Below are 144,179 nucleotides of genomic sequence, written 5' to 3' on the forward strand. Positions count from 1 at the left end.
GCAAGTAGAACCAAATTATATCCAAAGGAGGATAAATCAAACAATACATTTGCAACAAACCAGAGAAGAAGTCTATGTCAAATCACAAGTGATCCAAGATCAAATCAAAAATATTTTTGACAAGAAAACTAAATCTGATGATTTATACATAGGTGTCAAAGTACTCAAACAGGATTCTAGAAGAGAAGAAAAGGGTAAACATGGTAAATTTGATTTCCTATGACAAGGCCCTTATGTCACTTATGGTTACAGAGGTAACAATGCATTTTTCTTGAGATGGTTAGATGGAACAGATCTTCTAGGAGGACCAGTCAATGGTAGAATGCTGAAGCATTACTTATCCACAGATTAACATTAGTTCATTTGTTTACTTTGCTCATTGTACATAACATTGCAAATTTTAGATTGGATTGGATGGTAATATTTTGAGGTTGAAGCCCGAAGAGAAGGCCCTGAGCTTTGAAAGGTGTACCATCATATGTATGAATAAAGCAGATCACAAAGGAGCAGTTACAAGGAAACCACAGTTAAAGTTTCAAAGGCTATTGATCATAAAGTTCTTGAAATTTCACCAAGAAATGCCATCCCCATGTGGAGCCACTGTTAGGGTCTTATAATAATAGGATTCATAATTTTGAAGTGGTTATGGTTAGTCTTGTAATATTGTACATTCTTTTTCTTTTGCAAAATGTTTTCCCATATTAAAATTAAAAAAAATGTAAATATGGTATGTCCTAAAAGAATAATCAAAGGACAAAAAGAAAGAAAAAGATCAAAAAAGTGAAAAAAATATGAACCCCAAAAAGAGATAAAAATAGATCATGAAAGTGTGAAAATTCAAATGCCACTCCTTTTACTTTACTTTGCAAAATAAGATTGTGTGTAGCTTGTCAAAAATCCATAATCCATGATAGTCAAATAGTTTAATCTTGACTCATTCATGATTCAAATTTCATGTTAAAAGATAGAGAATAAAGATCTAGCCAAAGAGTTTAATCTTGGCAGATTAGTAGTTGGGTAGAGAATAATAATGAGCTCATCAGTTTAATTTGAGCCATTGGAAGTTATAAGGTTAGAATTAGATAGTTTTCTTATCAAAAGTAAAAGAAATGAAGGGTCAGCAAGATCATGCTTAATCCTTTGTTTCATGTGCAGGAGGAATTGTCAAACTGAAAGGACATTCACTAAAAATTATTTACTAATTTCCCCTCATCTCACTAGACCTCCCAGATACTTAGTATGTTAATTTCCCCTCATTATCCCTTCATTACTTGTAAGAAACCTTTCCCTTAATTTTGACCTTATTTCCCTTTGTTTCACACATTTCCCTAGACATTACCCTTAAAAAATCATTCCCCCTTGCCAAAACCCCTTTCCCTAGTGTGAAACCCATTCCCATCACAAATAATACATTCCCCCATTATTAATTTCCATCCCCCCCCACCTTAAAAACCCATTAAACCCCTTTATCCTAAGTTATTTCCTAAAGTCTCACTTTATAATTCCCCATGTTATAATTCCCTGACACCCTTTAACTTACCAAATCTTCGTGTATAGTTAAAACCCTCCTCCATATAAATCCATGGTCCCCACATTTATTAACGCATTGCTTATATTTAATACCCCGTGATTACCTTTTAATTAATCACAATTCATTGTAATTAAACCCCGTGCCCTACTAACCACATCCCAACTCCATCCGTGCAACTTCATCATGCGATATCCATCCGATCTCCCACCTCCAGATCTAACAGTACATATCAATATCGTAAAGTTTTTCACAATCTGACAGTTAATGGTCCAAAGGCACACGAGATTCATGGCTTTAGCCGAGCATTGTTTGTCTATGTGGCAGCACAAGGTTATATCGCGTGCTTGCGAAAAGTACCACCCCCTACCCAAAAGAGGCGCTATATGGCCTAAAACCGCCTCCCCACATAAAATCAAAATTGCCCACTCTTCCTTTGCCAAATTCTCACACCAAAATGTAACCGTTGTTGGTTAAAAGGCTGAAAAGGCCCCATTTTGTTTTTTTCACTAATTTTTTCTGCAAACCTCTATTAACCAATTTTTATACCTTGCACCTTTGAGCAACGAATTTAACCACCTTTTGCCACCCGAAGATGCTGCAGACACCAAGTTGAAGCAACAACTACACAATTGAAGCCTTTGAAACCTTTGTTTCCACCAGAGAACCCTATCTATGCACCAAATTGCCAATTTCCAGGTATTCTTGAAAGAACTAGAATGACCCTATAAATTTGAGTTATGCACATTAATTATTAAAAAGGTTAATTAATTGAATTAATTAAAAACCTTCCTAAACTGAAAGAAAAACTTACTGTGCATCCAAACCCTTTTATAAAGATTGTAATTACCCTCCCCACTGTTCTAGACCTTCTGACCTTACTCCTAAAGCCACAGAAAAAGAAATTCAGTTGAATAAACCAAATTATGGCTTCCTAAATCTCTTTGGATTTAAGACCCTTGCAAACTACTCACCTGGATATTGACCACCTCCCATTAGCCAACATAGAATTTCAAATTAAAGATACCGCTTCCCCTAGTCACCTACTGAAACTCCACTGCTTGAGTAAAGATACATTCCTTAACCAGGATGATGAGATCCACCTATGGAAATCAAATTTGCCTAAATACTTGTTCCCAGAGGTACAACTATTCCCAGAGATCATTAGCCTCTACCAAGATTGGTATGTCCCCAGTCAAAGAGCCATAGCTTCCCCTGAACAACATGTTTTATTCACCATTACTGCAGATTCAATAAATCAAATGTTGCAGATCCAGCCAGGCCCAAATGAGACCTAACTTTCCATTGAAGCCTTACTTGAGCTCTAGACCAAGCTAGACCATCCCATGAAAGCTCAGATCTTTTAGACTTTCATCATTGAAGAGTCTCATACTCCAACAGATAGTCCTCCATATGCTGCCAACATTTTCTCCGAGAGAGGCAGGCAAATTATAACCATGCTCTCTTGCATTCTAGGGTACACCGCTGATGAGCATGTGGATGAGGTTGTTCTTTCTTTCCTTTCTATCTTTTTCCAAGGCAAGCCTCCTGCTACAGTTTACAACTTTGCTCAGTTCATAGCAGACATAATCCATGAACAGATTATTAGATTATCAAATGAGAGTGTTCAAATATTCATCAGTATTGTTTCACATGTTCTTATACTTTCAGTCAAACAAGTTTCCAGTTAGCATACAAAAGTTAGACACCGAGGCCAATCCAAGGTCTATCATCTTTTGGACATCATTGATCCAAATATATTCCATTGTTTTTTCTAATAAAGAGTTCACTGATTCATTTGTTCATGTAGTTATAAACATGCTAACTAGTAACTATCAGCCCAGGATAAATGAGGATATTAAGAGAGTTTTACAGTTGGCTAAGAACAATAGAGTGGGAGAATGGTATCTATACCAGGACGACACGGAAATCAGGATATATGGATGCCAACTAACTCCCTACAAGCTTCCCAAACACCTCCCCATGAGCATATTTGCATTTGAGTATTTTAGTCAAATCATAAACTCTGATGAAGTTAAATTAATGTCAGCTTGGAAGAAGACTCAGTTTAAAATCAAAAACCAGTTGGGTCATTTTATTTGTAATAATAGGGAAGATGGACAGGAGGCAGAGAAATCTTATAGAAAATGAACTTCAAAAGCAGTTTCATGTGGAAGTATGACCCTAGTGGAGTCATAAACAAACTAAGGCTCAAATTCAAATTGAGTCCTTTCACACATGAGCCCAAGCCAAACATAGAAAGATATGCCAACGAGTCATAATGGTTGGAAAATACTTTAATAGATGTGGAGAATACCTTAGTTGATGTGGAAAAGTAGATTGATACTAGTTCCTTTGTGTGGGTTCCAGCCCTATAGGAACAGATGGGTATTACTCCTATTCTACAGACTCTAGCCAATGAGGACAGAAATGTAAAACTAACGAGGGAAGAAGGTTCTAGCTCTAGGATGGACACTACAAATGACATGTTTGAAATTAGTTACAGGAAGAGGCCCAAGTCTAATCCTGTAACTGAGCAAGAAGATAGCTCTAAGATAGTTGAAATCACTGATACTGACATAATGGTGGTAAAGAGTAAAGGTCCAGTAGTTTCAGAGGAAACTCATCAGCCCTCCACCTCAAACACTCAAATAGTTGAAAAACAACTTAGCATTGAAGTCTCTTCATCTAGTAAACTTGTGGATAAAGAGAAATATATAAAATAGAAGAACAAAGAAATCAAGTTGACGAATGATGCATTAAAGGTTGAAACATATGCCCAATAATTTAAACAAACACCTGCCAATCAGAATAGGTTAATGTCAGCGTTTTACATTACAATAGGTAAAATGAAAATGATTTATATGTAGCCTACAGTCTAGCAGCCCAGATCATTAGCAAACTACAGGAAAAAAGAGTTTGAAGTTTTGGCTAGCGATGTTCACCCTATTGACCAAATCAAATTCCACAAGAAGGAAGATGAAATGATTTATTCCACCATGACTAATAGAGCAATGACTGTGCAAAAATTTCAAAGCTCATTGGATAACATCACAGCTTAATCTTAAGCTGGAAAGGGCATCCTCATAGGCGAAGGATAACATAATCAAGTCACTGGAAGACTTGGTGATTGAAATTGGATATAATCCCAATGATGTCAAGGCTGTGTAAAAACTGATAAAAAAGAAAAATGAGGATATTATTGCTTTAAAGAACAATTGAATCTACCTCATTCAGAGCATCCACAGACCAAGGAGGTCCTAGAGAGCCAAACCCAGTAGGAGGAGATCATGGATCTCATTCTGCAACTAAATTCTCAAATTAAAAAAATGGAGAATGAATTGGACAGTTTGATACAACTGAAACTTGACAGGATTGAGATAGCCAGTGCCACTGCTATTCCTACAGTCACTACAATAGTTCCATCAACTTTTGCATCTTGATTGGCCCCTACATCTCCACTAGCTACAATACTTCCAGCTGCAAGAACATCTACACCAGCAACAGGTTCAACAACAACAACAACTCATCCAAGTGATGAAGGTAGTAAACTAGTCAAAGCCATGGAGGACATGTCCATTCAGACAACTGAAATAAATAAACTCAAGGAACAAATAACAAGTCTGGAGGATGAGAAGAAACTGGCTCAGATTATGTAAAAAATAAAGTTCAAAAGTTAAATAGGGTGACTGAGAGGATGAAGAATTTGGAAAAAGAGTTAACATTGAAGGAGCCACTTACCCAAGCTAAAGAGAATTTATGGGCCAATGTCATTGACTTTGTCAATGATATTTGGCCTTCTATACAGGTCATCTTTAAACAAAATGGTTTAGTCAAAGAGGCCAATGAAGCAATTCAAAGAGTTAAGGCTGAACTTGGAGACATGCCAGAAGAAGCGTCAAGAATAATCCAATTCCTCAACTCTAAAAATAAATACAAATTTCAAGAGATGGACATAGTTGATAGGACTAGCACTATACTAGAGGTAAAGAAAGTTCTCACCAAGAGGAACTTAACGATGCAGTTGGAGGACAAATTCCAAGCCATGGAGTTTGCTATAGGCAGGTTCATGGTTAAATTTGATTCTTTTAGGTAGAAAGCTTTGCCAAATCCCTTGGTAACAAATGACAAATTAATGCCACATGAAGACTATAACAAGAAAATCAGAGAAGTGGCAAGAGATCAAGCCAATAATTCTTCTATGAAAGGGATGCCTACAGGAAAAGTTTTGTACCAAACTTTTGAGAACCTATTTTACCTGCAGCATGAGGTAAAACACCTTTTTGTGAACAAGCCCACCTTTGCAAAATCCACAGAAGTAGATGAAGTCTACAAAATATTGGAAAATATTAAATTACGAGATACAAAGGCATGGGAAAAATTAAATGACTTATAGTTGAAAGGCAAGGTAAAAGAACAATCATTGTGGAAGACAAAAAACAAATGAGAAAAGGCAGCAAAAGATCTGATAGTAGAGTGAAATAAACACATATAGCTTGTAGCAGTTGAATATCTGTCTCTATCTTCTTGCATGAAGATATTTCTTTTTCCTAGAATAATTCCCAAAACAGTTTTGGATATTTTGTAATAAGTTTTATATAAATACTTCATAATTCGAAGTATAGAGGGTTGATTGCTAGACATTTCTATAGTTGTATTGATATGAAACCTAAGGGTTCATTGTACCAATTTTTCAAGTCAGCAGACTGGACTGAGTAATAAAGAAATTGCATTACAGGATTCATATGTTGGGCCACTTCAGTGAAGTATTTTCTTTTTGTCAATTTGTTATTTTCTCAAGTGTTTCACAAACTTGCATGTTATCTAAAGTGAATGAAATAATTGGAAATTTATTACAGAATTTGTTTAAGTACACAATTTGCTTAAGTACACTCTGTCCTGGAAAGTTAATCATTTTAATGTTTTCTTCTAATATCGAGAGTAGGGAATCCTTCATTACTCCCTAGTTTTGATTGACCCCTACCATTTCCCTCACTATCCGGTTTGAGGAACCTTTAATTTCTCCTTGAGCCTGATTGAAAAATGTTTGACCATCCAGCCTAGAAGATATGAATTTACTCAGCTACCTTGCCATGTGAACACTATGTTTAGAACTTGATCAGTCCAATTTTCTTGACACTTGACCCCATAGTCCAATGGTAAAAGACATCCCTCCATCCATCTAAGTCAGTGATTCCACCACCAAATCAAAATTAAAACCTAACCAAAGCTTGAATAACTAGCCTAAAATCAATTAACTAAACAAATTTAAATCATAAAGAGAGGTCTCTCTCTGAGCATTAGGAAGGCTAGGTCCTGATCTCAAAAGTAGGTTTATGGTTACCTCTATCATTTCTTTCGTAAAAACTCTAGAGAATTTTTAGAGTGATAACACATTGTATAGGCTAAAGAAAATCCCAGTGTTGTGGAGTCTCTACATGGTGATCTATTGGTATAGATAAACATGAAAATCCATGTTTAGGACATTGGTAAGGTTTCCTTGGTATGTAGCATGGTGTTTTTGTATAATTCTTAGAAATTTCATTAGGTTTGTCTTTTCTAGGGTAGTCGGTCTTTTTCTGATGTATATGATTGACATAGGGGATTTAAGACCATTTAATAGTAGTTTGGGTAGTATCTTCAAAGGTATAAGCCCAATCTCCATTACTTTCAACTATGAGAACGCCCAGGGGTGGGGCTGGGAGTTCCTAAAATTTTATTTCATTATTGCATATGCATGGGTGGTTAATGCATGGGTTGTGGTGTTTCATGAGTTTTTGGGTGTCCATCCAGAATATTTGTTATGGTTTCATGTCTAGTTATGCTTAAGGTCACAATCCACAAGTTTGGGTTTGTTCGATATCTTGAGCAGGGAAAATTTTAAGAACCCCCCCAAATCTATATGTATAATAAATGGGCGAATCTCCATGGTATATAGGAAAAATGGAATTCGATTTTATCAATAATATAATATGTATATATAATTTTTTAGCAAATCTCTCACCAGGCATGTCGAATATTTTACTCAATTATAAAATATTGTAAGATCTTGGAGAGTCTTTCACTAAATAATAAAACTTTGTAAAGTCCTAGTGAATCTTAGCATTGTGAACTGTTAGAGAATTTTTTGAAAAAGTATAAAACCATATATGACAAGAGCCACATGGTGGCAATATCACTGTTTCTTTTTCATATTTCCACGACCTGGAACCTGTTTATAAAATTATAAAAAAGCCAACCAAGTCCCTTATAATATGCAGGTAAGCTTATAACAAAGTCTGGTACCTCTAATATGCTTGTCTTCATTAAAGTGTCATAGCTGCTATACTTAACACTGTGAATCACAACTCTCTTAGAACTCAACTCTATAGTGTAATTAAAACCTTTGGAAATTGAGTCTGACAACTCTATAAAAAGGATTAGTGAAATATAAGCTTTTGTGAATGAGCCCACTAACTATCACTGCTAAACAATCAATTAGACTATGAAGTCTTCCATCTTGATCACAATCATGCTCATGATCAAGGGAGTGCGACCACCTGGCCTGACATAATCGCCATCAAAGCTTCCAATAATCAACAGCCACCTTGCAAGGACATCCTAGCTCATGTCTCATGAATTTTATTCATCAATCTTAACTGGTATAAATCTTATAAAGATAATATTAGAATCCTCTCTAGATTGACTGTTAATACAAGGGTAAAGGAAATTTTCTAGCTCAAGGCACTAGCCAATACCAACTTTGGTATTTGTGACCCCATTTTGGGGATGCACCTACCTTGCCCCGTTGGGTTTTTGCCTTGTAACATAGTTCAAGGATCACAAGACTTTCCAATCTTCCTACTCCATTAGACACTTTATATGCTATACGTAGTGAATGGAAAAGAAGCATTATAGAACACACAATTTCACAGAAGGAAGAAAAATCTTAGCCAATTCAATATCAAAATCTTAACCACTGATTAATAAAGAATAATAAGTAGTGTAATGAATTGTTCCGAGTTATTTATTTACAAGTTGTAAAGAATGTAGTGAAATGGAAAATATTACTTAGGCAACCCTTCAATATTTTCTACTAATATGTCTATGCATGTACATATGAAATTAAGAGCATTGTTGAATACAAAGTTTCCTTTTCTCTTGCCTCCATTTTGACAAATCAGTGTGAAATCAGTGTCACTTTGAATCTCCTTTCCTGTGTGGATGTTTTGGAAAATCAATGTGAAATCAAAGTCACTTTGAATTTCCTTTCCTGCGAGGGATCACATCCACAGTTGATTAGTAAAATATAATCTACTATATATTATGTTCAAGAAACTGACTGCAATCTACAGTGGAAACGAGACCTCAATTCTTATTCTGAATTCAAATATCTCAAGACAACATAACAGATAAAAATGCATATGGCCTTAGTAGCTAGAAAAGAATCACTTCATCATTACAAGACCACCTAGATTTCGGCACTTAATCTAAATAATGGCACTAGTTGCAGTGCTTATTTGCATTAACACCATGGAAAAGAAACAACAATGTTTCATAGCACACTTACTAGAAAAGTTGTAACGTTCCGAGAATATTTAATGATAGAATTTGAACCTAGTAGCTTGGTGGGGAAGCTAGGGAACCCAAATCTTGGAAGATATCTCATACCAAATCTGAGAAAAAAATAAAAAAGGGAAAAAATCAAAATCTATAAATCAAGCAATGAATTGTTTACAAATCAAAGACAATTCCTTTAACTAACAGTTAAATTGTGGTGATATATTTAAATATTTAGTAAGAGGGGAACTTCAAACCATGGAATATTACCTTTGTCATTATTGTCATCCCTTAGTGACTGAGATTACAAATCAATACTTATGCAAATATTGTAAGAAATTTTGTGAAATAGTAAATCATAACCTCTATTTTCAAGCAATAAAATCAATACATTATTACATCAAGATCCATCATTGATACATAATCAATGAATCAAGTCCTTGTATGGCACAGGCTTGTTTCACAACCTCTATTTTCTCAATAACAAAATCAAGACATTGTATGTGGTTATTGCCAAAAGGAAACTACGTTCTAATTTGGAAGAGGATCTTATCAAAAGACATGGATTTATTCAAAGCTACAAAGCCTAGTGGGTTACTGAAAAATAAGTTGGAATATGGGATCATGATACTGAAATTGAAAAAATATGCTTTCCTTTTAGAAACATTACAGTTATACAATGTTTTTTGAAAGCATTAGAATTTGAAATTGGGCCTTTCTATCAAGACAAATTTTCATTAACAAAATGTACTTTCCTACCTGAAACATTATAGATATCCAAGAAAAACTTGAAAAGCATAAGAGAACTTAGCATAATGTACTTTCTTTCCTTCCTTAACATTCTTAAAGAGTTGAGGTTCCCCAAGTCATCAGGTAACTTTTGAAGGAAATGACAGTTAGTAATAGTCAAATTGACAACTGAAGATGTGTCACAAATACGAGGGGGCATCTCCTCAAATCACAAAAGTGCTCCAGGTTAAAATCTAGCATTATTGGAAGCTTAATGCTCGATTGGGTGTTATTGAACCCAAACATTTTTCCTATCTTCACTAAAATCTTAAAGATAACTTCTCTAAGTTCTACATGACTTTACTATGCTCTTGAACTGGGGGCACATGTAACCTCTCCAAGTAAATAGTCTTAAACTAGGTGAAGATAAGGCCGATAGATCATTCAGTGTGGATCTCTTTAACCCATAATTGAATACTATGTCTCTCTTGAACCCATAATTGAATACTATGTCTCTATTGAACCCATAATTGAACACTATGTCTCTCTTGAACCCATAATTGAATATTATTAGGACTTTCAAATTTTTCATGGAACTCAAAAATGTTGGAAGAAAGTATTTGCTTCTAGAAAAGAGTAAAACCAAAGTCTCTGCTTGAGGACAATTGATGTCACACCACTAATACTTCTCCATGGAATCTGTATAGGTAAACCACAAATGTAGAATTCCATTAGAATATTGTGTTTATTGAATACACAAATGAAATCATTGCATTTCTTTAAAATATCTTTTGAAATCAAAATTACCGAAATTACATATCGATAACTTAGTCAGTGTAGGATAAAATTCACCCATGTCATTCATAGAAAGCATGAGAAAAAACCTAATACTATATATAAAACCAAGAAAAATTCAAATTCATCACTTCTAGGGACCCTGTTTGCAGTTAGAAATATTACCCAAATTACAATCTGTTTACTCCAGCCTATGTTGGAAAGTTATAGAAGGATGACTAGTGCGATCAATCCATTCCTTTTAGCCTTGGATTTGTTTCAGTTTAAAACAGAAGTATACAAATATAGTTGTCCAATGTATATGCTTTAACCATTCACCTTAAGATGTTTTTACAATATAATTTCCTAAGTCCTTTTAATATCTTCATTATCATAAAAACCAACCTATATCCATCTCAACTACACATCTACCACTCTTAGGGGGATGAAATCTATTTATCCCTCTGAGCACTTGGTAGACCCAGAATTAAGATGGATCTAAGATGATAGAATTTCCCCTTTAAATAGTCTATCCTCACATGAATACCATGGTATTACCATGGGTCAATACCATGGGTTATCATAAACCTGGAGCTTAAAAATTACTATTAGTAATTTATAAAAATTAATAGAATTAATAGCTGATTTTTATTTTAACCAAGCTAAAATGTTTAACATACATTAAATTACAACGTCCATTTTTACTTTTGATCCACGAAGCCTCGAGAGGGATCAAATATTTTTTCACTCTATGCTAGTTTGCATATCACAATATTTGATATCTCTCGGGGGTTAGTAGATCCAAAGTAAAGATGGATCTATGCGGATTTAATTCCCCCATTTAAATGGGCTACATTCCAGGTGAATACAATGGGTCAATACCATGTGCCATTTTAGTGAATACCATGGGTCAATACCATGTGCAATTTTTATTTTCATTAATACTAATATTAGGGTTAATAATGTTTTTTTCATGGTATTATTAATAATCTAGCCCATGGTATTTGTCTCATAGTATTTTTCCCATAGGTTTCATCTAAATATAACACATTTTTTGAGTGTCCTTAAATATAAGGTGACTTATGGAGTAAATATAAAAAACTGTTTTATTGGTTTACCATATCTCTCGTTTATTTATATTTTTATTAATTTACCATACCTCTTTTACAAATATGGTATTTGGCCCATAGGATTCACTTAAATAAAACCTCTTTTTTGAGCCTTCATAAATAGAATGAGGGTTATGGAATAAATATAAAAAGAGGTTTTATTTATTTACCATACGTCTAGTTTATTTATATTTTTATTTATTTACCATACCTCCACTTTACTTATATTTTTATTTGTTTACACCCTTGCATGTATATAAGGTGACTTATGGAGTAAATATAAAAAAGTGTTTTATTTATTTACCATACCTCTCATTTATTTATATTTTTATTAATTTACCATACCTCTTTTATAAATATGGTATTTGGCTCATTCTTGAAAATTAGGGCGAAGGGAAGGTTGTAACTCCTAATTTCAAGGGCTAAATTTACCTTTTTTACCCTCTCCCTTAAAATAAGGTGGGCTATTTGAGGTGATTTGTAAAAATGTACTATGATACAAAATATTTGCCCACTAAAAATTTAAAACCCCTTAATTTCGCCAAAGGGTGAACATTCGCCCCTAAAATTTTCCATGATCTTGAGGGGAAATCCTTGTTGGTGGAAAACATGCATACATATCGATTCACAAAGTTTAAATTGGGATGGCGTTGCGAATATGCATAGTTGGTTTGATGTAGCATGTGAGGAAAAATATTGAGAGGGGGAGGGCAAGGGGGGGTGAATCAATATTTTTTATTTGCTTTAAATTTCAATTTCACATTCATAATTCTACATGCTATTGTTCTTCATTCAACCCGTGTGTGTACGTGACTCTAGTGAATGCAAACCATGTTAGCTAACTAATTTTTCATATCATCCATCATATTTTTATCTTTAACCATTTCATAATTATTTCATTATCCATTTATTAAACAGTAACGATGAGAAGTAAAGAGAAGATAAATCATAAACACACAAGAAATGTATCAACACCTATGGAAACTGAGATTTTAGGTGAAAACCCAATATGGGAGAAAACTATCATTTTTGTTGTCTCTTCCTTCTTTCTTATTATATAAATAAAACATTCATTACATCTTGTAATAGTGCAAACTCTTGACAGCATGCCGACACCCACTTGTAGGAGGTTACAACATTCACTTTTTCTCCAAAACCTATTGGAAGCGAGCTACAACCCCATAATCTAATTTACCAAATCCTACTAGAAGGGATCACCTTCCCCCTATACAAGTTTACCAGCTACAACTAGAAGTAAGCTCAAACTCCCTTAATTAAGCGTCTAACCCTAAGAATCCTTCATGGAACATGCTTCACAATATTTCATATTGGATCCACATGTCTCAAAAAACATCAAAACTTGTAGGCAACCTTTTATCATATCTTCATACTGGACCCATACCGAACATTATGCTAAATACCAAAGTAAATACTGAATAACAAATATGAGATACAATAATTGAAGAACTGTAAACCAACTGAATCACTAAAACCTAAAGCCATTGAAAATTGAATTAAACCAACAGAATTTCAACCAATGCAGCCAGATAAAATCAATGTATAACAGATACAAACCATGTTGATCAAGACATCATTGACAGACAATAAGAAATACAACAGAACTCATAAAATGTCATCACCAAGTAGCATTGAAAACCCTAACAAGATTTAACTCAAAAAATATATATGCAACTATTATGAAACATACCTATGTATAGACAAGCTTATCATGTGTTAAACCCGCGTACATATTTTTAACATACTAGATACAATATCACATAACTTATATGTGACAATACTGAACCAGATCTGTAGATGTATGCAATCATACTAAAGGAAAATTACATATAGATCTTAAACTACTGAATTAGATCTTCACTAAAAGTCACAACATCTATCAGACCCATATATTGGCACACATATTGTTACAGTTACACATAACTACATTCATATCATACCATCATTGTAGATACAAATCTAACATTGTTAGCTACAAACATAAATATATCAAGCAAGTATATTATTCATTAGTATTCACTAAACTTTCAAATCTATCATATCTGAGCCATGTCCTTTCTCCTCAGTGCACACTTGTTCCATATAAAATCACACATGAACAAACCATTCACTTGCACATCTAACTCCTTGATCTCCATATCCTTATACAAGTTTTTTCCTTTCCAATACCACAAACAAATCCTTTGGTAATGTCGTTAGTATTTGTTGATGGGATTAAATAGACAATTCCACCACAATTAGTATGGTAGATTACCATGGTAATGGCCCTTGGTATCCAATTTTTCATGGTTTGGATTATGTATGCAACATTTGTTTATAGAACATGCGTATGTACATGAATATTCTTCATAGGAACCAAATATACTTCTCAAACTTCACATATTTCATGTATTCATGACTGAACTTCCATTTGTTTTCAATATCTTCTGTAATATTTATACCAACACTCTTATTATCTACATTATTTCCATAACCATCATATTATGACCAAGCTGACATCAAGAATGTCTTTGTTAAATAGGTTTCCATCAAGGACAACACATTAGCCATAATTCCAACAATCTCCCCCTTTGGACTTGATGGAAAATACTTTGGTGTTTGGAAACCACCTACAAATACCTACAGACACCCTACAAACACCAAGACTTCTCCCCCACTTTGACATCGAAGGCAAAGGGTGGAACTAGTCTGAATTAAGTACTTTCCCTTTTAGTGCTCATCACTGTGAGTGTGATATGTTGATATGAATCATGAAATCTGCATACTAACCATGCTCCCCCTGAGCATATGTCAGACCTTCTAAAGATATGAAATAAAAGTACAAGTCTTTACGACTCAAATGCATGACTTCTCCTATACCAATGAATCTATGCCCCCATGATTACATCAATCACCCAACATAATGGGTTTACATATTGGACCCAATATTTACATCAATTACCCCTATATTAAGGGGTTACATATATTACATGACTTAGTCCCAATAGCCCATATATGACTAAATTTTACAATGATTACAAAGTGGGTATTTTCTTGACCTTTATATCAAGAGACGTGCATGACATCCATAATCATAAAGAATTATTTCAACAATGAGGCATCTTTGTAGAAAAGCCATGATAATCATCAGTAACAACCATGCTCTGAATATACATTTGCAACAAAATCATTTGACAACAACAAAATAATAATAAAAAATGATCATCCTTAACATGAGTCCAAATAACCAAGCAATATCAAGCAATAGTAGTAGCAATAATAAAGCATGATCTATGTAATCCAGACATCCATGACATCAAGACAACATCATGTATTTTAAATACTGAGTAATGAAAGAAGATTGATGAAAACACTAATAATAATGAGCTCATCATAGTCATAATCATACAATAAGGAGTGCTAAAGAGACCATAATTCCAACAATGAACCATTAGAAGCATAGAAAGTGCTCCCCCTGAACCTGTGCCAATTCTTCATCATCAAATTTGATCATGTCCTTATTACCAATAAGAAATGCATCAGAGAAACATATGAACACCAAAAATAACATAATATTTTGCAAAAAACTCATAAAATCATCATGAACCAACATCATTCCTAAACAACATATGGGCATCATTATCACTATGCAATAAATCAATATTAAGAAAATAATGTATGTAATGTATTAATGAAACATATAAGAAGCTCCCCTTGAATCTGTTCCACTTCTTTTTCATCACAAAGAATCATATACCATTGTTTAGATCAAAAACCATGTATGTGCGCGACTCTCTTTCATAAGAACTAGATTCAAAATATGAAATGTTGATTTTTCATAGTCACAAGTTCCCCTGAACATGTCATTCCTATTCATATTCACATTATCTTCATCAATGAAATATTAGTAATATAAAAGGAATAACAACATATGAATGATCCAAATACACATTCATAGCTCCCGCCCAAGTTCATACACCATTGATCTTGGGGAGCACATTTCCATGATATGTTTTCCATGAGGTTATGCACCTCACGTTCACTTCTGCAATATATGTTAGAAGTATGCATTGAGTGAATAGACTGGAATGGGGATAGTCTCCTTTTACTCCAAATCTCAAGAAGGGGAATTATACCTTTTTATTTATCCCTTAATTCTTCCTTATTAGCACATATAATTTGTCTACATTTTTGAATCCTCTTGTTTCTAGTGTCTTCCTCTATAAATTTACATTCAGTTGATGTAAACAAAATTCTATGTTATTTATCGTTTGTTTGGAATACACTTAGAATATTCTACTTTACCCCTTGAACTAATAAACATCAACTGATTTTTTGTGCTTATCAAGTTTGGCTCTACCTTTTCTTAGAAATTTCGTTGATGCACTATTTCCAAGAATAACTTAACCATCTTTATTTTTAAACAAAGTATTTTGGTGGAAATCACATGAGAGAATTTTTTTGGCTAACGCGTTTCGAACCACCAAGTGTGGTTCATCATTAGGACCAGATGATGATGTAGACAATGGAAAAGGCTTAAATAGAGATAAATGTAGAGACATAATTTCAATTAATGACTACATTTGAACAAAATCATTCTGATCTCTAGATATGTGATGAGAGTATCCACTGTCTGTGTACCATTCATATTTTTCTACAAATGAGCATAGAGCAAGGTAACACTTAAATTTTTATTTTTCCTTTTGATTAATATGAGATGTGTTGGTGGATTCATCTTTTTTTAGGAATTCTGGTAACACTTTTCTCATATGGTTGCTTCCCATGGAGGAAATAAAATTGTTGTCTTTGTGAATCCATTGAAATGTTCTTGCATTATTTTGCTACATGCCAAAACTTGTTAAAAGTATAACATCTTACATGGAAAAAAAGGGATAAGAAGAATCATAATGTATATGTATAATATTTCTTATATTGCAATCAATAGCTTTGTGACTAAACATGTTGCAAGAAAAATAATATCCCTTAAAGAAACTTGAGTACCTAGGAGCTAATGATCTTCCTATGAATCTTCTTTTGCAATTATTTGCAAAGTGTCCAAAGTTATGGAAAATAAAACATTAAACATAATTTTCCATAAGAGAGAATCAATTGATACTTCTATAGTAAGGATTAAATGATTTCCTTTGAACATTTTCTTTCTTTGGTTGCTGGTTTGGTAGAATTCCTAATTATTTACCATGTTTTTAAGAGTTTTCCTCATAATTTCCTATACTAACTTGTGAGCTAGATTCTCCGTTTACAATTTCATAAAAAATAAGATCATATTTAATAGAGGGAGACCTTTGAATGCTAAGAAAATTTTCCATTATGTTTGAGCTATCTTGAAATCTCATTTTCTTATCCTTTTCTGCTAACTTACCTTCTAGTATACTTACCTCAACTTTATTTTCACATTTTGGCATTTCAAGATGAGCTCACAACTCTATGATCTCCTTTTTAAGCTCATTTTCTTGTTCTTAAAATACTTGAAGAATACCCTCATATGGTTTGTTTACATTTTCATGATCAAACTTAAGAGACATGATCTCTTCTTCAGGTCCTTCATAGTAAGTGGTTCTCTCTTTAAGCTCCTCAGTTGTTGTATCCTCTTCACTTACCTTCTTTCAAAGTTTATTTCTCAATGACACTACTTCATCCTCTAGTCTTTGACATTGATCTTAATTTTCTTTATACTCCTTCCTCATTCCTTCATAAATTTTGCTTCCTTCCTCCAACAGATTCTTTAACCTGATAATCCCTCTCATCAAATGGTTGTAGTAACATTTGATAATCTGTATTATTATTTGTGAGCCTTTTAATATCTGTTTCTAGGGCCATTATTTTTTAATATGATTTTTCTACACAACAATTATATTCACTTTTACACAACACAAAAGTATCAATTGATTCATTATCATCATCACTACATAAGATGGAAAATACGCAATCACTTTTACAATGGTTATTATGTCCACAATTAAGAGAAGAATCAGTACCTAGTAGTTCCTCATCACTATATTCATTATATTATTCATTCTTTATCAAAAAAAATCGGGGTGTTCTTAAAGTTGAATATTTGTTGACATTTATAACTGCTACTTAATTTGATATATCCCTTTCACTGCCACAATTTTCTTCAACTAACACCTTCCTTTGAGTCACACTTTTCTTTTTCTTCACTCCCATTGTCCCTGATCCACTCTCGAGAGGTTAAGATTATGCTGGAGCGACCTTTTTTGATAGGAATTGTTAAAAAAACATTATATTTTTCGCAGAATAGAACTGTAAATTAGGCTAAATTTGCCATTGTTTTTCATTTTTTTTCACAGCACAATGTGTTCAATATGTTTGGCTCACATCGATAGTGGTGTGTCATGTAAATTTATAGGTGCATCACAATTCGGTGCATGAACATAACACACCATTGTTGTTGTATTGTGTTTTGTAAATGAAAACGAACCAAGAATGATGCAATAATTTGTACATCGGTGTGCCACTCGTGATCCTATTATATTTACCAAACACATTGAAAACTTGATGTTTTAAAAATATAGCAATATCTTGGTGTGTTCGCTAACCTGAATGTTCTATATATGTGTGTAAATTTTATCTGTATGCACCAGTGCACAAGTTTTCTGCGACGCTATCAAAAGCTAAAATTGTGAAACAAAAATGATGTGTCATACTTATGTGCACATCGATATCGATGTGATTGTTGAAAGCCCACCGATGTCGGCGCATGACTGTGTTTTGAGCACATTGATGATCTTTTTGTTGTTTTAATTGAAAGTTATGTTTCCATATTTATAGATACATGTGTCATTTAATTAAAAAAATGTATTTTATATATGAGGATGATGTATTTTATATGTCAATCCTGTAGCAGAAACATCAGCAATGGGAGCCCCTACAGGAGCAAAAGCAGCAGGTGGACCCATACAATATGGTCTAAACATTGTAGGCCAGAGAGAGGGAGAGGGATTCTGTACCCTCATTCTATTGTTGTAGTGACCTAAGTGCTCTTTAGTAATGTAGGCCTACTCAAGTACCATGAGAAGACTACATCCATAAAGGAACACTCTGTCTTATTGGCGTATTTGATCCACCGATGGATTACCTAGGATAAGGCTTTATGTGTCAGTCCTAGGGCATGTTATAGGCCCACAGAGGAGGATATATACTTTATCACTAGCCATCTAGGAAAGGGGAGGGTTTTCCCCAGTTCCTTGATGTCCCCCATAGGGTTGCAACTGAGAGTCATTTTGTGTACACTTAGAGATATGTCATACCTAATGTGGTCCATCCACCGGATTTTTAGGTATGTGGTGGATAACTACAAATTTATTCTTTTGTTGTAGAGGAGGTTAGGTGCCTCTCATTATTAGTCACCATGATTACACAATCTAGAATTGATAGGTAGTGCATTAGTTTCCATATTTTGTATTATGTTGATTCTATGATCCAGGTGCCATGTTGCATTAGACGGTATGCAATTTTTTGAGGCAGTTTTTCATGGATTTAGATAGATATCATGTGTTGATACATGGGAGGGATACTCTCCGTTTCACTTTTGAGATTTTTTTTTTAATTTTTGAGAGGTTTCTAGAGATGAGGTCTACAATTGACTATTTCCCTCCTCGACTGATCACTGAGGTACAAATGTGCATGTGGGGAAAGATGATGCACAAGAGGGGCCTACTAGAATATCTAGCCAAGATTTTTGCCAAGGCATTGGTGCTACTGTTCAGTGAGGATGACCATGTGTTTTTTGTATTGGCATTTATGTACATGAGTATTGATCATATAGGGTGTCCCAACATCCTCTTCACAGTTCTTCAGCCTCCAAATGATAGAGGTAATATTAGTGTTTTCTTTAAATAATCTAGTTTCATTTTCTTGTTTTAATGAATTAGACTAAAATTCATTTTATCATGTTATTTAATTTAATTTATTAAATTATTTAATGAAATTGTCTAATTATTTTTTTGTACTTTATACTTTGTAGACATCACCACATTTCACGGGGACATGCCTCCTCCTCCACTAGATATCAGAGGAGATGAGGAGATGGGGGAGGCCCAAGAGGGTGAGGTACATCCTCATGGGGGCATGGGAATCCATGGCCATAGGGCTAGTCTCTGAGTTTAGATGGACTAATATGAGAGATTGGCCATAGTTTTGTTTGATGCAGGAGTCTGCCTTATGAGGGCTTGATATATCACCGTAGATCCTATGCTCATTGGTCTATATAGGGAATGTTGACACAAGATGATGTCTCTTATGCATAATATAATTAGAGCTAGTAGGGAACATCTAGCGATGAGGGATGTAGACAAGCATCATCAACGACATATACATTAGATGAGGGAGACGATGATGATGATCAAGGTGCTGATCATGATCATGATGATGAGGGTGGTGATCATGATACTTCTCGTAGTACCACCCCATCGGGCCATGGAATTTAGGGTGCTAGTGATCCTTCTAGTAGTACACCTCCTTGTCAATTTCTTGATGATGATATGCCAGAGCTAAAGGATGTGATGTGACTTATGTTCCTTGTGAAAAAGTAAATCGACCACTTCCTCCTCCACCTAAGATTTCATTATATTCCATTGAGGGCATTGTAGTTGACCATCCATTGTCTTATATTGTGGACCAAAAACCTCGTCCTCCACCTCAACTGGTTTCAACAGATGTTGATCATGTTGTGCTTGACCATCCATCATCTTCTATTGCAGACCAAGCTAGCACTACATCAGTTTTATCAGATAGTTGATTGCATTTATTTGACTTGATATAATTATTTCACTTGTTTGTGTGTGTGTGTGTATAGATATATACTGTGCATTTTTTGTTCATGTTTATGTACTTAATTTATATGTTGGTGTTGATGTGTATATTGTTAGGTCATGTTAGATATGTTCATTTAATGTGCTTATAGATATATGTGTATGTTCATGATAACAGTTATTTGACATGAGATTTATATTAATTTGAGGATGTGTGTGGTGATGATGTTAGATTAAAATTTTTGTGTTTTCTTAGATTTGATCACAACGATGATGCCCTATTAGATTATTAGATTTGTGTACTAGCTAATGATGTTTATATGTGCTAGAGATGTATATAATTAGATGGTGGTAGTGAATTCAAATGTCTATCTTGAGAGGATGTTTATGATTGTTTTATGGCTATCACCACGATGTTTATTTTTATGAAATAATATTTATTATAAATTTTGTATTGGTGAACTCATATCAAACTTTTATATATGAAATTGCATGCAAAACAAATTATTTAAAAAAATGAAAGGATATTTTTATAACTTACGAATTTTAGTGTGGTTGAAACTATGATTTTAAAATTAAATTAAATTACTTTTATTATTAATATTTTGTAAAATATTACATATTAAATCCATATTAAACATTGAAAATTTTACAAATATCCCTCATATATGGAATTAGAAGGCAGCTATTAATGGAATAATAATTCTCTCAATCTTTGTCACTAAAGTGAAAATATAAGAAAATTTTCAATTTAAATTATTTTACTTTTCTCTATATAAAGTATCTATAAAATTATGTTATTTAATATGGACATTGAAATATTTTACTTATGGTTATTAGTAAAATAATTTTTGTTATGAATATATTTCTGTTTTAAATATCACGTGTAAATGGAACATAGAATGAATTACACATAATGAAATACCAATAATAGTATTTCTTGTGATGTGAAAAACTAACATTTATTCCTTATAGTAAAATTTAAATTAATTTTGTTTATTACTCATTACATTTCTTCCTCATAATAAAAGCTAATTTATTTTTTTTACTTCCTGTTACTTTATATATATATATATATATATATAGATCAAGTTATATAAGATTAAGGTGTACATTGATCTATTGTAATTATAACCTACATTAATTTATTTTGTACATATCACTCTCTATTGTCATCACCCTAATTGTCTTCCTCGCTTGGCATGGTAACATTTTTGTTCTCAAAATTATGTTTTCATCTAGGTTCATGTCTTAATACAAACCACCAATCCCTATACAACACATCTAGGCAAGAAAACCCCTGGTTGCAGTCTTTTGGGAAAACATAAGGCTCCCTAGCTTTATGCCAAATAATTCTAGACTTGATATATATTAGCCCACTATCATGATCTTCCTTTACATTATTATCTTCATAGGTGTTCCACCACTTTCATCAAAAACTAACACATTGAAACGAAGAGAAGTTCTATTGAATGATCGCTTGAATCTTTTTGATGTAACCTAATGTGACATGCATTAGGTTATGATTGTGGTGGATAACATGACCAGATTTGTCAAACTCAACTTCCACTCCATAGTCTTGTTTCATGCATCCATGACTGCCATTCTCTGTGTGAAAATGGTGTCCATATGCCCAAATAGATAGGAACAAATGCACCTATAAAAAAGTTAAAAAATCATAGCATCATGTGTCTAATAAACCAAACATAATTAAAAATAAAAAATACATATAGATATTACGATTGAAAGGTGTAGTATGATGTTAAAACTGTATAGAAATAAAATATAATTACCAAGTTATTGTACCCAATCCCTATGTTTAGCGCATCCTCTTCAGCATGCAGGTAACAACTAGATGCACCATATTTGTCTCTTACTTGATTAACAACCCAACTGTTAGGGCATCTCATTGGCATACTTTCTTTTAAATGATCAATATACAACACACTTATACCATTCAACTGTTTCAAGTATTTCTTGTCACTTTCCCATTTCCTCATGTTCTCTTTGTACAATGTAACCCATGGTTGTGTCACTTCCATATTGTAAAGAATGAATTTGTTGACGCCTTCAATTTTTGAATTTGTTGATGATCAAATCAAACCAACACACACACACATATAGTACACATGAGATCAAAATATGCATTAATATGAAGTTTAGCGTGAATAGTTTCTCTACAGTAATTTTATAAAGGATAATCCTACACGTACTCTTTATCACGTGCCTCTTTCCATTCATTTTGAGAATCTACTCTTCTCCTTGGTATTTATCCCTTTCATCATCCAAAATTGCCAAACCCAGTGTGTTGTTGATTTATTTGATGTACTCACTGGCATAATAGAAAGACTCATATGATATATACCCCTCTACCAAAGACCCTTCAAGTTTTTCTCTTTGTCGAACAAAAACTTTCAATTTCTTCATGTGCCTGCCTAAGAAGAACATCCAATGACAAGAAATGATCCTAACTAATTCAACCTCATCTACTAGGTGAATTAGAAAATGGACCTACAATTCCATGAAACTCATTGTGAATCTGCACATCCATGAAACTCATCAACAACACTGTGTAAAGCTAGCCTTATGAAGCTCCTTTGAGATGATACAATGTACAAATGTAGATAATTTAGATATGACACATCGTAGGTCTCGGTGGATGTCATGTTTCACACACTCACACATGAGCAGAGGATAATGACACTACATAGTAAATAATACATTATATAAAAATTAATTATAAAATATCCCATTACATCAAAAATAAAAAATCACGTTTTTGACATATGTATTCTTAGAAGGTTCAAATGGTCATGTGATTTCAACCATGAAAAACAATATTCCATAGTGAAGCAACCCCATAGTGAAGAACCATATAGAGAAGGCACCCTCACACTCATTATAACTTCCTTTTCCAAAGAAATATCATATTTCTTTAAAATGCATGGGGTATCACCTTCTTTTAAAGACCAAGAGGGACCAACCTCTCCTCTAGTTTCTTGTCTTGCCCAATATTTCTTTTTAGTTTTTGAAGAAATAAGAAATAAGATCTCTCCTAATAGCTAGTGTCTCACATTGATCTGATGATATGTGCCTCCATAAAGAAGATGAAATAGTTTTAAATATATGTATGGGATCTAGTAAGTGGGCAATCTTAAGATGCTCCCAATGGGAGCTCATAAAATAAAATTTTTCTTTTCATCCAAATGGGAAATTTCTCAACATATGTGTTGAAGAATTCTAAACCATCAAACATATGCTCCAAATTTGAATCAAACATTTATGCAAACTCCTTATCCTTCTCTCTCTCATATGCTCTAAGTCATTAAGGTGGTGTCATTATTGCAGGTCTTTGGGTTCTCTCTGGTTTACCATTGAAAGTAGATGTTGCTATTATGTAAGGGTGTTCTTCTAGGAGGAATACCCTAGAGCAATCATACACTCAATTTCGTAGGTGGTCGTACCATCTAGCCTTTAGAGAATGTTCAGAACATTTACATCCATGATACCCTTTTGTTACAAGACCCGCAAAATTATTGTATACAGGTTGGCATGTTAGCGACCTTGAATATTTGAATAACCTAAACAAATTAAATCAATATGTCAAACAATATTATTATTAAACAAATCAATAGGAATGTGATTTACTATAGAAAACTCCTAATCCTCGATAATCATGTATGTTATAAGCACATATGCCATATAACATAAAACTTCTCTCTATTGTGATGGGCCTTGATAAATCATACACATGTATCCCTTCCCACAATTCCTTTAATTCATCTACTAATCGTTGTAAGTAGACATCCACATTCTTCACTTTTCTTCTACTAGGGACTATGAGAGGCAACATAAGATGTTCATTCTTCATGAACAACCATGGGGGGATATCATTATTGATCACTACTACAAGCCAAACAAAATAGTTTGTGCCTTGGAGGGAATATAGGTTAACACCATCCATGGCTATGAGGAGTTGTAGAATTTGTACTTATCCTTGAATTTTCCAAGCCATGTATCCTCTACATGCTTCATGGCTATTGAATCTACTGTGATTCGATTAAATCCTGACTCGGTTTTGCATGAAGCATCTCATCACTACAACATAACTAATTCTTTGCAATGAAGAGTATTTGAATCCTTGGGATTATAGGAATGTGCCTCAATATATTATGAGGAGGACCATGTGATTTACACTTTTTTTTAATTATGGTACCTATGATGCCCACATTTCATACATATCTCTTTGTCTACATATTCTCATCTATATAAAATACAATCATTCTGACATACATGATATGGTATATACTCAACACCCAACATTTTCAATAATGAATTTTCCTCTTTGCAACTACCTAACAAGACATTATCACTTGGAATAACCATATGTTTAAATATCCTACAGTTGGTGGGGAATATAGTTATACGATGTCAATATTTAACATTCATAAAATTAACCATTTTAAAATTTGATTATGTGACAAAATATAAAGAACTTGATTGATCATGCTGGTTAATTACCTCAATATTGCCAAGAAGCATGAATCTGACATTCCAAAATTTACTTTCATGTCATACAAAGACATCGTTGTCCCGAGCTGAGTAGAATTTGACTTGCTGCAAGGTCCAAAGAGAGCAGTGGTGGAAGAAAATTTCAGGCATTCGAATAAGGTGTCAGTGATATGAGCATCATCACCTAACTCATTTTTATGGATTGCATCTAACAACATTGACTCCATGGCAGTCATATCCCATAAGTAATAATCAATACAAACCTCCATTTGATTGCCTCCATTTCCATCTTTTGATGAAGAACTGTTATTTTTGTAGTCATTCCTAATTGTTGAAATGGATATAGTGGGAATTGAATAGGTGGTTGATTCAACCAATATTTGTATGTTTCCTCTCCAATTCTTTCTCTTAATATAACCATCTCTTGAGTTGACAATATAGTGGGATGCTCTATGAGATGGTAAGTGTCTCATTCATCATCACTAGAATCATATTCTTACAAAATACTGAACATAATTAATACTCTATCAATGATATTAGTAAGCATGTCAATGCAATTGGTTTTTTGAAATTACAACATAGCAAACAATTATTACCATCGTTGATAAAGGATCATGGCTAGAAGATGCCATGTTCCAATTGGAAAGGTTCTTGCATCTGAACTCAATTATGAATCAGGTTCTTTCAAATTTGGATACAATTCTATCCAAATTGACATGGATTAAAGAAAATAAATTCAATTAGATAATCAAAATATAAATAAAATCTAAACTCACTAGAGATGGAAAGGGAGAACTCTGTGAAGGACTTTGATCAATAATATGGAATAAGATGGAATTCGAAGAATTGTCCATTTCATGTCATTGATATTTTGTTCCTACATTTGAGAAAAATAAGTAATAAAAATTTGTGAGCATATCCAAATTAATATCAGCAACCTTATAACCACAATCTGAATTTCAATATAGTTTTCAAACCATTTTCCAAGAATAAGGTAAATTTAAATAGAAAATGTATACTATGAATCACTGTAATTCATGTGGATGCATCATAAAGGATAATGTGAGATTAATATGCCATTTTATGTGAAATTAGAATTTCAGATAGCTTTTAAGCCCAACCAATGGACTTATATGAACAAAGCACATCGATACATTTTAAAAATTGACAGCACCAGGGTGTTCAAATAATACCCACATAGGTTTTCGACATTTTGAAAAAATATGTTATCATATCGATGGTCTTTTACAAAAACATACCAATGCGTTTAAGAAAACAACACCACTAAGCATCGATTTCCAAATTTTAAAAAGTAAAAATGAATTCAACCAGCTCGATGTTCATATAACAATTAGAGAACTAATGATTTTAAATAGAAAACAAATTGTTACATTAAAAAAATTGTATCATGTCACTATGCTGAAAAATTTAGTGCCCTGAAAATATTGGTGCATATTTTTTATAAATAAAAAAATTCAATACTTACCTTAAACCCTTGTTTCTTCTTGGAAAATTTCACTTTAGGTTTTAACTTCCTCTACCACTTCACAATTAGGGATTTTTAATTTATGAATTTTAGATTTAAATTTTTTTGTGTACTTAATATATATATAGGGTGTTTGACATTTAAAGTAGGGAAATCGGTTATTAAGTTAGATCCAAAACTTGTTGGCCCTCTCTATTTTTTTTTAATATGACTATATGTTTCGTGGAGCACCCTTTGAATTATAACACATTAGTTCTCCTTGTGTAATACAATGCACTTGTATATTATAATACTCTATATTATGTCTAGTGTGTTAATAGTTGCTCCTGGTGTAATATAATGCACCGACGTGTCTCTTCCAGATAAAAATATTAAATCATTTAAGTGCATTTATACTTACAAATTGCACCATAATAATTAAAAAAAAAAAATCCATGACGATGCTGAACAATTAAACACCCGGTGCATTTTATGTTCTGAATGCACTCGTGTGTTTATTTAGATAAACACACTAGTTGCTAGAGCTTTTTTGGTTGAAAATTATTTGATTTATTTGTAAAATACTTTTAATGGATTCTATTGATCTGGATCTTGGGGGGAGGCCCCTAAGATCTAAAATATTGAAATGGATTTTGTGGGGCAAGCGCCCCAAGATCTGAAAAATTGCAATGTTAGAAAGAAAATGACAGAACACACAGTAAACAAAACCACAAAGGAACTTTTTATTAAAACTGATAATACCTATAAAGTCTACATTGTGGCAGACAATCTGTTCATTTACAAAATGCAACTTGTTACTTATAGTATTTTTCAGTTATAATACCATGGGTCAATTCCATGGGTGAGTGAATACCATGGGTGGATGTCACAATACCATGGATCCATTCCATGCGTGAATGAATACCAAGGTTGGATGTCTCAATACCACGGGTCAATTCCATGGGTGGATAAATAGCATGGGTGGATGCCACTTTCAATACCATGGGTAAATTCCATGGGTGGATGAATAACATCGGTAGATGAATACCATGGGTTGATGCCATTTTCCATTCAGATCATCTATATTGAATTTTAGGGGTTGTATATTGATAAAAATGTCTTAGAAGGTCTCAAGTAACAAAAATATTGATCAACACAATGATAACACATCAAAAAAAGTAGAGAAGGCAAGTCCTTTGTAAATTATTTACAAAATTAATATGTTTAAATGATATGCAAGTGTAAATAATATTTATTCATTGGTGTGACATGCAGAGCCACAAAATGAAAAAGGTCGATAATATTATTTCTAATTTATGTGCAGAATAGCATAAAATCATGATAGAAAAAATGTAGAATGATGAATCAGGTGAATGAAAAAATACTATTCAATATGAGTTTTTTCTTTTTTCGAAATTTCATTAATAATATAGTTAATAATATTATATAACATGTTTCAAAAATTTTATTAATTCATACATGTTTAATGTTTTACAGGGAGCAACAAATAAGGAAAAGTTCAATGTCGTTCTAAGAAAACAGAAATTATAGAGCATGTAAATGATGATGAATTGGTCTTTAGCTCATCTAGAGTGATTAATCATCATTGATATGGTAACTAAATGAAAGGGGGAATTTGTTTTACAAAACTATGAGGGATCTAGGGGAACAAACGTATAGAATTACTTTCCACTTACAATACAAAAATAAATCTAATGATTCTAAGAACCAAATCATATATAAGATATAGAAATGATTTGCAGAGCAATGGTCAATGAGACATGTCATACTTGCAATAACAAAAACATATAACAAAAAAAACAATCATTCAAAAGGTAATATTCCTTATTGTATAGAATGATTTTCTAGAATTAATATTACCACAAATCATTCGTTTATTAATATCAATTTTGTTATATTTAGTTTTCATATGGCATTATAAAAAAAAATTATTACTTTTTTTAGGAAGGTTATGAAAATCCCAAATGACCAATGTGCTTATATGTGAAACATGCCAGTAGGAATGTCCAAAAAAGTGTATAAGGGGATGGTCAAAGAAGTGGACATAATTGGGTCAATGGAGGAGCCATATAAACAACAATGTGCTTCAAATGTATGTAATCATGATTTAATTTGTACATATAAAAAAAAATTATGTTTAAATATTAATTTTCAAGTATTTTCTTGTAGAAAGAAAATAAGATGGAACTCATTCAAGACATAAGAACATGATGACAAGGAAGAAAAGGGTTGATTTCAAAGTTTGCGACTAATTGTTAATATTTCCTTATAGCAACTCAAGGTTTCATTTTTCTATATTTTAAGTTGTTTTACAACAACCATCCTTGAATCTATTCAAGTAGATGCTAACATACAAAGAAGAGTCATCGAAAGAATTGATTGGCATTGGGTTAAATAAGGGTTGTGAGTATATGTTGGAATGTCAAAAATTAATTGTGGAATTTGTAAGTATCTATGTTTTTTTACTTCTTTGAGTTTATAATTAACAAAAAAATAAAAACCTTTATATTAAACATATGATTTATAATGAGGTTTAAAACATGCAGGAAACCTAGTATGTAACTATGCCAATTGAAGACTTGTTGCAACAAGGCATGAAACTTTGTTTGAAACCATGTGAATAGGTTATGCGTCACTTCTTTCTATGGTGAATTGATATTCAATTTACCTTGATGTATATTATTTATTTCAATTTTCATTATTCTCACCAATGTAGATACACTCATTACACTTTATGTAACATCCAACATTAACCTCGCAAGAAAATGCATGGAATTAGGAAATTTTTCAGCATTTAGAAATGTGTAACTTTATAAATTATTTTTTATATCACCTCAGTGTTAATTAGAATAGACATCATAAATACATAGAGAAGTATTTAGTAAAATCATAGTGAGTTACGCAACCATTAACTGCCTTTTTTGTATCATATTAACTTAAATTTCCCGCTATAACTATGCATCGATTCCATGATTCTTTTAGTTCAATTAGTAAATCAAATACTTGATAATATAAAAAGCACATCATGAAAGAACTTAAAATCATAAAAATGGCACAATGAAAATTCACATCATTAGACACCGATATACCCTACAAACCCCACAGGGTGAAAACCAACAAATGTTTAATTTTATTATTGAATGCTCGTGAGGGTGTTCACCCCTCACTCGATGGTTATAAGGGAGTCCATCCCTTGATCATTGTCGTAAAATATTACATAGAAAAATTCATCTTAGATGCAACATAGCTAGCTATAAGCTATTATAATCATCATGATATCATTTACCCACGAATTCTCAATCTCTATATTTTTATGGTCACTATTTCCATCAGTGGATCATCTTACAGTTGGAATTCCTCAATTTGCATGGAGCAACAAATATCTATCTGCCACAATGTTAAACATTAACTTTCATTTTCACAAGCCACCATCATTTCCTGCCATTGGTTTTGTCAGAAAACTTTATATCACGATTAGATAAAACATAAAATATTAATTAATAAATAATAAATCTTTATTAATGACACTTTAACGTTTATTCGTGTGCATGCATAAAACATAAACCTGTCGAAAATAATACTGAGAGGGGGGTGAATCAATATTTACAAATCAATAACTTTTTCATTTCCATAATCAGATTAATATATGCTACTTCAGTGAAGGGAACTCGCGTGTGCATGCAACTGTTGTTAAGGCAACCACCATATATCCAATGAACTTATGATTCAGTTAATTCATCATATGTTGATCTTTAATCAGTGCATCAATACTTTATTAAACATTAAATAGTAACCATGTGCAGTAATAATAGAATAAACCAAAACACATAAGCAACACACATGAACAGCAAGATTTAAGGTTGAAACCCAATGAGGGTGAAAACCACCTGTTACTGCCCTCTCTGTTTTCTTTTAATAATAAGAAAATCTATTTACAATCTTGTACTGGTGTAGACTCATACGAGTACACAGGCACCCACTTGCAGAAGGCTACAACCTTCTCTCATTCTCCTGCTTCTTTTGGAAGGGAGATACAACGCCCTAATTCTTGTATTGGCCGATATATTTAATAGTACGTAGGCTCTGCCCTACAAAAGGCCACAACCTTCAGACGTTCTCCAACTGTTACGCGAAGGGAGCTCCAACCCCCTGATCAAATCACCAGCCACTACTGGTAGGAAGCTTTGACTTCCTCACTAAAGGCTCCAACACTCAGCACGCTCCAGAGACCACGTTTCATAAATTTTGACACTAGATACTCCAGGTACAGAATACTACAATATGAAGGCCACATTTCATAAAATTTCCATACTGGACCCATTAGTAACATTGAAGCTCAAAATCAATCACCACTACAATACAACCATCAAATACATCTACATCAAACAATCACTGAAACCCAATCAATCTCTAATATAACTGAAACCCAATCATCAATCTCTGATATAATCATAATTGAATCAATCAATCACTAAAACCTCTGGTGTACTGAATCAAACAATCACTGAAACCTCTGACATATTGAATCATACAATCACTGAAACCTCTAACATACTAAATCAAACAATCACTGAACCTTTGACACAACTAAATCAACCATTCATTCAAACTTAATTAAATTCAACCAAACAACTGGAACAGATAGATCACTATTACCAGTACACAGATCTGAACCCAGATCACTGCATCAACAACCAGAACTAACTGTAACTTCAAAAGGCATTTGTCAAAATGTGTACACTCCTTCAATGAATCCAACCTGCATTTATACTCTACTTTCTTTAGCCCAACCTGCATATATCTCTAAAGATACTGAATCATAAAACCTCTTAACCACAAATTGTATCAATCAGTGACATTCTGAAGATCTATTATCATATTACTGAGTTCTAAATAGATAGAAACAAGGATCACCCTTCCTTCTCAATCAATCAATCAATCAAACTCAATTTCCTTATACATTCTATTCTACTCTCAGATCTAAGCAGACATCATTAACAAACAATAGTAATACAACAACAAAACAATAGTATTGATTTGATAGATTAGTCATCCTTGAACATCAAGCTTTTCTTTTGCATACACTACTTGGAAGAGTCGAACCGGCCTATATATGCACCTTCACCAAAGTGAATCAGCGTATAGATCTGCAAGTACTTACTTATAACTTCGTTGCAATTTTCGACTTTAGACATACCCAGATCATCACATATAAAGGATAAAACATGTGTTAGAAATCAGATCTAGCCCATCCATTATCAGATCACATAACCATAAGTAATTATGATCTTGATACATCATTAGATCTCACCCATTATCAAACACTCAGGTGCATACTTAGCTCAGATCAAGCTAAGAATCAGAAACCCATAACATGCATATTTTCTTTTGACCTAACACTTCATAAGATATTCATTGCTTCTACATATAGACCTTTGATATTCTCCTCCTTATATAGTTTTATCCTTTCTCAATACCTCGGATGAAAGTAACACTTAGAGCCTGTGGTATTCTTAGACGGGATCAAATAGCCATTACTTCGCTCAATATTGTGGGCTAATAGCATGGTATTGACCCTTGGTATTCTTTCACTTTAATTTCCTTAATTTTTCATCCCATATGTGTTTTTTCTTCTATGAAAGTGTGTGCATACGTATACACTCTTTCTGTACAGTGAATGCACGTGTACATGCTCTTTTTGTACAGTGAACAAGCATGTACATGTCTTTTTGTACAGTGAACCCACATATACAACTTAACATATCTGAAAATATCCTTTTTCTTCAACTTCTTGATTTTGATTTGTAGTCCTTTGTTCCTTCATCCTATTCTTTTGTACCATTACTTTGTTCCCTCTTTGTAGTCCTTTGTTCCTTCATCCTATTCTTTTGTACCATTACTTTGTTCCCTCTTAATAGACCTATTATAATGTGATTTTCCATTGTACATTACTTTTGAACTGATTCCTTTGAACTACCCTACATTTTGTCACACCTGTAAACACAACCGCCATGCATTCTATCACATATGATATCTCTCATGTAGATTCATTTAGTTATCATATACAAGTGAGTTGTTATGCTACAAGTTGTTTTCCATCAAGTACAACACATGCATCATTATGCCAACAATCTCCCCCTTTATACTTGACGGCAACCATGTTGGTGTTGATTACTACAAGTTGTAGAAATTGTTAGAGATAACAAGCAAAAACAAAATACTCTCCCCCTTTGACATCAAGGGCAAAGGGCAGGGCAAGTTATTCACCCCCTTTGATATCAAGGGTAAAAGGCTAAGCAAAATGAAGACTTTCATATCTGAATAGTTGAATATGAACATTGATCATGCTCCCCCTAGGCACATGGTAAATTTTCTGATTAAACTCCCCCTTTGTAGATGCTGAGATGCACTATACCGTCCATGCTCCCCCTGAGCACATGTAGATTCTGCAAAAATATTTTCCAAAAGAATAACATGACTCTGTAACTGAACTATGTGATTATCACCTTCCTTTCACCAATGACTCATACATACATCAATCTTCCAACCGAGTGGGGATATACCAAATTTGACTCATCTACCCAACCATGTGGGGATATACCAATTATTTATACTTGACTGAAATATAGTAATTATTACATCATCCTTCCCATGCATAGTGGGGGTACAAATTACATCATATGACCAAGAGGGAATCACTAAAAGAATATGGCAGACAGAGACATATTACATCATGGGTCTTTATATTACCTTTGCATCGAATGTTATTTATAACAAAGAGAAAATATCTAAACAAGACCATGATAGTCATCGTCAACTATCATACACCATGTATGATCTACACCAAAAGCATCTATCAGCAACATCCAGACCAACAACCTGTATATGTCCATCATTAGTTCCCAAGATATGACCATGTAATTATCATCAACGACTGATAAAGTATGCTACATATAGATATCAACTCATCCTCTTGATCTCATCAAGATCAACTTGCTCTATTTCCTTAGTAGAAAGAGCCTTATCATAATCTTATATGTCATATCTCCAAGCAATAACACAAAATCATTCACATCATATCATATGTATGTGAAAACACCATATTCATCATTTATGATCATGGCATCATCATCAAAAACTGCATGATCTTTCCACAAGAACCCTCAATATATCAACCATGTAACATCAGTTGGAAACATCCCACATTTGATATGCATCAACCACGACAATCAACATATGTGAGTATCAAGCCTATCATCATAAAGAAATAAGTCATCATCATTATGTGAATAAGTAAGAAATGTCTCCAAATGGATATGGAACCTATAACAACACCATTCTCTTGGCTAACCAACAATATCTATCAATATGAAACTTAAGTAATCATTCATGTATCTAATCATAATGTGTATCCAACAATATGTATCTAGAAATTTATGAGTTCATAGTCATTTGTCAATATTTCTTGATATCATCGACAACAATAATCCTCAACCATTCGAGAGCCAAGAACTATAGGAATCCTACATCATAATTGCACCATATGGACTTTATGCATCTTTGAAGACATGATGACAACAACATAAAAGAAATGAGTGGCTCATCATCAAATGATGAAGTTGTTTACTCAACCTTTGTACTTCTCCTTGTCCTTATGAATATCACCATGTAAGCAACATATATGTACTATATGCATTATCAAAATTTCATCAACAACCATCCATAAATCTAATCTGAATAAAAACTATGTAACCCCAAGTACTATAAGTATCATATCAGACTTCATTGTAGGAAACTCATAACCGCAACATAACATGATGTATCTTTAAAAAAATCTAACCATATAAGCATCATCGCCATTGATAAGAATCATTAGGTACCAAAGACTTCTAAACATAATGCCAACAATCCACTATTAGAAGCATAGCATATTCTCCCCCTGAACGTGTGCCACCTTTTTATTGTCAGATCTGATCTTTGCATATATCAATAAGAAATATCAAGGCATCATCATTAATAAGATATAAATCAAGTCATAAACAAAATATGAGGATGAAAAGTACTTCTAAGTAACATCCACAGACTATAGTCATCAATCATCAAGACATAAAAGATATTTGATAATTGTTTGAACCATATCAGATCATTTTTCTAAGTTTGTCCCACTGCTTCTTCATCAAACCAACATATATGCGACTGTGCATCTTCTATATACATGACTTATCTCCATGAGAACTGCGTATGAGAATTAGAACACTAAAATTCCATAGTTCCTCCTGAGTCTGTTCTATCTGCATACTGCGCTATGCTACATATTTCTGGCTATACTTCCTTCTTCTTCGATACCTTGTAGTGTGATGATGTTTGTTTCTTTTGGTATGTTGGCCGAAATTTGCTCCTGCACTATTTTGTTATATGTCCAAACTTGTTACAAGAATAACACCTTATATGTTTCATATTCCTTTTATACCAATCAATGGATTTGTGACCAAAAATATTGCAAGAAAGACAATATCCCTCAAAGTACCTAGAAGTTGATGATCTTTCTGTGTGATTGTTATTAGCTTGAACCATTCTACTTCTACTTTTGGCTACAACATGTCCAAAATTATGACATACAAAACAATCAACATTATTCATTAGAGGAAAGAATTGATTAACACTTCCATAGTTAGGAGTAAATGATTTTCTTTGAAGACTTTCTTTCTTTGGTTGTTGATGGGTTTGACCTCTTATCTCCTTGTTGAGAATTTCAGATTTTTCACTAGAGTTCCTTGCTTCAGTTTGTGAGTTAGATTCACCTTTAATAGTTTCATCAAAATGAAGACCAGATTTGATGGCAGGAGACCTTTGATTACTGATAATATCATCCAAAATCTTAGTACTATCTTGAAATCGTAAAAGTTTATTCTTTTATTCTAATTTACCTTTTAGGATATTTACCTCAACCTGATATTGTTATTCCTTTTCAAGATACTTCTTCTTCATGATTTATTCAACTTTTCTTCCTTCTTCCACTTGTTGCCTTAATTCGAGAACTTCATTTTCATGTTCTTCAAATGCTTGGAGTAGTTCTTCATTTTTCTTATTTGAATTTTTGAGATCTTCTTTTAGAGAAATGATCATAGCTTCAAGACCTTCACAGTAGCTGGTTATTTCTATAAGTTCCTTGGTTTTTGTGTCCTTTTCATTCACTTCATTTCTCAATGATGTCACTTCAGCATGCAACCTTTGACTTTGATCTTCCTTTTCTTTGTATTTCTTCTTTATTTTGTTTCCTTCCTCTAACTAGGCTTTTAACATGGTAACTTCTTCTTTGTAGGAACATTCCCTTTTATCAATTACATCTTTTTGATCTCTAATTGTATCTATGAGCTTTTGAAATTCTTCCTCTATTTGATTTCTTTCTCTTTCACCCATAGGAGAAAATTTAGTTGTTTCACTGTCACATTCATTATCTCCAAATGAACAGAGAAATGTATCACCAGAGGACAATAAATTCATACCTGATAACTCTTTTGCTTGTTCATCTTCATTTTGAGGTGATTCTAAATCTGAAGAGTTGCTTCCACCTAGTAGCCAATCATCTCTCCCACTGTCATAGTTCCTTTTAGATGTCTTCTTATTTTGAGGTGCTTTCTTCTTTTGCTTCTTTCCCATTGCTACTACGGATTTCCTTCAAGCGATCAAGCTTCTGCCAATGGACTTGCTCTGATACCAATTGTTTAAAATAATACTGAGAGGGGGGGTGAATCAATATTTACAAATCAATAACTTTTTCATTTCCATATTCAGATTTATATACGTTACTTCAGTGAAGGGAACTTGCGTGTGCACACAACTATTCTTAAGGCAAGCAACGTATATCCAGTGAAATTATGATTATGTTAATTCATCATATTTTGATCTTTAATCAGTGCATCAATACTTTATTAAACAATAAACAGTGACCATGTGCAGTAATAATAGAATAAACCATCACACATAGGCAACACACATGAACACCAAGATTTAAGGTGAAAACCCAATGTGGGTGAAAACCGCCTACTACTACCGTCTCTATCTTCTTTTAATAATAAGAAAATATGTTTACAATCTTGTACTGGTGTAGACTCATACTAGTATGTAGGTACCCACCTGCAGAAGGCTACAACATTCTCTCGTTCTCCAGCTTCTTCTGGAAGGGAGCTACAACCCCTTAATTCTTGTACTAGCCAATATATTTACTAGTACGTAGGTTCCGACCTATAGAAGGCTACAACCTTCACTCATTCTCTAGCTGCTACTAGAAGGGAGCTCCAACCCCTTGATCAAATCACCAGCCACTACTAGCAGAAAGCTTCAACTTCCTCACTAAAGGATCCAGCCCTCTATATCCTCGAGGGACCACGTTTCATAAATTTTCACATTGGATACTCCTGGTACACAATACTACAATATGAAGGCCATGTTTCATAAAATTTTCATATTGGACCCATTAGTAACATTGAAGATCAAAATCAATCCCCACCGCAAAACAACCATCAAATACATCTGCATCAACCAATCACTGAAACCCAATTAATCTCTGCTATAACTGAAATCCAATCATCAATCCCTAATATAATCATAACCGAATCAATCAATCACTGAAACCTCTAGTGTCCTGAATCAAACAATCACTGAAACCTTTGACATACTGAATCATAAAATCACTGAAACCTCTGACACACTGAATCAAACAACCATCGAACCTCTAACACAATCGAATCAACTATTCATTCAAACTTAATCAAATTCAACCAAACAATTGGAACATACAAATCACTGTAACCAGTACATAGATTTGAGCCTAAATCACTTCCTCAACAACAAGAACTAACTGTAACTTCAAAAGGAATGTCTCAAAATGTATACGGTCCTTCAACGAATCCAACCTACGTTTATACACTACTTCCTTTAGCCCAACCTGCGTATGTCTCTAAATATACTGAATCATAAATCCTCTGAACCACAAATTGTACCAATCAGTGATATTCTGAAGATCTACTATCATATTATAGAGTTCTAAATAGATAGCAATAAGGATCACCCTTCCTTCTCAATCAATCAATCAATCAGACTCAATTTCGTTATACATTCAGTTCTAATTTTATATCTAAGAAGAAATCATTGACAAACAACAATAATACAACAACAAAACAATAGTATTGATCTAATAGATCAGTCATCCTTGAACATCAAGCTTTTCTTTTGTATACGCTGCTTGGAAGAGCCAAATTAGCATGTATACGCACCTTCACCAAAGTGAATCAACGTATAGATCTGCAAATCCTTACTTATAACTTCACTGCAATTCTTGTGTTCAGACATACCCAGATCATCACATATAAAGGATAAAACATGTGTTAGAAATCAGATCTAGCCCATCCATTATTAGATCACATAATCATAAGCCATTATGATTCTGATCCATCATTAGATCTCATCCATTATCAAACACTTAGGTGCATACGTAGTTCAGATCAAGCTAAGCATCGAAAACCCATAATGTGCATATTTGCTTTTGATCTAACACTTCATAAGAGATTCATTGCTTCTACACATAGCCCTTTGATCTTCTCCTCCTTATATAGTTTTATCCTTTCTCAATACATTGGATGAAAACAACACTTAGAGCCTATGGTATTCTTAGACGGCATCAAATAACTGTTACTCCACTCAATATTGTGGGCTAATAGCATGGTATTTACCCTTGGTATTTTTTCACCTTAATTTCCTTAAATTTTCAGCCCATACGGATTTTTGTCTCTATGGAAGTGTGTGCATACGTAGACGCTCTTTTTGTACACTGAACCCACGTGTACATGCTCTTTTTGTACAGTGAACCCATGTATACAACTTAACATACCTAAAAATGTCCTTTTTCTTCAACTTCTTGATTTTGATCTGTAGTTCTTTGTTCTTTCATCCTATTCTTTTGTACCATTACTTTGTTCCCTCTGAATAGACCTATTATAATCTGATTTTCCATCGTACATTACTTCTATATTGATTCCTTTGAACTACCCTGCATTTTGTCACATCTATAAACACAACTGCCATGCATTTTGTCACATCTGATATCTCTCCTGTAGATTCATCTAGTTACCATATACAAGTGAGTTGTTCTACTACAAGTGGGTTGCCATCAAGTATAACACATGCATCATAATTCCAACAAAACAAAACGTCATAAAATGCATTCTTTAACATCATTTCACATTCATTAATAAAAATAAAATCATTATGAAGTGTCATCTTTCCAACAAAATGCTAACAAAATCTTGCCTTCACTTTCATATCCTTTCCAAAGGAAAGCTAACATACTAGATATTATTCTTGTGCATGCAAATGTGTAACAAACTTTCAAGAGAACTAGCCCAACAAGAAATTTTCTTTGTTCTTACTATTATGTTTTCTTTTCCAAAGGGATTGTCGCAATAAGTTATATACTTATGCATGTGAATACATGGTCTTTCCAAAAAACATCTTTTCCACAGGAGATCTTTTCACAATGGCTATTATTGACCAAAGTGCAAGCTCTATTTCAAACAATGTTAACATAAAAGTTGTATCTTGCATGCAACTAGTCTTCCTCTTTAGTGTAAAATGACATGACAACTTTTTCTTCTTGCATGTGAAACATATATTTCTTTCCAAATGAAACTAACTAAATCTTGTATGGAAAAGCCACATTTCTTTTCCAAGGGCTTAAAATCATAACATTTATTCTTTCATGCATGCAAAGAGACATTTTCATCTTACCAAAATATATAGCCCACTAACTATACATAATATTCTCCCAAAAGAAAGCTAATACCATAGCTAATCCCTTTAGGTGTGCAAATGCATATTTTTTCCCCAAAAGAAGGCTAACCGAATCAATATTATGTGATTGAACCTTTTCTCCATAAATCTAATACCAAAACTCTACCTTTCCATGCATGCAAGTGTATATGTTCTCTAAATAATCTTCCAAAGGAATCTTAACACAATAAAGCACACGGTTACCATTTTTCCTCTTCAAGAATCTAATTCAATAGTTCATACAAGGACATGTTTTTCTCTTATCTTCTTTTTGAAGAATTCTAACAAAATAAATACTTCCATGAACATATATATTTTTTATTTTCCAAGGAATTTAACACACTACTTATTCTTTTCCCAAAAGTTAGCTAACTCATTAGCTATTATGCATGCAATACAAAAAGTTTTCCTATCATTTTACACAATAGAAAAATTTGTAATATTTCCTCATGAAATAGAATCACTAACAAATCCTTCTCAAATAACACAACTAATTGAATTTTATGCAAATTTTTAATTAGAACTCTTTCTCAAAAAAATTACTTATGTCCTTCTAGAAGAGTCAAGATTCCCATGTATGTAAAATCACATATTCATTTCGAGTACATCCAATATACTAGATATTATTCCTATGTACATAAGCACATATTCTCATTAAGGGTCCAATATTTCTCTTTAAAACTTTAATGTATATGCATCATGAGAACATCTTTGGTAATATTTTAAATGAAATAACTTAATTTCTTTTCAATAATTATGAACATAATTGTTCTATTTTTTTATGTATGTGAATAGCTAATTTATTTTCAAGAAATATCAACATAATTGTTCTATTTTTGAGCATGTGAATAACTTGCTTATTTTCAGGAAATATCAAAATTAATAGTTATGTGCTTGTGCATTCAATTAATTTATTACATTTCAAGAACATTAACACAATAGTTATCTCTATATATACATAAATAACTATTCTTATATAACAAAACTCAAATGCAAGCACTCCATTTTTCTTTGTTTTTCATGTTTTAATCATCAAATTTGGATGTGGTTTTCTAACATTAGGAAATGATTTTTTGAAAACAAAATAGTTTTTGTTGGGAATGGGTTCATTGAAAGAAAACTCTCATAGTTTTTACACAAGTGTCATGGTTTGGAAGATTCAAATGGCCAAATCTCCCTCTCTCTCCATCTCTACCTTGTCAACCTCTCTCTCTCTCTCTCTCTCTTTCAACCTTTATCTCCTTATGTCTTTCTTATTCTCTCCCTCTCCCTCCCCCTCCAACTCCATATCTTGCTATCTCCCTCTCCCCTTTTTTATTTCAATTCCTATCTCTTCCCGCGCCCCCACCCCCCCACAAAACCATTGTAGTCCCCTAAAGAAAAACTGTGTCATTCTAATGGGTTTCGCCAGCATCATCAAATACTAAATTCTCAATTTCAAAGTATGGTGTAGTCTTGTGAAGTTTGTTTCCATCCAAATTGTCAATTCCCTCATAAACCATAACATAATTGAAAAAATTTAATACTCTTCATACTAATAGTAGTAAAAATATTCATAGGGACTCTAAAATAATATGTTCATATGTGGAAATATACTTCCAGATACCATTCAAATAAACTAGAAATTCAAACAAATTTTAGAGAATACAATTCTAGCAAACTCTAAAACTGGAAAAAATTCACTTACCTGTCCCAATATGTTGTCATAGGGGAAATGGCAGGGAAGTTGGTGAGTGGCTTTCATGATCTAGTTATTATCTTAGGAGAAATTATAGAGTAGTCAATGAGTCACTTTCATGAGCCAGTTACTATCACAGAAGAAATTGTAGTGTAGTCAATGAGTCAATTTCAAGGGACAATTACTATCATGGTAGAAATGGCAACTAGACTATTTATTGTTTCCAAATATACCATGAAAAAATCTATCCAAGAGATTTAAATAGAATATAAACTATTAGCTAAGATTTTAAGTGGAATCTAAAATATTGGCCGAGAGTTTTCCCTTGAGGAAATTGTTGACTAAACTCTTGAACGAGATTTTTTTAAATTGAGGTTAAACCATCCAAACTATCAGACAAAATATTGTAAAACTCTCATCGAAGAATATTTTTGACTCTTAGACAAGTAAATTTGTTCACATTTTTCTTAGTTGAGAAGCTTATAAATGAGAGTGTAATTTCCCCCTACACTCCAAAAACAGTTTCCCAAATTTTCGTTATATGATGTCCTGAAATTTCAGGTTTTTTGTTGCCATCTCTAATATCTAGTGTAGAAACTTCCAAGATAAAAATTAATCTACCATCCAATTGTGCTTGGTCAATCAAGAAATAATAATGAAAGCACCTAATTTCTCATCCTTGATTTAGAAATAAGATCTATTGCTATAAAACCTAAATGATCTTAATCAAAGACCAAATTTTATACCATGTCAAAATTTCGAGATGTCCTGTATAATTTTTGTTCTATGTTTATTTTAATTAAATAAATTGTATATGAAATAATCTAATCACTCAAATGAGTATTTCTAAACATGAAAAAGTAAGACATATGGATGGTAAAATGACCAACGAAATAAATAAATGAATAACACACAAACAATGATTTTTCCCTTCAAATTAGCTTACCATTCCAATGATCAAATATTATGAGCTCACTCCATATTCTATTATAGCTTAGAAATTGTAAAGTAAACAAAAAGTACTACAAAACATAAAAGTATAACATGCTGAAATAAAAGTATGGCTCTACTAAAGAAATAAGGTGACAACTACTGCTAAAAAACTGTATGATTCCACTGTTGCGTATATTCCCTTCTATTTTCTAAAATAATAGATTTTATTTTTCTCCTCTCATATGAACCCTACTCCTCCTTTTGGTCTCTACCTCTCCCAAGTATTCTAATTTTTGCTTGAACCTCTCTCATTTTTCCCATTTATGCTTTTTGAGATAATTAATCTCCTTAATCGTAGCAACTCATTGCACACATCATAGAAACTAACCTCACTAATCATAACAATCACTTTATCTCAATAGTGAGGAGTATAGTTAAGAAAAAATAAATTATTGACTAATATTCTAGAACATTTCGATTATATTTCTAAGACTAGGAGACCATGGGAGATTTTACTTTCACTTTTATTTATTCTAATGAAATTACAAGATGGTATTATTTCCCAATTTTATTAAGTGGTCATTATAACTTGTTTCAAAATTCTTTCACACGATTAAAAAATTAATTAATTCTTAATCCTATCATTAAAAAACATCTTCTTAGGAAGGGGGCATAAGCAACCGAAAAAAAACAGTCCAGGGAACAATGGCGCTTGTAACCTAATCCTAGTGTCAACACTCTTTGTGGCCTCCTCTAGCGCATCTGCCCTGGGAAACGCTGTGCCTTTGTCGACATGGAGGAACCACACTTGAACCTTGGTGCCCACTCATTCAAAGATATGGTGATTGGTCGACCTCCAAACCAGGATTCCTTCTTCACAAAGATTACCTCTAGCTCGACCTTCCATCCTTTGGGAGGAAACTTTGAAAATGTAGATACTGGATTCTCTCAACAAAAAGAACCATCTCAGAGAAACAGAGAGATAAAGAAAGGGGAAAACAAAGAAACTTGCTCAGCAAAAGGAAAGGCCTCATAAATCCCCTCCTCCATAGAAAAAAATCAACAAAGATATAGGAGAAAATGCAAGCACAAATGGAAAAGACAAAGAATAACTACAAACCCATAGCCAAGAAAATCTCAGAATTGGAAATCAATGACCCAAGAATAGCAATATATAGATAATACATGAAATAACATGCAACAATATCCAAGTTTATGGGCATATGGCCAACTGAAAAAAGCCCTGAACTAGTGGATACAAAGAAAATGGACACCTAAGGGGGATATAAGACTTCATCTGGGATCCAAAGGATTCCTCACAGTCATCTTTGACCTCCTAGAAGATAGAGATAGAATCTTGGAAAGAGGTTCCTATTTCTACTACTCAGCTGGACTGTACATGAGATATTGGAAGCACAACTTCACACTACAAAAGGGGATTCCATAAGAGTTCTAGTTTGGGTATGCCTCTTCTCCTTACCAATTGATTACTGGACTCCTTCGGTTTTAAAAGGAATAGGAGACCAGCTAGGGTGTTATGAAACCAACTCACAAAAAGATAGAAAAGATAGATGAATGCCTTATAAATCAACCTCTTCGAGGGGGCAACCTCCTTTACATTACACAAGTCAACAATTCTTGGATGATACAAATATCAAGACCTCCTTTCTATATATAGGAGTCTAATGGGTCATAATATAATCAGAGATGACATAACAACAATAATATAAGCACACAATAATAACAATAGTGGGCTTTAATGGGGCACAATAATAACAATATGGGGACTACATAGGCAGAACAATATAATAAGGGGGTTGTACTAATAACAATAAGGGGTTACACTAGTAGTATAGGGACCTAACATGCCCCTCTCCTTCAAAAAGTGTTGTCCTCAACGCTTGAGTAGTTCTTGATGCTTATGTATAAAATTCTTGTCCTCCCATCTAGAATCTTCACCGAGTAATTATTCCACTTGATGAGATACTCTAAAATTGATCAATTTCATAGCTATCAAGCTCTTGTTTCTGTGACTGCTCTAGGTTCCAATATGATTTTTCCTTCTTCATTAAGTTCTGGAAATATTGTTTGAACTGGGACCTTCTACAACTTTTGAATGAGTGGCCACACTTCTTCATCCTTCTTCCATTCATCGCTTGCTTCATTTATCCAATCCAGTTAGATAATAGAAATAGCATAAAACAATTCTTCGACATCCTCATCCTTTCTTGAGAGTGCATCTGCAACAACATTTTTCTTCCCTTTTTTGTAGATGATTTCAAAGTCATAACCAAACATATTTCTAACCCATTTTTTTCTGATCTTCTAAAGATAATATTTTCTTTAAAAAGTATTTAAGACTATCATGATCCTTTCTTACCTTGAAGTGTCTTCCCATTAGGTAAGGTTTCCATTTCTTAAGTGCATGTAATATTTCCGACATTTCCTTCTCATAAATAGCTTGCTTGAGATGTATCCATAAAAATACCCAGTCACATACATCAAAACTTCTTTCACTGCAATGTTGATCTACCTATTGTTTCATTCAATTTTGCACCAAAGTGGCATTATCCTTTAAAAGTTGGAGAACTTGTTGTTGATGCTCGATGTGATCCTTCACTGGTTGAATCTTTTTCTTCTTGATATGTCCTTTTATCTTGAGAGTTTGAGGAGTGGCAATTTCTTCTAATGCATTACAAGATATGGTCAGATACATTTCTTCTTTCTCGATGTCATCTTTCACTTCTTGAACCTTTTTCTTCTTGATATGTCCTTTTATGAGTTTGAAGAGTGGTAATTCTTGCCAATTCTTTACAAGATATGGTCGAATTCATTTCTTCTTTATCTGGGGTTGGTTCCTAGTGTATATCCTATCCTTTTGATGTTTATTGATCCTTTTCTTCCTCCTTTTCACAATCAATGTAAAATAATTTCTTCTCAGCACACTTATGACTTTTAATGTATTTTTTATCACAATTGTAACAATGCCCTTTTTCTCTTTTTCTTCCAATTGTTGTGGTGTAACCCTTGTAGGTTATGGAAGGCTAGGAGAAACAACACATCCATATTTATAGTTGTGATCGTATACTTACTTGCTGCCATAATTTTTCTTTCCACTTTGTAACAAAGCCCTTTATATCTTTTTTCTTCTAGTTGTTGTGGTGTTGCTCTAAAGAAGGTGTTTCTCTTTGTATCCTCATAATGTGCTATAATTTCCTCCATGAAAATTGACCACGTAACAGGTGGTTTACGAGAACAAAGCCCTTTATACCATAAAAATTGATCTTGTTAAAAATATGAAGATGCAATACATACCCTTTGTAACAGTGGTACACCATGTAGATCAAAATATTTCTCCATCTATACTATCCAATTTACTGGATCCTTGTCATGAAGCTTCCTCATCACTTTTTTCTTAATTTTAGGATCTTGATCTTGAAATGACTGTAACTCTATAATTTCAGATCTCCAAGTTCTGAAGTTTCTTCCTACAGTAGCTCTCTGAGTTCTCTTTCTAATGCCACCAGTTTGATCAAAATTGGATTCTCCAAGAAAGAGTTATGCAAAATCTCCAAAGATGACGCAATTATATACTTTTTCAGAAGAGAGAACTTGTATGAAGTGCCATGTGTCACTATTTTGACCTTCGGATCTACAAATTATAAACCGGAAACTAAATTTTGTCCTCTTTCTATAACTTCTTATGAAATTTCAATCTGATTCTCAGAGCGAAAGTTATGACAATTTTCCCAAGGTCACTTGTTTAAGATGTCACAAACCCTAACTTTATCAAATCATATATCCTAAAATATAGAGAGACAAGATCTGAAATTCGGACCTAAGGTTAAGATCAATTTCTTTTGAAATTGTTTTCTTTTAGCTTCTGAAAATTCGTAGCGAACAAGTTGTAGCAAAACTTCCATGATGACCCATTTTAGATGAAATTCTGGAGCTTGCAAAATCCCTAACTTCCTCAGACCATAGCGCTGAAAATATAGCGAGACAAGATTCGAAATTCAAAACCAAGATTAAGCGAGATTTCCTCTCAAATGGATCTTTTTTGTTAGCTTTTGAAATGTTGCAAAAAAAACATTATAGCGAAAATGCCACAATGACCTGTTTAGAGCAGCAGAACCCTAGAATCTAAAGATCTAATACCAAATGTTATGAAACAATCTCACAAAAAGATAGAAAAGATAGATGAACGCCTTATAAATCAGCCTCTTCTAGGGGGCAACCTCCTTTACATTACACAAATGAACAATTCTTGGTGATACAAATATCAAGACCTCCTTTCTATATATACGAGTCTAAGGGGACATAATATAATCAAAGCCGCCATAACAACAATAATGTAAGCACACAATAATCACAATAGTGGACTTCTATGGGGCACAATAATAACAATATGGGGACTACACGGGCACAAAAATATAATAAGGGGGTTGTACTAATAAAAATAGGGGTTACACTAGTAGTATAGGGACCTAACATAGGGGAGTACATCAAAATGTCAGAAGGAACCAGAAACGGTCATTACGTTTCCTATGCTCATATTTGTGTATACATAAACATCTATGGAGCCCTTCCAGAATAAATAAAATTAATATTTAGGGATGAATTTTGGCTTCAAAGTATAGACTATGAACGTATCCCCTTCATATGCAGGATGTACGATGAGCATGGTCATCTCTTTTGAGACTGTCCTCTAAACAAAGCCCCTCCACCTCCTGAGCAGGCAAGTAAAAAAGTTATAGTGAAGGATACACTAAATTCAACTCCAGGAACAATAACAACAGGAAAAAAAGTAATCCCCAAGAAGAATAAACATAAAGAGACAATTCAGAATCCATTTGATTCATTGAACATCACTCAGGAACATGTGGATCCAAACTATTTGACATGATATGAAGCAGGAGAAGAGGAGCCGACCCAAGCAGATACAAAACACGATGATAGGGATACATTCAATAGTAACAAAGAAAAGGAGCACTCACAAGAGGACACAAAAATGGAGAAAATAGTGTTAGAGGAAACACCAGAGGAAAGTGCCATAGAAGAAGCTCTTGAGGGGGTATACCTAGAAACCATTGTTGAGGAATGGAAGCTAAATGGAATAAAATCCATACCAGAACACCAGTTACAAAAAATTGAAGGTTCTTATCTCCTCTAGGAAGATTTAAAACTTAAGGCTCTCCACCCCACACGACAAAGCATTGCATCAAAGGGCATCTTAGCCTACATTCCAATAGGAGGGTTCAACCTTAAAGGTCCAAGTTGGAAAAGAGGTCAAAAGACCACAAGTCAGCTCCTCCAAGAATTGAGAGGCAAGCTAATCAATCAAGGCAAGGTAGAATCTCTTGCCCTAAAGCCCTCTCCATTCTTATGAATTTAATTTCTTAGAATATTAGAGGACTTAATAGTCTAGGGAAGAAAGGAATCTTGAAAAGTAGAATCTTATCTGACAATCCTGATATCCTTCTGAATTAAAAAACCAAACTTGAGTTGGTTCACCCTTATCTCCTTCTCAAATCCTGTTTTAAGCCTTACAACTTCTTAGCTAACTCAACCATAGGTTCGAGGGGAGGGATAATGACTTTATGGAAAAAATCCAAGTTTGACCTCATATCCTCTTTGGCCACTTATCATTCTATAACAATGGTCCTGAGAATTATTGGGACCAATGAAAGTATCTGCATAAAAGCCCCTCACAAGGTGATAGACATAATTAAATTCTTTAATGCATCTCTAATCCACTCGATCCCATACATTTCCCTTTCAAAATAATAGCAGGTGATTTTAATATGATAACTATTCTAGCAGAGAAGAGAGGTGGTATCCAGAAGCTATATAAGGACTCAGAGGCTTTCCCTGCAACCATAGAAAACCTCAAACTCATAGACATACCAACCAACAATGGCACTTTCACCGGGAATAACCAAAGAGGATGAGATCGAAAAATCTCCTCTCGGCTAGATGGCTTCCTCTTATCAAAGGAAACTTATATTACCTCTTGGGAATGGAAGCGTGAATTCTCCTGTAAGCAAGTTCAAATCACTACCCTATCTCTCTTAAGATTCAAATTTCCAATGGTCGTAAAAATAAGCCTTTCAGATTCGAAGCCTTCTGGTTGGATCTCCCAAATTTCATGGATAAAATGAAATAATGGTGGACCAACACTCCCACTAGATCTGGAAACAAAATGTACACCTTCCAACAAAAGCTAAAACATATCAAAGAAAAACTCAAAAATGGAACAAAGAATCACTCAACAATATCATCACGAAAAAAAAAGCTTGGAGCTCGAGTTGGAGCTTCTCTAGAAAAATGTTATTGAAGAAGGGCTCACAGAGAGAAGAAAGCTATAGGAACAATGATTACAACAAAGCTGGGAGGAAAGATCCATCCAAGAAGAGAAGTTGTGGCACAAAAATCCATAATCAATTAGCTAAAATGTAGGGAAAAGAACACTGTGTTTTTTCATAAATCAATGACACAACAAAGGAGAAACAACAAAATTATGGCTTCAAAAAGCCAAGAGGGACAACTCATTCACTCTCAAGAGGAGTTGGAAGCAAAGCTCACTCACTACTTCAGCTCTCTTCTCAAAGACCCAAGGAATGACCAAGATTAGGATATTAAGAAAATCACCAACCACATCGCAAAAATCCTTACTGCAGAGCATAAGAAAATACTCCTAAGAAAAATGTCCCTCCAGGAAGTGGAAGAAGTGGTTATGGGGATGCCCAATGGGAAATCCCCCAGCTCGAATGATTTTATAATAGATTTTTATAAAGTTTGCTGACCCTTCCCTAAATCAGATGTCCATGCTCTTGTGGAAGAATTCTGGATTCAGAAGTCTATTCTAAGAGCCATAAACTCCACATTCCCAACCTTGATTCCCAAGGGAAAATCAACTGACTCCCCAGATAAATTTTGGCCTATAGCCTTCGGTAACGTCATTTAAAAAATTATCTCAAAATTGCTTGCCAATTGGTTGAAATCCATCCTGCCTCTCCTTATCTCTCATCACTAATCTGGTTACGTGGAAGGTAGAAAAATCATGGATAGTATCATCCATTTTCGCGAGCTCATCCACTCTCTCAAAATCAAAAAGAACCTTGGCATGATGATCCAATTAAACATGTCCAAAGCCTTTGACAAGATTAGTTGGGATTACATGAGACAAGTTCTGGCCGCATTTGGTTTCCTCAAATTTAATACTAAATGAATAATGGTAATGGCATTAGGAGAATTCTTCTCCATCCTAGTGAATGGCTCCACTTCGACACCCTTCCATCCTTCTAGTGGTATGAAGCAAGGGGATCCTATTTCTCCCTTCCTCTTTGTCATCATGGCTACTAGGTTAAGCCACTCAATTACTACTGCTTTTCATGTTAACAAGATCTCAAGTCTACACCCTCATGCCTCAACTCCCCCTTATAGGCACCAAAAATTCATGGATGACACCCTGCCCATGGGGCTTCCAACCATCAAAGAAGATTCCTCTTTCAAGACCATTCTTTGGAAATTTGCTGCAGCCTCTGGCACCACCATCAACCCTCAGAAATACAAGTTTTTCTTCTTTAACACCCCTCTACCTATCTACAGAAACATTGACACAATCCTTTATTTCCCCATTAGCACCCTCCCCTCCATCTACCTTGGGGTCACCCTGACAAATATGCCACTCTCTCGGGCGACTTGGGAAGACCTGATCAACAGGATGGAAAAAATTTCTATTTAGACCTTCAGATCTCTCAATTGGGTGACCGTCTCATCCTTGTTAAATATATTTTATAGGCGATCCTGCTCTACTTGTACTCGGCTCTGGTAGCTCCAAAAGAAATCTCCAAAAAAATAAAAAACTTGTAGAGAAATGTCTTATGGAGAGGTGCAGAGGAAAAATAAAAATGGGGTCTTCTTGCTTGGGAAAAAGTTTGCAAGCCCAAAACGGATGGTGGTCTTGGTCTCAAAGACACAGACCTACTGGGGAAGGCTCTGGGAGCCAAAACTCTATGGATATGGATTGCAAACCCAAACTCTCCTTGGGGAACCCTTTGGAAAGCTAAGTATACCCCTTCCCTCTCGTGGAACAAATTATAAAGATAAATGGTAGCATTACAAGATTGGTTGTCTAGAATCAAGTGTGGGAGAATAGGGATATAATTCAAAAACATAGTTTATGAGAGATTGGAAATGGAAGAAAGGCTCTCTTCTGGGAGGATGCTTGGCAACAAAGGTCTGAAATTGATCCAAATCAATACCAACAAATGAATATCAATTGGAAACCAAGGGAAGATGGGGACAAATGGATAATCTGGCTCGATCAAGGGGACTCGGCTCCCCACATTAATCCTTAGGCTTGGTCTAATCTCTCATCAGAACTTCAAAACAGACAAATCCTCCATGAGTCCTCATAGGATAAATTTTGATGGGGAAAAATTAGGCAGGTCTCTTTAATTTAGGAGAAGCCTTTGGATACATAGCCAAGCTTGACGAACTTCAACCAGACCCAAAATGGAATTCTTTTTGGGATAGGAAACATTGGCCTAAAATTTCAATCTTTCTATGGCATGTTCTGCATAGGTAGATCCTTACTTGTGACAATCTTAGGAGAAAAGTCTTTTTTGGCCCATCGAGATTCCATATTTTTCTGTTAGAAGAAGAATCCCCCAATAATCTCCTGAATGAATGTACATACATGCCCAAACTATGGGACTGGGTTTCCTAGTCTTCAAGAGTTCGTATCGGGATCCCTCCTCCATACAGAATATCATCGTGAACTGGATACCTTATTTCTCCTCTCATCCTTTGGTTAATCATGCATGGAACTTATTACCAAGTCTAGTTTATTGGGCATTATGGAAGGAATGCAATGCCAAAATATTTTTAGGCATCTTTACTTAGGAGGAAAGTATATTATCGAAGATCAAAAGCGCTATTTGGGAAAAAAGGGTATCTTCTCCCACTCAAAATTCCAATGCCCCTACCACCAATTCAGAAGCGAGAATTCTATCAATGCTGGACCTTCTCCAGATTATAGTTCTCGAAGTCTCCTCCCCCTCTAGGAATGATAATAAGAAAGGCATATGGAGGCTACTGGCACTGGGAACCATAAAGCTTATCTACGATGTTAAAGCTAAAGGTAACTTGGGCCAAGCTAGTTTTGGAGGTGTCTTTAGGAATGTAAAAGGAGAAATAATATGGATTTATGAGGGCCACATAGTTTCAGCAACAAAAATTCCACTGAATTTCATGCTCTGGAAAATGGCATTACCATCGTGCATAAGCTAAAGCTCAGTCCTTTGATCTTGGAATGGGACTCTACTCTGGTCACTTAGGTTGGCAGAAAACTTCAACAGGGTATCAGGGTGGCTAAAGTTTCGGATAACTGGCACCTAACAAAAATCATATAGAGAATCAAACACAAAATAGACAACATGTAGGCCTACACTTTTATGCCATTAGAAGGAACGACAATAAGCTCGTAGATAAATTAGCAAATGAGGGTACAATGGTGACCCTTAGGCTAAACTCCAGATCATGGAATGACCTCGAGGATAGTGATCTCCATCAACACTGTGCAACCATCAATGATGAAGACAGGTAGGCTACCGAACAATAATTGTTCACGTACCCTCCATCAATTCAAGGATGATACTATGTACTGGAAGAAGGATGACACTATGGTGCATGCACCCAGACCAATGCTTGGCATGCTAGATGTAGTTTCCTTAGCTGCCACCTCCCCCTTCTCAAGTGCAGTTGCCTCCATCCTATCACATCCTCTCTGCATGGCTCTTCCCCTAATTCCCCTCCTCCATTCTTTGCACACTTCAACTTCCCGCCCCCCTTCTTTGTGGCACACCTTCCTCAATCCCCAGAACTCTATTTATTCCCCTCTCACCCTTCCTCCTCCCATCATTCCATCTGGTCTCACTCCTCCCCACTTTTCCTCTGCTCTCTGGCTCCTCTCACCCCAGTCCCTCTGGTTTACTCATGGCCCTGAAGGGTAGTTCCATCCTTCCCTCTAGTTAGGGAGGCACGGAGAGTCACACAACCTCTCGATGGAACTCTCTGGGTTCACCCCCCACTACCCACACTGAGACCTCCATGAGGCACAACTTTGAACTATATGACAACATTCAACCCGGAAACTCAATAGTGCATCGCCAATATGGAAGCCCAAGTGAATTTTCTTCGCAAAGAGGTAACATTTAAGGAAGTAGATGCAGAATTTGCCTCGATCCCTAATCTTGTCCTCACTAGAGCGCGTGAGAATCATTATGTGTGCACCATAGAAACATGGTGGATGATGAAAACAATAATGGGTCTTGCAATACAAGAGCAGGGGGAGTGCACTAAGGTGCTAGAAGATAAGATTGACAGTCTTAATGAGAATTTTTTTATCTATGTCGAAGAAGTCCACCATTGTCATTTCATCAGTGGTGACTCTACGCAATACACAATCATTAGGAAAAAATTGATGATGAAAATACACTCTCGAGCTAAAGGCTTACCAAGTATCAAGAAAGAGAACATTGGAGCCTCCTCCAATCTTCTGAACACCATAGCGCCACTGGAGGGGAGCACTCAAGAGACTCCCACCATCCTGGACAAAGACTCGGTCACCACCAACCAAGAATGACTTTGAAAATCCCATTTCTGTCTATTTTTCCTCACAGAGGCCTACCCAGTGTCAAACATAAACACCTCAGTTCTAGTCTCTATCGCAATGGCTATAATCTGTACTCTCTTTCTTTAGTATGTTGTAAAAAGGGTTCCTGTTTGGTTACGCTATTGTATCTACCTTAGGCTACAAAACCCAATTTTGCCAAGGTTTCAATGTAAAAGGAAAACTATTGAAGCCATATCAAACTATTATGTTGGTCCTTTTGTCTGGTTCTCTCCCCCGCATAAACCAACCAATGTAATTACTCACTTCATTCAGTAATATATTATATCTTATTCACAAAAAAAAACTACTTTCACACATTCACACCTAATCTATGCAAGTGGCTCTCTCTCAAGCTATATTTCTCAACCTTCGCATCCTTTAGGGCAATATTATTATTTTCTTTAGCTTTATGAGTAAAAAATTTCCTCTATAATATCTTAGGATCTAGATTTGATAGGTGCAAGAGCTTTTGTTGTTTTATATTTATGTACTAATTTTTCCCCTCAACTAGTCAAAGATTTGTAGATTTTTAACTTATTTATTTTTTAGGACTCGTTAGAGGCACCCCTAATGGTTTTTCTAGAAAATTATATTTGTTTTCCTACCAAATGTTGGCTATCCTATTTCTCTTCTTACATAGAATCTCAATAAATAATTTGTTAATGGAAGTAGAGAGGGATTTCATAGAATTATGATCAAGGTATTCAGTGTTGTTCTCATCTGATAGGAAATTTAATTCACTATTTAAGTATTTTTTTTAAATATACATTATTTATTGTCAAAAAGGAAGTGCCTTTGATTACAAAAGTTTTATTCAATGAATATTTTTCATATCACAATCTTCAAAATTGGTGCTAAATGTTTATGGTTGGAGTTAGGCCGATGATCATTTAGAAGGTCAAAATTTATTATTTGGTTTTATATGGATATATACAATATCACATAATCCATGAAATTATTTCATAACCGATGGATATAATTCATATCATTGGAATTTATTCACGTGATTGGACCATTGTAAATTATTAGATATTGAGAAATTTATAGGTTGATTAGCTTGATATGAAACAAATTTTCAATCAAGTGTTCAAAGTTCAAGTTTTTCACTCGTCAGATAAACCAAATTCCTCATCTACCAAAAGTGAATGAGGGTTGCAACAATTTCTTAGAAGAATACATTGATTAGTTGTGATATTGGAATTAATGTATCCATGAAGGATGATATTACCTCCACTTATAAGGTTGTAAATATCATGTTCTAGGTGTTTGTAGGGACAATATTTATTTATTTTGTTTTTCTTATAGAAAGTAGAAGTGATAGGTGTAAAGTAATAGATGGATGTATACATCTTCTTAGAATTGATATTTGAAAACTCCATTAAAATGCACAAACAGAGAGTTCCTTTCATTTTTATGTATGAAGTCATGCCCCAAATATCTCTATAAGAGGATTTTTTCTGACCACAATACAAATCCTTTAATTTTAAGGACTTAATTCTTTCAGGTTCCGAAATCTCAAACATAAAAATAATAACAAATTTTCTTAATGTGCTACTAAATATAGGTCATTTTCTCCATGAATAACCACAGTATCTCCATGAGAAGATCCATGGTGTACCAAATTTCCATTTATTATTGTATTTATATCTCTATTATTTCTAATAGCTTTACAATTCATAGTTGCTTCTTATTTTTTGACTCCTTGGTCCTTTTACATTTTTAACTTCCTTACTTAATTCCACTTAGTTTTTTGGAAATATTTATTAGTTTATAAATATTCATAACCCTTTAAATCTTGTATTCTTCCTAAATCTACCATATTTAAGGCCATTCGAGCTTACCTTAACCTAGATAAACCTATTTCTATTTTCAATTATTTTTCCTAGCCTCTTTGCTTCTATGAGACAAGTTGTTTGAACTTATGATTTATTTTTGAGTCTTTCCCTAACTATTTCAAGAATATCATCATATTTATTGTCTTTTATGCCAAAATTAATGAATTTAGAGGACCTTTTGTTTTGTTGATGGTCTAAATAGATGATAATTCTATTTCCTCTTTTATGTTTTGGATACCTAAGTTAGGTTCGAAACTATTTAGTTCCAAATTTCTAATTAGCTTTTCTTATCTCTTTAATTTTGTCCCTAATATTATGGATTTTTTTAAATTTTTTTCTCCTTGGATTGACTATTTCTCTTTTCATTTTTCCAGTACTTGTAGTCTAACATGCATATCCTATAATTGAATCGTCAATCCTAATATTCTACTATTTATCTACATTAAAATCTTATCTTGCAAGGATATAAATTAATACCTATCAATGCTTTAAGCATGCTTGTTAACTTTGATTGAAGTTTGGATTTTCTCTATTTTGTACCTATTTTTAATGATTTTATACACTTATATTGGTTATCCATAATTATTTTTTAGGTCCTAGCTCAATAGGTTTTGATACTTGCAATGAATTCCTCCTATTGAAACTTATATTGAAGAATATAACAAATAAAGAAGAAGTAGAAAGAAATTTTCTACTTAAGTTATTTAAGGGTTTAGACCAAATGTTCGTACTAGTCATAGATTAAGTATAATGCAAATTTCTAGAGATAATGAAATGTCTACTTGTTGACATAGGATTTTGGTCTCATGTATTTGTATGATTACTCCATGTAATGTAAAAAATCACATAGAATAATTTGAAACTATAGAGATACATAGTATAGATTAGAGATTGTAGAGAAATTTCCTTCAAACTGCAAAGATTTGAAATTTCCATGCCACAAATAAAATGTAAAAATAGACACGAAATATACAAATATGCATCCATATGTTGGTTCCACACCTTCATATGTATAAACCATTGAGAATCTCCATTCAAATTCACCACAAGGTTTACAATGGAAGAAAATATTAATTTAAATTCATCATAGAGTTTATAATGTATGAAAATAACTCTTGAAATTCACCAAAAAGTTTATATATCCATTAAAAGTAGGGATATTTGAGTATTAACCCTTGAAAAGATTTGTTGTAATTCACCATGAAGTTTTTATATCCATGAAAAGTAATAATTTATCGATATAAAATCATAAAAATATTTCACTAAATTCACCACAAATTTGAAAATTTTATAATTATGAAAATATCTCTTCAAGTATTTTCCACACTACCATCCTTCTTGACTTTCTATCTTACTAAAACTATGGTTATCGTGGAACACTTCTCTTAATGTTTTCAATAGAAATCAAAGTAATATCTTACCATCATAAGGTTATATAAACCATATTTCATCTTAATGAAAGTAAGTCATTGTCATCATAATGTCGACTCTATGTATCCACATATATAAACCCTTCAAAAGTATCATATGTAATCATAAAAATAAAACTAAAAAATAAAAAGTATATAAAGGTGGATGGGGATTTATAAAGATCGATTCTAATTTATTAAATTTATAAATTAAAATATATTATTTTAATTAAATTTAAAGGATAATAACTTAATTTGATTTATCAATTTTATTTTTTTTTTAATTAAATAGTTTTTGATATCAATTTATCTATATATATATATTAACCAACCATCTACCAAAATTTTATTTGCATTTCAAAAGGTTTAATCCTATCATATATATATATATATATATATATATATATATATACACACACACATCACACAGACACACACGTAGTTTTCATTTGTTAACTTGTATTTTTGAATGCATAAATCTATACAATGATTTGGATTTCTACTTGAGCAATAGGATTATGTATTATAAAACTTAAATTTGAAATTCCAATAGATATTTTATTTTAAACAAAATCGACTTAAAAATATACTTGAAAAGGGGCAAAAATATAAAATAGTGAGCCTAGAAATATTTTAAAATGACTATAGAAATTCATTTTTTAAAATTTCTTTATATCATATATCCATATATTCATAGTTGACATTGAAATATTTTTCTTAATATCGGCATAGAAATATTTTATTTATAGATTACATTGTCCATATATATTTATTTTCTAATATCAATATTTTTAAACATATGCCACTATTACTTACAATGCCCATTGAATATTAATGGATTCTGTTTAATGAAATATATTGATTTAATATTAAGAAGTGAATGAATCATACATCTCCCTGTTATAAAATAGTAATTAAATTGTTTTAAGCTTAATTACTTATTTTTGGCATTGAAATATATATATATATATATATATATATATATATATATACATAAATTCACATTGGAATATATTAATTAACATGGATATTCAAACAATTTATTTATATTTTATATTATAATAATTATTAGGTAAATATAAGATTTTTTTTTTTTTTTTTACTTTTAATTATTTTACCTTTTAGAGTACATTTCTATACATAAATACACAAATATTTTATTTATCCAAGTGACAGTGAAATATTTTTACTACATCTCCTTCATACTATATTGTAATACATTGAAATCATCTATATTTTGGAATAGAGATTTTAGAATTTAATTTAATTATGAATAATTATTAGGCAGATGGAAGATATTTAACCTCCATGGAATGTTCTATAAAATTAGTAGTAGTATACACAAATCAAACACTGAGATTTATCTCCAATGTAGTTATTCAATTCTAATTAAATTGGTTAATTAAACAAAATCTCATATGACAAATTTCCATATGAGATGAGTTATGGTATTTTGGGCATGTAGTACTGATAAGCTATAGTATTGGCCCATGATATTTTTAATAAAGCCTATTTATATACTAAGAATCTTCATGCCAAAGGGAAGATAAATCTCCATGGTTAAGAACTTTATGCCATATTTTTCTAAATATTTAAATTATATATTAATTTTTTTTTATAATTAATAATAATAGTAATTTAAAATAAATTTTAGTTAACATTTATATTTTTTTAGTTTTAGAAACATGACATTTATCATGTAACATAGTTGGACAATTTTTTAATTTATTTTAACATACTAAAATGTTTACAAAATATTTATAAAGAGTACTCAACAAATGGTAATTACATATATAGATGTTACAAGTTGTTTGATTAAGGTCATAAATTACTTACCCCTTCATTACCACATTGATTTCATTATTTAAGTTACACAATGACAAGGTGGGGGATAGACACCCCGTGATTGATCAATACTAAGGTTAATTGTATTGATTATTTCCACCATTGTATCAACCCCTTAATGTTGTATAACTCTTTAGCATTTATCACCATCGTATTTCTCAATTAACTTATACCACCTGTGCCATCAAGTCGACAAGTCCTTTCCATGCAGTCGGATTAGTTATCGTAGGGTGATCTGATTTGGCGAGAGATATACAATTGTCAAGCACTCTTCCCACCGTGTGGGAAGTTTACTTCTCAGAAACTTGGTTGAATCCTCACTATCTAAGATTAGGGTTTTTGATCTAAGGGTGCAGCTTTGGGGCAAGAAGTTATGGGTAACCGCTCCCCATCTGAGCCCGTTAGTGACATTCTCACACTGCTTAGCGATGGAGCATCTTTGTAACCTCATTAAGGCTCTACCCATAAGTTCATCCTTCACAAAAGATTTTGGATTGCGATTTGCTAAAATTAGACCACAAAAATTTTGAATTATTTCCATTTTATTGAGGGCTTCCTTTTTGCTTGCACTAGTCCAAGTGCGAGGGTTATGCATTCCCTCCAAAGAATTACTTAGTTCAAATGGGACACCGTGCATATTCATGTAATTATTTCAACTACTTTTAGTCAACACTTACCGCATTCCTCAGTGACTGAGGTTACCATTCTTCGATGCCATCGAGGTTTTAATAATCGCTTCTTTGTTAATCAATTTCCTTCTCTTGGAGCAAATTCTTAACCTGCTTCTTCAGATATGTTTTATTCTGAGCATATTATGTATTTCTTTTATTTTTTGTCATGAATTTGTATCTCATATGTTCAAATTCAGATCAGTGGTATCAAAGTAGTATGCTCTTTCTATGTTTTTCTTTCCATGTCCCCAACAAGATCGATATATAAGGAGTTAGAGCTTGAAATGGTTGAAAATTTGAAAGAACAGCCTTGAAAATCCTGACATACTCCCATGGGGGAGGAAAGAAAGATGAGGGGGGATGAGATCCTTTCAAAATCTTACTTGAAGAAGCCCTCGAGCAACAAATGAACACAGAAAATTACAGATATAACCATAAATACAAAGATGTAGCAGAAATAATACTTCATTTGATTAATATCAAATACTGAAATATCCTTACAAACAAAATGGAAATAAGACTAGCTTAGGCAATTGTAGCTTGTCTCTGATAAGAGATGCTGCAGCAACATGCCTCTGAACTATGTTAGAATGAGACTCTGAGGCCTATTTATTATTGAGAAACAATGGAAAACCCTAAACATTGAAAAACCTAACCCTAGGAGATGAAGCACCAAAACTATGGGCCCCGTTTGGGTAAGTTGGTACATCAACTTCCTAGGGTCGTAACTTTGGCATACGATCTACATCTGATGCACACAATACCTCATTAGAAATATCTATCCAAGGACTACAACTTTTGACTAATAATCATAGGAAAATTGCCCACAATGGCCCCAATTTTCCCAAAAAAATGTCGTTTAGGGTCTCAAAACAGCTCTAGAAGTTCAGGACACAAAAAACTACCAAAAAAAGTGAAGTACAATTAAGGAAACTAATAAATTGAAAGAGAGAGTTGTGGGAGTCCAAATGGAATAGTCAGGTAGCCACCAAAATCCACCTCGATGAAGATACCTTTTTTACCATGGTTGCCCATGGTTGAGCTCATTTGGCCATGGTTAAGTATGGTCAACCATGAGCGAATATGGGTGAACATATGATGGTTAACCCTGGTTGTTAATGTTTAATGATAGATGAATATGGTTGACAAGGATTAATCATTGTTGTGCTAGTTTGACAATTGTTCGACTAATTAGACGATGCTTGTCAGTGTGTAAATATAGATGTATACATGGGACCATGTTGCCTATGATTAATTGTGTTGACCATGGTGACTATACTTGACCACATTGGAAATTAAGATAATATTAACCATTATTTTCAAATAAGTCACTTAAGTAGAAATCTTTTCATTCAATATTTCAATATGAGATTCCTTATCTCTCTTAGAAAACACTGACATACTTAAAATAACTCTCAAGGAAAATACATAAGCAAAATGTGAGAGAATATAGAAATTATATTTAATATTTAATATTAGTTTTTAAATATATTGAACAATAAATGTTAAATAATAGTTTGCATGATGGTTTCATTTGGTAATCTTGAACATAGTTCCTATATAATAATTAAATATCTAGTCATGTTGAAATTTATTCCTATACATAATCTAATTTTAAGGTTACAACCAAGTTAGACATTAAATTAGTGTGTAAGACATGTTTATTTTTGCAACAGAGAACTCAACTATACAGTGACATTTAAGTTCTAAAGTGTATAAAAGTATACATACTCTATTCCATTTGGATTTGAAAAAAATATTAATAGAAAAATATTAAACATAATATATTATAGTATATTATAATATAACTTTATAGATAAAATCATATTAATAACAGAAAATAATGTTATACATTTTTATATATTATTTAGAAAATTCCAATTACACCTAATTTAACTAAATTTAATATAACTAAGAGTCAAGACATTTAAACTTTTATTGAGATAATGATGATTTACATCCACTAAGACCAATATGGTCCATCACACGTCAAGAAAAGAGAATCTAACTGTCATTCTTCAAAATCTTCTTTTTGTGATGAAAGATAAGGAAAAGAGGTGTTCCACAATCGCTATAGTTGGGATGGCTTAATAAGTCAAGAAGATTGGAGGTATGGCTAATGATAGGGAATTGGGACTAGATGTGGGCAATAGTTGAGTAGTCTAAAAGGAATTTTTCTTCATCTTCCACCTTCTTAGTATCACAAATATCTTAAATTCTCTCATCCCAATGAGTCTTGGGAGTAGACCACCGCTCGGTCTCACTCCGAAGCTCATGATAGTTAGTTCCAATCCTAGCTATGGTCATTTTCTTCTTAGTGCTAGTGAACATAGAGAGATGATTTTGATTATTGAGGATGGGGTTGATCACCTCCTTATAGTACCTTAGATTCCTTTTACCCTCCAACTCCTTAGCATGTCACATCCTTTCATTTAAACTATAGGCCATAGTATCTTAGATATTGTCCTTACTTCCCATGATGATCTCTTCCTTAATCCCACAAAGTTTGAGCCAAGAGTGAGCATCATAATGCCATCCACACTTGAGGCACAAGTGGGGGTTTTGACTAATGTTAGAAGTAATTTTGGGAACCTCTTGGATTCCATATCATGAAGCTTCTTCTTATACATGATATATCTAAACATACCCAAAATTTCAATGGGGGGCAGGCCATCCTTAATCAATAGGGTAGGACAGGGAGTATTTCCCTTAATCTTGAGGTTATAGGTTATGAATTGCTTCTCGATCATCTCAATGAATCTCCATGACTCCTTATATATATATATATATATATATATATATAGATATAGATATAGATATAGATATAGATATAGATATAGATATAGATATAGATATATATATATAGATATAGATATATATATATATATATATATATATATATATATATATATATATATATATATATACATATATAACATTGGATTCATTTAAGGGTCCTGACTTTATGGAAGATAAAAATCTTTTGGACAACTTTGTTAGTTGAACTTAGCGATAATATCATTCTATAAGAAGAATATTGAAACCCACTTCTTATCGTCAAGAAGCATCATTCCTATATAACACCTACTCTTCTCTTTTACCTCAAGCAACGTTCCTATAGCATTGTCTCTATTACTCTATCTCATTATCCAAATTTCATGTAAATGCAACCAGGAGAGTAAATTCTAATTAACTGATTATGTGGAAATTCTTCCTAACATTACTAGTCACAGAAGTTTGAATATGCATGATATTTTGATTCTAGTCGTTGCAATGTTTTCTCAAAAACTTGTGCATTGAGATTGTCCAATTATGTTAGGCATTAGACAAGTCTAAAAACTTCAGTAAATTTGGTCTCTCACATCATATAAAATTGAAAAAATCAAAATAAAAATAAAAATCGAATTTAGTGTGAGGGTTAAGAAAGGATATATTTAAAATTAATAAGATGATACTTACATTAACTAATTTAAAATAATAATAATAAAATAAATAAATAAATAACAATGTCGACTATAAATAAAATACTTCTAATTCTATTTTAATCATATATAAATTTGATATAGCAATATAGTAATTAAGAGTTAAAAAAAAATACTTTTTAGTATGAGAGATAATAAAGTTGACATATGGCATATAAAAATAATATTGTGAATAATATATGATTTTTAATCCATTCTATATTATTGTTAATATTGTTAAGTATTATTTTGTGGGTAGTAACCACTATTATGTTTTCAGATGTAAATGTTTGCTTCTGTTTCGTAACGTGTTGAGAACACATAAATAATTGTGGCAATAACATTCGGTAAGTATATTTATTTACTCCTTGTTCCTCTCCATTTTGTATGCATATACTTGCTTAAATTATGCAAATAATAAGACTTTCAAGTTATGGCCCAATCAAATGCTTGAATTTTTTTTTCAATAATATTGAAAGTAAATATATTATTTTGAATATTAAACATAATAATGTGCATTGGTCTTTGTTGGTAGAAAAATATTAATAACAAATAAAAAAATTAATATAAATCATAATTAATAATTTTTCTTTTTTAATTCACAATATAATATTTATAATTACTTCAATGTTTAATATAAAGTTGATATGTAACAAAAATATATATATATATATATATATATATATATATATATAAACATTTAACATTTTTAAAAATATTATTAACAAAAATAATTCAACATACATATATAGACAATTAATGAAACATATAACATTTTTGAAAATATTAATCACAAAAATAATTCAACATATGCTTATATGAAGTATGTATTAGCATTTTAATGTAAAGAAAGTAAATTATATATATATATATATTATTTTTGAAATTTTACACTCAACAACAAAATATATGTATTTTGAAATCTTTATAAAAATTTGGTAAATCAAAAATTAAAATAAATCTATATTAATATTAATTAAAATTCGTAAATTTCAAATTTATAATTAAATAAACACATTTTTATTTCCATAAATAAATAAAATTATTAAAATAATAAAATATTATATTAATACTCGATTTCTAATATAAATTATCCAATTTATATAACAAATAAAGAACACAAAACTTCCATGTCAATATGAAAGGCGTTAAAGAGAATAAATTGGGATTTGTTGAGTATGGGCTCAGTTGAATGGTCGCGAGCACGTGTATATATATATAAAAGATTTCCATGAGGAGATCAAGCAGTGAAATAACCATCTTGATTTCCACTCTTTCGTTGAGTATTGTCAATATTTTTAACATTGAAGCCATGTTGGGTGGTATAAGATTTGTGTGTAGTATTTGCATGGCAAGTAATGAGGAAGTAATGACGATGATTTAGAGGAATCTGTTCTTTCATATAAATATTTAGTACTTGTGAAGTTATATTATATTATGGTCATGTTCAAAAATAACAATTAAATAAAAAAGGAGATTAAATAAATGATTTAATATTTAAAATTTATTTAATATTATATTTAATCATCTTTTATCGAAAACATGTAAATCAAAATATTAAAATATTATTAGAAATAATATCTATTAAATAAACAAATATAATTAAAAACAATATTTTTCTTTAATTTTTTATAAAATAAAACTAAAATATATAAATTTATAAAATAAATAATAATAATATTAATAATACACTACTATTATTGATACAATACACTAAGTAATAATAATATTATAAATTGATAACATTATGTGATTGAGAAACTTTCCAAAATGGATATGTTAGTAAATAAAATCACATTGATAATAGAGACAGTTTCAAATGCGTTCACTATATAAACAAACAAAAGCCAAATTGTCTAAATATCATATGGTTTCATTACGTATATTATTTCAACCATTTTCATTTTCCTCTATAAATATCTTCCTATCCTCCTATTGCTTGCAGTACATGTTATGTAAAATTTTTGTTGGATGTGGAAGAAAAGAAATTACTTTAGGTTGCGAATAACAAACAACCCTAAAAATAAAAATGGTTGTTGAAGAATGTAGAATTGTAATAAATGATAGAAAAAGAACCTACTAAAGTCCTGATATGTGCCATAGTCATAGTTAAACAAAAAAATGGAATAGTCATAGTTAAACAAAAAAAGGAATAGTAGAATAAATACAAGTAATTCTAATAATCTAATGGAAACCAGGTATATAAAGAATATATTTTACTAAGCAACACTTTTGAAGGGAACAAATAATGTTACGAGTCCCCTCTATAGGATGGGTTTTTGGCTATCCTGAAATGTCTTTAGCCTTTGTAGAGTCTTTCTCATCTATAATGTGTAAAACCCAACAAACAAAATGTTTGAGCTCAATGAAAACTCAAATAGAAAAGAAGATGGTGTGCGACAACGATAACAATTAGAGTTACAACAATGAGTGCAACAATAAAAATAATCAAAAGTGAAGAATGAATATAAAACCCTTCTATTTATAACAAAATATTAGGTTACTCTTGAATAATGAGCAATAATAAAACATTATTAACTCCATTCTAGAATTAACCATTTGGAATATTTTATTATATTTTGTTTGGAAGGAAAAGGTATTTAAATTTTATTTAGAAATAATAAATAAATAAATTATTTATTTATCATCTCAAGAAATATGGTTAAGGAATAATAAACAAATAATGATTTATTTAATTATTCCTAAGAGATTTGGGCAAAGTTAAAAATGAATAATAACTAATTAGTGATTAATTAATTATTCCTAGAGAAAAATAAGATAGTTAATTATTTATATTTTTTTCTCATAATTGGGTCAAATGTGAACAGGAATATTAATTAAAAAATAATTTAATTAATTATTTCTAGAAGATAATTAAATAAATAGTGATTTATTTAATTATTCTTCATGAGTTTAATTATAAATAACTTAATAAATGTGGTTTATTAAGTAATTTCTCACAGTGAAAACAATTTTACTATGGTAAAATTGGCCCTACATGGTGTACTTCTCTCCATCTAGTAAATTATGTCGAGATGATCGTTTTTTTGTGATAACAGGTTTTCCCCCAACATACGAATGTTAGGAGCAAAATGTATGACTGAAGTACATTGTAAGGACACAAGCACTCGAAAAAGAAGTGGGGGGAGAGAGAGAGAGAGAGAGAGAGAGAGAGAGAGAGAGAGACTAATGGAGCTTAAGCGAAAGAGGATAGTAAAAGAGGGGGCGAGACCAATGCAAGTCTCCTTTTATGTTGTGGTACTAGATCTCAATGAGGTAGAGGAGGCATACCTATACCCACTGAGATAACTTAGTACAAAAATAATGATGTGCCAAAAAACATGAAACTAAGCAATAAAATACATGATGATGGTACATGACACGTTCACATAAATGAGCCAGAAAATAATACATTGTGTCCCATATACATAATGCGCCTCGAAAAAATGTGAGCTATGAATAAATACAATAACATCTTAGTACATGAGATATAATGGCCCTTCCATCAAAAAATGGGTGGGAGGGAAGGTAGAATAACCAAAGAAGCCCTGTTGAATAGGAAAGGTCTCCATAAACATAATGACTCATCTGAAGGAGACATGCATGTCATGAGCACTTCAAGTTGCATGAACTGAACCCATCAAATTTGTAGAACTGCATCTAAGGCTGTAGCATAACATGAAGTCATCTAGGCATGTGGGGCGCTACCTAAAGGGCCACCCCTGCATGAGGTCTGAGACATCCCACACACAACCGGGAATCATTGGTACAATTTGCTACATCACTGAACCATCAAGTGTATGAATCACGAGCATGACACAATCAAGTCAAAGGGCAATGATGATTTCATTTTCTTGATCCAAGGCACTAAAGAAGAGTGGAAGCTGGAACCAAGATACACCACCCTCTAGGTCGTTCTTCTAGAGTAGATGTGCCGATGTCGATAGAATAGAGCCCACCATAGGTGAAGCAAAGAGGATCCTCAACTAAGGCACGATGGAGAATAATAATGTGATTGATGGATTGACACTAGGGAACATGGGGAAAATAGAACTGAGGGACAAATAAATGACTTCCCTTGTCAGAGCATAAAGTGCATGGTTGACCTGGCAATGACTGACTCGACTTCAGAAGGGATGGTGGGCAATATGGCTGAAGGCGAAAATGGTCAACACAGGATGAATGGTATATAAATATGTATGGAATATTGTGACATGATATAATGGGATGCAAAACAAATTCCACGAATGCAAAGGTGATTCATTGCATATGCTTTGAACAAGGGTGACTCGATGATGCTGCCACATAGAATAAGCCCGGTAGGGACCTTGAAAACATGTGAAAATAATGGTTTCCTGTGAAAAAAATCGACACCTGAGATGAAAAACACCAAGGGCAGGTGGTCCCCAAAGTACAAGTGTCGCATATGAATAAATTCAATTTTAAGAGGCGATGAAGTGACCCTTCTTGGAAAAATGGATTCCGGGTGAAGTGTCAAATAATAGAAAACTAAAATAGACCCATTATAGAAATCAATGAGAACTTTCCAATGGTTCATCAAACTGAGCTACGGTTTGGTCGCAATGGGTGATAGAAAAACTATCGTTTTTCCATAAAAGGACGTTTTCCCTCTAATTTGAATGCATTTTCACATTGAGATTTTGTGAATTTGGAGGGGAGAAAAAGGGCTTAAATCTTGTGGATATTGTAGTGGACAAACCTACCATCAGAATCAATATCTGTGACTTTTAGGCAAGTGGTATTACTTGTCTAAAGATGGCCTTAATGATTCTTGGAATGATGGTTCCTAGTGAAGAATTAAGGGAAGAGGAAAGCGAGAATAAACTACTATAGGAGGTCTAGAATCATCTTCAACCACTAAGTCAAACATGCAGACTATGTGATAAAGTTCATATGACATAGAGTATAATATTTGAAGATATGATATCAAACGTCTATGATATGCGATGTGAATATGGCTTGCTAGAGAGGCCGGTAGGTCAAACTATCCAAGGAATTGGAGGATAATTGACCATCTGGTGGGGTCTAATTCGAGACTTATTTGAATCAATTGAGAAGATTGCCAAGGGAAAATGATCATGCCCCCAAGCATGGGATATTTTCTTCAAGCATATGTGATGGAGGGGATTGATCTAGTATGCAAAGTTGGGAATGATGCCTCCTAGCAGGAGGAGTGCATTGTGAGAATTAGTAAGAAGTTGGCCTTCAAAATCCTCTAAGAGATAGGCCCCTTACCCAAGTCCCTACGAATGATGTAAGGTCCTAGCTATAATGATAGTGAGACAATGACGAAGGGTACAATCAACATCATGCTGATAAAGGTCATCGCCAATGGGAAGATAACGAGGGGCCTGGTATCAAATACATCATCAATCATCATGAGTAAGATGGGGGGGAAAGCTTCTTGGTTCAAAGATATGGTAGGAAGCATGCACGATGGTGCATATCGTCCCAAGGCTAATCAGGGTAGTCATGGATTCCATGATGTCCTCATCAGAATGGAAGATGGGTGGAAGCGAGTAACATTAAATATATGGTGCGGCGGTGGTACCTGGTGCATTATCTTAAGAAATAAGGTTCACATATGCATCATCTGAAATGGTATATGACGAGGTAGTATATGGAGGAATTATCGATGTTGACACCTAGATTTCAAACAAAGGAGGTTCGAGAGGTTTTCCTGCGAGGAACTCAAGGATGACTAGAGGTAAAGGATATGGACCATGGATTTCGTCACTTCGACATCGAGGGGAGGGTTCATGATGGTGGGACTAGAGTCCCCCTGTTCTGGTGTACTAGTGGTACCAGAATCCATAGGTAGAGGAGTAGCAAATCCACTTCGAGTGGCCTCGTACTCGCAAAGCACTTGAAGGCAATCATGAAATTCGTTGAGATGATGGAAACAATGGGAATAATGATGAAAATGATCGCACAAGGCACAAGGGTGATTTGTGCACAACACTTTGAGTTTCTTCGTTGGTCCCGATAAGGTAACTTGAATGTCATGGATATTTGACTTAGAGAACGTTTCATGAACCAAAGGTTTGAGACGAGGATGCTCAAGAAAGTTATTGGTGGCATGTCCAACAACCTCACACAAAGTGCACAAAGGTGTCAAATTTGGAGCTTTGAAAGAGGAAGGTGTTTGGGGAGCCTTGTCCTTAAGTTCCTTCTTCTTGGCTTCCCCCCTGTCTAGATGTTTTCACAATAGGAGTGGGTTGTTGTTGAGGTTACAGTTGAACTGGAGTGAAAGCATGATATGGTTTGAGCTAACCAGGTAGAGTTTTCACTAGGGGATCAATGTACCACACTGGGATCCCTAAAGTCATACTAGCGAGAATCAACGAAGCAATGATATGGACAGAAAGGATTCTAGGAGGAGGAAAGAAGAAAGGTATCAATCTTGCAGGGTAATGTCCCATCAGAAAAACTCCTATATGGTTGAGACCTAGAGGAATAGTTCCTCATGGGAACAAAGGGGTGGCACCCACAAAAGGAGGAGGTTGTGGGGGGTGGATCTATAAGGCTTTGGTGAGATGGTAATGGTGGGGTCCGGAGGAGCTAGTTGCATATTAGATGTATGAAATTTCCTTTGAGCAGCTGGTGATGCTTGTAACATGTAAACACTCAAAGAGCTAGGCTCAAAGATAGGAGGGGTAGGACTGGGGAAAGCACCTAATAATGAGGAGCCTTTTTAGATTCTAGGTGAAACACCGGTGAGAGGGGTAGAATAATTCTTGTCAGACATTGACGAGATAAAGGAATCAGGGGAGGTCAAGGATAATGGCTCGTAGTATGTCAACTAATCGATGGTCATGATATTCCCTTCATGGAGGAAGCACATCTTGCAGAAAATCACAGATGTGATGGCTAACATGGCATAAGTGTAACTATGACCTAGAAGAATGTTTTAATCTAAAGGGGCATTAATAACCTTGATGTCTACATGAACAATCTTTCTCACAAGAGTCACAGGACAATTGCGATACATGTCGAGAGGCTGGGAGTAGTGACCATCCCAAGCCCACAAAGTGATGGTGGGTGGGGATAATTCAGGTGAATTGAGTTGCTTCCAAACGGTAGTAGACATCATGTATGTGTATGCACCTTCATCAATAATACATCAAGATATGATGGCATTATGGACTTTGACTAGTATTTGGAAAGCAACAAATGGAGGTAATGGAGGATGTTTAGACATATCAATAGGAAAGACAATAAAACAATCATCGGAAGGATCTACTACGCCCAAAGCAGTTAGTAGAGATTTCTTTTGAGATGGACATGACTGGAGCATCTCCAGCATTGACATGGCATCAGGCGATTGTGCCAAGTCATCTACTATACTGTATGTATGTGCAATTCAGTTAGAAGTCACATTACAGTGTAATGGTCCCTTTGGGATCTTAGGAATTAACTCAATTTTGGGTTGAGGGATCTATAACAGACCATTTGGTATCGTAAGAGGCTTAGTAGATGCTTTGTTTTTGGACTTAATGGTGGACGAAGTCATTGGCTTGTCATATTGACGTGACTGAGTTTACAAGTTGATATAAGAGGTATTAACCTTGTTAGAATTCATCATGAGGATCTGGTAGTCATCAGGACCAGAAAGTTAGGGGAGGTGGGCTACCTGACCTTGTCCGTGTTGAGCAGAAACCAATCCTTACTGAGGCAAAGGATTTGTGAGCACGACCAGTTGAGATGGCCTAAGATTCTGAGGTGGTTGTTGCACGAGTGGATGACCTCTAGAAGTTTCTTGGTGTTCCCACATTTGGTGCATCTGGGATAAGAGGGGATACTCATGAGTATAATAGCCATGCACACCACAACATGCATAAGGCATGTTCATACAAATAACCTTGTTTTACTTGGGCTGGTCTCCCTATAGCTCATTGTTGGTGTTAGGCTTGTTCCCCTCGGGTTCATTAGGTTGATTACCTTGGTTTCCATAGTTACGCTTGTTACCTTTCCCCTTATTATTTTTCTTCAAATTTTGGGGATTGGTCACACTCTGTTTTGCAAACACTTGACCCTGAGGGATGGTGGATGCTGGGGCTAAGAATGCATGGGAGGTTGCGGTGCTAATTCTTGAGGGCTTGGAGTGCTCGACGGCGCATATGTATAATATGGTGAAAGGGAAATGGTTTGGTAGATAGGTTGAGAATTAGCTAGCCCTGACATCTGTTGATGTGGTTGGGTGAATGAATAAGATATGCTTTGTACCAAATAAAAGTTGTTGGTGGGAGGGGCATAAGTGTTAGAGGAAATGGTTTCCCCTACAGATAACCATAAATCTACTAAGTATATGGTGAAGAATGTGAAATAGCTCCAACGATATCGTCAGTGGTGTGAGATATCCCTAGTGCATTGGCACTGCCAGGATCGGGGATGTCTGGGATGGCAGAGCACGACACATGCTCCTCCTTCTACGTCATTCCTGGACATGATTAGAAAGACGGATGGCAGAGGACTGACATAATGCAGTTAAGAGATTTGTACCAATTTATTATCATAGAAGTAACTAAAAATATGAGAGGAATTCTTTAGAAAGGGTCATGAAAGTGAAATGAGAGGTGGTGACCTCGCCAATGTACCACTTCGCAGCATCTCTAGTGAGTGTGCGTTGGAAGAACCAAAGATGAATGGAATAATCGGTGATGGAATTGGATGAACACCACATATGGAAGGAGCAGACATGATTGGTGGGGTCCTCTCCAACCCTCAAACTCGAGAATGCCAGAGGGAAGCTTAGTCGGCATAGCTGGCCAACCAGCATCATGGTGTATAGGCTCATTAATCAACTGGAGAAAATTCGAGAGGCTTAACCCAGCCATGAAAGGTAGCATGGGAGTTGTCGCAATAGTTCCTACGACGGTTCTGCTAGATGTGACCACCGGGGTAGAACCAAATTGAGCACAAGGTTAAGTTCTTACACCGTTAGTGGGTCCTAACATGATGATGGTACGCAGTGAAAGAGGCTCAGAATCATATTAACCAGAAGAAGAATTGGTATGGGAACTCAGGGGATTATGAACTCAAACCTTGTGGGGAGGATTATTATGCCCAAGAAGAAACTAGGGATGAAGGCCTAAGAGTCTCTGTGACAAATGCCTTGTTGACGTAATGGTTTGAAGACACAAGTGACATGGAAATGGTGAATAGAGATCAACAAGATGTTTTTGTCTCTGTGTGGGGAGATAAATTAATTAAGTCAAGTCTTAGCTTGGTGGTGTAAACCAGTTTCCCTTCTCTTAAGATGTGCTTGTGTGTGTAAGTGTGTTTATTAATTAAGCCTAGACCGTGTTTGAAAAAAGAAAAAAATTGTTGAAATTAAATGAAATTAAAAAGAAAAAATGAACAACAAATCAACCTTCTAAACCCCACCCAAACTGGGTTTGTAAACACTATGATAGTTGGTGTCAAAATCAATTCAAAACACACGAAAAAGAACAAGAGATCTAAGTGTTGGTGTAACTAGGATAAAATGACACTATGTTACTAGAAAGTGGTGCAGCAACAACAAAAGACCAGGAAGGAAAATCACTGCAAAAAGATAGGTTTGTGGGTGTGAAACCTCGAGCGAGCAATGGGACCCTAAGGTAAATGACTAAACAAGTTTTAAGATGAAACTTTCGATGGAAACAACCTATCTTTGAAGATATAAAATAAGAAGGTATGGATCTAGAAAATATGGTTGAAAGCTCTGCAAAAACTCATAATTTTTACTCAACTAAACTCCTCGTATAAAGGTGGAAGTGTACTAGAAGCCCTAAGGGGATAAATGCCACTTCAATGAGTGAAACAGAGTAAATCAATGCCAAAGTGAGCTAAGATAGTTTTCAACCAACCTAGTAGACAACTCTTAGCAAAACCCTGAAACATATCAGAAAAAGTCCCAGAAACCTTAAAATCACAGTTACTGAGCTATTTAGGGGAATATCAAACTTTTTGGGCTAGAAATGTACTCTAGACCTCCATATCACACTTATGGGATAAAAAGGTGTGATTTATGATCGTTAGTTCTCGGGCGAAAAGTCTTGGAAAAACATTTCCTCCTTTGTCGTTGTTGATTCCTATGACCTCCAAAAATTACAAGAAAACTTGCAGAAGTTAGAAATTTGATAGATCTAGGGTTAGAAATCTAGTAAACAACAATAAGAGACTAAAAAAGAAAACGCTAACTTGAAAATTGAAGGTCACCCAAGTTTTTGGATCAGAATTAAAAACCCAGCGGAGTCGCCAAATTATTATGTAGAATTCTTCTTGAATATGTACAAAAAGAAACTACTTTACACTGTTGACGACAAAAAACCCTAACAATAAAACTCATTGTTGAACAATGTAGATTTGCAACAAATGATAGAAACAAAACGTACCAAAGCTCTAATCTATGCCATAGTCATAGTTAAACAACAAAATGGAATAGTAAAATAAGTAGAAGTAACTCCAATAATCCATTGGAAACTAGATATATAAAGAATATATTTTATTAAGCAACACCTGTGAAGGGAAAAAATAATGTAACCAATCCCCCTCTATGGGATGGGTTCTTGGCTATCCTCAAATATCTTCAGCCTTTTTATAGTCTCTCTCCTCTATAATGTGTAAAACGCAACAAACAGAATGTTTCAACTCAATCAGAATTCAAATAAAAAAGAAGATGATGTGCGACAATTATAATAATTAGAGCTACAACAGTGAGTGCAACAATGAAAATAATCAAAAATGAAGAATGAATGTAAAATCCTTCTATTTATAAAAAAATATTAGGTTATCCTCGAAAATTGAGCAATAATAAAATATTACTAACCCATTCTAGAATTAACCATTTGGAATATTTTATTATATTTGTTTTGAAGGGAAAATGTATTTAAACCTTTATTTAGAAATAATCAGTAAATAAATGATTTATTTATCATCTCAAGAAATATCGTTAAGGAATAATAAACACATAATTATTTATTTAACTATTCCTAAGGGATTTGTTCAAACTTGACAAGGAATAATAACTAATTAATGATTAATTAATTATTCCTAGTGAAAAATAAGATAATTAATGATTATCTATTTATTTCTCATAATTGGGTCAAATGTGAGAAGGAATATTAATTAAACAATGATTTAATTAATTATTCCTAGAAGATAATTAAATAAATAGTGATTTATTTAATTATTCTTAATGGGTTTAATTATAATTGACTTAATAAATGTGGTTTATTAAGTAATTTCTCACAGTGAAAGAAATTTTACTATGGTAAAATTGGCCCTACATGGTGTACTTCGACCCATCTAGTAAATTATGGCTAGATGATCAATTTTTTGTGATAATAGTATACATATTATTTCAATAATTTTCATTTTCTTCCACAATCTTATCTCCTTTGTTAGTTGTGAATTTTTTAAATTTCATCGGTTTAGCTTGTTTTTTTGGCTGTGCGAAATTGCCATTAGTCAAATATTTATAGCAAATACGTAGTTCAAATTTCATCCAATCTTTATGCAAATTCATAATTAATTGTGAATTTTTAAAATTTTATCAATTTAGCTTCTTTTTGACAATGGGAAAGAGAAATTAGTTAAATATCTATAGCAAATAAGTAGTCCAATTTTCATCCCATCCCTATACTGATTCATAATTTCCTGGAAATTTTCAGTTTGTAATCCATGAAATGCACTAATAGTAACAATTTTTAAATGTTTCATTGTTCATGTAAATCTTCAATAATGTTAGAATATTTCACCAATAAATTTTTTCATATATCATGGTTTTCAAAAATAAATGTTTTGGTCATGGTTTTGAACAATAAATGTTTAGGTCATGGTTAGTGGAACTACATTTTGAGAGAAAACCATAAATAGTGATTTTAAGAAATATTTTCAAAACCAATTATTATATTGACCAACTTAATTACCATATTTTTGTGTGTGCACTGTGAGGTCAGTTTTGATCGATGAGGTTAAAGTTGATCCCTTAAAAAATAATAATAAGGTGGGAGATGTAAAAAATTAGGAAATTTCCATACCATTAAAATATGTTATTTTAGTTTCAATTTAATTCAAATATTTTTTATAATTCAATTCAAATATTAATTTTTCACATAGGGACCCAATTGAATAATGGTGACAAAACTCTAGAGATTATATATATATATATATATAGATATCTAATTGCTATGTTGATTTGAGAATATATTTTATAGTTTGAAATTATAATATTTAACACCCTACCAATATGACCTCAATACACCTTCAACAAATATTGTAGGTATTTGTTTTTCATTAACATTTTTTACACCTATTTATATTTTTTCACTAATTTGTTCTCTATTTTTTATACCTATCAATATCAAAACCCTTTATCCCCTATATATCCCAATATCTTATGCCATTTTTTTCTAAAAGTAAATCCCCACCTAATATGGTATTACTCCTCAATATATCTCCGTAATTTAGGTATAAATATGATATATTCAATTACTATGGTAAATCAATCAAGTATTGCTTTCTGTGCCAAAAGGAATTGAGCTCTTCTGCATAACATTCATTTTCTAGGATTTTTCTGAGTTTTGCAATTCTTTTTTGCACACTAGGCTACTTGAGTAGGTCAATAATCTGGAGGCAAGACTTTAAATCCTTCAATTATACTATTCTTTCTTGGTATTTATGAAAGTCTTGCATTTCCTGAATCATAGTGGAAATTTAAGGCATTGACACAAATGGGAGTGTGATGGTATGCAGGTAACAATTATTAGTTGGTATGAAGACGAAGTATACTGATCTAGCATCTTTGAGTTGTGTAGAACCATGTGGATCTACGACTGTCAAAAAGGGATTTCCTAAGATACAACCAATAGGAATGTTACCTACTACAAATTTTTCATTCATGCAGTATGTATCAAAACATATTGTGGCTTTAGGAACTTCATACTGAAAATTAAACCCTTGTGCCCCTAATCCAATAACCTTACCTATTTCCTTGGACAATATTTAGTAGGGACGGATTATTTGTTGAGAACGTTGATCTCTGCGCCAATATCTAATAAAGTATTTAAATAAAAAGAACTCATTTTTTATTCCAATTTGGAGCATAACATGAAATTGCTAATGTTGCACAGCCATGATCTTCATATTTCCCAGCCCTTTGAAATTTGCGGGCTTGGTCTCATAGATTTCTACATTTGGATTTGGTTTAGAGAAGAAATGGGTTGTTTCTTCTTCTAGAGTTTCTCCCTTTTCTAATTTTGAAACCTAGGTTTTGAGCTTAGTTATTTCTTTTTTCAAACTTTCGATCTCATGGCTAACTTCTGGGAGAACAGGTGTTCTTTTCTTATCTTCCTAGTGGCTTCTTTGAAATTATTTGGTATTTTTATCAAAGGAAACATCAAAAAAAAGGGATTTTAGATTAGGATTTTTACTTGAGGAAGTGGATGCAGATCCTTGTTTTCTGAGTATCGACTACAGAAAAATTTCCATTTTCCTTTCTTTCATCTACCCTTCGGGCAACATTTTGATGCCTGCCAAGGCTTTGGCTTCTTCATCATCATCAAGATGAGCCATACAAATTTTAAGCTTTTTTATGGCTTTAGTAGTGACTGTTCTTGGTCAGAGTTTTCTTCTGTATCAATATCTGTTATAATGCAGTGACAATCATCAGAATATGTACAATTACAATCAACAAGGAGCATGTTATCTTGATTAGATAAATCAAAATCAAAATCATTGAAACTAGAGGTTTTAGTAGAATCACAACAGTTGTGTCCTAACATGTGTACTTCTTCCTTAATGTGAAAATTTGGGTAGTGGTCTGTTTTGTGTAGTTTGGAGCCACATTTGTAGCATTGAATATGGACCAATGGATTCCTTTCTTATTGTTTACTCTTTTCTTGATTGAACTTGTTTGATTTTTCTTGGGATCTTTTTCCTTTATTCAATTTGGATTCTCTTCCAACATGACATGTGTTTGAAGTATGGCCTTGTTGGCCACAAAGAGAACAAGTAATCTTGTTCTGTGAGCCTTTCTTGTGCGTCCTCAGACGAATATCTTGAGGAATGTAATAATGAGTTCGGGGAACTCTTTTTGTAATATCCTTTGGCTATGTCTTTTCTGCTATTATGGATTTGTCGTGAATATTGTCCAGGGTGATGAGAATGAATGATATTTTGTTTATAATTTTTATTTATGACCTTCTTTATCCTTTTTCTATGTACAATAGGTTCATCTAAAGTTAAGCCATATTTGTTGTAAATTGTTTTTCTATCAGGAAGTTTAGAAAGTTTTTGGACAGACTTATTCATTTTTGAATTTCTAAAATGGGCAACTAAGGCCTTAGTTATAGTGCAATAGATCTCACCCCATGTATAGGATTCATATGGCTACTCGAAAAATTCTTGAATTCTTAAATAATCAACAAATTTATAAGAGAAAGCAGTAAGGTATACATGTTTCCAAAAGAGATTATTACCGTTCTTGACATCATAAATCTGATGCACCCAATCTCTATGGAAATATTCATACTCAAACATTTTTTTCACTTTAGATTCATAAGAATCTGTGAAATTTTATGTGATATCTCAACTTCAGAACCATGCCAATGATCACGAATCATTGATGTGAGAGCACTGATCATGTTTCTATGAGCACTTACATCTTCATGAAATACAATATCTCCTGCCTCATCTTTCATAAATTCCTCAGTTATTTTCTCTAAAGTTGCAGGAGAAGACTCCACTTCCCACCACTGCCAAAGAGTGTCAGTAAAACACTCGATTAATGTTTTACATGCTTCTACTTTAGTTTTTCCTTTCATGCACATTAGTTTGTATTTAGTAAACATCTCATCAATCATATGTCTAATTTCACCATAACTAGGATTGTCAATATTCCACTCTCTGTGGGAGTCAAGTTGGAATGTTTGGAATTCAGGCATGTGTCCTTTGCCAGTAAGATCAGGGGCGGGATATCTAGTAAACTGGCTTGGCAGAGGTTCATAAACTGGTAAAATATGAGATCTAGTGTATGCTTTAGGTTTGTCAGGAGTTTCTTTGGGAAATAAGTGAGGAAATCGATAAAGAGATTGTGTATATAGGTTGCCGAAAAGTATAGATGTGGGAATATATTTTTCTTTGGAAGAAATGGATAATCTTTCAAATTTGGAAATCAACTCTTTAATATTTTTGTGTGTCTGATATAGACCTGGACTGACTCCTTTTTCAATATCATCATACTAACCTCTGAGTTGATCAGATAAATTTGTTGTGTTTTTAGTGCTTTCTTGAACAAAACCTTCAAAAGTGGAAAGAGAATTGAAATTCATTCAAAATTTTATTCACAGTATTCACAGAAACTAGCATCGATTCAATTTTACCTTTTGGTGAAAAATGAGCTGAGGAATGCACAAAGAACCCTTTAATATCATTATTTGTCCATTTTAACTCCTCACTTACTTTTTGGATTTTTCCATCTATGCCTGAAATAGAGTAACCTTTTAGAACTAACGGGGTGGCTTTGGCAATATTTTCCTTTTCTCCCAAGGCAATGATTTTATCTAGTGGAAATACTAATGAGGATTCCATATTTGAACCATTTGAGGATACCTATTGGTGCTTTGTAGAGCTTTCTTCAGAAAGAATTTGTATATTTGTACTAGTCTGTTGTTTCTTTCGGTCATAGAATGAAATCCAAGAGTTAGTAAGATCCATATATTCTTTCCATGTGGATGAAGAATTCTATTTTTCTACTTCGGATGTTGTTAAATTAAACTCATGGGAACCTGGATGTGAAAATAGATCCCAATTCAACATATTTTTCATCTAGGCAACATTAATCTTGTATTCGGAGACCCTTACATGAGCGAAAATAATTTGTACATTTCAAGTTTGGATGGATTTTTATAGTCCTCTCAGAGAAATGTTTTAAAACAGAAAGAAGGGATAAGTGCATCTATTTTCTCAAGATAACCTAACCCATACCTTAGCATACTTGCAGGTCGTATTTTACTAAACATCTCAATAAGTCGTGTATCTTCATTTTCTAGTGATAGGAGGTCATGGATAACAAGGAATTCATCACAAGGGAATGAGATGTCATTGCATTTAGGATTTGGACAATAGTTATTTAACAGAGAAGAAGGAGCTTCTCTGGTTCTTGGATTATGATTTTTGTGGATGGTCAAATGTACAAGGCTTTTTAGGTTGAATAGATATTCACAAGTAGGGCATTTAGCTTCTAGTCCAGAAAAATGTAAAACTTGGGCGAGTTCAAAAATTTCAACATGGAGACAGTTTGTACATATGGAAGTTGATGTGGTAAATGTTTTAGTGGGAATGGGTTTAGATATTTTGTAGTCTATTTCTGCCTACTCTATTTGTATTCTAGGAATAGTAGATATGTGGGGAAACGACAGGACTGTAGAGGAAGAATTTTCTCCCATTTTTCCAGAAGTTATGTTCTGAATTTTTGGTGTCCTTAGAATATCTAACACACAACTTTCAGGAAAGCTTAACCCTTCCCTTCTTATTATTTGGTGTTCTTTGTAGATTTCTTGGTTGTGGTGGACATCCCATTCAGTGATAATAAGCATGAGGTTTGTCAGTCCTTGGAGATTTTCTTTGCTAGGAAAATATGGAATGCAATTTGTAACATCCTTAATGTGATCGATATCAAAACCAGAATTGTAGAATAGGACCTTCCATGTTGCGAACTTTGCTTTTCCCAGTTTCTTAATGTCCTTTGTTAGGATCCTCATCATGAGGGAATGAGATATCATTGCATTTAGGATTTGGACAAGAGTTATTTAACAGAGTAGAATGAGCTTCTCCATTTCTTGGTTTATGATTTTTATATATGGTCAAATATATAAGGCTTTGTAGGTTGACTAGATATTGGCAAGCATGGAATTTAACTTCTAGTTCAGAAAAATTTAAAACTTGAGAGATTTCAAATAGTTCAATATGGAGACAATTTGTACATATGGAAGGTGATGTAGTACATGCCTCAGTGGGAATGGGTTTAGGTTTTTTATATTCCATTATTGCCAACTCTATTTGTATTCTGGGAATAATAGATCTGTGGGGAAAAGATGAACTAAAGAGGAAGAATTTTCTTTTATTTGTGGGAAGTTATGTTCTGAATTTTTTGTGTCCTCGGAATATCCACCAACCAACTTTAAGGAAAAATTAGATATTTCCATCTTATTGTTTGGTGTTCTCTCTAGATTTCCTAATTATGCTGGACATCCCATTCAATGACAATAAGAATGAGGTGTGTCGGTCCTTGGAGAATTTATCTACTAGAGAAAATATGGAATGCAATTTGTGACACCCTTAATGTGTTCGATACCAAAATCAAAATTGGAGAACAGGGCTTGCCATCTTGTGAACGTGGCTTCTCCTGGTTTCTTAATGTCCTTTGTTAGTTTATATAGAAGTTGCAGACATAATTCATCCAGCCTAGAAATCTCTGCAACTGGGTTTTATATTTGATCTCATCAGGAAATCTGTCAGTAAAGGAAACAACATGTTGTTATAGACTAATCTGTCCATTTTGAATAATATGACCCAATAACTTGATTCTCATTTGGAATATCTCTACTTTCTTCTTACTTACAACCAATCCACTATTTTTAACAATTTTCTTAAATTTGTAGAAGTTCTTAAAATGTTCATCAACAGATTTAGAAAATACTAATATATCGTCTATATATATAATGAGTTAGTTAAAATATGGCTTAAAAACTTGGCCCATCACTTTTTGGAATTTTTGGGAAGCATGCTTTAGACCAAAAGGCATGACATTCATTTCCTAATGTCCAGATGGAACACTGAAAGAAGTTTCAACCGATCTTCTGCATTGATAGATACCTGCCAAAATCTAGATTTCATATCAAAGTTGGAGAATATCTTGGCACTTGCAATTCATGTAATTAGATTTCCTTTGTGTGGGATTGGGTAGGTATCGTCAGCCCAAGACATTGATGAGTGGTTTCTAATTGATTACCAGGCGAGGTACTCCTCTGAATTGTTCATAACGTTTCTTGACATAGAATCCATAGAAGTTCTGAGGGCTTCTGGATTCGTGGACCAATGTTTTGTTTAATAAATCTTAGATCTCCTTCTAAGAAAGCTATATGTAGGCTTCATTCATGGGAATTTCTCAGGTTTTGCATGGCCTATCAATATACTTCGTTTTATATGGTAGATCAATAGAGTATTTCTTTATGTGCTAAAAGGCATTGGGATCTTCTTTACAACATTCATCTTCTAGGAGTTTTCTGAGCTCTCCAATTCATTTTTGCACACTGGTATGTTTGAGTTGGTTATCAATCTAGAGGCAAGATTTTAAATCCTTCAATTCTACTAGTCTTTCTTGGGATTTATGTAACTCTTGCATTACCTGAATCATAGTGGAAATTCGAGGTGTTGACACAAATGGGAGTGTGATGGTATGCAGGTAACCATTATTGTTTGTTATAGGGATGAAGTATCATGATTGACCATCTTCGAGTCATGTAGAGCCATGTGGCTCTATTACTCAGAAAAGGGATTTCCTAATATACAGTCAGTAGGAATGTTACCTACTGCAAATTTTACATTCATACAGTATGTATCAAAACATATTGTGGCTTTAGGAACTTCATACTAAAAATTAAACCCTTGTGCCCCTAATCCAATAACCTCATGTATTGCCTTGGACCAATATTTAGCAGGGACATACTTTTTGTTCAGAACATTGATGTCTTCACTAGTATCTAATAAACTTTTTAAATGAAAAGCCTCATTCTATGTTCTATTCTGGAGCATAACATGAAATTGTTGATGTTGCACAAACATGATCTTCATATTGCCCAACTCTCTAAAACCTTCGGGCATGGTCTCATAGATTTCTATATTCGGATTTGGTTTAGAGAAGAAATGGGTTGTTTCTTCTTCTGGAGTCCTTTCGTTATCTGATTTTTAAACTTGGGTTTTGAGACCACCTATTTTCTTCAGACTTTGGATCTCATGGCTAACTTTTGGGAGAGTAAGTGTTGTTTTCTTATCTACTTGGTGTCTTCTTTGAAAGGATTTGGTATTTTTCTCAAAGGAAGCATCAACAAAAAGAGCCTTTTGATTAGGATTTTTACTTGAGGAAGTGGCTGCAAATCCTTCGTTTTTGAGCATCGTCTGCCGAAAAGTTTCCATTATATTTTCTTTCATCTCCACTTTGGGCAACATTTTGATGCCTACCAAGACTTTGGCTTCTTCATCGTCATTGAGATGAGCCATACACATTTTAAGCTTTTCAGATTCCTTTAATAGCGACTATTCTTGGTCAGAGTTTTCTTAAGCATTAATATCTGTTGTAGTGTAGTGACAATCATCATAATTTGTACAATTACAATCAACACCAAACGAAAAGAGAGTTCTTAGGTCATATTATTGAAAATGGATATATCACTATACAATAGCATGTTATTTCATTTGTGAACAAATTTCCTGATGAAATCAAAGATAAAACTGAGTTGCATAGACTGTTGGGCTGCATGAATTATGTTGCCAACTTCAATAGAACCTGCGCCCAAGAAAAAATGATCTTTATTCATCATTTGGAAAAGAATATGGCTCCATGGACTGAATTTCATACTGCTGCACTCAACAAAATAAAAGAAAAATTGAGTCCTATGCATGTTATATGTATCTGATGAAAATATATTTAAAATTGTTCAGGCTAATGCTAGTGAGCTTGGTTGGGGAGGAATTCTTAAACAAGACAAGGATGGTGATGAGAAAATTATACAATTTTCTTGAGGAGTTTGGAACCATGTCAAACAAAATTATTCTACAATTGAGAAAGAAGTCAAAGGATCCTAGAACTTCATTGATTAATTTGATATCCATCTGATAAATAAAAGATTTCTTTTAAGAATAGATGTCTCTGCCATGAAAAGGATCCTAAAAAAGGACATTAGGAAACTAGGAGAAGCCTAGTTCATTGGCAAGCCTTGTTCTCCAATTTCAATTTTCATATCAAACACATTAAGGGTGTCACAAATTGCATTCCATATTTTCTTAGTAGAGAAAATATCCAAGGACCAACACACCTAATGATTATTGTCATTGAGTGGGATGTCCAGTGCAATTAGGAAATCTACAGAGTAATGCTAGACTCTACCCAATGGTAAGATTATACAGAGAGTTAGAGACCAACCAGGCAACTCTGAAACACACAAGTGTTAAATGAAAACCTCCAACCAAATGGGGATGTCCAAAATCTGGTTCCAAAAAGAAAAATATATTCAAAATCAAGTGTATGGATCCTTGACATGGCATACATCCATTCAAGTAAATTAGCGGATGAACTGCAAGAGGCACTAAGCCTTCATTTTAAGGATTTAATCGAGGTATGGAAGGAAGAAAGAAATTGATTCAATATTTATCATAAATATTTTTGTGATAAATTGGGCGAGAGATCCATCCTTTAATATGAAATTACTATGCTCACAACACGACCCATCATTGGCTTTTCTTGGTACTATCTACAATTTTTTTGCATATAAAAATCTATGGTGGAATATCCTCTGCAAGGATAAACTAGGTTGTACATACTATACACTAATGAAATTTTGGTCACTATTCCTCACTCATCTTCATCATCAACTGTGATGGCTCACTAAATGGTGTGGAATGTTTGGCCTCAATAATTCTGCCATGGATCCACTCTATTTTGAATTTGTTCATAAGTTGGAATGTAAAATATGTGAAGGTAGGGAATGCTTCAATTTCCCATGTGTAGCTATCTTGGATCTCAGTAAATACTCTAACAATGAGATCCTCTTATATTTTATGTCCAAACACCACCAGTGGGCTATCATGACTAAATTTAAGCATCAAATTATTTTGGCAAAGCCCATGATAGTCCATAGGATTTTTACAAAGGCATGGAACACTAATCTATATCGCGGAATAAGATGTCGTGGCTCCACCATATTAGGGACTCCATAATTGTACTCATTATTCATTCCTCGTGGACCTTGCATGATAAAGGTATCCATTGTGTAATGTAATGTCTAGTCACATGACTATGAATATGACCGGATTTGTGGGATTGTGACAAAATCTCCACATTGTTAATACTTTGACACACTAGGACCTTAGGGATCTGGAAGATTGTGATAAGAATTAGAGCACTTCTCCAAATTTTGTTGAGATTTGAATCATATCTCATCTAATCCTACGGAAATATTATGAGGTGTGTTCTGAGATGATTTTTTTCTCCTCTCAATTACTATCAATAAGGAGAGGAGCAAGCATTAGAGGCATTCAGTCATGGAGCCTTGAAGTCGAGAATTTCTCCATGCTCTGCATCTACACTTCTTAAGATATCTTCTTGCAACACAGAAACATTCTCATGGATTTTCATAGGTCTGAGAATCTTGTGCATCGGGATGAACAATCGTAGTGAGAACCTAAAGTGGCCAAACTTTTAGCATTGAGTCTTGTTTGTTTAAAATATCTTTGATTCAAAGACAGAGTCTGCAAAAGGCCAAGTAGCCTTTAGTATCTATGCTCATTTTCAGTTAAAATATATGGTAAAGCCTGAGTAGTCCATCTCTGGAAAAAATCTCAGACTTTATGTAACCAGTTATTCTACAAATAAATAAAGAAGAATTTAGTGCATATCTAATGTTTGAAAAAAAATGTAAGTTATAAATATTATGACTTGAGATTCACCATAAGTTCACTTAGAGTACTGGAGTGCAGTTTGCTCGTAAAGGCAGGAGGTCGTCAAAGAGATCATATTGAACTGGACTTGTTGCAAGGTTCGTGTATGGGTTTGTGTAAGAGTTTGTGTAGCACAATCATTGGTTTGTAATTATGCAAGCTTAATTCTCCGTCGAAGGAAGCCTTTGTGACCACGTGGTCAAATTGGTATCAGAGTGAGTAACGTCTGGTTCACCTGGTAATACTATAAACTCTTCTTTATCGAAATGCATGCTGGAAGAGGATCTGTTTCTTTTCTAGAAGTTCAAGTACAAGAACAAAGTTCCAGTAATATAAATGTTGAAAATATTTTTGATAAAGCTTCATCTTCTATAATAAATTCCGCCAAGATAGAAATAGTTGAAAATTAGTGCACCTCATTTTGGAAACTCCACCAATTAGTCCACCAGATGTGTGTGATGGCGTTCCTATGTTTCACCTCAAAGTTATTACTCATGTTTTTGTAAACGAATGTGTCAGTCAAGTCGAAGAGAACGTTGAAACCATTAATACTATTCCTCTTTTACATCCCAAAGAATTACAACAATAAGAAAGAAAGAATAATACTTCCTATGTGCATCATGGTTCCACCTGAGTGGAAGTTTCTGCTTTAACCCACAGAGGGTTGAACACTTTTGTATTAGCTACTATTAGAGACATGACTTATAACAATTATACTGATTATATTCTTGGAGGCAGTGTTGCAACCCTCTCAAGAAAACCTTTCTGGTTTGATTGCTATTTGAATTTCTCTGTTTATGTGTATGATGAACAAATCAAATACATACTTCAATTGAAAGTAATGACTTATGGCTTTGATATGTGGAGAAAAATAATAAATATTTCCATCCACACAAGAGGTTATTTCCACCATACTAATACCCTATATGTTGTAGTTTTGCACTCTCCCATCCAAGAGTCAGAATCAAGTGTGGTAGTTCTCATAGATGATCATAATCAAAAGATTGAACACCAAATAATAAGATGTGAAGAGTTAATTTTTCCTGAAATTTAGCTGGTAGATATTCCGAGGACATAAAAAGTTTAGAACATAACTTCTACAAAAATCAAAGAAGATTCTTCCTTCGAAATATTGTCTTTTCCCCACAGATCTACTATTCCCAGAATACAAATAGAGGAGGCAGTAACAGACTACAGAAAATCTAAACCCGTTCCTGCTAAAGCACCTACCACATCACCTTTCATATGTACAAATTGTCTCCATGTTGAACTATTTGAAGTCGCTCAAGTTTTATTTTTTTTTAAAATAGAAGTTAAATTCCCTGCTTGCCAATATCTAGTCAACCTATAAAGCCTTGTACATTTGATCAACCATAAAAATCATAATCCAAGAAATGGAGAAGCTCCTTCTACTCTGTTAAATCACTCTTGGACAAATCCTAAATGCGATGGAATCTCATTCCCTCATGATGAATTCCCTGTTATCCATGACCTCCCGTTCATGGAAAATGAAGATCCACGACTCGCTCAGATTTTTAGTAAGATGATACCTGTTGGTATGCCAGGGCATGGCCTAGGTTATCTTGAGCATATAGATGCACTTATCCCTTCTATCCATTTAAATTTTTTCTTCTAAATGACTGTGAAAAGCCATCCAAGCCCAAAATGTAAAATTTCTTTTCTCTCATGGGAGGGTGTCCAAAATACAAGATTAATGCTGCCTCGTTGTAAAATATATTGAATTGGGATCTATTTTCACATCGAGATTCCCACGAGTTTAATTTAAAAACATCCAAAGAAGAAAAATAGGATCTTTAATCCGTATGGAAAGAATATATGGATCATACAAACCATTGGATTTCATTCTATAAATGGAAGAAACAACAAAGTATTATAGAAATACAAAGGGTTTCCAAACAAAGCACTACAAAGCACCAATTGACAACCTCAAACGGTTCAAATTTTGAATCCTCATAATTATTTCCACCATATAAAAGCATTGTTTTTGGAGAAAAGGAAAATATTTGCAAAGCCACTCCATTAGTTCTAAAAGATGACCCTGTCTTATGCACAGATGGAAAAATCCAAAAGGTCAGTGTGCAGTTAAATTAGACAAATACTATTCTCAAAGGGATCTCTGTACATTCCTTGACTCATTTTGCACAAAAAGAGAAAATTGAGTCTTTACAAGTTTCTGTGAATAAAAATTTGAATGAATTTTGATTCTCTTTTTTCATTCTTGAAGGTTTTTTCCAAGAAAACACTAAAACTGCAACATCTTTTTCTGATCAACTCAAAGGTTAGTATGATGATATTGAAAAAGGAGTCAGTCTACGTCTACATCAAACTCATGAAAATATTGAAGAGTTGATTAGCAAATTTGAAAGATAATCCATTTCTTCCAAAGACAAATATATTCCCTCATATATAATTTTCTGACACCCTATCTTTGCATAGACAAAATCTGTTGATCGATTTCCTCACTTGTTTCCCAAAGAAACTCTTGACAAACCTGAAGCACCCCCTAGTTCTCATCTTTTCTTGGTTTATGAACCTCCCCTAGATCTCATATTTTCTTGGTTTATGAACCTATGCCAAGCTAGTTTACCAGATATCCCACCCCCGATCTTAGTGGAAAAGGATGCATGCCTAATTCCAAACATTCCAATCCCACTCCACAAAGAGTGGAATGTTGACAATCTCAGTTCTGGCCAAATCACACAGATGATTGACCATATGTTTACTGAACACAAACTAATGTGCATGAAGGAAAATGTTGAAGTAGAAGCCTGTAAACGATTAATCCAATATTTTACTAGCACTCTTGAATGGTGGTGGGAAGTGGAGTTTTCTCCTTCAACTTTGGAAGAAATGACTGAAGAATTTGTGAATGATGAGGCAACAGATATAGTATTTCATGAAGATGGAAGTGGTTAGAGCAACATGATCGGTGCTCTTACATCAATGATTCTTGAACATTGGTGTGGTTCTGAAGTTGAGATATCAAACAAACATTCCCATATTCTTATGAATCTAAAGTGCAAAAAAATGGCTCACTATGAAGATTTCCATAAAGATTCGGTGCAACAGAATTATGAAGTCAAGGACACTAAGAATTTCTTATGGAAAGAGGTATACCTTGCTGCTCTGCCTTCCAAATTTGTTGATTATTTAAGAATTCAAGAAGTTTTCCAGTAGCCATATGAATCCTATACATGGGGTGAGATCTATTGCATTATAACTAAGGCCTTATTTAGACTTTGTAGAAATTTAAATGTGAATAAATCTATCCAAAAACTGTCTAAACTTCTAGATAGAAAATCAATTTGCAACAAATATGGCTTAACTTTAGATGATCCTATTCTACATAGAAAAAGGACAAATAAGGCCATAAAGAAAAATTCTAAACAAAAGATCATTGATTCTCATCAACCCAGACAATATTCTGGATAGATCCGCAATAGCAGAAGAAACACAGCCAAAGGATATTACAAGAGAGTTCCCTGAACTCACATTATTACAGTGCTCAAGATATTCATGTGAGGATGCATAAGCAAGACTCATGGAAGAAGCTTACTTGCTGGCTTTGTAGGCAAGAAGGCCATACTTCAAACAAATATTCTATTGAAGAAGAATCCAAATTGAAGAGAGGAAAAAGATCCCAAGAAAAGAATACACAAGAAGAAAGGAAGCCATTGGTCTATTTTCAATGCTACAAATGTGGCTCTAAACTGCACAAAAGAGACCATTGCCGTGCCAATATTGCATGTATGTTGGGTTATTAGTAAAAAGTATCAACGTTCAATGGATTTTGTACGATCTCCTTACTGCACTCTACATGATTGAATATAATTTTCATGATTCGTTCCTCAATCAATTAATTAATTAATATATATATACACAAATATTTCATTATTATTGAAAATTGTTTTGCTTTCAATGGTTATTTAGCTGTCTCCGTACATAACCCTATGTGATTGAATAATGTGCAGAAATTTTCATGATTAGTTCCTTAGTTACAACATATCTTACCCGCAACAGATTTCTGTAACATATAATGCATAATTTCTGAGCACCGAAATTTAGAGTTTGGTCGAAAGTTTGTTATCGCTAGCGAAATTAGTTTTCTGCTGAGAGTGACTGCCGGATGAGATGAATTATTTATATCAAATAATGTCGGGTTTGGAATCGGGATCGGGAAGAGATATGATTAGAAATTTTATTAGTTAGTGCAACACATTATCTTTTTCAAATTTTCTTCTTTTAATAATTATTTTTTAAGATCATTCTTTACGGCGATAAAGAAATAAATGCAACATGCTTACTTCACAAAAGCTTCGCATCTGACATACAGGTCGCTAAATGTACCAGGAAAATCATAAGTTATGCGCATATCCCCACAATAATACTCAAATTGTATTAACGAAGCACAGCGCCATTAAAATCAAAGTGAGACCCATCTCAATGATTTCATCTTTTTCAAATTTTCTTCTTTTAATAATTATTTTTTAAGATCATTCTTATGGTGATGAAAAGATAAATGCAACATTTTTTACTTCACAAAAGCTCCCACTTGAAGCTTCGCATCTGACATACAGGTCGCTAAGTGTACCAGTAAAATCAAAAGTAATGCGCATATCCCCACAATAATACTCAACTTGTATTAACGGAACACAGCGCCATTAAAATCACTGTGAGACCCATCTGAATGCTTTCACCTTTTTCAAATTTTCTTATTTTAATAATTATTTTTTAAGATCATTCTTTATGGTGATAAAAAATAAATGCTAACATTTTTTACTTCACAAAAGCTCCCACTTGAACCTTCGCATCTTACATACAAGTCGCTAAATGTACCAGGAAAATCAAAAGCTATGCGCATATCCCCACAATAATACTCAACTTGTATTAACGGAGCACAGCGTCATTAAAAGCAAAGTGAGACCATCTCAATGATTTCAAATTCCTCTCCTTGCCCAATAAATCATACTTCTAGGTTAAGCATGTGGACTACCTTTCTCCACTTGATTGAGTTCACAAGATGTTGGGTGGCATAATCGATTTTACGCCGAAAGGGTTCACGACACCAGTGGCCAGCTGAGATTCCATATTTCTCGTCATGAAGAAGTCATCGACGCATTTTCCCGACAACGACCTGCCCTATATATGGGTGGGTGAGTGAAACAGAGGCCACATGTAAGTAATTTGTTGTTTTTTTTCCTTCATTGTTATTGCATCCAGACACTGCACACATTGTGACGGTATTGATAAAAGATAACATGGAAAATCTAATTTCAACCACCAGTGTCATAATTATTCAATTAATTTGAATTTAATCCCTTTAACATGATATCAGAGTTTAGCCTACCAACCATTTCAAAAGAGAAGCATAATTATTCAATTAATTTGAATTTAATCCCTTTAACATGATATCAGAGTTTAGCCTACGAACCATTTCAAAAGAGAAGCATAAAAGGGTAGGCAAACTGGTCATGGCGAAGGAAAATTCTCTATCTTTGTCATATTTACTAATCTTTGTTGAAAGCGGAGAGGATCAATATTTAAAACGGTGGGATAGAGTATATGCGAATGCAGACTCGAACTGTGGATTTTTAGCTTGATTGGTTCATGATTTGCACCTCCGGTAATGTAACATCTGGACCAGCAGCAACAACCCATTCACGTTCGAAGCACAGCATCGAAAAAAACGCAACGACAGTAACGCACCCCAACATCTGTTCATTGACATGTGCGTTAGCGTAAATCAAGAAAACGATACATGATGCACAAAAAGCGGAGCACACGAAATCATCAAACGCATATTATCTTCCGTTGAAAGTTGTTTTATCACATGGTTTTTCGTCCATGAAAGATAATCTTTATCCATAGGTTTTTTCGAGTTTGGAAAAGGTTTTATGAAATGCTTCATAGTGGAATCGAAGTGTGGCTTCATATAAAGATTTATTTAAACATTTTAACGTGGCTCCAAGGTAAAATCCTGTGATTACTTTAAAGGCCAAAGTGTTTAATTTCATGCATATGTTTGTGAGGTGTGCATATTTAAAAGTGCGATAAAATTATTTTAAAAGCGCTTATGAAATTTTCTTAGAAGTTTTTTTTTTTATATATTCAAAGCGTGTGAAAGTGTTAGAATTTTTTGCTGAGTGGTTATGAAGCCTAATGTGCATAGCCATTAGTAAATGATGATTTGGTGAAGCTAACAATAATGTTTACTAATGATAAAGAAGTTTCTTCTGGAACAACGAGTATCATGAAATTTCCTTTGGAACAATGAGTGTTATGGTCAATCGAACAATTCAATTTACCAATGTTAAGTTTGATGAATACTAGTTGGCTTATGATGAATGATTGCATATGATGTAACAGAAACATTTTATTAATAAACTATTATTTGGTGAGAGAGGCCTGCTTACCTTTGAAAACCAAGTGGAAGGAAACCTCTTTGAAGGACCTGAGTGACAGGGGAAAAGAAACCAAGTGGAAGGAAACCTCTTTGAAGGAACTGAAGCGTCAGAGGAAAAGAAAGGGGCACAAGGAGAGAGCTTTCATTGCAAAAGAAGGGAGCACAAGGAGAGAAAGCTCTCATTGCAGAGCATGGTTCCGCAAATTTTTTTAATCCCAACATTGATTTTAAGTGTGCAGGTAAACAAGAAGATTATGAAGAAGAGTTAAAGTTCCTTGAAGGATGACTTGCAACACCACACCTTGATAAAGTCTACGTAGAGGGAGAAATGAATGTTGAAGACAACATGCATGATGAAAATAGCAATGATATTTTCATAGTCTTGAAGGATAAAATTTTATTATATATTTATCTTGCTGCAGAATATTGATAATGAAAATCACACATCAAGAGATGACATGTGGCAAAAGTCCACATACACACCCATTTTTTAATAAAACCAGGGCATGCTTAGACAACATATAACAATGAAAGACTTGCACCAGCGAATGAAGAAATTGAGGTTTGAAGGCTAGAAAAAAAAGAAAAAAAAACTGAAACAATTTAGAGACTAAAGGATATGGAAGAAGAGAAAAAAAAGAAGAAATCTAGTTGAACTAAATTTTTTTAAATTATAAGCTGAACTTAGACTTAGACCATAAAACATCTTGGTTTAAATTTTTGTTGTTGTAATTAAAGGGAAGTGTTGGAGAATCTAATTCAAACTGTTAGGTGTCATAATTGTCCATCCAAGTGTCATAGTCAATTAGAGTTTAGTAGAATTCAATTGAATTCAACTTCAGTTATTTATTGTTGATGTCTCCTATATAAGTTTATTTAACTATTCAAAAAATTGAAAAAAACATCTTTGTTGCATGTTTTTCATTCCTTAACAACTGCATATAAACGCCTTAACTTTTCTCAAATTCTTCTTTTTTCCAATTTCATGTAGTACCCAACTCTAGTGAGAACTAAGCTCATTCAATGTTTGGATTGTTTTGTTCCCAAAAAAAAAGAAAAGGGATTCTAGATGGACGTTGTGAAGGCAACCTATGAGATGTGGTGTTGCGTTATATATAGATGTTATAAGTTTGGTTTATGAGGTTTGTTGATGATGATATGATAATTGAATGTATTTGGGTTTGGTTTAAATAGGCATGGTGGAGATGTATGTTCGGAGAACTACGGTAAGTGAGGCCCTAACAGCTAGTAACGGTAAGTGGGGCCCTAAGGCCCTAACAGCTCACACCCGATTCAATATATAGTCTCTTCAACAATACTATTCTCTCTAATCGTTCGACAAATCCATTATATCATATCGTATGTATTTCCATCGCACACAATGGTTGATTATGTTGGGTAATAGAGGCTAATAGTAATCAAAACCCCACATAAAGACTTTGATTTAGAGAGACTTGGGATTTCTAGTGCGAATTATAATTTGCATTGATTTAGAGAGACTTGGGATTTCTAGTGCGAATTATAATTTGCATGGAGCGTTCATTATTGTGCTACTATGTAGCTAAATTTATCTATGATTTCATTTTGACATGTTTAATGGGAGTTTACAAAGGTGAAACACCATTATTTTCGTGATATTTTCCCGTCAGAAAAAAGAAGACATTTCCAATCAGAAAAAGAAGAGGTTATGATTTGTGGAATTCATAAAAAGCATGTAATAATAACACCATTTAATGATTGGTTATTTTCACGTATAGAATAATCAATTGAAATCTACACACATGAAATTGCATCGATGGTTGCAATATTGAACGTACCAGCTAAAACAAAGGTTGGGAGTGGAAAATAGAGTGGCCAAGGAGAGTTACCATATACAGATATTTTTTTGGAATAAGTCTAATTTGATGTATGAATTTGGATTGGTATTCGAAGTGATTCAAAAAACTAATTCGATAAAACTAAAGTAAACTTTTTGTGAAATATGAAGAATTCTGTAATTATTCCATTTATGATTTAAAAAAAAATTATAGTAGTTTATGAAACTTTTATACGCTTGTTTTTGGTATTGGTCTTATTGATGTAATTTGAATAAATGTTGGAAATAGTAATTACCTGGGAGATTTAGCAAGATTCAAGTTCAGAGATGCATGAAGAGATATGTTGATTTAATTGTAGTATGAATTTAGAGCATGTGTTAATTGAGTTGAGTGTGAATGAGGTTGAACTCATTTCATATTTAGAGAAGTCCAAATTTAGTGTGTGTGCATGTTAAGTTATTTTGAGCGAATTGCTAGCAGAAAAAGTTAAATACCTTTCATCAAATTCAATGCAATCATCAAAATTTGTGTGATCAATAAAATGAGAAACAACTCATATGTTTTATCTGAGTAAATTATTTCCTCCCCTCTATCGTTCCATCAAATTGCTATGAACGCTGATGAAGGAATACAAGATCCGTAGAACTTGTAGAGACCGTAAGAAGACGGACAAGTGAAGAACCCCAACATTTTTTTTTAAATTGCTTTATAGAATTATCGCACTTTTAGTGAGTTAAAAGTTTGACAGTTGGGTGCAAAATTTGCACGTTTTTAGTGAAAAAGTGTGACAAATTGGGTCAAACTTATTGCTCTGCAATTTTTTGTCACTGTCACAAGTTCCCGGGAGGTGTGACAACCACCCTTCATTAAAAAAAACCGCAGAAAAGCTCACGATTATCAAGTCAAAAGCATTTTAAAAAAAGGGTGTACTCACCAAAACGAAAGGCAAATTTAAAAAATAATTATTCGATGCTTTTAAAGGATAAAAGGGTTATTAAGTCCATGGGAAACTAAAATCTTTTTGAACCATTAGAACGTGTGTGTGAAATTCGTAAGTAGTTTGAGGAAGTTTTTTAAAATAAATCTGGTTATGGTATATGGAAAGGAATCGTAAGGTATATTTTATGAGAGAACATTTTTTATATTGGAAAAAACAAAAATGCATAGTAAAAAGATTTTTTTTTGGGAGATTTTTTTGGGAAGGTTTTTAAAAATAAAAATAAAAGAAGAGAATGGTTTTATTGACAAGGAAGTTTAGGAATTTGTAAAGTCTGTTAATCTAAAATTTTTTTGGCGTTTTGTTAAGAATGACAATGTTTTGGATGAAGTTTGTGCCTTACGAAGGCGTATATTAAAAATCACATTTTTTTTAGGGGGATATGGAATATAACCTCATGCAATCAAGAAAGGAACTATAAGATAAGAAAGACAACAATCATGGGTCACAAAGCACAACTTAAGAAACTTAAGAAAATGAATTGAAAAGAAAAGGAAAAGATTGTTGGCATGTTTAGAGAGGTTCAGGTTATGGCCGAAGAAGTCATAATTCTTGCAAAACAAAATGAAGAAATCAAGGTTGATTGGTGTAGATTTGGTTTGTTGCCACCTCCAATGTTTACTAGTAAATATTTTGATTTTTGGGTTATCAAAATGCTACTTTTTCTTCAACCTAAAGAGTTAAGTGAGTACCAGTTTAATACTCCATATGATGAAGTATGTGATGATTTAGCATTCGATTTAAAAAAAAAAACATTGGACGAGAACCTTTTCTGCAAGGTAGCAAAAGCTACAACTTCCAAGGAAGCATGGAAGATCCTAGAAGAATAATTTGGTGCACGTGGGAGTGACATGCAATAGCAAGATGTGCCACAATTTCTTGAGTCAGCCGCAGACTTGAGAGTAGATAAGAAAGACTCTGAGAGGACAACATAGCTTGGAGAATCCCACTCAAAACTGGATGATGGTTGTCACGAACATAATATTAAAAGCCATTATGTAGGCATGCATATGGATGAAGAAAATGTAGAAAATATTGGAGAGAGATAAGTTGAAGCCTCTGTGTGTGAAGCAGAGTAAGAGCATATAAATTATCAAGGACTCCACTGTAATGCCAATGGTCTAGATAATGGTGAATCCCACTGTGATGAAACAAATGTGGATGATGACTGCAAAGCGAGATGTGAATTGATGAATCGAGACGTAGCTGATTAATTTGATGAAGAATTGAAGGTTGAAGATGCCATTGTACCATCAAGATATGATGCAATTGTAACTTCTCGTCAAGTAGTATGTGATCTAGTAGCAGTTGATGATAAAGAAGAGGATAAAGTGATTGAATATTTTCTTATGAGAATATCCGCTAACTGCATAATAGTGGAAGACAACCTATATGCAATGGAAAAGAAGGAAAAGTGGAATAGATAGAGCATGATGATCTCACTGAACAAAGATGATTTTAACATTGGTTTTGAATATGTAGGTGTTCGACATAGCATGGGAGAAGAATGTGAAAATGAAGTTGTTAATGAGTTTGATGCATATTTGAAGCTCATTGAAGAATGGATTCAGAACCCAATTGATGAAATTGTCGAGAGTCTTAAAGAAACAACTGGAATAAAAGAATTCAATGAAGTGGTGAATGCGAAAAATAAGCATGATTACAATTTTACCTGTAAGCCTAATGATGATCATTAGTGTGCGGACAACACGAAGAAAAACAATAATTCCTAATGATGAAAGTGAAGAGAAGGGTTGGATGTTTTTGAAAACAAGGAAGAATGCATTAAAACCATTTTCAGCATGGAGTGAAGAAGAATAAGATTATCCTATAAAGACATATGGGAGAAATAAATTCAGGAATATGAATCAGAAGAAGCAGAATAAACAAGACAATTTGAAGATGAAGAGTTGTGGCAGTAGTACATAGTTGAATGAATTTTAGAATAGAAAGTTGTAGAAGACAAGATCAAACTGTTCTTCTGAAAAAATACAAGACAAGTCCAAGAAAAATTGCAGCAACAACAAGAAAATAAATATGGAGCCTACAACAAGAATTCGTAATAGAGAATGAAGAAATTTTGAGGATACAAAATCTGAAAGAAACGAAAAGAAAAATGAAAATTTGTAACATTTTTGAGCGATTGTAAGCCTAGAAGAGACTCAGAACACTAGACATGTTTGAGTGATGATTGAATCAATTTCTATTGTAAGCCTAGTAGACATAGTTGAGTAATTTTCAGTCATTTTTGAGTTATGTTGAGCCATAAAATTGTAATTAAGGGTCCATGTTGGAAATAGTAATTACTCTCGCATGAAGAACTAGCAAGATCCAAGTCGAGTGATGCATAAAGAGATAAGTTGAGTTAAGTGAACTCCAAATTTAGAGTGTGAGTTAACATAGTTAAGTGTGAGTCAGGTTGAGTTCCATCTATATTTGGAGAAGTGCAAATTTAGTGTGTGTGTGTGTGTGTGTGCATGTTAAGTTATTTTGGGTGAGTTACTAGTAAAAAGTTAAATACCATTCACCAAGTTCATTTCAATCATCAAGGTTTGTGTGATCAATTGAAGAGATACAAATCATATTGTGTTGTGTGTGTTAACTTATGTTTCCTCTCTATCTTTCTATTAATAAAGTCATTATTTATATCATATAGGTCGTGCACTATTTGAATTTCTAACTTCGAGATTCTTGAGATATATTAATGCCGACTGTGTGGAAGGCATCACCAACACCATCAAATATAAATGTTGTCAAATGGAATATCCTATCATCAAATTTAAATGATGTCAATTAGCATGACTTTGAAATGTTTAAAGCATGTTTTTAGAATTTAGTCCACTTTTATTCATGATAATTTTCTTAAAAAATCTAATATTTTTATAATCCTTAATTAAATTTCTAAAGTATTTCCAATTAATTAAATTATTGAAAGTACAATTAAATTTCATTGTCCGAACTTAATCTCTTTTCAGTACCACTCTGTTTAGTAAATAAACTTACAAATCTCTATTAAGAAAACATTGAATTCTTGTCACTATAAAAATCACTTCTACCAGATATGTTCCCTTTCTCATTATCTCCCAAATTTCTAAATTTGTTGTTCAATGTAGCAATCTAGTATTAGCTGCATTCATAACCAACTTTCACATGTAAGCTCTTAGTTTGGTTTTTTTTAATGTAGTTTACCATAACAATATGTACTAAATACTTAGATAAAAAACATTTACCTGCTATTCTAGAAATCAAGGAAAATAATTTCCATAAATACATAATCAATATGGGAGGAAGACAATAAACCTTCCACACAACATGACCTATACTTGCTAACTATAAGGATTGAGGAAAGGTCTTGTTACTGTCAAGGCGTAGGTGACCAACTCTGTGAGATGATGTGGTACAATTTATAAAGTTTGGATTGATTAGAGATCTTCTACCATCCCCACAGCATTGGTCTTTATAATTTTTCTTTTCATTGGGTGCAATGGTGTCCACAGTGATAAAATAGACTCTGTAGTTTAGCTCATTAGTGACAATTCTTTGTTTTTCTTGAGAATGTTTCTTTAGCATTTTTCTTGTAGTATCATAAGGAATAGTTTCTAGGGTTGTAGATGACTCTTCTTCAACTATACACAATATTTGGTAGAGGAATTACTGGAACAAGGATTCCCCAATTGTTGTAGGAAGATATTCTCTAGCTAAACTAATGCTGGTTGTTGCAACCACTTTAGAGTTTCCAACCTTTTAAGACATTGATTGGCCTTGTTGTTGGGTTTGTGACCATTGTGTATTATGCTAGACCTAGTCTCCATCATTACCCCGTTTACAGATTTCAGGAATAACTCTAAATGCAAGGAACATCAGTAAGGTCAATCGCTTGACCTTGATGTTGTCAGTTGGTCTCCCATATATTCTAGAATCTGCAACTAGGATAAGTTGAGTAGATTAACATTATGTGGGTTGTAGCCCTTAGTTAGGACAATGAAGTTTAGGTTCAAATAACCTTGGATACTAATATCTTTTTTTTGTAAAGTGAATATGTTGTAGTAATATTGTATGGGTTGTTCCCCTTAGTAAGGAAAACAAAGTTTAGACTCAAATGACCTTGGGTACTGATATCTTCTTTTTCGTTAAGCCAATAACCTAGCATAGTTAACCCAAATATATCCTAGTAACCTTTACCGGGTTTGTATCCTTAAAATGTCAAACAAAAGCTATGTAAAATTATCATGGAGAGGAATAAAAGTGAGACCATTACATTTTCGAGGAGTTTCAAAAGTGAGGTCGACGCACTCTATAAAGTTTTATATTAATTAAAAATAGTAATCAAACAAATAATAAATTCTTATTATTAAAATTAAAATGAATATCTTTTTAAAAAGAAACTAGGAATGTCCCATTTAAAATAAGTTTTTATATTACTATTATTATATTATATCGGAGAAAGATTGAAACTAAAATGATCTTAGGTTAAATATTTTGAAGATCAATAAATTTTCCACCGAGGATCAATTATGTTCAAAATTCCGCTATCTTACCATATTGGGAAAAAACATTAAAATTAGTAGAGCTTATGTTGAAGGACCATACTTTGTAGAAAGGAAAAAAGTAAAACATTTTGCATTGCAGTACGTGACCAATATAAAATTTGAATAAATTTGAGTAATATATCATATCCAAAATACATGTAAAAATCTGTTTCAAGATAAATGTTGGAATGTTTATTACCTATTTATCATACATGGTATGGTAGCTAGTTCTTTTATTTTGTATCTGTGGTAGTATAATTTTTATTTTTAAAATGGAAAAGAATATTAAATATAAGCGGTATATAATTTAATTAGGGTGGTAAAGGAGTTTATTTTTACTTTTTAAGTGAATGTTACGTTTTTAGAAAATCTGAAAATTGATATATAAAGTGGAAAAGTTAATTTCTTTCTATGTTTCTATTCAATTTTTGTGTAAATACATGCCTAAATTATAGTGGGTAGTAAGTGATGGTAAATAAGTTATTTACTTACTGAGAATTACTTCTTACAAGTATCTATGTTTTTGTTAAGGCTTTAACATGTATTGTAAAATTGTAAATGTGTAAACATAATAGTGGTTATTACCCACCAAAATTTTATGCAAGTTCTTATCCCTTAGTAAGCAATTAACTTTTCCACTTCATATATTAATTTTGCATTTAGAACATAATTTTCATGTTAACAAAAATCCCATTAACAAGAAAATGTATATTCATGTCTAGAGCTTCCAAATTCTAATGAGATCCCTAATTGCTCATTAGTTAGCTACACAATCCTGGTTATTCATTAGTTAGCTAAACAATTTTTTTTTATAATTGTAATTAGTTATGTATAGCCTAATAAATTTATTTATGAAAAATTATAAATTTACTTCGTAAGAATCTAGTTGAGGAAATTCATTAAGTTTAAATAAAGTTATATATTTTTTTACATTGCATTCTAGTAACATTATATATATATATGATTTAGAGATAACATTTGTTTTCATCATTTCCATTAAAGGTTGATTCATTATTTAAATACAGTTTTAGAAGTCGCTCTAGTCTACAATTCTTTGGATATTGTAAATTTCTATATGATTGTAGAAAAATTGGATAAAAGTTGTAATTGATAGAATAATACTTAATTAAAAAATATTATTACAATTTGAACTATATTACTCAATGAGATCTTAGTGTTGTTACAAATTTCTCGATCCATTAAATCCTAGTGTAATATATGCACCATTAAAACATTAACAATTGTTTTGGAAAATATTACAAGTTTGATATGACTACTTACAATGCAATGTTCAATATTATTAATTTAATATATGTGAGACCATTCGCTGTCAAGGACCAATATGAGATTCTTGGTAACCACCCCTTTTTATTTCTTAATTCGATGGATTTGTTATTTGAATGGGAGGAGAGTGCAGTTATGTTTATAGCAAATCGACATGCTCATATTAAGTTAATCTCAGGAAACATTTGTTAAAGAATTAATTGCAACTATTTTTAACACTCGTCAAATTGAAGGTCTTTCTGACAACGATCTGGTAAAGGCACCCATGGTAAAGGCTCTTTGTTTTTGGTTGCGTAGTTGATATAGTCGTTGCCTGTTGAGTACAAACCAAATTTAGGAACCTTCTGGTAAGACAACTAGGAACCTTCTTTTGTTTTGTTCATTTTCTATTCGGTAGCAAACTCTATTCAATTGACTACACAAACCCAATGGTATCTTTTATATATATAATAAAACAATACGTGGAGATATGAGGACTATTTTTAAAGAAATGGGAAGTATCATTAAGTATCTTGTGTATCTGTGAGTAATTATGATTACAAGGGTTGAGGAAAGCGTGAAATATTTGCATACGAATATTTCTACATTCAGAAGAAAGGAAAGTAGCGATTGTCTTGAAAAAGAGTGCATATAAGGCATTGCAGGAAAGATTAGCCATGTTTATTTTTGGATAGATTCCATAGTAAAATACAGATTCAGTTTGATGATCTTTAGGAAAATGGGTCTATGTCATTTCATGAAACAAATGCAGGGATTTGTGTGTAAAGATTCTTGGGGTATGTTTACATGGATTCCTAGCATGGATTCCTAGCCTTTTGGATTCTTGGAAAAGAGTATATATTTGCAAACATGAACATGACTATTATTCTTTTGAATTTTTCAAAAGAAATATGTTCTTTGCATGCACGAAAGATATAATTATTCTGTTGATTTCTTTCAAATAATTTATGTGATTATTTTATTGGCATAGGGAGAAGAACACGTGCTTATATGCACATGAATGATCATTATTTTACTGTTTTTCTTGAAAGAACTTTGTGTTTTATATGCACAAAAACAAGAACTATTATGTTGGCTTGTGTTTTTTTAGAACAAGAGTACATAGTTGTATGTATAAAAGGAACCAGAACTATTATGTTGGCTTGTGTTTTTTTAGAACAAGAGTACATAGTTGTATGTATAAAAGGAAGGGCTATTAAATTAGTTTTTGTATTTATATGCATGAGAATAATAGTTGATAATAATTTTTGTATGTATGGAAATAACAAATAATTAGCTACATCTATTGGCATTACATAGGTTTCCGGAGAAAGACGATGTAGTTGCATGCAAGAATAATAATTATTATGACATATTTTTTTTGAAAAGAACCAACATTTGTATGTAACATCGATTGTGTTAGTTATTTTGGAAAATAATGTATAAATGCCAGTAGTTGAAAGGCTAGCTACTGTGGAATAAGTTTTATTTAATTACAAGCACAAAGATTATGAATTTGCATGCAATACTATGTTAGCTTTACTTTGGAAAATTTATGCATTTACATACAAGACTATGTTCATTTTCCATTGGGAAAATTATGAGTTTACATACATGATTATGTTATCTTTATTTTGGAAGATTATGCACTTACATGAAAAATTACTTTAGCTTCCTTTTGAGGAAAGATAATGTGTCTACACAAAGGAATAACCACTACCATGAAAATTTTATGTAGTCACATGAAAAAGCATAGCTCATGTGTATTTTTCCTTTAAATGAATAAGGAAAATTGTAGTAGTTCTGTTTGGAAAAAAATGTTGTTTTATATGCGAGGGAAATAATAGTTAATGTGGTTTATATCTATACACATGCTCTGATAGTTAAGATATTTTAATTGACACATGTGTTGTACTAATAGGAAGACATGTCATAATATTTTGTTTATGTTTTGGGGATGCATATGAATAGATGTAGAAACATCACTAATAAAGATTTGTTATTGGTATGATCATTATTGATATAATTGTGATATCAAATTTTGTTGATGGTACTAGTCGGAGGAAAACATTGCAATGTATGCGGAGCATAGGCTATGTTTAATATTATGGTAGGTAAAGAAGAAACGGTCCATGAAGATTGAGGAGTGTTAATTGCAGGATGGTCCACTAATCAGAAAAACTAGGCCACAAAGATAGAAATATTGAATACTTGTGGGTAGATGATATCTTGTTGATTGTAATAGATTTTATCTAGATATGTTGTATTTAAATGATATTTCTTTGTAAGAATTTTTGGCAATGGTTAAGGGAGGGACTCCTATATAAGCCATTGAGTGAGGGATGAACACCTTCACGAGTGTTTAATAATATATTAAACATTCGTTGTTTTTCACCCTATGAGGTTTCCAGGGTATATCAGTCTCCAATGATGTGAATGCCTATGGTGCCATTTGTATGATGTTGATTCCTTACACAACGTGACATTTACGTTATCAAGTATGTGATTAACTAATCTTGTTACAGGAATCATCAAAATGATGCAAGGTTACGTCATAAATTTTATGTTGATATGCAACAACAATGGTTGTTAATGGTTATGTAACTCACTATTCCTTTATTAGTTACTCTATGTAATAATGAAGATTTTATCTAATGGTTAATGGGGAATATGGAATAGTAATTTGTGAAGTTACATGTTGGAAAATGCTATAAAAAAATTGTAATGTCATGCACTTTCATGTTTGGTTACGGGAGGATGTTACAAGTGGTATCAATGTTGAAGGTTGTAGCACTAGAGTCTTTTGGGAATTATTAAGGAGAAACGAAGTAGATGTTTGATGCTAGTGGTCATCTCCTCGGGTATAATTATAACAAACTATGTAACGATGTATGAAGTAGACTACTTTTGACATGAAATGCACGATGCATGATTATAACCATATTGAAGAGTAGTAAGTAATAATGTCTACTATAAAAATATGGTTCATTAGAGGAAATTTCAACTTAAAAGTGACTTCTTGAGGAAAAATAATAAGATAATAGTTAAAATAATAAAATAAGAGTTATGAATTTTGGAGGAAAAATAAGAAAACTACTTTTTTTAGTTGTATTGTTGGCTTATATCCTTATAGGTTTACTCAAATTTCAAGTGTAGACACTCATTGGATGCAGAATTAAATTATGTATCCAACGAGTACCCGTTATACATACTTTTGGGAATACCCACTTTGATAAAAATTGAAGATACATTAAAAAAATGTGTTGAACACACTTTTTAATGTATCTTCAATTTATATCAATGAGGGTATTCTCAAAATTATGTATAATGGGTACTCGTTGGATCTGGAACATAATTATGCATAAACTTATAAGGAGATAAGTAAAAAATACAATTAAAATTATTTTTCTTATTTTCCCTCCAAAATATTTACATGTACCTCGTTTTAAATTTAAGTGATTTTGATTGGTTTACATATTATGACATGGAAATTACGTGAAATTTACATGGGCACTTTTAGGCTAAAGTTTCCTCTAATGCATAACGTTTGAATCTAGATGAGGATTAAAGACAATAAAAAGTTTTTTTTCACCTATGAACAATCCTGAGCACTCACTAAGGGAAGTGAAAATTGACTACCAACCTTTACAAATAAAAAAATATTAATGGTACAATTAATGAATATGACTAAAGTTACAATGCACTAGCTATAATGAATGAATGCATCGATGTAAAAGATGGGGAAATTGATTGAAGAGGATGATAGAAAGTTAAAATGACATTGAAAGAACCCCCTTATATGTTAAAAACAAACCATGAATCAAGTAGTGAGACTTGACTATAATATCTAGTTGTTGATTGAGTGTTTTCATGGTTGCATTAAGATGGATGGTACAATGGATTAGTTAGTGTTGCATGATTAACTGCTAAAACTTATATGCATGAATTGGTTTGATTGAATATTATTGTAAGTAAATGTAAAAAAATGATTATGGTAGTTACTTCATGTGTTGGTCTGTTGATGACAGTACATTGTGGGAAATTGGAAATGTTTGAATTGTTACCCTAACTATGATTGAAACATACACATTGATGATAAATCAATGTCTTTGAATGAATAGAGTTTTATTTAATCTTTTATGCATATGCAAGAAAACTACAATGATTGCAAAAGTGAATACTAGTCTAACCATGCATACCTATGACTGCAAGTTCTTGAAGGTGATAAAGAACTTGGATTATGATACTATGACACTGTTAAAGCGATTGATGTGATGGTTATACAAATTTAATGTTAATAGTAATTAGATGACACTGATTAAATTTTTTCTTCAAATTTCACAATTTTACAAATTGATGATTCAAAAGTGATGTTAGTTGGTATGCATTAATGATTGTTGACTAAATTCATATGCATAATTGGATGGCATGTTACACGAGTTAGAAATTATGGCAATGTTGATGATTAAAGTGTTATTTCCTTAATTGTTGTTTTGGAAAAAATAAACAGGTTTATGGAAAATTTGTTGTAACATCTGGACAATGTATCCATATTGGCTATAATACTTTTAATACATTAAGGTGGTTTATGAAGAGTAAGAGGGCCAATACTTTTTATTATGTTGAAATATTGGTAGCATATATGCATGTGAAAGTGAAAGGAACCATCAATGCATTGACGAATGTTTTGTGATTAAAAATGTTGTAGAAGGTGTGATCTTGTTAAAAACAATTGTAGCTAATGTTGTTATGTGATTAAGCAAGGGTATCTTAATGGCAACATAAAGACCTATGGAAGGGAAAACGTTGCAATGTGATTTGCAACTACAAATTAGAAAGTATAATGTTATGATATAAAAAATATGGTAATGTTTTTTCTAAATTGCATGATGGTTATTTTGAAATGAATATTACTTGTATGACATGTGATGTCAGTTATGTTTTCCTGTCAATTTACTTTTACATATTGTGGGACCCATACTGAGGGTCAAGTATGAATGCATGATGCACATCAATGTTATTTTTTCTTTGATGATAATATGCACATGTTCAGTTATGTAAATTATAGTGGGAAAGGGTAGTAAAAGAGAATTTCACATGCCAGACAACTGTGGATAGTTGTGAGAGGCCAGGAAATCTTTGGTTGATGGCAGTTTCCTACTCAAATTTCCTCAGCTCCCTAGGGATTGAGGATCTTGGTAGGGAAAATATTTTCCCAATATGGTGAAGAGGGGAAAAAGTCTTTTGAAATTGTATTGATGACCCAAAATTCCTCATAGATGAGATGCTGCCAGAGAAATAGGTAGGATGTTGCCAAGAGGAATCTTGTATTGGACCATTTGCAGTCATTAGAATTCTTGAGCTCATTAGCCAATTGAATTCTAGACTGGACTTGATATGGTGTTTATTAGAGAATTGTATGTGAAAATGCTCGATCTTGTTGTAGAAACTAGTTCTAATAGGTTGGGAGGAGCACTCTTTAGCCTATTATAGTTCTCATAGTAGACAAAATTAACTAATGAGATAAGTGATGCGTTAAAAATGATATTTCTATATAATTATGTAAATATTTTATGTACATATTCATAGTAAAGGAGCCTACTACTCAGAAAGGAATTAATATAAGTGTAATTTACTTTGTTACGTTACCAATATTGTCAATGTTTTTAGCAAGAGGTTAAGACAATATGCACTTGGTGCAGTTATTGATCATTTTGATGATTCGAGAATTAGGCGCTCTAAGAGTACCTGTAGAAGTAATGTGTGTGTGTCTTTAGTGGGAGGCTAAGACAATATGCACTTGATGCAATTATTGATAATTTTTATGGTTAGGGAGTTGGATGCTCTCTTAGTACTTGTGAAAGTACTCTCATTAAAGCATAACTTGAAATTATATAAATAAGTGATAGTTATTATCACTCAGAACTTTTCCTTAGAAGTTTTTAGAAGAAGGAAAGGACCGAGGTAACCACAAACCAACTTTGGAGCATAGGCTCTAGCCAACCTAGACTTAGAGAGGGCTCTCTCTATATGATTTAGCTTTGTTTGTTTGAATTTTTGGCTAGTTATCAATGATCAGAGAGGTTTTTGATTTGTATTGAAGATTGGATGGTGGGATCCTTAAATCATATGGATAGAATGATGTCTTTAGACCATTGGGCTATGGAGTCAACAAAAGGGTTGCAGAACTGGAATTAACTCACTAAAGGGAGTGTTCAAAGGGAAAACTAGCAAAGTACAGTGTAGGTCTTTAGGCCAGAGGGGTGAAATGGTCTTAACCAGGGTGAGAGAGCAATTAAAAATTCTCACACCAAGATTAAAACAAGGAACATAGGGTAATCAAAAATAAAGGGGAAATAAGAATCCTTTGCTATAGATTATAAAGAGACAACCTAAACTATGGAGAAATTAAGAATTCGTTCACTTAGATATCAATAGAAAAAATTTATATGCTTAACAATTAAAACAGAGTGCAATTAGGCAAATTCTGAGATATCATTCCATGTTATAGCATTTAGATTTAGATAAAAATTAAAGATTGTGGAAAAACTTTCAGAAAGATAACAACAACATGAGAAAATACTTGTCTGCACCTCTCTCTACACATGAATCCTGTGAAATATCTTGTCTTTATTCATCAATCCATCTTGTTGTTCCAGTCAGTGATACAATAGCTTCACAGTCTTTGATCAAGAAGTCTATATAAATGTCTAAGAATCTACCCTACATACTTCAAATTGTGAAGTATTTATACAAAAGTTTATTACAAAATATCTCAAACTAACTTGAGATTTAATCTAAGAAATACAAATATCTTCTTGCAAGAAGATAGAGATAGCTATTGAACTATATTCATGGTGTCACTTTTATTGTGGTGCTACTGGCCTTTATAGTTTGGTCTATAGCCCTTTATGTCGGCTTGCTATTGTGGTCTTTTACGCTGGAATCTTCTTTAACTTTTAACTTTCACCTGATATTCTTTGAAACTGACACACATTGGCATGTTGACTTGTTTTCATCTGTTTACCTGGCTGTTATACTTTTACTGTACAATAACCCTTTTACTGTAAATTTGTTAGAGTAAATCAGTCATCTTTTCCCACCATTTGTCATCAGGTAACTGGACATTCATCATTCGCCTATATATCTCATCAACCTCGATATACTTGGAAAAATTGGGCTTGGTGATGAACAAGAGTTTTATCTCATGCTGGAGAAAAATCAGGTTCTCAAATGTATTAAAAAAGACTTTTCCTGTTGGCAGTGCTTTTATTGTTGATGTGCTAGCTTGTTCTTTATCCAACTGCCTAAGTCTCTTATCATAGTCCTGATGTGTCATAAGTTTGTCATTAATGACCAAGGGACTGGGAAATCTTTTCTCGCTCAAAATTTGGATTTTAGCCATGACTCTATCAATGGCTACTTACATGTTCTGGAACTTTTCTTCCAAGTTTAGCATTAGGTTTCTTTTGGAAAGGAACTTCCTTATTTCGAAAATGGTTTCAGTTTTTCTTCTATATCCAGCTCATGAAGCTCATACCTGTTTTTGTTGTTAAGTAAGTGGATGAGTCTATTGGGATCCTCAGGCATGTCTCCCATTTCCTCCTTGATTTTTTGGATAGCTTATGTAGGTATCTTTATGAATTCTATCTACTCAAAAATAAATTGAATACATGGCCAAATATCCTTGACAAAGTCAATTATATTGGCCCATAACAATTCCTTGGCTTGTCCAAGGGGTTTTTTCCAATGTCAGGTCTTTCTCCATAGCTTTTACTCTTTCACTCATTCTACTAGCCTTTTGTGCGTCTTCCTTTTGCATAATTTGGGCGAGTTTGTAGTCAGTTTGTAAACTTGCCACCTTTTCTCTTAGTTTGTTCATTTTTGTAGCCTGGATCGACATTTCATTCATGGATCTGATTAATTTGTCTGCCTCTCCTCTTGATGTACCTGCTGTTGTAGACTCTGTTGTGACTGGCAATGTTGTGGAAGGTGGAGCTGTAGGTGCTAGTGACGCTGCTAGTGTGGAAGGGACTATTGTAGATATTGTGGGGATGACATTTGTGGAAGTTGTGGCTATGTCAGTTGTTTTTAATTAGATCAAGCTATCGAATTCTTCTCTGTCTCCTTTATTTGATCATTGAGTTGTAGGACCAAGTCCATCAACTCCTCATGCTTGTGTTGGGTCTCCAAAACTTCAAGTGTTTGAGGATGTTGCAGCTGGGGTATTTTTAATTGCTTCTTAAGTGCAACAATATCATCATTTTTCTTCTTTATGAGTTGCTCTGTAATTTAATATCTTTGGGATCATGTCACAACTCAATAAATAAGTCTTCCAAAGACTTATTCCTGGTATCCTTGGCCTGTGAGGAGGCCTTCTCCAATTAAAATTGTGCCGACATATTATTCAATGAGGTTTGTAGCTGATGGGAAGCTATGGATTTACCTGTAAGGGTGGAGTATATCATCTCTACATCCTATTTATTGAGTTATATTTGATCTATGGGATGAATATCCCTTGCAAATACTTCAAAGTCAGCCTTCTTGAAGTTTGATGATGTCTTGGGCTGTTGTGCTGTAGGTTTGATAAAGGACATTTGAAGCTTTCCCTCCTTGATGTCAAAGGCTAACATCAGCCTTGTTTGATTTGTGGGATGATTTTCAAATATTGAGCATATGTCTGAGCTTTGAGCTTCTCATTTATCATCTTGATCTCTTTATATATGTCCTTTATGTCTTGGTCCTTGTCAGTAGGCCTACTGAATGAAGACACTTCCACACTTATTTGCCTTTCCAACATTTGAGTTCATGATGTGGAGGGCCACTGCGTTTCTTCAGATAGAGTTATGCATTTACTTCTGTCTGGCTCAGTATCAGTTATTTCTATCAAGCCTTTTGTGTCTTCCTGCTCTGAAACAGGATTCAACCTAGTTTTTTTCTTTGACTGGTCTCATACTGTACATTTGATGTGCCCATTCCTAAACTTGAGGGTTCATCCCTAGTCCTTTTGGGGTTCTTTTCCTCATTCTTAGAAATCTACATGATAGGAGGGGTGCCCATGGATGGCTCTTGCTATGTAGGTACCTATAGAAATGATCTCTCATCAAACTGTCTTTCTAAGTCACATAAGGCATTCTCTACATCTACCTTTGTATCGTCTCTGTCTACAAGAGTGTTTTCCACCCACTCAAATTGATTTGGATATCCTTTTATCTCTGATATGGGGTGGTGAATATAAGGTCCCAACTTGGCTTTTTTCTCAATCTGGTCATAAATTCTTAAGGGTCATACCTCCACATGAAACTTTGTTGGAACTTCATTTGTTGTAAAATTTGGTCTGCCTCCTTCCCTGCCTCTCTAGAATTGCAGATGAAGGGGCCTAACCAATTTTTTACTTTGAATTGTGGTCTTTTCTTGGCCCGGACAAAATTTATCTCATTTGAGTTCATTATTTGTCTATAGTACTCTAGTGCAAATATCCTCATGGGGAGGTATTTGGGTAGTTTATATGGTGCAAGATGGAAACCATAAATCCTTATTTTTGTGTGGTTTTGGTAAAGGTACCAATCTCTCACTTTGCTTTGTTTAGACAACTGAAGGACCCTTTTGATCTCTGTACTTATGCTAGTTGGAGGGCTTCCTTTCACCATAGTATGAAATATGAATAGGTATATGGTGACTCATATTTAAGAAACAGTGGGGTCCAAAAAATGACAGTGGGGTGGATAAAGCAAAGGCTTTCGAGGGGGTGGCATAGCTTTAACCTTTGGCAGTATGGGATTAGTTTAGGATTTAATCAATGGATTAGTAGATCGGGCGCTGCTTAATGACATGATTAGGCGATCGAGTGGGGTTAAATGCCAGGATTAATAAATTTTGTTGTGATATAGGATATTGTGTATAGTTTATAACTAAACTAGGGGTTGTTTTTTTTTTGTTATGGTTCACGGACACCTTGGTTAACGGGTGGTCGCTACATCCACGGAAAAATCTGGGCTAATCGATCTCGAAGGGAATCTAGCGCCGCGACCCACTAGCAAGGCCTAAACCCAAGGGCTTTGAGTAGATTGGACCCTATGACCTCCCGATTAGCGAGGCACTGATTTTTACCAACTGAGCTAACCCTTGGGGTTTAGGGGTTGGGTTATTTATATAAAGGAATTAATTAATATGGGATAGTGGAATTTTTGGGTTTATATAATAAAATTAAAAATTAATATGAAGTGAATCAGCAGAGTGGTTAATATACCTTAGCATAATGTAACATTTAATATTTGTGCGCTTTACATACACATAATACTTAGGATAAAATTCTTTTGTAGGTTTTTGAATGAAATATGTTTTAACGTGCGGGGGTTTACTTTTCCTAGCTAAATGAATTTTAACCTTAGGAAAATGGGTTTTATGAAGGGGAATGAATTATTTGTAATGGATTTTAACACTTGGTGTCCTTAAGTCATTAAGTTGAGGGTCCTGTCCCACCAAAAGTTAGAGAAATGCTTTGAGCCTCTTTTACTTAAAGGATTTAAGTACTTCGAACATATATATGGGAAATTAATAAGTAGAGGGGTGAAGTGACTGAGGGGATGTTAAATAAACCAAGTTGTAAACCATTGTTCTTGTTTTGTTTACTGCTTATGTACATTTGAAAGATGTATTTAAACATGACATAAGTTCTTTTGTGTAATCACTTGATATTTCTGCAACCTTTCTTCTACTTACCCATTTACTTACCCTACTATTTTTTCTCCATTTTATTTGGGTGCGTTTAGGCTAGAAAACCCTTATCAATCCTTTTCTTTACAAACTAGACTATCTAATTATAACCTTATATCATCCAAGGGCTTATATTAAATTGATGAGATAATCAGTTTCATTACCATGGATTGTGGCATGAATAACAAGATGCACACAATCATTATTATGCATAAAAGTAAATATTTGTGGCATTTTGACTTGCACAATTTCATGGTCTCCTTTATTTTTGGGGTTCATATATTTTCATTTTTTGACCTTCTCTTATTTTTTTTGTCCTTTGATTATTCTTTTAGGACATACCCTCTTTACATTTTTTAATTTTAATATGGAAAACATTTGCAGAAATCAAAGGTATGTACAATATTACAAGGCTTAACCTTAGTCATTCAAAATTATGACTCCTATTGGTATAGGAAGCTAACAGTGGCTCCACTCGGGGATGACATTTTCTAGTGAAATGCCAAGAACTTGAAAGATCAGTGGCCTTTGAATTGTTGTTGATGTTACCTTGTAAAGTGTTCTTCTATGCATCTGCATTATTGATACTTATGAAAGTGAATCTGTCAAAGCTTGGAGCCTTCTCTTTGAGCTTCAACTTCAAAAGTCACCATCTAATACAAGCTAGAATTTTGAAAATAGAATATGTACAAATGGGAAATGAAAGCTAGTAACTATGTTCAAAGTAGTCTTTTAGCATTTGACCATTCACTAGCCCACCTTCTACTTATGTACCATCAATTTCTCTAAGGAAGAAAGCATTATTTCCTTTGAGAGCATAAATGACATAGGGATGTTTCCATAGGAAATCAAAATTCCCATGTTTACCTTTGTCTTCCCTCCTTGAATCCCACTTGAGCACCTTGTCTCCCAGGTAGAAATCTTCAACCTTGATTCTCTTACCAAAGATCTTCTTAACCCCTTCCTACACAACTTGAGACCTGATGTAGACCACTTCTCTGGTTTGTTGTAGATGAAAAGTTGGATTGATTCTTCTTTAGATATTATTTGGTTCAACCTGTAATTCTTGAAGTATCTTCATTACTGGTACTCCCAAAGAGGATGGAAATACAACTTCCATCCCATAAACTAGTTGATAGGGAGAAGTACCAATTGATTTCTTAGTAGCCAATCTGTCTGCCCATAAGGCATTAACTAGCTTTTCATTCCAAGTTTTGTTATTGTCCTCTAGTAACCTTTTGATGATGTTTTCCAGAATTTTTTTGAGGATTCTTCCAGTCCACTTCCTTGAGGGTAATAGGTTGTAGAATGGCCCATGGTTATATGATATTGATTGCAGAAATCTATCATTCATTTTGATTTAAAGGCTACTGCATTATCAGTAATGAGCTTAGTTGGACATCCAAATCTTGACATAATATTGGTTTCAAGGAAGGTTATCATAATAGTGTCTGTGGATTGCCTTGAAAGTATGGCCTCTATCCATTTTGTGAAGTAGCATGTGGTTGTGAGGATCCATTTGTGCTGGGTAGAGGAGGGTGTGTAAATTTCGCCAATGAAGTCTAAACCTCATTGTTGAAAAGGTATTTCAACAGATATTGGCTTGAGGGGTAAAGGTAAAATATTTTTCTTCCCCTAAAAAATTTGACATTTGTGACAAGAGGTCACTTTTTTTTGACATCAGCAAACAAGGTAGGCCAATAGAAACTAGCTCTAAGGATGTTATCTGCAGTGGTCTTCCAGTAAAGGTGTCCTTCACAATCAACTTCATGAAACTCTTGCAAAAAAATTTCAGATTCATCTTTTAATAAGCAACTAAGAAGAATACCTTCATGATCTCTCCAAAACAGAGCATTGTCTAATATACAAAATTTCAAAGATTTCATCTTTAAAAACCTGCTTTTATTCCTAGATAGTTTAGGAGGAGCTTGTAAGTTATATCAAACATAAATAATATTAGCATACCAAGGTGATTCAATAAAGGCATGTATGATTAGTGGAGTTTCCATCTCCTCTTCATTATCTATTGCTGCAATAAATTTTATATCCAAGGCCTGACAGTTCGATTCAGCCATGAGCTTGTCTAAACCTTGGACCTTGATTAACTTAGTAGGTTTGATTTCTATATCATACTCTAAAATAGTAGCAATCCACTTTGCCCTCTTTCCATCAAGACCATCCTGAGTTAGGATGTCTTTGACTACTGAATTTGGAACGTAGGCTACTATATGAGAATATAAGATGTATAACCTAAAGTCCTTAATGGCTTTGACTAAAGCCAATGATTTTTTTCCATTATATTGTATTTTAGGGGGCCATCTCTCAAGGCTTTGCTAAAGAAAGCAATGGGTTGTTCTTAGGCTTGGTCATTTTTCTGCAATAGAACTATAGCAATTGTGTGCTCAGAAGCAAAGGAAAACAAGATGAAATCTCTATCAAATTTAAGACTGATTAACACAGGTGTTCTAGTTAAGGTGAGTTTAATGTCTTCAAAGGATTTTTTAGCCTCAACAATTATTTTTATGGTGTAATATTTTTTCAGCATGTTGTTTAGTGATCTAATCAATTTTGCTAGATTAGATATAAATCTTCTAAGAAAATTATTTTTTCCTAAAATAGCTTGTAAATCTGTAATGTTCCTCAGGTGTTCTATTTGCAAGATGGATTCTACTGTCGCAGGGTCTATTCTTATACCATCTTTTGAAATTACGTGACATAAGAACTTTACTTCTTCTAACTCAAACGAAGACTTTTTGGGGTTCAAGGAGATTCCAAATTTCTTGCATTTAATAAAAACTTTTCTTAGATGATCCAAATGTTGATTGTTAGATTTTGAAAATACATTAATATCATCTAGATATATCACAAGGAAACCATGGATTTCTTTTTCAAAGGCTATATCGATAAGCCTCTGGAAGGTAGCTCCTACATTCATTAGCCCAAATGGGATTTTCACATACATAAATGTGCCCCAAGGAGTAGTAAAGGTAGTTTTGGGTTGGCTGTTAGGATGAACCAAGATTTGATTGTAACCAGAAAACCCATCAAACAATGAGATTTTGGTTGACCCAAATACCCTCTGTAAAATGTGATTCATTTTCGGGAGAGGGTAATTATCTTTTAGTGACACTTTTTTGAGGTTTTTGAGATCCACAAAGAGTTTGATCTCACTAGTTTTCTTTTTGGTTGCCAGCAAGTTTGAGACCCAATCAGAAAATCTGATTGGTGTAATTATTTTTGGCATCATACATCCTCTTAATTTCTTTTTCAATTGCAAGTAATAAGACAAGATTTATCCTTATAAGTTTTTGTTTGAAATGATTTTGATTTTCTTTAATAGGAATTGTGTGCTGGATGATGCTGGTGTCATAGGATTTGAGGTCCTCATAACTCCAAGCAAAGACATGCTGAAATTCTTTCAACAACTCAATGTATTTTACTTTTTTAGTTGGGGGTAATGATTTTGAAAGTTTGACCAATTTAGGGTTTTCATCGGTGATTATGTTACATTCCTCTATATCAGACCTTAATGGTTCAAATTTACGATTCATAGGAACATCATTTGAATCAAATGAATCTTCCAAAGGGGTTAATCCCTTTGGTAAGATGTTATCCTTGAGATTAATTACTTTGGTTTCTTCACTGATTATTTCATAATCTCAATTTGCTCTAGGTTATCTACATCTGATTTAGTAAATTTAGTTGGATTGACTCTATCTAGTTCATCACCTTCTATCTCATTTATTTCTATCTCATGTTCAGTGTAAGGATCTATTGATGTATAAGTATCTATATTGTTATTTACAAACTATTCTTCTGAAAGTAAAAAGTTATTTATCTGTTTGTCATTAGAAAATATTTGCCAATTCTTCAAATTATTTGGAATTGTAGGTCTGTGCCTAACTTCGACAATGTATTGAGGGTTAGGTTGGAAGGGTATATTGCAGGTGCTGGCAAACATTACTAAACTATGGGCTTGCATATTGTGTTTTCTAGCGATTACTGCAAGCTTTGTTTCTAGGAAAGTGTTAAGTATGTCTAAAATAGTTCAACTATAACAACTTAATCTAGGGTCCTTTGTCATATATACATCATCAATCTGTTTTATAATTAGCTCAGAGTCTCCCAGGACAGAAACCCTTTTAGCTCCTAGATTCCTAACTAACTTAAGACCTAAAATTAATGCTTCATACTCGGCCATATTATTAGTACATTTAAAATTGAATCTATATAGATGGAGTTTTGAGTGATTATTTTCCAAATTATATATCCACACTTCTGCTCCTACTCCTAACTTATTGACCTACCCATCAAATTCTAAATGCCATAATATCTCATGCTCATAATTTTCACTGTCTGGTGTACCAAATTTTTCATCATTTATAGCAGTTTGACCATCTTCTTCATTGAAAAGTTTTGTAGTTTGGTTAGTTTCATTTTGTGTAGAAACTGCAATTTCTTTTGGTTTTGTATTAGTACTATCTGAAATTTCTTCTTGTGTTTGATCAACATTATACATGATAAAAGAATTGATATATGAGTGTATGGAGTAGATGGGAAAGTTTTGAGGCCGATCCTAGCTACTTACCATATATTTCATTATGGTCTCTCGGTATAGTTTCTTAGATTGTCCAAAAATAGAAATTATTGCATATGACATATCTAGTTGTAAGGATCATTGAAGTTTGGCTCTCCATGATCTACTATAACAGTATGCCATACTTTGGTGGAATGTCAGAAACTACAATATCCATAAGGATGCTTTTGGTAGTATATTGGACTAAAGTGACACAAAAGTCTTTGATCAATCCTAGACACTTTACTTGACTGGAGTCAAATGAGAATAAGTCTTTGTAAGGCCTTGTAATGTCTAGGTTTAATTTCTCTATTACTGATTTGGGCATTAAGTTGTGAGAGGCCCCAGAATCCAACATTACATTGTGTAGAATTTTTTCATTGATACTAAGGCTAATGTAAAATGGTGGAACTCCTCCTTCTAATGGTTTTCCATTAACATCTGGACCAAATATGAGTTCTGGTTAGTCATCACACAAGTTGACAAAATCCTGATTTTTAGCACTAAGGTCTAGTTTATTTGTGACTTGTAAGTTTCATTATTTATTAGTTCTGTTAAAGGAACTGAAATCTTTCGCTTTGCTATCTTTGCTCCCAGATTGAATGGAAAAGAGACCTTTTCTGTTGGAAGGTGTTGAATTTTTGAAGTAGGGATTTGAGTAGGCTTGTCTTCTTTTCCTTTATTAGGGATCTCCTTATATGGATTTTCAGATTTGATGGATTGAGATTTGTCCATTGTTTCCTTAGGTTGAATTGAAGTGGGTGGTAGATCAACAGAATGTTGATCATAGGTTATATCTACAATGGTGGGACCAGAAGGATTTGGGTTCTTCCTAGGGAGAATTTGGAGAATTTTTGAAACAGGGGCTTCTTTTATTTTCTTGCATTGACTTTGCACTGTTTTCTTGGTTTGGTCAGGGACATCAACATTCTTTTTTCTTCTTAGATTATATTGTTTATGTACTTCAAAAATAGTAGAATCATATCCCTGTTTGTAATCAAATTACTCTCCAGACTGTATCTGTAACTGCTGCAGCATATGTAGTTCTTTCTCATCTTGGGTTGGAAAAACAGTATCCTCATCATTTATTCCCATCACGTTAATTTGTGTATCTTATTATGGATCTTCAGGATGGGATGTCTCTACATAACTTTCTTGAAAAGGAGGCCTAATGTTGTGATCCGGTCCCTTTTTCCTAATGTTTTGATTTTGGTCTTTTCTAAAATTCGGGTTTCTAACTAGAGGTGCTTGTTGGTCATCCCATTGGGGTTTTCTTTCTATGTTATATATTCTATCCATTAGTCTTTCCATGCTTTTGCCTTAACTATCTATTTTAATTTCAGAGGGTGAAGCTTCTTCCTTTGTAGTTCCTCTTCTTTCGTTTCTAACTCTATCCCTTTTAGCTAAAAAATTAGCTTCAACACTAATAGCTACACTTTGCATTTCTTCTAATGTTGGGGGATTTCTTTCCCTAAGTTGGTATGCCATACCTATTTCAAGACCATGAGGGAACTTTATTAATGCCAAGTCAGGTGGGGGTCCAAGATTAATTGGGATGGCATTATATATGTCATTGAATCTAGTGCAGTAATGTTGAACATTCTCATTAGGTCCCCTTCTAATATTCTCATATTCTGAAAGGATTTGTGGGGGATTCTTTTTCTTTTCCCTTCTGTTCAAAAATTGTTGATGAAATGCATCTAAACTATCAATATTATGAACAAGAAATGCTCTAAACCATTTGCTAGCATCCCAAGCTAAAGTCTGGGCAAAGAGTCTCATTTGAACATTATCTGTGTCGATTTCGTGAAATTCAAAGTAATTTGTTATCTTGTTGACATGTTGTTGTGCAGTGTAATGTCCTGTGCCATCAAATTGAACAATTTTTGTTTGGTAGTCTGCTAGCATAGTAGCAAGCGGGGCAAGTAAAATAAGAAGATCATATCAATTTACCATGGCTATAAGCTGGGAAGGGCTAAGATGTAGGGTTGAGGTACTCAGAGATGATGCAGTGGTGGACGAAGAACCAGGACTAATAAGTGATGAATGGGTAATGATAGGTTGGTGAGGGAGAGTAGGTATAAATGGTGGTGAAGAATGGACTTCATAAGGTATTATTGATGAAGTCGAAGGGAACAATGGTGAAGTAAAATTAACGGATGATTATTCAGAAAGCTCAGGGGTTGTGGCAGTATTAAGGGATGATTGTGGAGATTTCAGAATGTATTCATCGATGGATTTGTTGGCCTATTGAACTTCAAGGTCTGCAATGATATCAGGATATAGAATAGTTTCGTTGAGTGCATTTTCTGATTTTGTTCTAAATAATGAAACATCAAAGGGCACATCAAAGGGAATTCTTCTAAAAATAATCACTCATCAGGACATGAATTAGCTTTAACTAATGGTACTTGACCAGCTGAACTTTCTTCTTTTTTGGATTTTCTTGAAATTAGGTTGATATTATCAACTACTGGGGTAAGGTTTGGGTCTGGATTAGCCCTGGTAAAATGAGTCTTCCTGGAAGCCAGATTTTCCAAATTTTTAGTTGTTTTTGAGAGAGGTTTTCAAGAAAACTTCTAAAAAATTACTTTAGGAGGCTTAGAATAAATATTTAAAACTTTCTTAAAGCTTTATTAGGACTGAGGATTCAATTCCTCAGTATGGTCGCCGCTATGTTATCACTCAGAACTTTTCACTAGAAGTTTTCAGAAAAAAGAAAGGATCGAGATAACCGCAAAGCAGCTTTGGAGCATAGGCTCTACCAACCTAGACTCAGAGAGGGCTGTCTCTATATGATTTAGCTTTGTTTATTAGAATTATAGGCTAGTTAGGAATGTTCAGGGGTTTTTTTGATTTGTATTGAAGATTGGATGGTGGGATCCTTAAAACAGATGGATAGAATGATGTCTCTAGACCATTGGGCTATGGAGTCAACAGAAGGGCAACAGAACTGGAATTAACTCACTAAAGGGAGTTTTCAAAGGGCAAACTAGCAGAGTACAATTTAGATCTTTAGGCTAGAGGGGTGAAATGGTCTTAACCAGGGTGAGAGAGCAATTAAGAATTCTCAGACTAGGATTAAAACGAGGAACATAGGGTAATAAAAAACAAAGGGAAATGAAGAATCCTTTGCTATAGATTATAAAGAGACAACCTAAACTAAGGAGCAATTAAGAATTCCTTAACTTAGATATCAGTAGAAAACATTTATATTCTTTATAGTTAAAACAAAGTGCGATTAAGAAAATTCTGAGATATCATTCCATGTTATAGCATTTAGATTTAGATAAACATTAAAGATTTTGGAAAAACATTCAGAAAGATAACAATAACATGAGAAAATACTTGTCTGGACCTCGCTCTACACATGAATCCTGTGAAATATATTGTGTTTATTCATCAATCCATCTTGTTGGTCCTATTAGCATTCCAAGAAACTCTCCTAGGTTGTAGCTTGGGGATTCCTGGCAACATATAAATTCAATTATTGTTGCAAGGTTTAATGGAAGGAATGATGGTTTCGTTCAAGCCAAATAACCACTTCTACTTTGCTTCACCCCAGACATGCATGGACACCCTCAGACTACAAGGCTTTAGACCACCAATGCTCATAGTTTTAGATATTTAAGTGAATATGGAGAATACTAACCACAGCAGCAGATACACAAGACCATGTGATGGCCGGCTGCAACTAGTATAGAAACTTGCAAATCTAATATATTAATGCAAAGATAGGATGACAACTCTCCTGCATTAGATAGAAAGAAACCTGAGCAACCTATTCAGTGATGCATTCGAGATTCTAACGCAAAGATAAAATGACAGTTATCTAGTGCTAAACATCAAGAGATCAAGAACACAACATATCAAGCACAAGCTTAGAACAGAGGAAAACAAACAGTGAGCAGTTAACAACAAAAGAAGCTTGTATTTGTTGAAAATGAAGATGAGACACTGTAAGTGACAAAATGTCTAGAGTCTCCAGAAGTTGAACCTTACATCAAATGCCAACCCTGATTACATCTTGCTCCTAGACATGTATAAGTTTTCATTACAATGGCACTTGGTTGTTTAGGTATGAAGGGGTCATACTTGACCACCAACTACATTTAACCACCTGATGGAGTCTCTAAACGACGTTGCTTGTTTCAGTGGGTGAATCTGATCTGTTTAGGTGTTGTGTTGTCCTTTAGGTAGTTGGAGTGCTCATACCAGTGGAGTCCATGACTGATAAACTCAGTTACAAAGTTGTGCTTGTGTCCTTTTCTCCTTTGGCCATGCTTTATGTTAAATATGGTTGTTGGGGATATTACTGTAACCGATGCTCGGAGCTGGTCATCTCCTTCTTCGAGCAACAAAATGGTCATAGGATGTGGAATGCATGGGTAGGTGGACGATGTGGGTGAGAGAGAAGAATGACCATTAGATCAGAGAAATGAATGGCGAAGATGGCTCGGCGGAGGCTATCGGCCGAGGTGGGAGTGGGGTATGTTAGGGCCGTTGGATCTTCAGTAGACAGATCGGATGGTCATTGGGCGACGGAGTTGCATGGGAATTTAATGGGTGAGGATGGTTTGGTCGGGTGGTAACGGTTTTCATCACACCGCTTTCAGGCGCTAAGTGGTAAATGCCTAGGGCCGAGCGATTCCACTCAATGATCGACACGTAGCAGTAGATGAGAGAGAAAAACCAATATCATTGCACGCTATCGCTCGATCAAGTTGATGACGCGATGTATGCAAAGACCGTCAGATCTGGCGGAGATGATCTGACAGTGGAAGTGGGTCAAGCGGGACACCTTTATCGGGTGCGATGTGGGCCGTTAGATGGTCAGAGAATGATCAATGGTGAGAAAGCGATGAGGGGTTTATGAGTGCGTGAGGGCGTATGGGTAAGGTTTTATGGTTGGTTTGGATTTGTGCTTAGAGGTGGGGCCAAAAAGGGACTTTGTCGGATTTTGGAAGATTTATTTAGGGAATGGGAATGGTTTAGAGGTGAGCAGGGTGAAGGAAGAAAGGGAAAAGTGACCAATGTGAGCCCCCTTTGGACACAACCAAAGATACCATGCTTCTTTCTGACCTTAGAAATTTTGCCCTGCATAGCAAAGCTAACAGGTCCAGTTAGTGATACAATAGCTCCACTGTATTTGATAAAGAAGTTTATAGAAATGTCTAAGAATCCACCCTACGTACTTCAAATTGTGAAGTATTTATACAAAATTTTATTACAAAATATCTCAAACTAACTTGATATTTAATGTAGGAAATACAAATATCTTCTTGCAAGAAGATAGAGACAGCTATTGAACTATTTTCATGTTGTCCCTTTTATTGTGGTGCTGCCGACCTTTATAGTTTGGTTTGTAGCCCTTGATGCTGGCTTGTTGTTGTGGTCTTTTACGCAGGAATCTTCTTTAACTTTTAACTTTCACCTGATACTTTTTGACACTGATACACTTTGGCATGCTGACCTGTTTTCATCTGTTTACCTGGATTTTCTACTTTTACTGTATAGTAACCTTTTCAGTGTAAATTTCTTACAGTAAATCAGCCATCTTTTCCCACCATTTATGATCAGGTAACTTGAGATTCATCATTCAACTATATATCTCATCAACCTCCATATACTTGAAAAGATAAGGCTTGGTGATGAACAAGTGTTTTATCTCATGCTGGAGAAAAAACAAGTTCTCAAATGTATTATACAAAGCTTTGCCTGTTGCCAGTGCTTTTATTGCTAATGTGCTATCTTGTTCTTTACCTAACTACCTGAGTCTCTTATCATAGTCCTATTGTGTCATAAGTTTTTCATTAATGACAAATGGACTGGGCAATCATTTCTCCCTCAAAATTTTGAATGTAGCCATGAATCTATCAATGGCTACTTACATGTTCTGGAACTTTTCTTCCAAGTTTAGCATTAAGCTTCCTTTGGAAAGGACCTTCTTTATTTTCAAAATGATTTTAGTTATGCCTTCTACATCCAACTCATGAAGGTCATAGTTGTTTTTTCCGTTAAGGAAGTGTATGAGTCTATTGGCATCCTTAGCCATGTCTCCCAATTCCTTGACCTTTTGGATAGCTTTTGTAGCTATCTTTATCAATTCTGTTTGCTCAAGAATAACTTGAATACATGGCCAAATATACTTGACAGAATCAATGATATTGGCCCATAATAGTTCCTTGGCTTGTCCAAGGGGTTTCTCCAATGTTAGGTCTTTCTCCATACCTTTGACTCTTTCACTCATTCTACTAGCCTTTTGTGCCTCTCCCCTTTGCATAATTTGGGTGAGTTTGTAGTCAGCTTCTAAACTTGCCACCTTTTCTCTTAGTTTGTTCATTTCTGTAGCCTGGATTGACATTTCATTCATGGCTTTGATTAATTTGTCCACATCTTCTCCCGATGTACCTACTATTATAGTCTCTGCTGTGACTGGAAATTCTGTTGCAAGTGGAGCTGTAGATGCTAGTGAAGCAGCTAGTGTGGAAGGGACTGTTGTAGATACTGCAGGGATGACATTTGTGGAAGTTGTGGCTATGTCAGTTTGTTTTAATTAGATCAAGCTATCCAATTCTTTCTTTGTCTCACTTACTTGATCATTGAGTTGTAGGACCAAGTCCATCAACTCCTCATTCTTGTGCTGGGTCTCCAAAACTTAAAGTGTTTGGAGATTTTGCAGCTGGGGTATTTTTAATTGGTTCTTAATTGTAGCAATATCATCATTTTTCTTCTTTATGAGATGCACTGTAGCTTTAATATCTTTGCGATCATGTCCCAACTCAATAACTAAGTCTTCCAAAGACTTAATCCTGGTATCCTTGGCTTATGAGGAGGCTTTCTCCAACTGAAACTATGCCGAGATATTATTGAATGAGGTTTGTAGTTGATGGGCAGTTACGGCTTTACCTGTAAGGGTAGAGTATATCATCTCTCCAGCCTATTTATGCAGTTCTATTTGGTCTATGGGGTGAATATCCCTCCCCAATACTTCAAAGTTAACCCTCTTGAAGTATGATGATGTCCTGGGTTGTTGTTTTGTAGGTTTGATAAAGGACATTTGAAGCTTTCCCTCCTTGATGTCAAAAGCTAACGTTAACCTTGTTTTGTTTGTGGGAGTGAATTTTAGATATTGAGCATATGTCTAAGCTTTGAGCTTCTCATTTCTCATCTTGATCTCTTTATATATGTCCTTGATGTCTTGGTCCTTGTCAGCAGGCCTACTGAGCGAAGACACTTCCAGACTTAGCTGCCTTTTCCGACATTTGAGTTTGTGATGTTTCAGGCCCCTGCATTTCTTTAGATAGAGCTATGCCTTTTCTTATGCCCGACTCAGTATCAGTTATTTCTACCAAGCCTTCTGTGTCTTCTTGCTCTAAAACATGATTCAACCTAGGTTTTTTGCTCTAACTAGTATCATACTATACATTTGATGTGATCATTCCTGAACTCGAGGGTTCCTCCTTGGTCCATTTGCAGTTCTTTTCCTCATGCTAAGGAGTCTGCATGATAGGAGGGGTGCTCATGGCTGGCTCTTGTTGTCCAGGTACCTGTAGAAATGAGCTCTCATCAAACTGTCTTTCTAAGTCACATAAGGCATTCTCTACATATAACTTGGTACTGTCTCTATCTACAAGAGTGTTTTCGACCCACTCAGATTGATTTGCATATATTTTTATCTCTAGTATGGGGTGGTGAATATAAGGTCCCTACATGGCCTTTTTACTCAATCTGTTCATATATTCTTGAGGGTCATACCTCCACATGAAACTCTGTCGAAACTTCATTTTCTGCAAAATTTGGTCTGCCTCCTTCCCTACCTCTCTAGAATTATAGATGAATGGGCCTAACTAGTTTTTTACTTTTAGTTGTGATATTTTCTTGGTCGAGACAAAATTTATCTTATCGGAGTTCACTATTCGTCTATAGTACTCTAGAGGAAATAACCTCGTGGGGAGGTATTTGGGTAGTTTATATGGTGCAAGTTGGAAACCATAAATCCTTATTTCTGTGTGGTTTTGGTAAAGGTACCAATCTCACAATATATCAATAGATATATTGTGACTCATACTTATGGAACGTTGGGGTCTAAAAAGTGACAGAATTGGGGTGCCCTTTGGCATGTAGCCTCTGGAGGGGAAAATGAAATTTGTCTGGCTGATAATATAAGAACATATGGTAGAGGCCAAATGAGTATTTGAACACTCTTTCGTTGTTCATCCTAGTGAACTTTTCATGCATTCTCTCAGATATGAACTCAACATAATTGTACATAACAGCAGGAGGTTGTCTTGTGGTATAGATTGACATGAAGGCTATGACAAGTTCATCAACAAATTCATTAGCAGAGCAGCCTAGGACACATGATATCATGGTGATGATATGTTTTCCCCTTTCGGAGAAAATGACATAAAGATATGGGGGGTATTTTAAGGAATGTATTGCTCCTCCGTAATGAAATCTTGGAACAATTGGACTAGTCTAGAGGGACTTAATTTTGAATATTGGTCTAAGAAATCTCCAATGTAAAGTGGAGCCAGATTTGGTCCTTGTTGGAGTTGTAACATTTCATTGATGGATTCAAATGTGATAGTAAACAACACCTTTTCTTCATGAGATATTATGGCTCTATGGCTAGGAATGTAGCATGCGTGGCACATATGGACAATTTCTGGGAAGATATGTGCGTAGGGGAACTGATATTTGGGCCAATTTGACTCCCAAAAATCAGCATGGTTGAGGTATCTATCCCTATTAGACAATGGATTTTAAGTAGGAGGCCTTGGGTAGATGTATCCTTAATTTGGAAGTCCCTATCAACCAAGGGAAGGTGGTCGAGGTCGAAATGGGGAAGCCATAATTTAGTTCTTGTGGATTTAAATTAGGCTCTGGGGGCTTATTCAAAGGTTTTGAATGGAAATTGGAAACTTTCAGAGGGTTTGGCTGCAGGTTTTTTAAATTTAAATTATTTTTCAATTAATTTTACTTAATGAAAGTACTTGACAGGCCGAACATTTCCAAATTTTAAAGGGGAGTGGTATTCTATGGTGAAATACCTAGAATTTGTTGAATTGGCTTCAAGTTGATATTTCACGTCAGCTACAAAGGTTAGTACAATTCTAGTACGAACTGAGAGGTTAGTTAGGTTGTCTGCAGCATCTACTAGAGCAAATTTGGAGTTCTATGGGAAAGTTTAGAATTTGCGAGAGTCGCAAAGGTTTTAAGAGAAAATCAGTAAAAAGGGCAAAAAGAGGGCTTCGCAGCCTTTTATAAAAAAACAATTACTTTTGGCGGGTTGATTTATGAATGAACAGTTGGCGGTTTTTTTGGTTAAGTGGGGAAGTGGTATTGGAGGGCCATCACACCGCTTTTGTAGCGTGGGCGGTTTTTATGAGGGGTCACCTGATGTACCCTAGCGTTTGACATGTAGGAGTAGGGGGGTTAGGGAAAACCGCTTTATCGGGTAGGTAAAGATCGATGATTAGGTTTTTCTGATATGGCTGTAGGCTGTCAGATGAGGGGGGTGATGATAAAACGTGAGTCGGGTGAGGGAATTGCACGATGGATTAAGGGGGCCCATAGCTTTAATTTTCGGCGGTATGGGATTAGTTTAGGATTTAATCACTGGATTAGAAGATTGAGCGCTGCTAAATGACAGGATTAGGCGATTGGGCGAGGTTAAATGCTGGAATTAATAAATTTTATCAGGATATGGGGTAAATTGTATAGTTTATAACTAAACCATGGGTTGGGTTATTTATATAAAGGAATTAATTAATACGTGATAATGGAATTTTGGGGTTTATATAATAAAATTAAAAATTTTTATGAAGTGAATGAGTGGAGTGCGTAATATCCCTTAAGCATAATGTAACATGTAATATTTGCGCACTTTACATACACTTAATACTTAGGATAAAAAAAATTTGTGGGTTTCTAAATGAAATATGTTTTAATGTGGGGGGGTTAACTTTTCCTAGGTAAATGAAGTTTAACCTTAGGAAAAGGGGTTTTATGAAGGGGAATGAATTGTTTGTAGGGGATTTTAACACTTGGTGTCCTTCAATGATTAAGCCGAGGGTCTGGTCCCACCAAAAGTCAGAGAAATTCTCTGAGCCTCTTTCACTTAAAGGATTTAAGTATTTTGAACTTATTTATGGGAAATTAGTAAGTAGAGGGGTGAAATGACCGAGGGGACATTAAATAAACCAAGTTGTAAACCATTGTCCTTGCTTTATTTACTGCTTATGTACATTTGAAAGATGTATTTAAACATGACATAAGTTTCTTTTGTGTAATCACTTGATATTTCTACAACCTTTCTTCTACCTACCCATTTACTTACCCTACCATTTTTTCTCTATTTTATTTGGGTGCATTTAGGCGAGAAAACCCTTATCAATCCTTTTCTTTTACAAAGTAGTTATCTAATTCTAATCTTATATCATTCAAGGGCTTAGATTAAATTGATGAGCTCCTTTTATTTTCTCTACTTATCTAATGATTTGCCCAAATTAAACTGTTTGGTCAGATTTTATTCACTAACTATAAAAATAAAATCCAAAGGATGGTATAATCAAGATTAATTAGCTTGATTACCATGGATTGTGGCATGAATAACAAGCTGCACGCAATCATTATTATGCATAAAAGCAAATAGTAGTGCAATTTTGACTTGCACACTTTCATGGTCTTTTTTGTTTTTGGGGTTCATATATTTTCATTTTTTGACCTTCTCCTACTTTTTTGTCCTTTGATTATTCCTTTAGGGCATACCCTCTTTACATTTTTAAATTTTAATATGGAAAAAAATTGCAGAACGAAAAGGTATGTACAATATTACTGAGCTTAACCTTAGTCATTCAAAATTATGACTCCTATTGGTATTAGAACCTAACAGTGGCTCCACTTGGGGATGGAATTTTCTGGTGAAATGTCAAGAAATTGAAAGATCAGTGGCCTTTTAATTGTTGTTGATGTTACCTTGTAAAATGTTCTTCTATGCATCTGCATTATTCATACTTATGACAGTGAATCTTTCAAAGCTTGGGGCCTTCTCTTTAGGCTTCAACTTCAAAAATAACCATCCAATCCAAACTAGAATTTTGAAAATAGAATATGTACAAATGGGAAATGAAAGCTAGTAAGTAGGTTCAAAGTAGCGTTTTAGCATTTGACCATTCACTGGCCCACCTTCTGCTTCTATACCATCAATATCTCTCAGGAAGAAAGCATTATTTCCTCTGAAATCATAAATGACATAGGGACATTTCCATAGGAAATCAAATTTCCAATGTTTACCTTTGTCTTACCTCCTTGAATCCCACTTGAGAACCTTGTCTCTGAGGTAGAAATATTCAGCTTTGCTTCTCTTATCAAAAATATTCTTAACCCTTTCCTGTACAACTTGAGACCTAATGTAGATCTATTCTCTGGTTTATTGTAGATGAATAGTTTCATTGATTCTTCTTTGGATACTATTTGGTTCAACCCCCAATTCTTGAAGTATCTTCATTACTGGTATTCCAAAAGAGGATGGAAAGATAGCTTCCATCCCATAAACTAGTTGATAGGGAGAAGTACCAATTGATTTCCTAGCAGTCAATTTGTCTACACATGAGGCATTGACTAGCTTATTATTCCAAGTTTTCTTATTGTCCTCTAGTAACTTCTTGATGACGTTTATCAGACTTTTTTTTGAGGATTCTGCCAGTCCATTTCCTTGAGGGTAAAAGGTTGTAGAATGGCCTGGGGAAATATGATATTTATTGTAGGAATCTATGATTCTTTTGGATTTAAAGGTTGATGCATTATCAGTAATGAGCTTAGTTGGACATCCAAATCTTGATATAATATTGGATTCAAGGAAGTTTATGATCACAATATCTGTGGATTTCCTTGAAGGTATGGCCTCTATCCATTTTATGTAGTAATCTGTGGCTGTGAGGATCCGTTTTTGCTTGGAAGAGGAGGGTGGGTGAATTTCACCAATGAATTCTAAACCCCATTTTTGAAAAGGTGTTTCAAAAGAGATTGGCTTGAGGGGTAAAGGTAGGCTAGTAGAAACCAACTCTAAGGATTTTATATCCATTGGTCTTCCAGTAAAGGAGTGCTCCACAGTCGCTTGCATGACACTCTTGGAAAACATTGTGAGATTAATCTTTTAATAAGAAATTAAGAATAATACCTTCACGATCTCTCCAAAATAGAGCATTGTCTAATATACAAAATTTCAAGGATTTCATCTTTAAAAACCTACTTTTAGTCCTAGATAATTCAGTAGGAGCTTGTAAGTTCTGTAAAACATAAATAATATCAACATACCACGGTGATTCAATAAATTCATGGCTAATTAGTGGAGTCACCATGTCCTCTTCATTATCTATTGTTACAATAAAGTTTATATCGAAGGCCTGACAATTTGATTCATCCATGAGCTTGGATAAACCTTGGCCCTTGATTAACTTAGTAGGTTTGATTTCTATATCATACTCTAAAATAGTAGCAATTCACTTTCCCCTCTTTCCATAAGGACCACCCTAAGTTAGGATGCCTTTTACTACTGAATTTGGAACGTAGGCTACTATATGAGAATATAAGATTTATACCCTAAAGTTCTTAATGGCATTGACTAAAGCCAATGCTTGTTTATCCATTATATTGTATTTCAAGGGGGCATCTCTCAGGGCTTTGTGAAAGAAAGCAATGGGTTGTTCATAGCCTTGGTCTTTTTTCTACAATAAAATTGTAGCAATTTGTACTCAGAAGCAAAGGAAAATTTTCATTGTCTCGTGTACCAAATTTTTCATCATTTATAATAGTTTGACCATCTTCTTCATTGAAAAGTTCTGTAGTTTGGTTAGTTTCATTTTGTGTAAAACTGCAATTTCTTTTGGTTATGTATTAGTACTGTCTAAAATTTCTTCTTGTGTTTGATCAGCGTTATACAGGATAAAAGAATCGATATCTGAGCGTATGGAGTAGATGAGAAATTTTTTAGGCTGATCATGGCTACTTACCATATATTTCATTAAGGTCTCTTGGTATAGTTTCTTAGGTTGTCCAAAAATAGAAATTATTGTATATGACATATCTAGTTGTAAGGATCCCTGAAGTTTGGTTCCCCATGATCTGGATAACAGCATGCCATACTTTGTGGGATGTCAACAACTACAATATCGCTAAGGATGCTTTTGGCAAGATATTGGACTAAAGTGACACAAAAGGCTTTGGTCAATCCTAGACACTTTATTTAACTGGAGTCAAATGAGAATAAGTCTTTGTAACGACTTGTAATATCTAGGTTTAATTTCTCCATTACCGATTTGGGCATTAAGTTGTGAGAGGCTCCAGAATCCAACATTGCATTGTGTAGAATTTTTTCATGGATACTAAGGCTAATGTAAAAATGTGGAACTCCTCCTTCTAATGGTTTGCCATTAACATCTGGACCAAATATGAATTATGGTTGGTCATCGAACAAGTTGACAGAATCCTCATTTTCAACAATGTTTAAGGTCAAGTTTATTTGTGACTTGTAAGTTTAATTCTTGATTAGTTCTCTTAAAGGAACTGAAATCCTTAGCTTTGCTATCTCTGCTCCTAGATTGAATGGCAAAGAGACCTTTTTTGTTTGAAGGTTTTTAATTTTTGAAGTAGGGATTTGAGTAGACTTGTTTTCTTTTCCGTTATTGGGGATCTCCTTATGTGGATTTTCAGATTTGATGTTTTAAGATTTGTCCACTGGTTCCTTAGGTGGAATTGAAGTGGATGGTAGATAAACATAAGGTTGATCAGAGGTTATATCCATAATGGTGGGGCTAGAAGGATTTGAGTTTTGCCTAGGGATAATTTGGAGGATTCTTGAAATAGGGGTTTCTTTTATTTTCTTGGGTTGACTTTGTACTATTTTCTTGGTGTGGTTTGGGACACCAACATTCTTTTTGCTTCTTAGATTATACTATTTATGTACTTCAAAAATGGCAGAATCATATACCTGTTTGTAATCAAATGATTCTCTAGACTGTATCTGTAAATGCTACAACATATGTAGTTCTTACTCATCTTGGGTTAGAAAAACAATATCCTCATCATTTATTCCCATCAGGTTAATTTGCGTATGCTGTTCTATATCTCCAGGATGGGATGTCTCTGCATAATTTTCTTGAAAAGGAGCCCTAATGTTCTAATCCGGTCAATTTTTCCCAATGTTTTTATTTTGGTTTTTTCTAAAATTCAGGTTTCTAACTGGAGGTTCTTGTTGGTTATCCTATTGGGGTTCCATTTCTATGTTATCTATTCTATCCATTAGTTTTTCCGTACTTTTGGCTAAACTATCTATTTTAATGTCAGAGGGTGAAGCTTCATGCTTTGCAATTCCTCTTCTTTAGTTTCTGACTCTAGCCCTTTTAGCTAACAAATTAGCTTCAACACTAACAGCTACACTTTGAATTTCTTCTAATGTTGGGGGGTTTCTTTCCCTAAGTTGGTATGCCATATCTATTTCAAAACCATTAGGGAACTTTATTAATGCTAGGTTAGGTGGGGATCTAAGATTAACTGGGATGGCGTTATATATACTATTGAATCTAGTGCAGTAATCTTGAACAATCTCATTTGGTCCCCTTCTAATATTCTCATATTCTAAAAGGATTTGTAGGGGATTATTTTTCTTTTCCCATCTATTCAAAAATTGTTGATAAAATGCATCTAGATTATCAATACTATTAGTAGGCAATGCTCTAAACCATTTCCTATCATCCCCAGCTAAAGTCTAGGCAAAGAGTCTCATTTGAACATTATCTATGTCGATTTCAGGAAATTCAAAGTAATCCGTTATCTTGTTGACATGTTGTTGTGGAATGCAATGTCCTGTGCCATCAAATTGAAATTTTTTACTTTGGTAGACTACTGGTATAACACCAAGTTGGGCAGGTAAAACATGAGGATAATATCTATTTTCCATGGCTGTAAGTTGGGAAGTGCTAATATGTGGGGTTGAAGTACTCGGAGATGATGCAGTGGTGGATGAAGAACTAGGACTAGTAGCTGACGAATGGGTAATGATAGGTTGGTGAGGGAGAGTAGGTATAAATGGTGGTGAAGAATGGACTTCATAAGGTATTATTGATGAAGTTGAAGGGAACAAAGGTGAACTCAAAGTAATAGACGATTGTTCAGAAAGCTCAGGGGTTGTGGCAGTATTGAGGGATGATTATGGAGATTTCGAAATGTATTCCTCAATGGATTTATTGGCCTGTTTAACTTCAAGGTCTACAATGAAATCAGGATCTAGAACAGTTTGATTGAGTGCATTTTTGGATTTTTTACTAAATAATGAAAGATCAAAGGGCACATCAAAGGGAAGTTCTTCTAAAAATAACCATTCATTAGGACATGAACTAGCTTTAACTAATTGTATTTGGCCAGCTGAACTTTCTTCTTTTTTGGATTTTCTTGAAATTAGGTTGGAATTATCAACTACTGGGGTAGGGTTTGGGTCTTAATTAGCCCTAGTAAAATGAGTCTTCGTGGAAGCCAAATTTTCAAATATTTTAGTTGTTTTTGTGAGATTTTTTCAAGAAAACTTCTAAAAAATTACTTTAAGAGGCTTAGAATTAAGATTTAAAAATTTCATAAAGCTTTATTACGATTGAGGATTCGATATCCCCAGTATGGTCGCCACTATGTTATCACTCATAAATTTTCGCTAGAAGTTTTCAAAAGAAGGAAAGGACCGTGGTAACCATAAACCAACTTTGGAGCATAGGTTTTAGCCAACATAGACTCAGAGAGGGCTTTCTCTATATGATTTAGCGTTGTTTGTTTTAATTTTAGGCTAGTTATGAATGTTTAGGGGGGGTTTTGATTTGTATTGAACATTGGATGGTGGGATCCTTAAAATATATGGATAGAATGATGTCTTTAGACAATTGGGCTATGGAGTCAATAGAAGGGCTACAAAAATAGAATTAACTCACTAAAGGGAGTGTTCAAAGGGAAAGATAGCAGAGTACAGTTCAGGTCTTTAGGGCAGAGGGGTGAAATGGTCTTAACCAGGGTGAGAGAGCAATTAAGAATTCTCAGACCTGGATTAAAACAAGGAACAGAGGGTAATCAGAAACAAAGTGAAATTAATAATCCTTTTCTATAGATTATAAAGAGACGACCTAAACTAAGGAGCAATTAAGAATTCCTTAACTTAGATATCAATAGAAAACATTTATATGCTTAACACTTAAAACATAGTGCTATTAGGAAAATTCTGAGATATCATTCCATGTTATAGCATTCAAACTTAGATAAGCATTAAAGATTATGGAAAATATTTAAGAAAGATAACAACAACATGAGAGAATACTTGTCTTCACTTCACTCTACACATCAATCTTGTGAAATATCTTCTCTTTATTCATCAATCCAGCTCACTAGTCCAGTCAGTGATACAATAGCTTCATAGTCTTTGATCAAGAAGTGTATAAAAATGCCTAAGAATCCACCCTACATAATTCAAATTGTGAAGTATCTATACAAAAGTTTAATACAAAATATCTCAAACTAGCTTGAGATTTAATCTAGGAAATACAAATATATTCTTGGAAGAATATAGAGATAGCTATTGAACTATTTTCATGTTGTCCCTCTTATTGTCGTGTTGTTGGCCTTTTTAGTTTGGTTTTTAGCCCTTTATGCTAGCTTGGTGTTGTGGTATTTTATGCTGGAATCTTCTTTAACTTTTAACATTCACCTGATACTCTTTGACACTGTGACACTTTGGCATGCTAACCTAATTTCATCCGTTTACCTGGCTATTCTACTTTTACTGTATAGTAACCTTTTGACTGTAAATTTCTTACAGTAAATCAGTTATCCTTTTCCACCATTTATCATCAAGTAACATTACATTCATCATTTTCCTATATATCTCCTTAGCCTCGGTATACTTGCCAAAATTGGGCTTGGTGATGAACAAGTGTTTTATATCATGTTGGAGAAAAAACAAGTTCTCAAATGTATTATACAAAACTTTGCCTGTTGGCAATGCTTTTATTGCTAATTTGCTAGGTTGTTCTTTAGCCAACTGCCTGAGTCTCTTATCATAGTCCTGCTGTGTCATAAGTTTCTCATTAATGACCAAGAGACTGGGAAATCGTTTCTCCCTCAAAATTTGAAACTTAGCCATGAATCTATCAATAGCTACCTGCATGTTATGGAGCTTTTCTTCCAAGTTTAAAATTAGGTTTCTTTTGGAGAGGACCTTCCTTATTTCCAAAATGGTTTTAGTTTTGTTTTCTATATCCAGCTCATGAATCTCATACTTGTTTTCATTGTTAAGGAAGTTTATGATTCTATTGGCATCCTCAGGCATGTCTTCCAATTCTTCCTTGAAGTTTTGGATAGCTTCTATAGCTATCTTTATCAATTTTGTCTTGTCAAAAATAACTTGAATAAATGGCCAAATATCCTTGACAGAGTTAGTGATATTGGCCCATAACAGTTCCTTGGCTTGTCCAAGGGGTTTCTCCAATGTCAGGTCTTTCTCCATAGCTTTGAATCTTTCTCTCATTCTACTCTCCTTTTTTGCCTCTTCCTTTTGCATAATTTGGGCGAGTTTGTAGTTAGTTTCTAAACTTGCCACATTTTCTCTTAGTTTGTTTATTTCTGTAGCCTGGATTGGCATTTCATTAATGGCTCTCATTAATTTGTCAACCTCAACTCCTGATGTACCTACTGTTCTAGACTCTGTTGTGACTTGCAATGTTGTGGTAGGTGGAGCTGTAGGCACTAGTGAAGCTGCTAGTGTGGAAGGGACTGTTGTAGATACTGTAGGGATGAAATTTATGGAAGTTGTGGGTATGTCAGTTTGTTTTAATTGGACTAAGCTATCCAATTGTTTCTCTGTCTCCCTTAGTTGATCATTGAGTTATAGGACCAAGTCCATCAACTCCTCATGCTTGTTTTGGGTCTCCAAAACTTCAAGTTTTTGAGGATGTTGTAGTTGGGGTATTTTTAATTGCTTCTTAAGTGCAACAATATCATCGTTTTTCTTATTTATGAGCTCCTTTGAAGCTTTAATATCTTTCGGATCATGTTCCAAATCAATAACTAAGTCTTCCAAAGACTTAATCCTAGTACCCTTGGCCTGTGAGGAGGCCTTCTCCAACTAAAACTCTACCGAGATATTATTCAATGAGGTTTGTAGCTGATGGGCAACTATGGCTTTACCTGTAAGGGTGGAGTATATCATCTCTCTGGCATGTTTATGTAGTTCTATTTGGTCTATGGGATGAATATCCCTTTCCAATACTTCAAAGTCAGCCCTCTTGAAGTCTGATGATGTCTAGGGCTTTTTTGTTGTAGGTTTGATAAAGGAAATTTGAAGCTTCCCCTCCTTGATGTCAAAAGCTGACATGAGCCTTGTTTGATTTGCGGGAGTGATTTTTAGATATTGAGCATATGTATGAGCTTTGATATTCTCATTTCTCATCTTGATCTCTTTAGATATTTCCTTTATGTCTTGGTCCTTGTCAGCAAGCCTACTGAACAAAGACACTTCCACACTTAGCTCCCTTTCCAACATATGAGTTTTTGATGTGGACGGCCCCTATGTTTCTTTAGATAGCGATGCACCTTTAATTCTATCTAGCTCAGTATCAGTTATTTCTACCGAGCCTTCTGTGTCTTCCTGCTCTGAAACATGATTTAGCCTAGGTTTTTTGCTCTGGCTGGTCTCATACTATACATTTGATATGCCCATTCCTGAACTTGAGGGTTCCTCCCTGGTCCTTTTGGGGTTCTTTTCCTCATTATGAGGAGTCTGCATGATAGGAGGGGTGCTCATGGCTCGCTCTTGTTGTCCAGGTACTTGCAGAAATGAGCTCTCGTCAAACTATCTTTCTAGGTCACATAAGGGATTCTCTACATCTACCTTTGTATTGTCTTTGTCTACAAGAGTGTTTTCCACCCACTCAGATTGATTTTGATATCTTTATATATCTGGTATGGGGTAGTGAATATAATGTCCCAACTTGGCCTTTTTTCTCAATCTGGTCACAAATTCTTGAGGGTTGTACCTCAACATGAAACTCTATTGGAACTTTATTTGTTGCAAAATTTGGTTTGCCTCCTTCTCTGCCTCTCTAAAATTGCAGATGAAGGGACCTAACTGGTTTTTTACTTTGAATTGTGATCTTTTCTTGGCCGAGACAAAATTTATCTTATCAGAGTTCATTGTTTGTCTATAGAACTCTAGAGCAAATAACCTCATGGGGAGGTATTTTTGTAGTTTATATGGTGCAAGCTGGTAACCATAAATCATTATTTCTGTATGGTTTTGGTAAAGGTACCAATCTCCGACTTTTCTTTGTTTAGACAACTGAAGGACCCTTTTGATCTCTGGACTTATCCTAGGTAGAGGGTTTCCTTTTAGCATAGTCATGAGTGGATGAAAAAAATAATATATGAAATCTCAATAGGTATATGGTGACTCATACTTATGGAAGAGTGGGATCCCAAAAATTACAGACCTGGACTAGCCTTTGGTATCCAGCTTTTGGAGGGGAAAAGGATATATGTCTGGCTGATAATATAAGAACATATGGTAGAGGACAGATGAGTATTTGAACACTCTTTCATTGTTCATCCTGGTGAACTATTCATGCATTCTCTAAGCTATGAACTCAACATAATTCTACACAGCAACAAGAGGTCGTCCTGGGGTATAGATTGACATGAAGGCTAGGACAAGTTCATCAACAAATTCATCATTGGAGCAGCCTAGGACACATGATATCATGGTGATGATTTGTTTGCCCCTTTCAGAGAACATGGCATAAAGATATGGGGGGGGGGGGGGGATTTTATGAATGTATTTCTCCTTCGTAATGAAATCTTGGAACAATTCGGCGAGTCTAGAGGGACTTAATTTGGAATATTGATCTAACAAATCTCCAATTGAGAGTGGAGCCAGATTTGGTCCTGGTTGGAGTTGTAACATTTCATTGATGGATTCAGATGTGATAATAAATAACACCTTTTGGTCATGAGACATTATGGCTCTATGGCTAGGGATGTAGCATGCATGGCACATATGGACAATTTTTGGGAAGATATGTACTTGGGGGAACTGATATTTGGGAAAATTTGACTCCCAAAGGCCAATATCATCAGCATGGTTGAGGTATCTATCCCTACTTAGACAATGGATTTTAAGCAGGAGGCCCTGGGTAGATGTATCCTTAATTTGGAAGTCCTTGTTAGCCAAGGGAAGGTGGTCAAGGTCCAAATGGGGAGTTGTGATAGGTCTAACGTCCAAGGCAATAGGGGCAGCCATAATTTAGTTCTTGTGGATTTAAATTAGGCTCTGGGGGTTTATTCAAAGGTTTTGAATGGAAATTGGAAACTTTCAGAGGGTTTGGCTACAGGTTTTTTAAATTTAAAGTATTTTTCAATTAATTTTACTTAATGAAAATACTTGACAGGTCGAACGTTTCCAAATTTTAAAGGGGAGTGGTATTCTATGTTGAAATACCTGGAATTGAGTAGTTGGTTTCAAGTTCATGGTTCACAACATTTGCAGAGGTTTGTATGGTTCTAGTACAGACTGAGAGGTTAGTTGGGTTGTTTTTAGCGTCTTCTAGAGGGAATTTGGAGGTCAGTGGGAAAGTTCGGCGTTTACAGGAGTTGTAAAGGTTTTCAATGTTTACAGAGAAAATGAGTAAAAAAGGGTGAAAAGAGGGCTTCGTGGCCTTCTATAAAAGCAAATACTTTTGGTGGGTTCATTTATGAATGAATAGTTGGCAGTTTTTCCAGTTAAGCAGGGAACCGGTATTGGAGGGCCATCACATCTCTTTTGTAGCGTGGGTGATTTTTAGGAGGGGTCACCCAATGTACCCCAGCATTTGACACATATCAGTAGGGCGGTCGAGGAAATCCACTTTATTAGGTAGGTAAAGGTTGTTGATCGGGTTTGGCTGATATGGCTGTAGGCCATCAGATGAGGGGGGTGATGATCAAACAAGATTTGGGTGAGGTAATTTCACGATGGATAAAGAAAAGGCTTTCGTGGGGGCCCATAGCTTTAATCTTCAGTGTTATGGGATTAGTTTAGGATTTAATCATTGGATTAGCAAATCGGGCGTTGCTTAATGAAAGGATTAGGCGATCAAGTGGGGTTAAATGCTGAGATTAATAAATTTTGTCTGGATATGGGGTAAAGTGTATAGTTTATAACTAAACTAGGGGTTGGGTTAGTTATATAAAAGAATGAATTAATACGGGATAATGGAATTTTGGGGTTTATATAATAAAAATAAAAATTATTATGAAGTGAATTAGCAAAGTGGGTAATATCCCTTAAGCATAATGTAACATGTAATATTTGCTCACTTTACATACACTTAATACTTAGGCTAAAATTATTTTGTGGTTTTTTGAATGAAATATGTTTGAACGTGCAGGGGTTTACTTTTCCTAGGTAAATGAAGTTTAACCTTAGGAAAAGGGGTTTGATGAAGGGGAATGAATTGTTTGTAGGGGATTTCAACACTTGGTGTCCTTCAGTCATTAAGCCGAGGGTCCGGTCCCACGAAAAGTCAAAGAAATTATCTGAGCCTCTTTGACTTAAATGATTTAAGTACTTCGAACTTATTTATGGGAAATTAGTAAGTAGAGGGGTGAAATGACTGAGGGGAAGTTAAATAAACCAGGTTGTAAACCATTGTCCTTGCTTTGTTTACTTCTTATGTACATTTGAAAGATGTATTTAAACATGACATAAGTTCTTTTGTGTAATCACTTGATATTTCTGCAACCTTTCTTCTACTTACCCATTTACTTACCCTACTATTTTTTCTCCATTTTATTTGGGTGTGTTTAGGCTAGAAAACCCTTATCAATCGTTTTCTCTTAGAAAGTCAACTATCTAATTCTAACCTTATATCATCCAAGGGCTCAGATTAAACTCATGAGCTCCTTTTATTTTCTCTACCTATCTAATGATCTGCCAAGATTAAACTGCTTGGTCAGATTTTATTCACTAACTATAAACGTAAAATTCAAAGCATGACATAATGAAGATTAATCAGTTTGATTACCATGGATTATGGCATGAATAACGAGCTACACACAATCATTATTATCCATAAAATTAAATAGTAGTGGCATTTTGACTTGCACACTTTCATGGTCTCTTTTGTTTTTGGGGTTCATATATTTTCATTTTTTGACCTTCTCTTATTCCATTTTTCCATTATTATTCTTTTAGGACATACCCTCTTTACATTTTTTAATTTTAATATGGAAAACATTTGCAGAAAGCAAAGGTATGTACAATATTACAAAGCTTAACGTTAGTCATTCAAAATTATGACTCCTATTGGTATAGGAATGTAATGGTGGCTCCATCTAGGGATGGCATTTTCTAGTGGAATGTTAAGAACTTGAAAGATGATTGGCCTTTGAATTGTTGTTGATGTTACCTTGTAAAGTGTTCTTCTATGCATCTTCATTATTGATACCTATGAGAATGAATCTTTCAAAGCTTGGGGCCTTCTCTTCGAGCTTCAACTTCAAAAATCACCATCTGATCCAAACTAGGCTTTTGAAAATAGAATATGTACAAATGGGAAATGAAAGTTAGTAACTAGGTTCAAAGTATTATTTTAGTGTTCAACCATTCACTGGACCACCTTCTCCTTCTATACCATCAATTTCTCTCCAGAAGAAAGCATTATTTCCTCTGAAAGCATAAATGACATAGGGACCATTCCCTGGGAAATCAAATTTCCCGTGTTTACCTTTGTCTTCCCTCCTTGAATCCCACTTGAGCACCTTGTCTCCCAGGTAGAAATCTGTAGCCTTGGTTCACTTATCAAAATTCTTCTTAACCCATTCCTGCACAACTTGAGACCAGATGTAGACCTCTTCTCTAGTTTGTTGTAGATGAATAGTTTGATTGATTCTTCTTTGGATACTATTTGATTTAACCTGCAATTCTTGAAGTATCTTCATTACTGGTAGTCCCAAAGAGGATGGAAAGACAAGTTCCATCCCATCAACTAGTTTATAGCGAGAAGTACCAATTGATTTCTTAGTATTCAATTTGTCTACACATAAGGCATTTACTGGGTTTTTATTCCAAGTTTTCTTATTTTCCTCTAGTAACTTCTTGATGATGTTTACTAGATTTTTGTTTGAGGATTCTGCCAATCCATTTCCTTGAGGGTAATAGGCTGTAGAATGGCCCGAAGTGATATGATATTTATTGCAGAAATCTATCATTATTTTGGACTTAAAGGTTGTTGCATTATCAGTAATGAGCTTAGTTGAACATCCAAATCTTGATAGAATATTGGTTTCAAGGAAGGTTATGATAACAAATTCTATGTATTTCCTTTAGGGTATGGCCTCTATCCATTCTGTGAAGTAGTCTGTGGTTGTGAGGATCCATTTGTGCTGGGCAGAGGAGGGTGGGTGAATTCCACCAATGAGGTATAAACCCCATTGTTGAAAATGTATTTTAGCAGAGAATGGCTTGAGGGGTAAAGGTAAAAGCTTTTTCTTGCCCTAACAAATTTGACATTTGTGATAGGAGGTCACATATTTTTGACATTAGTGGACAAAGTAGGCCAATATAAACCAGCTCTAAGGATTTTATCTGCAGTGGTCATATAGTAAAGGTGTCCTCCACAGTCACCTACATGAAACTCTTGCAAAGCTTTGTTAGATTCATCTTTTAATAAGCAATTAATAAGAATACCTTCATGATCTCTCCAAAACAAAGCATTGTCTAATATACAAAATTTCAAGGATTTCATCTTTAAAAACCTATTTTTAGTCCTAGATAATTCAGGAGGAGCTTGTAATTTCTTTAAAAAATAAATAATATCAACATACCAAGGTGATTCAATAAAGGCCTCACTGATTAGTGGAGTCACCATCTCATCTTCATGATCTCTTGTTGCAATAAAGTTTATATCCAAGGCCTGACAGTTCGATTCAGCCATGAGCTTGGCTAAACCTTGACCCTTGATTAACTTAGTAGGTTTGATTTCTATATCACTCTAAAATAGTAGCAATCCATTTTCCCCTCTTTCCATGAGGACCATCTTGAGTTAGTATGTCTTTGACTACTGAATTTGGAACGTAGGCTACTATATGAGAATATAAGATGTATACCCTAAAGTCCTTAACGGTTTCGACTAAAGTCAATGCTTGTTTTTCCATTATATTATATTTGAAGGGGGCATCTCTCAGGGCATTGCTAAAGAAAGAAATGGGTTGTTCATAGCCCTGGTCATTTTTATGCAATATAACTGCAACAATTGCATGCTCAGAAGTAAAGGAAAACAAGATGAAATGTCCGTCAAATTTGGGACTCATTAACATAGGTGTTTTAGTTAAGGCCAATTTAATGTCTTAAAAGAATTTTTTAGGCTCAACAATCCATTTTATAGTGGAATCTTTTTTCAGCCTGTTTTTTAGTGATCTAATTAATTCTGCCAAATTAGATATAAATATTCTAAGAAAATTAATGTTTCCTAAAAAAGATTGTAACTCTCTAATGTTCCTCGGGTGTTGTATTTGCAAGATGGCTTCTATTTTCATAGGGTCTATTCTTATACCATATTTTGAAATTATGTGACCTAACAACTTTCCTTCTTTTAACCCAAACAAATACCTTTTGGGGTTCAAGGAGATTCCAAATTTCTTGCATTTAATAAAAACATTGTCTTAGATAATCCAAATGTTCATTGTCAGATTTTGAAAATACAATAATATCATCTAGATATATCATAAGGAAATCATGAATTTCTTTTGCAAAGGTTATATCCATAGCCCTGTGGAAAGTGGCTCCTACATTCATTAGCCGAAAGGGAATTTTCACATACATAAATGTGCCCTAAGGAGTAGTAAAGGTAGTTTTGGGTTGGCCATCGGGATGAACCAAGATTTGATTGTAACTAGAAAACCCATCCAACAATGAGATTCTGGTTGACCCAACTACCCTCTGTAAAATATGATCCATTTTTGGGAGATGGTAATTGTCTTTTACTGACACTTTGTTGAGGTTTCTAAGATCCACAGAGAGTCTGATCTCACTAGTTTTCTTTCTAAATGGCACCATCTTTTACACCCAATCAGAAAATCCGATTGGTACAATTATTTTGGCATCATACATCCTCTAAATTTCTTTTTCAATTGCAGGCAATAAGACAGGATTGATTCTTCTAAGTTTTTGTTTGAAAGGAATTTTCTATAATAGGAATTGTCTGCTGGATGATGTTGGTGTCATAGGATTTTAGGTCCTCATAACTCCAAGCAAAGAGATCCTGAAATTCTTTCAACAACTCTTAGTATTTTACCTTTTTAGTTGGGGGTAATGATTTTGAAAGTTTGACCAATTTAGGATTTTCATCGATGCCTATATTACATTCCTCTATATCAGACCTTAATGGTTTCAATTTAGGTTTCCTAGGAAAATCATTTGAATAAAATAAATCTTCCATAGGGGTTAATCTCCTTGGTAACAAATTATCCATGAGATTAAATACTTTAGTTTCTTCACTGATTATTTCATCAATATCAATTTTCTCTAAGTTATCTACATCTGATTTAGTAAATTTAGTTGGATTGGCTCTGTCTACTTCACCGCCTTCTATCTTGTTTATTTATATGTAATCATTATTGTAAGGATATTTTGATGTATCAGTATCTATATTGTTATTTACAAAATCTTCTTGTGAAAGTAAAAAGTTATTTATCTATTTGTCATTAGAAAATATTTGTCAATTCTTTAAAATATCTGGAATTGCAGGTCTGTTCCTAACTTCAGTAGTGTATTGATGGTTAGGTTGGAAGGCATTATAGCTCCAAATCTCACTCTTGATGTTTGTGATGCTACACTGATGGCCTAGGGCAACCCCTCCTTCCAGACTTGGTCCAAATACTTAAAAAATAGTGTTTTAGTCCCTATACACGACATTTCACTGAGCTAAACGTGTGTGTACGCGGGTCTGTGTATACCCAACCCACATATCTGTCTTAAAACACTTAAAAAAAATTAAATCTCCTTAATTCCAGGCGGAGATAACGGGTTTTACCTGTTGATTACCTATTAGTGCCTGTGGCCCAACTGTTCCCAATGAATTCCCAACTAGAAAGATACTTTGGGAGAAGTATAAAAAGCCTTCAATGGGAAGGAATAAGGGAGAAGAGAAGAGAGAGAAAGATTACTCTGGTGAGATTATCCCTGACCAAGTCTGAAGATCCTTGTGCTTCCAGCACTTCCCCCATTTATAGGAAACCCTTGCTTCCTTGTGTTATGATTTCTTTCTACTACTTGAGATATCATAGAGTAAGTCATGGAAGGAGTTTGTTGAAGGCTTGAGACTGGACGAATCTGGAGGATGGTTTCGCTTGGAGCCCACGAAAGGACGACTCAGGTGAAACCATTCCTTTCTATACTTTAGTTATATATAATAAAAGAAACACTTGTCTTGTTCCTGATATAAATCTTCTTCATGTTTATGATATCAATTTTATGATTCACATATGAATGGTTGTTTATTTTATAACTAACTACCTTTCAATATGTTATGAAGATGATTTCTTTATGATGCTTGGTCCATATACCATTGTGCTTTCTTGAATTGATTGGTTTTCAGGTTGAAGGAGTGAAAGGAACTCCAAGAGATAACCAACGAATAAACCCTCCATATGATTTGAAGAGATAACCAATCGGGGTTGAACTGACTCAATAACAAGGTGAAGGCATACCTAAGTCAAACTAAATCCTACCCAAACAGAGGAGACTTTGTTTTGAGTGCTTTGTTCGAGGGCGACATGACTGACTCTAGTTATCTAGAAGTATTACAATACGTTGGGACTCCGACGCATAGATCGTCAAGTCCAGGTCATATTACGCACTTACCGTCGATGACCACTACTGGAAGCATGGTTTCTACTACAAGTTCTACAACTATGCAGAGTCCAACATAAGTACAAGGGGGAAGAACCATTTCCATCCCCTCTGCATCTTTATTTAGATATTTTGCTAGCACATTCTTAGTTGGGTCTACCTCCATTCCTTCTACGAGTGGAAATTCCCAAACCAATGCTTTTAGTTCTGGATTCTTCCAGTTTGGCACCCATTCACAGGGTATTTTTTTAGTTCCATTTAGTGCCTCCACATCCATGATGGGTGGATCGACTTCATTTCAGGTTCTCCTTTTGGAAGTGGTCATATACCACATTCCAACCCAACAATAGGATCTATGCCTTTTGCTTCTACAGGACAAAGCAGCAATCCTTTTGAAGGTTGGGCTAACCCTGCGGTTAGTGGCATGGGAACTGGGAATCCGTTTTTCGGCCAACAAGGGAATAGGCCATACTCCACAATTATTTCATTTAAAAATATTCATCCCTTAGGTTTTTCTTGGAATCCTTATCAAGGGTTATCGACTCATTATAATACTTTAGGAAGGAGCTTCACTAGTTATGGAGGTTTTTCAGCCGAAGTTGGTCAAAATCTGAGTTTTGCTAGATCACAAGGTTTACCTTTTGGTTTAGATGGTTCGGCTGGTTACTTCGGGCAGCCTGGTGACTTCCAAAATCCAAGCTAGTCTTTTTAGAACGTTGGGAGCTCCACCCAGTCTCGGTGGAATCCCCAAGGTCCTCCTAGGCTTCCTTTTCTGGCAACGTTGAACTTGCCAGATCTCACAAAATTAACAAACAATCCAATCAAATACAATCTGGCCTAGCCTCCGGTTCCAACCAAACTCCCTTTGGACATTCCAAAATTTGAGGGGAAGGGCAGTGAAGACCCGGGAAACCATGTAACCACATTCCATTTGTGGTGCTCATCAAACTCCTTTATTGATGACTCGATTAGGTTGAGACTTTTTCAACGCACCTTGACTGGTAATGCGGCCAAGTGATATATAGAGTTGCCAGGGGGCAGCCTTACATCTTTCGCCAACTTAGCTAATATTTTCTTAAATCATTTCCATTTTCTCGTTCATTATGATGTCAAAACTAAACTTCTGGCCAATTTCCGTCAGGATACGACAACTCACATTTCTGACCACATTCAGGAATGGAGACAGAGAAAGAGGCTTATTAAAGCCGAAATTCCTCTAGAATACCATCTCGAATGGTTTTTGAAATCTTTACAACCTGAAATCTCTACGGACGTCTCCTTGTCTGGAGTCTATTCTAAGGAGCAAGAGATTTTTAGGGCCCAACAATTAGAGTTGATTTATTCTCAGTCTAGGATTCTACAACAAATCTTGCCTGATGCTCCCAGAACTAAGGTTGATACAGCCAAGTCGAAGCCAGGTCCCCATGCAGATGGTATCGTTGGATCGGTAGACACAAATGCGGTGAAACTGTTGAGCCAATTGTAGCAGTTGTCTTTGCAAACTGCTCCTAACAACCAGGTCACGTCGTCTAACCCTTCGTCTTCCCAACCCTCTTCGGTTAACGTCATTCAATCTGACAACCCCAAAGGAAATCAAAATTACAATGGGAAAAAGAAAGAACGAGGTAAGAAAAAGAGTAAAGATGAGAAGGCTGACACAAATAAATCCACATTCTAACCCAACAATAGGATCTATGCCTTTTTCTTCTATGGGACAAAGCAACAATCCTTTTCAAGTTTGGACTAACCTTGTAGTTATTGGCATGGGAACTGGGAATCTGTTTTTCGGCCAACAAGGGAATAGGCCATACTCCACAATTAGTTCATTTCAAAGTATTCCTCCCTTAGCTTTTGCTTGGAATCCTTATCAAGGGTTATCGACTCCTTATAATCCTTTAGGAGGGAGCTTCATTGGTTATGGAGGTTTTTCGGCCAGAGTTGGTCAAACTTCGAGTTTTGCTAGATCACAAGGTTCACCTTTTGGTTCAACTAGTTCAGATGGTTACCTCAAGCAACCTTGTGCCTTCCAAAATCTAGACTAGTCTTTTCAGAACTTTGGGAGCTCCGCTTAGTTGGGGTTATCCCTTCAAGGTAGAGGCAATAATTCAGTTGCCTCCCCCGTCCTCAATTTAGCAACTTCAAAGTCTTCAAGGGAAGGCTAATTTCTTAAGATAGTTCATAGAGAATTATGCTGAGATGACTCAAGGGTTCATGCGTTTTCTATGGAAAGGAGTTCCATTTGTATGGGACAACTTTGCGCAGTGGTCATTCGATGTCTTGAAAAAGGCATTAGTCTCTGCCCCGCTTTTGAGTCCACCAGATTATCGTAGGGACATCTTTTTATATCTCGCTGTAGCAGAATCAACTGTAGGTATGGTTCTCATTCAAGAAGATGATGCTCTCACAGAGCATGTGATTTATTATTTGAGTTGCGGCTTGATAGGTCCTGAACTTTGCTATTCTTCGGTTGAGAAGTTGGCCTTGGTAGTTGTCCATGTTGTCCAGCGGCTTTGCCATTATATCTTGCTACGCAAAACTTTTGTCTTAGCAACGGTCAATCCATTTCAATTTTTCCTCAGTAGGCGAGTGATTGGGGGCAAATATAATCGATGGACAGTCATTTTACAAGAATTTGATCTCGAGTTCTTGTCCGCCAAGTCTAAGAAATCTATGGTTTTTTCCAAGCTAATTCTTGAGCTACCTTGTGGAGAGGATACTATTTATGAGGAATGCTTTCCCAACGAACATTTATTCCTCATCTCTTCACTCGACCCTTGGTATGGAGATATCGTTGTCTATCTCTAGTCTTCGAAGTTTCCCTCTACTTTCTCTAAGGATGAATGCTGAAAATTACGTCACCTAGCTAAAAATTATGTTATCATTGGTGATACATTATATTGTCAAGGGGTTGATTCAATTCTTCGACATTGTTTAGCCCCGGAGGAAGCAGAGTCAATGCTCAATGACTGCCACAGAGGAGCTTATGGTGGTCGTCTTTCAGGGCTTGCTACAGCTCAGCGTATCTTGTGTGTCGGCTATTTTTTTCCTTCACTCTTCAAAGATTGTGCTGAAGTGATCAAACACTATCACCCCTGTCAAATCTATACTTGGAAGATGCACGCACATCCAGCTCCTGCTTTTCTTGTTGTCACTGTCAGTCCTTTTATTAAGTGGGGTATTGATTTTACAACTTGTAATCCACCTTCAACAGCGAATCACAAGTGCATTATCGTGGTCGTAGACTACTTCACCAAGTGGGGTGAGGCCATGTCCACTTATAAAAATGATAGTGAAATAGAGGCAATGTTCCCTTTTAATCAGATTATCTCAAGGCTTGCTATCCCAATAGAGATTGTTACTGACCATGGCAGTCATTTCCAGAATCAACTAATGTCTAAATTGGCTTT

This window comes from Pinus tabuliformis, chromosome 3_2 (assembly GCF_031772625.1).
Source record: "Pinus tabuliformis cultivar Carrire ecotype Pingquan chromosome 3_2, CPIR1, whole genome shotgun sequence".
Lineage (NCBI taxonomy): Eukaryota > Viridiplantae > Streptophyta > Pinopsida > Pinales > Pinaceae > Pinus > Pinus tabuliformis.